This window comes from Pygocentrus nattereri, chromosome 24 (genome assembly GCF_015220715.1).
Source record: "Pygocentrus nattereri isolate fPygNat1 chromosome 24, fPygNat1.pri, whole genome shotgun sequence".
Taxonomy (NCBI): domain Eukaryota; kingdom Metazoa; phylum Chordata; class Actinopteri; order Characiformes; family Serrasalmidae; genus Pygocentrus; species Pygocentrus nattereri.
In genome coordinates, this window is record NC_051234.1 from 17,119,314 (window position 1) to 17,257,480 (window position 138,167).

The 138,167-nt window shown below is 38.4% G+C and overlaps 3 protein-coding genes and 3 long non-coding RNA genes across 20 annotated transcripts in view; 4 read left to right on the plus strand and 2 right to left on the minus strand.

Annotated features, from left to right (window-relative positions):
* Positions 1 to 484: 484 nt before the first annotated feature.
* Positions 485 to 58,039, plus strand: slc4a2b (solute carrier family 4 member 2b). Of its 3 annotated transcripts, XM_017696196.2 has the most exons (23): positions 485 to 569; positions 6,651 to 6,817; positions 15,211 to 15,370; positions 24,183 to 24,403; positions 24,609 to 24,712; positions 27,391 to 27,587; positions 32,238 to 32,374; positions 34,542 to 34,722; positions 35,771 to 35,906; positions 38,960 to 39,164; positions 43,264 to 43,366; positions 43,779 to 43,963; positions 44,049 to 44,265; positions 45,102 to 45,308; positions 45,601 to 45,749; positions 47,242 to 47,436; positions 47,570 to 47,815; positions 47,943 to 48,032; positions 48,167 to 48,333; positions 48,891 to 49,144; positions 54,122 to 54,291; positions 54,826 to 54,999; positions 55,187 to 58,039. In XM_017696196.2, the coding sequence occupies exons 2-23, from the start codon at positions 6,761 to 6,763 to the stop codon at positions 55,265 to 55,267; spliced, it is 3,636 nt and encodes a 1,211-aa protein (XP_017551685.2). In that variant the 5' UTR covers positions 485 to 569; positions 6,651 to 6,760; the 3' UTR covers positions 55,268 to 58,039. The 3 variants fall into 3 exon arrangements, with proteins under 3 accessions (XP_017551685.2, XP_037390096.1, XP_017551686.1); XM_037534199.1 differs by lacking the exons at positions 485 to 569; positions 6,651 to 6,817 and adding an exon at positions 10,865 to 10,988; XM_017696197.2 differs by lacking the exons at positions 485 to 569; positions 6,651 to 6,817; positions 15,211 to 15,370; ... (2 more) ...; positions 27,391 to 27,587; positions 32,238 to 32,374 and adding an exon at positions 32,853 to 33,283.
* Positions 58,040 to 79,566: 21,527 nt separating this feature from the next.
* Positions 79,567 to 81,981, plus strand: LOC108416466. The gene is made up of 4 exons (XR_005129563.1): positions 79,567 to 79,594; positions 79,858 to 80,011; positions 81,522 to 81,625; positions 81,953 to 81,981. It is a non-coding gene; the product is annotated as an uncharacterized LOC108416466 (long non-coding RNA).
* Positions 81,982 to 92,666: 10,685 nt separating this feature from the next.
* LOC108426586 lies at positions 92,667 to 94,577 on the plus strand. The gene is made up of 4 exons (XR_005129587.1): positions 92,667 to 92,694; positions 92,827 to 93,235; positions 93,563 to 93,682; positions 94,443 to 94,577. It is a non-coding gene; the product is annotated as an uncharacterized LOC108426586 (long non-coding RNA).
* Positions 94,578 to 94,825: 248 nt separating this feature from the next.
* Positions 94,826 to 104,464, plus strand: LOC108426584. 13 transcript variants are annotated; one of them, XR_005129575.1, is made up of 18 exons: positions 94,826 to 94,881; positions 95,033 to 95,136; positions 95,464 to 95,583; positions 95,680 to 95,832; positions 96,199 to 96,343; positions 96,670 to 96,789; positions 96,938 to 97,038; positions 97,302 to 97,710; positions 98,038 to 98,157; positions 98,254 to 98,406; positions 98,706 to 98,820; positions 98,940 to 99,072; positions 99,399 to 99,518; positions 99,615 to 99,767; positions 102,434 to 102,548; positions 102,744 to 102,803; positions 103,092 to 103,245; positions 103,662 to 104,464. It is a non-coding gene; the product is annotated as an uncharacterized LOC108426584 (long non-coding RNA). The 13 variants fall into 13 exon arrangements; XR_005129576.1 differs by having other exon boundaries at positions 94,835 to 95,136; positions 97,302 to 97,455; positions 97,607 to 97,710; XR_005129578.1 differs by having other exon boundaries at positions 94,835 to 95,136; positions 102,700 to 102,803.
* Positions 104,465 to 104,750: 286 nt separating this feature from the next.
* On the minus strand, positions 104,751 to 128,631 carry si:ch73-173p19.2 (V-type proton ATPase 116 kDa subunit a1). Its single transcript, XM_017696198.2, has 20 exons — positions 128,488 to 128,631; positions 127,802 to 127,880; positions 127,227 to 127,324; positions 126,567 to 126,695; positions 123,561 to 123,679; positions 122,288 to 122,411; positions 121,815 to 121,897; positions 121,526 to 121,619; positions 119,662 to 119,874; positions 119,067 to 119,217; positions 116,430 to 116,563; positions 115,697 to 115,857; positions 115,067 to 115,160; positions 114,510 to 114,628; positions 114,204 to 114,411; positions 112,354 to 112,461; positions 110,186 to 110,224; positions 106,792 to 106,909; positions 106,361 to 106,532; positions 104,751 to 105,641 (listed from the first exon to the last, which is right to left on the minus strand). The coding sequence occupies exons 1-20, from the start codon at positions 128,593 to 128,595 to the stop codon at positions 105,569 to 105,571; spliced, it is 2,424 nt and encodes an 807-aa protein (XP_017551687.1). The 5' UTR covers positions 128,596 to 128,631; the 3' UTR covers positions 104,751 to 105,568.
* Positions 128,632 to 132,532: 3,901 nt separating this feature from the next.
* Positions 132,533 to 138,167, minus strand: part of dcaf11 (ddb1 and cul4 associated factor 11) — an 18,167-nt gene continuing 12,532 nt past the window's right edge. Inside the window, exons 13-15 of the mRNA XM_017696200.2 lie at positions 133,997 to 134,149; positions 133,786 to 133,892; positions 132,533 to 133,403 (exon numbers count right to left, since the gene is read on the minus strand). Of these exons, the coding sequence (XP_017551689.1) occupies positions 133,296 to 133,403; positions 133,786 to 133,892; positions 133,997 to 134,149 (368 nt within the window). The 3' untranslated portion in view covers positions 132,533 to 133,295. The remainder of the gene's footprint in view (positions 133,404 to 133,785; positions 133,893 to 133,996; positions 134,150 to 138,167) is intronic.

The following is a 138,167-nucleotide window of genomic DNA, read 5'->3' on the forward strand; positions in this document are numbered from 1 at the left end:
GTGGTATTAATGTAGTAGATCACGTTAACATGTTTAACAGTTCAGTTATTAACATTTGCGGGAAAGCAGTGTCCTGCTGTGGTTTACATGAAATAAATCAATAAATAAATGATGGGTTTTTAAACTGGAGGTAAACAAGTTTTTACTGTCACTGCATGCAGTTACCATGTTAACTAGGTTAACTATCTCTGAGTGCAGGACTAATGAGAAATAAAATCTGTGCTGTAAAGTTCAGCCGAACAGGAAACAAAGGGAAGTCCTGAGTGTGTGTGTCTGTGTGTGTGCGTATGTGTGTGTGTGTGTGTGTGTGTGTGTGTGTGTGTGTGTGTGTGTGTGTGTGTGTGTGTGTGTGTGTGTGTGTCTGTATATACACACGCTAGTGTGTGATTGACTCATCAGTGAGCTGTAATCACATGGGGGTGTGTGAGTCCAGAGAGGAAACATAATCCTGCTGATCCCTCACACGTTCACTCATACATTCTCTCAGGGATCTGCGGTGCACAGCATGTATGTGAGAGCTTTACAGTAAAATGTTTGGAGTCGACGCTCTGCAGTAAAAACTCAGAGGGGTGAGTTTCACTTTACTGTCTATTACAACTTATAAACAAACTGATCACTTTAATTGAATGTCTAAGGTGTTAAGACCACTGAACTTGTTTTACCTAAACAGTATACAACAACAATAATTTCAATAATAATAATCATAATTACAATAATATTTATATCCGATGACTGAGTCAGAGTAATCAGTTTACTGAAGCAGATTGTTTTAAACCAGGCTTGGCATTAGGGGATCTTTAGAGGGACAACGTCCCACTAACCAATCATCATGCCCCATTTAACCCTCAACAATTTATACATTTGACTATTCTGTGACATTCTGAAGCAGACATGGAAAACAGCCATAATGTGTGAGTAGCTTTGCTTTGAAGCTTTATGCAATAAAATATTATGATAATAGCTCAGTTCAATTCATATTGTTGTTTGTCTTCTTTAATTTAGCCACAAAAATGCAATTAATCTTTTATCACAGTAGCTATAAAATTGTTGTTTATATAGATGGCAGTATTTTAGGGATGTACTGGATGTTATAAGAATGTAAACAAGCAGCTGTACTAATTGTACTGTGTTAAAATCAGACAGCTGAAGATGGACAAAGATGAGAAAAAACAACACAGCATAGGCTAAGCATAAAGCATGGCACACATGGAAAATGTTTCTGATTCAGTTTCTGTATCTTTCATTACACAATGTAAGTTACGGAAGTAAATTTAGATATTTGAGTTGAGACTTATTCACAAAGCCCACTTCAGCCATAGCAATAAAGGGACGTTGTAAGTACCCAATTTTGTAGAAAACTGACAACATTTTTTAAAATTAGTTTTTGGAATCAGTGGAAATTACATACTCTACAGTATGGAATCTCAATTTTACACCATTTTACAATTTTAAACATCCCTGGTTACATCTTCTAACCAAAACTGGTGCTTCAAATTCAAACACTGGTGTGCTGATAACAAACCAAAGGCTTGAGGCAATGGTGGACGACAATGGTTACTAAGCAGTGATTTGATGGCTGAGAAAATGAAGCTTGGCAGTGTGCATAATGTACTCATAAAGTAGTAACAGAAAACCACACATTTCACTCTGAATATCTTGACAAAATTTGGCTTAATAAATAATCTTTCTCTGTGTGATTGGGTAAGTTGGTAATCAGTCTGTGTTGGCCCAGACTCACTCAGGCCTATGTGTGGCAACACTCCTGGTTTTTTTTGGGTCAGATAGTGGAAATGAATTCTAAAGACTGATCACTGAGTGCAGATCTACTCTGTTTGATTTGCATTAATGCATACGTAAACAAGATGATATGTACATAAATAACACTTGTAATTCAACCATAGTTTACATCTTAGTTCTAGACATAAGAAGAATCACTTCGTGTTCGGTGTCAAATTCAGTAGCGTTTAATGTGGGTGATTTAACTGGCGTCTCTGACTATAACTGAAACAGTTTCTCTTCTAAGGGTTTTATAATGTTGCTTGTTCTAGAATGGCATTTTTATTGGAAGTTTTACTCAGAAATTGGAATTGTGTGTAATGGATATGTTGAGCAAGAGGATTTGCTAAAGTTAGAAACAGTAAAGTATGCTATAAAAGCGACTCTGTTCATAAACCAGCCCACTGTGTAAACTTTGAGACAGTAATTGATGTTTCTTAAATTTAAACTGAACCGAGATTCTAACTAAGAATGTTATGTGTGATGGGAGATTTCTCAGAATGGATGGTAATATAGTGGTCAGAGAGATGAACAGAAGGTTGTAGGTCATAGGGCTCCAGGGGGTGGTGTGCTCTCACAGACTGATCACAATTAGATAGCAGAATGAGTTAATCTAAAGCTCATTATTCAGAATTTCCAACCAAAAAACATCATCAGGGAATTCCTTGCTCTGGTTCAACTCCACCGTATGAGGTCATATCAACATCATATCTATGTTTTTTCTCCTACTCTGTATCTCCAAATGAGATTATTATGACACAATTCTGTGTTCTGAACTCCCACTTCCCTTGAGTATAGGCAGTCACAGCATAATATCTGGTCTGAAACAGCTCAATAAAGTCATTCAGAGTGGTTTGGTGTTAAATGCTCTATTCAAGATAAATTAGCCGAGTCAGAATTGTTCACAGTGGTGGTAGGAACCTCTAAAGGCTACCTAACAGAAAGTTATTACATGAAATGATTATTAACATGCTGACTGATATCTGAAACTTTGTTTTATGATAGTTTTGAGAAGATTCTGGTCAATGCAACATTCATACTCTGCTGTAAAAAGTTTATAATTGCTGTTTCTAATATAAAAATGATTTTGTTGCATATAAATATATAAAAAGGTCATACTATATAGCTAAATTTCTACAATCTACAAACAGTTTCAAGCAGCTGTAGATGATTCATAATAACTGACAAAGCTGTAGAGCATCCAGATACATCTTGCAATAAAGTTGATATCCAGAATGCCTTATATTGGAAAAGCAAAGATCAAATCTCACTAATTCCTCGCAGATATTCATAATAAATATAATTAAAATAATTTACTATAATTAGGTAATTACAGATTTATTTACTATTTTTAAATAATTTTATCCTTGTTGCTCCATAAATAATATAAATTGCGAGTAAAGCATTGTTTGGTTTCATTTAAATGAATGAAGCTTTGAAAGATAACTGCACAATCACAAATACAGAAATATACTAATAAACTATTATATGGGTAGCAAATAGTAAAAGGTGTTGATGTAGGATTAAATTTACTTAAACTCACCAAAAAACTAAGTAAAATATAAACAAACCCAAGGAGCCAGGAGAATGGACGTATACTGATACAGATCTGAGAGAGGAACACAAATAAAAACAGCAAACAAAATTATATAGACATGCTTAGTATATATATATATATATGGCTGGTCCCTGTCCTGGCAGTGCCTAATCTGGCCCCTGTTTCTTAAAGCTTACTAGTCACTCAGCATCGTAACACCTGTTCAAACGTGCCTTCTTCTGATGTTTATGCTATCTTTGAATCAATCTATTATGCTTTATTACTAGGTTTTTGTGTTTCTCATGTTGCTTTTTTTAATTTTCAACAATGCTAAAATATTCTAAATCTATATCAATTTTAAATCCAATTGTCCTTAAGAAAAGAAGTTTATTGTAACATGTAGCATTCATCCTACAGCACTTTAGCCCCACCCACTCAGAATACAGCAGTTGAGTCCCAATAATATTGAGTTCATTTACATATATCAGTCTTAACACAGACATGTTACTGACTTTTCTTTTCTTTTCTTTTTTTACAATAAGTTAAATATTTTGGACATCAACATTTAATCAGTTTCAGGAGCCCCCAAGTGGTGACTGTCTAAGCACTTGCCCTGTTAATCAGAGTACTGTGGGTTCAAATTCAAATCCAGGGTTTGAATCCACAGTCAAATCTGTCCTGAACTTGGAACTCAGAAAATGCCTGGTGGCATTGTTTAATGAAAGGAGTCGGGCTTGGTGGGGAAAATTAAAAATATGTATATTCTATGCTGTTTTCCTAACTAAGCACTAGAACATTTAACTAAACTAAGAAGTCTGAGTTGCATGAACTCTCATGTCCTCAGATTGACTTAAATGAAAAGACGCGGTGGAATAAGTCAACATATAATTTTAAGTTGACCTGATTTCCATTTTTACAGTGCGGGTCTGTAAACCATTTTGGATTAAGATTTTTCTCCAAAATATCAAACAGGAATCAGAAAGTTATAAACCAGAAACCGGTTTCCAATTTAATGTCTGAGCAGGTTGTGAGTGAGTTTAGATGTTTTTATTACAATTATTAAAGATCATTAAATTAATTTCCTGTGACTGAGATGCCAACCCTACCTGTCCAGCATGTTAAACTGTGCATGACAAATTATAAGTAAACATGAAACATGAAGATGTCCAGTCTACTTCTTTGTTATTGATATATTTGTTTACTGGCGGGTATTTTCCTTCCTGTCTGAATTATAGTCAGAGCTGTGCATATCTGCAGTGTTTCCTTCTTCACTGTTTGTTCAATGTGTCCTTTAATGTTGACCTGAAGCTGTACTTTGGCTCTCTGTTATAATCATACAGAACCTTATCATATCTATGACCTTGCTTAACAGCAACAGAAGTTTTCTTTTAAGTGTCTTTTAAGCTGGAAAAAAAGCTGCTTAAATGGAACAATTAATATTTTTGGTAAAAAATGAACTTTTATGAACATTTTATTTACTTTGTCTTTGTAACCAAAACATTCTTATTGCTTCTTATTCTTATTGGTCACTGGAGTGAATTTGGACCATACAGTATTTTAAAAGAGTATTGTAATATAATACTGAAATATTGTATTCTATACTGTAGTCTTTTAGAAGTCAGGTAAAGTGTTGTAATACAGTATGGTAGTACAGTGTTGTAGTACAGTATATGCATTGTGGCACAGTAACATAGCACTACATTGTATTACAGTACTGTAGTATTACACTGTGGCACAACACTGCTACAGTATTGTGCTACAGTGTAATACTACAGTACTGTAATACATTGCTGTGCTACAATGTGATATACTGTACTAATACACTGTACTACAATACTGTATTATAACACTTTACCTGAATTCTGTACTACAGTATAATATTTCATACAACAGTTCGTTTTGGCCATGCAAGCCTATTGGTTGAGAAGCGTTTTAACCATGCTGTCATTTCACCATAACTTCACAGCTTTTTCACAAAGATTGGGTCACTCTGCGAAGACACTGTTGCTAAGCAATGAGTTTGACAGCTGTAGGAGATGCTCAAGCCATTCAAGTTTTTACTTCTTACTTTGCCACAGACAGAAAATGGATACTTCTAAAATTATATTTGACTGACAGCCGTTTTGGATGAGATGAAACTAAATTCCCAAACTGTTATCACCACTGAGCAGCTTTTCAGTCGGCAGCTGTGACAGAAGAAAAACTAAACAACCTGAAATTAGCCAGACATGAACCAAATACCTGAACACTGCCGCAAAAAAAAAAGTTGCTTTAAAACATATTAAACGCAACATTCACAGCCCAATTTATTAATTTCTTACTTTATTTATTTGACTGTGGTATAAAAACAATAGAACACTCGTGTGTTATCAGCAATAACATCATGGCTGTGATTTGGTTGTAGGCATGAACTGAAGGCAAGCTCCATACACTAAATTCCGAAACTGTCATCAACACTAAGCAGCTTTTTTGTTTTTTGTTGCATCACTTCTATGGCTCAGTCTGATTTGTTCAGACTCTGAAGATCAGACTACACATTTGGCGAAAGGTATTGGGTTCATTTCTGGCTAACTCCAGGTTGTTTAACTGTTCTTCTGTCACAGCTGCCAACTGAAAAGCTGCTCAGTGGTGATGACAGTTTGGGAATTTAGTTTAGTCTCATGTTCAGTCTGAGTCTGCTCGAATCGGCTGTAGGTCAATGATCTAAAAGTATACATTTTCTGTTTGTGCCAAAGTAAGAAGTAAAAACTTTCAAATGTTATTTTGTGATAACACACTCCCTCTTGTGTTCTATTGCTTAAGTAATACAATATTGTAGCACAGTATAGTAGTGTGGCATTGTAGCATTGTAATGTAGTACAGTATTATACTGGAGATTTAAGCTGGATAGTTTAATGTTCTTATTTTTCTCCCAGGAATGTCAATTCTGGTTTAAATTATGTTGTTTTAAATTGTGGTGCCAATTGAGTGAAGGTGTTATAAGTATATATAAAATTGGACCACATTATGGTCATATCTGTGTTTTGACTGACCAAACAAAAAAGTGAAATTTAATGTATTCTTATTAACCCTTTCCCTCATTCAGTGCCACAGTGCTGTTTAACAGCAAAGAGACGTTTTGTACTGCCTGACCTTTAAATTATCACAGAAATAATTCAGATCTGTAATTTTCACAACAAAGTAATTTCAACTGAAAACCAAATTCAGGGTTTATTTTAAGGTTCACTTTGACCTTCAAGGTCACTCGGCTCGGAGCTCCTATGAAAGTTCTGTGGTCAGTTCCAGTGTGATGCGAAAGTGTTTGAATGTGAATGTGTTCTGTGTTCTTTGTGCTCAGGTTATGTTGCTCATGACTTCGTATTTGAACTCCAGTGAGAAAGAGAAAGGCTAAAGTGTGAACCAGTCAGATTTCACTGCACGATCATCTGTACAATAACAGCCAGCAGGATGAACAACCATCGAACCACTGAACTGACTGATCATGGAGCAGCGATCGTCCACTCTGTAAGTGTACTAATTGTTTATGATACTGTACAATAACACTGTAGGTCTGTTGTTTTATTTTTTGTTCTTTTTGCCAAATATCAAAGATTCTACCACATTAATATCTAGAAAGGTCTGCTAAACATGCTAAACTGCTACCAGCCACCCACCACAATGCACGAAACACTCTAACACACAAAAATTAGGACACACTGAACACATGCTAAAAACCTGAACGCCTCAACATGCTGGGCACTCAAACACGTTGAACACTTGAGCACCCACACACACTAAACTCATGAACACAGTGAACACCTTAACAGGTTAAACACCCAAACACACTAAATACTTGAACACTAGAACACACTGACCACCTAAACACACTGATCAAACTAAACACCATCAATACACTGAACGCTCAAACATGCTATACACCTGAACACACAAAAACAAGCGGAACACCCGAACACACTGAACAGACTTTTTTTTTAGATTCATTTTTAGATTAGTTTAAATGTGTTATTGTGTTTACTTGGTCTAAATTAAGAGCAGAACTGCAGATTTAACAGGAAATCTCAGTTTTTCTCAGGAAACTGAACAGTTCAGCAAATTTCAGCAAAACAAAAGAGGTTAATATTTTTCTCTGGACTGTCAGGATGCAAACAAGCAGGATTTTATCAGTTTAGCCCACCCTCCATCCAGCCCACCCACCTAATGGACGGTTTCTCCAGTTTGCATCACTTCCTGTTTTAGCGCACACAGAGCTGACTCAGCATTTACAGAGTTTAGATCTGCTTCTTTTTCTCTGTATCTTTGTATTGCTCTCTCTCTCTGTTCCTTACTCTCTCTGTATCTCTCTTTCTGTTTCACTCACTCTTTTCTTGTACTGCTTAACTCTTAATCCCTTTGTTTCACTCTTTCTTTGTTTCACCCACTCTCTGTCTCTCAGTGTCTCTCTTTCTGATTCACTTTTCCCTCACTGCTTCGCTTTGTCTTCTCTTTCCCCCATCTCTCTGTTTCACTCTCTTTTTTTGCTCTCCTTTCTCTGTTTCACTCTGTCTTCTCTCTTTTTCTCAGTGTTAAACAATGCTCTGTAATGTCTTCACCTGTCTGTGAGGTTTTCACTTCTGTGTTTTTAAAGATCACATGATCTACTGATCTGCTTCCTTTAACAAAAATCATCTCTAAAAGTGATTACTCTACGAAATCAGTGCCAAACACAACACAGAGCTCTGACCACGACTGACCAGCTGGAAATAGTCTGTACTAAGAAAGAACAAGCAGAGGCGCAGCACAAATAAATGATCTGTTTAGTTCCAATTTAGCTGCTTTTTAAATGACACAGTTTTTCTCAGTTGCTTAAACACTTCTGTCCATATAGAAGCCATATTTTTACAGTTAGTATGTGATAATAAACAGAGGCTTGCTGGCCAAACTAACTTTTTCTTTGCAAAATGGTAAAACCTCCACAAAACACTAAACACATAACACAAAAGCAAACTTTTCCATCAAACACTACAAATCAGAACAGTAAATTAATTCAATCATTAACTAAACACCGACCAAAAAATAAAATACAGGCTTAAATTTATTGGTTTTCTACCTTCCTTAGTGCTGTATATTAATGCTGTACTATCTGCTAATACTTTACTGTAAGCAGATTTTTGTGCCAAAGTGTAGGAATATATTTATGCCCCTTTTCTCTTTTTTTATACTTTTGAGACAAAGGCGAGAGTGGAGGAGAGCAACATTGTCCAAAACGAGGCCAGGCTCCCCGCCTAAGTATGCAATAGTTGAGGGTTACATTGTGTCAGAGGGGCCCAAAGAAAGCCTTACATACAGATCAATTTACAGTGAAATTCAGACATAACAGTTACAGACCATCATCAACCATTGTTTCATTGATGATGACCATCATCAATCATTGCTTGCCCATGACAGAATGTGGAAAAACAGTCTAACCCATCAACACACATTCATTGTACAATTTTGTTTTTAGACCTCAATAGGTAAGTCAAATACTGTATACATCTATTATACACCCCTTTGCTGACAAACACTGTCTTTGGTCTCCTGTTTGTCATCATTTGGGATGAGGTTGCTTTCCACTATTCTCACCTTTTTCAATGAGTTTGCAAAAGCAAAAAGTAAAAACAAATGTTTCTGAATATCTCAGATGTTTTTTTCTTTTTTTGGTGCAGTCAGTTTCCTGAAACACATGGTTATAGTGTTTGTCTGGATAGTCTACAATCTCTGTAGGTTTGCCATTTTAAAAATCAGTCTTATTTAACGACAGTCTTAACAATTACCGACTTCTCATCTGATAGACACTTGTCTAAAATCTCCTTTATTGATGCCTCATCAACTGAAAATGACTGATTGCAGAGTTAAAATTTCAAAAAGAAACTATGTGGCTAATATGTAAGCAAGCGTTTAGTGGGTCTATAAGAGTTTAATGTGCATATATGCATTTAATGCATCTATAAACCTTTATCTACAAGAGTTTAAAATGCATATAAGAGTTTAATGTACTTGTAAGAGTTTAATGCGCCTGTAAGTTTAATCTACACCTACAGGGCTTTAAAGCATCCATTAGGCTTTAATGCATCTAAGAGCCTGTTTACACCTTGCATGAACATGTGTTTCATGTCCGGATTATACCTGGATCAACTCTGGCCAAATTCCACACTTTATACTTTTTCACTAAAATGGGCCCAGTGTGAAAAACATGTCAACACATATGTTGTTTCCGTTTTAGTTTTGTTGACTAATTTTTCTTTGCCTGCTTGGCCAGGACGCTTTGACAGGCCTGGAAGGCATGAAGGCTCTTGCTTCAGGGCTAACTTCAGCTTTGCGTGTCCTCCATCTTTCCTTTCATTGTTTATTCCCTCACTTGCCAGACAACACTCGACAGAATCATTCCCACTCATGTAATTGTGTCGATAATAAAAAACACATTCCGTTTATACCTTGTTAAAGATGCGTCTCTAACTACCTCCGAATGTGGTTCTGATCACGAAAAATATATATTAATGCAAGGTGTAAACAGGCCCTAAGAGTTTAATGCATCTGTAAAGCTTAAATGCATCTAAGGCTTTTAATGATCAGACTGCAGGAAAATCAGATGTTTCTCAAATCAGATCTTTTAAGATGGCTGTCCAAACTGTTATTTACAAGTAATCATAACAGATTTGTGTGGCCAGACATCAACAACCTGCAAGATTTGCTGTGGTAATGCGAATGCATCAGTAACTACATAACTATGCTGGTTATGCAGATTTCAAACGTGGCTGGAAAGATGGAGGTGTGCCATCTTGCCTTCCAAAATTCTCTGGCATAGGAATGAATCTTAGGCGCTCTTCTTGAATCTCACCATGTCCTTCATTCTGGATTTGATATTGTTGTTATTTGTCACATTGTGAATGACGCAAAAAATACTTTGAAATCTACTTTGAGCAACCAAAGCATTCAGACTGACATGCATCTGTAAAAATACAGCTGGAATCGCATTTCAAACCACTTCCTAATGTGGTTGGGACCTGGTCGGATTTCCAGTGGTTTTCTACCATCCAAACTATCAAAAATCTATCTGGATACAATCTGGATATGCCACAAATCAGATTTGGCCTGGCAGTCTGAACAAGGCCTTAGGGTTTAATGCAGCTATAAGGCTCTAATGCATCTAAGGGTTAATGGAGCTATAAGAGTTTATAGTGTGTCTGGATTTTTAATGTAAGAGTTTATGCCATTTCATCATCAGATTTCTTTATAAATGGTCATGGGCAGGAAGTTTACAGTGCTTACACCCTGTAGTTTACTGGGCGGTGGACCTGATTGGTGTGAGTAGGGAAACAGTTTGTATTGAAGGTTGAGGGTTGTATTGAGGGTTGTATTGAAGTTTGTATTGAGCTTGAGCTGGATTACTGCTACTGGTTCTCGTGCTGAATGTTAATGATTAACTGCGGTAAGCATGACTGTGCGTTGTTTGTGAGTTTTTAGGGAAGCTGGATGAGTAATTGGAGTTTGAGTTTTTGTGCCAGTTTATAAGTATATCCTCATGCAGCTGCGATCACATGACCAGGATGTAAATGTTCAGTTAGTGCTGGACTTAAGCACTTTTTAAAGAGGAAGTTGGTAACTCTTCTGAATTTGAAGAAGTTGCAGAGGTTTGATGGAGTTCCTTTACATGGAGGTCAGTGTTTACAGCAGGAGCACTGTGTAATCAGCCGGTGTTAATGTAGCGTTAGTGTGGTGTTAATGTAGCATTTTTAAAGGTGTTTCCGCTTCTGATTAGCCATGTGCTCTAATGTACACAGAACAGAGGAGTTAAGTAACATGGTGAGTTCAGAGTAAACTCAGAAATGCTGATGTGTCTCTGTTTAACAGCTTCTTACAGTGTAGAGTTTAACAGCTTTTGAGTTTGTAAGCTTTTTACACAGTTTAAAAGCATGTTCAGAGTTTAACAGCTTTTCACAGAATAGAACAGGTTTTCAGAGTGTAACAGCCATTAACATTGTAGAGTTTAACAGCTCTATACAGTTTAGTGCGTTTTACAGTGTTTTACAGTGTTTTCAGAGTTTAACCGCTTTTTACACTGAAGAGTTTAATACTTTTTTACAGAGTTTCACAGCTCTACAGAGTAGAACAGCTTTTTAAATTGTAGAGTTTAACAAGTTTTTACAGAGTTAAAGGTCTTATACAGAGTCTAACAGCTTTTCATAGAGTTTAACAGCTTAATACTTAAGAATTTTACTGCTTTTTACACTGTAGCATTTAACAGCTTTTTAAAAACATTTAAAAACTTTTTTTAAACAATCTTTTACACTATAGAGTTTAGGACTTCTTTAACTAGTTTAAAAGCTTCTTACATATTTTAACAGCTTTTTACACTGTAAGGTTTGTTGCCTTTTTGCACTGAGTTTAAAAGCTTTTTACAGAGTTTAACAGCTTTTCACTCTGCAGAGTTTAACAGCTTTTTATAGACTTTAACAGTTTTTACACTGTTTAACAGCTTTTTAAAAATTTAGCTTTTCACATATTCTAAGCTTTTTACATTGTAGAGTTTAACAGCTTTTTAAAAAGCTTAACAGCTTTACAGAGATTCTAAGCTTTTTACACTATAGTTTAACATGTTTTACAGAGTTTAACAGCTTATACACTGTGGAGTTTAATAGCTTTTTACACTATAGAATTTACCAGCATCTAGGTTTACAGTTTTGAGTTTTATGAAAGTTTATCTAGATTCTAGATTTGGCATTATTGTAAATCCATACAATTATGGCAATAAATAGATAAATTAAAAAATGTTTTTTTTTAATTCTCTTTTCTTTTCTACGATTGAAAATTAAATAAAATCGTTACTGAAAAAATGGCAATGAATAGTAAAAAACTAAAAAATGCAAACATTTCTTCACAGAAAGTCAAATTCTTCTCAGGTTCCTTGATGCCAGTAAAACAAGTCTTGCTATTGTCCATGTTATTTTTGACAAGTTTTTGAAGTAGTTTAATTGAGTATAATCTCACAGGCCTGCAGGTTTAAAGGAATATTTGAGCTATAAACATGAACAAAACATCACCATGTAACTGAACACAACAGACACTTTAGACAATGTCTAAATCATACCACACTTTAAACTACTCTGACAAGTCTGCACGAGTCTGAATGTGAGATCGTTCATATAGAGACACTTTACAGAGGTGTTGATAGGAACCAGGAGTTGCAATGTCTGCAACACAAATATAGACTTTTTATTTAATATTCAAAACCACCAGTGACCCTACAGGTGTCTTCAGGAGTTTTATTTGTAATATTAATGATACAAAACATTGTAAAATGTATAAGTTTTCTTTGGGAACTATTTTACCCTACAATACCCAGCATTACCTCACAATGCTCCATTATGTATCACCATCACTGTGAACAGTTCTGACTCTGTAAGTTCTCTAGAACAGGGCATTTCACACCAAACCACTCTGAATGACTTTGGTTACATCTAAACCACTTAATTATTGGAATTTTGAAGTAATTTTGAAAATGTTGTGTGTTTATGGATTATAGTGTATCTACAGTTGATCTGCAGCTCTAAAGGCCTTTTCTGGTTCCTCTTTAACACTGAATGTCACACTAAGTGCTGATCAGAGCATGTGAGAGAATTTTTAGTTTGTGTGACTTTGAGGTTCTAGAGAAGGTTACTCCACATCCTCAAACACACTTCACCTGTGCAGACGCAGGGAGTCAATATTTACTCACGAGGACGCTATGAAGTGAGAGAGAGAGAGAGATTACATTGTTCTCAATGCTGTAACGGTGAGCAAGTTTACAGAGTGCTCAGAGTGCTGCGGTCAGAGAGAGGACACTGTCTATAAACCACTTTATTAAACAGTCACTGACTGTCAGGATCAGTTCTAAACCAGCACGGCTAACCACACCTGAGCATGAGTGAGGTAGGTTCAATCCTGAGCTTAGTCCTGAGTTGCTCTGTAAAGCAGTGTGCAGTAAAGTGAGACTATAAAATTGACCCTTTGACCATTTGATGAAGATCAGCTATCAGAGCTCATATTTGAACAGTTAGCTGTAAATTTGTGTTTGTCCAGTATTTTATGGGATGGGCTGCATGAATAAGGTCAGACTGCTTACTGCCCACTTTGTTCTGAGGTCAAATTATGGCTCACAACTTTTTAAAATCTGAAGTTACACAATATGTCAGGAGATCGATACCGTATTAACACTGTACTATGGCAATTAATTCAATATTTTGCGTTCTTTATTTTCTTCAGTTATATTGTTTTTTTCCATTTTTAAAACTGGCACACTCTGTTCTGTTATACAGAAAGCAGTGGCAGGTGAGAAATTAATAAACAAAATAATTACGATTTGAATAATTTGAACTGCAGACAGTAGCTGTAAGACCTGATGAGTCATTGCATTTCACTCACACTTTTAAAAATACGCATGCTATTTCTTCAGGGTGCACTCTTAAAAAAGATGGTTCTTCAATAGTTCTTCAGAAAGGATAATGGGTTCTATATACAACTATGAGCACTCAAAGATCCATTTGGATGCATTTCAGAGTGGTTTGGTGTAAAAGGCTCTCTTCTAGAAAACCTTATCGAGTCAGAATTGTTCACAGTGGTGCTGACAGGAACCAGACATCAGCATCTAAAACCTCCCTCTTATAGAAAGTTATTATATGATATGGACATGAACATACTACTTGATGTCTGAGACACTGTTGTATGATACTTTGGTCAAAATGTATTTTTAAAACCTATTCATGGTGGAGGGGTACATGTAGGGCCTTGTGGGGCAAAAAAAATAATCAGGTGTACCACTGTTTTTTTTATCATCAACATTGCATGTAAAAACTCAAAAGTAACCAAGTAGGTGTATATTTTTGTTGTAGACATTGTGACCCCAGTTCCTGATTAGACAGATGTATATTTAGGCTATTGTTCCATAGTAACTTTTGTTCATTCAGGAATAGAAATAATAGCACTGCTGTTTTTTGTTTTCTGCTGGTATGTAAAATAATTAATAATAATATTACATTAAATTGTACTGCAAAGAAAAATAAAAATGATTTCTAAATGTGGTTACTCTGCACCTATGGCAGTCCTTCCGTATCTCTAGAGTGAGAGCTGCTGAAGATAAAAACGTCATAATAAAATGTCTTGAATGTTGGAGACACTTTAGAGAAATGAATAGTGCTTTGAGGTGGATTCATGAGTGTAGGCTGTTTTCTCTGTGGCTTAAGCAGATGTAAGCCAGATAGCTAACTTTACTGATAGGAGGCCAAATATCATGGTATTTAATATTAATTAGAGTTTACGTCAGTAGATTTCTTTATTGCTGAAGTGGGAGTGGTGTCACAGTGGCTGTATTTGTGTAATGTATGGTGAGTGTTGTAGTCAGAGGATATTTATGGACAAAAACATGAAAAGAGGGTTTAATACTGCACTATGAAATATAAATAATATAGTAAATGTGTTTTAGGGTGGAATGCCCCTTTAAGACCAGTAGTTTCATTTGATTATGCCGCCCTCTGGTGTGAAAGCGCACATATTTTACAAAAATTTTACTAAAACACACACACACACACATTTTCTAAGCCACTTCTCCTACTGGGTCCCAGGAGGTGCAGGTGCCTATCCCAGCCGTCATTGGGCGAAAGGCATTATTTCAATTAAAACAGCACAGCAGAAAGATATATAGATTAGAACTTTCTCTTATAGCTGTTGTGAATTTAATGGTCTTATATACTTGGTCAAAAAACTACGCAGGAACTTTTATTAAACTATATACAGGAATTAAAAGCCTATCACATGTATTAAACTGTACTAGATATTAGTTGTATTAGATTAATAACCAAAGAAATAATCTAATTAATAGTGTTGTTTTTGTTTCTCTGTTGTAGCCCACGCCTCCCACAGGTCGAGGATCACACAGGGAGGAGGAGGAGGATGAGGGCGATCTGAATAAAACTCTGAGTGTTCAGAGATTCCAGAACATTCTCAGCCCCACTCCCAGAATGCCGAGTGAACAGCAGCGCTCATACAGCGAGGAGGATTTCGAATGTGAGTTTACACACTAATACACAAACAAACACAAAAACAACAAACAAAAATACACACCTGAAAACAATAAAACTCTGAATGTTAACAAAGTGTGAGGAAAAAGCATGAAAGTTTATTAAAAAATAATATTAGAAAAAATAATATTAAATACAATTATATTCATTACTTTGTTACAGAAGTACTATAATTCTCAATAAAGTCAATCAATATTTAATATACAGTGACAGCCTTTTACACCAAACCACTCTGAAATGCATCCAAATGGATCTTTGAGTGCTCATAGATATATAGGGTATATAGAACCCATTGTCCTTTCTGAAGAACTATTGACGAACCATCTTTTTTAAGAGTGCAGAAGCTTATGGAAGGATCACATTAAATATTAAATACTAACTAAAACTCTAATCCTGATGGTGGTAGATTTAATCTGCTCAGACTGATTTAAATTGATTTGATAAAAATTACAGTGTAGCAAAAAATGAAAATCACTCATCTGACCACTCATAATTAACAGATTGTTTGGACTTGAAAATGCTTCTGTACACTCAGAAATCTCATTTGCAAACATTTATTTTTATTTCTATTTTATTTTGTGATGTCACCCTGAAGAAATAGTTTATAGTTTATGAACTTTATTTAAAGTTTATTAACTTTATTAAACCCAGAGTTCTTGATATGAGCCAACATCAACTTCAGAATAATACATGACTTCAGAGAACATAACTAGGTATTATTTCTTTAGTCCTCCCCTTAAAAATAATACCTAGTTATGTTCTTCAGAAGCGCATTTCATCAAAACATCAACACAGTGGAAACAAGGTGGTCTGATGAGTCAACCCGTCAGATTGTTTATGGAAATAATGGACACTGTGTTTTCTGAGCCAAAGAAGAAAAGGCTCATCAAGATTGTTACCAGTGTGAAGTTTCAAAGCCAGGGTCTGTCATGGTTTTGGGGGACTATTAGTGGGTAGCTTGCACATCTTTGAAAGCATCATTAAAGTTTAACACATTCTGGAGCAACAGATATGCATGCTTATTTCAGCATGACAATTCCGATTCATATTTTGTATGTGTTAGAATAGCATGGCTGCATAATCAGAGACTGTGCACTACACTGGCCAGCCTGTCTCTTACTGAAAATGTGTGTAGCATTACTGAGCTCAAATTACGACAACAAAAGGTGTCTATAGGTGCACAGTTGAAGTAACGTAAACACTATAAGAAAAGTTGATTTAATATAGTAGTACCACACACACACACACACACACACACATATCTTCTAAGCCACTTCTCCTTCTGGGTGGGTGCTGGAGCCTATCCCAGCTATCATCAGATGGAAAGCAGGATACACCCTGGACAGGTCACCAGACCATCACAGGACAGACATATAGTAGTACCCTTCTGAAAAACAAAACAAAACCATGAAGTGTTTTTGTCGTTTCATGGTTGTTTCCTGTTGTTTCCTGATAGTTTTGCAATGTGCTTTTGCTTTTAATGGTTTGATATCACATCGTAAAGGGATCCTTATGGTCTAGCAGGTGACCAGTGGTGGACCAATGATGATTTCCTGATGGATTTGAAGGTTTTCTACAGGAATCGAGTGTTTGCTAACTGGAAAACAATTCCAATTAGAAAGCAAAACCATCAGGTCCTTTTAGCAGGGTAAACATGCTCATGTCCAGACTTTTTTGGAATGTATTGCAAGCATTCCATTTGGAATGATCGTATGTTTACAAAAACAATTAAGTTAATAAGATAAATAAACATGAAGTTTTGTCGTTTTGTACCATTTTAAATTTAATACGGGTCAACGTACTTTTACTAATCACTGACTTCTGGCATTTCACATACTGTCACAACTTTTTCAGATCTGGGTTTGTAAACGAGCTCTCTGAGGATGAGTGAACACAAGCGTCAACTTCAGCAACAGAGCCAAAACAGAGCAGTAAACCAGTTTAAAATATTTAACATTTCAAAAGCATAATATTTGATTTACTAGGATTTAAGTAGTTACATCTGTTATACATGATTATTGATAATACTTCATGACTTTTACTCTGCTAAAAGCTACATAGCTAACAACAACAAAAATAAAGGCTCCGTACCAATGTTTACAGCCAGATACTAAAACAATTATTCATATATAATATTCATATATATAATTTAAAACTTCTCAAAAAAAGGTTTCTATGGCTAGTTGATTTACTAGCTACTGACTGAGGTAAACGTAGCTGAGGGCAAGTGTGGTCCATGTGAAATCTCCACCCCTCACTGACCTCTCCTCTCCTTCTTGGACCATAGACCCCCCCCAAATGTATGTGTCTGCAGCCCGGAGAAAAAGTGGCCATAACGATTTGGCGGAGACACTGTCAATCATTTCTTGCATTGGTCTATAATATAACAGAGATGATCTGTCAATCAAAACTTACACTGGCCAATCACAAGTGTGAATGACCTGTCTCTCATTTTATGCCTCAATGGTTTGAAGGAAAGTGAAAAAAGGCATTACACACTGTTCAGGCACATGGAAGTGAAACTGGGAAGATAGTTTGAATTTCCTTAAATATCACTTAATTTCTTATTTGAGATCAATACATTTATATAGCTATTGTTTCACACACACAACATGCAATTCATTACTGTATCTATACTGAAGTATTTCTATTTTGGGCTTTTTTACTTTTACTTTTTTTATTACTTTAACTTCACTACATTTCAAATCACATATCTTATTTTTTACTCCACTACACTGTGTGAAATTTGTCTCACGCTTATGTACATATGTACATGCTCAGGTCTCTTTGGCAGGTACAGCAGGACAGAGTTCATGCAAACACTGACTGACCATCACACATAAAAGCATCAGTGAACTGATATATGAAAACAATATAGAAATATGTGCACATATGCAGTTCCATCTGGCTTGAGTCTTTTTATGAGTTTATACAAACACCGTTTCCACCTAAACTTTGCTTGTTCACAAAAAGTTATTTCATAGCCACTTGGTTCCTGATGGAAACTGTTTGCCTTCAGTGTTTAGTGCTTATGATCATTTTAGGTCTCCGATCTGCAGAATTTCCCCTTCTCACAACATCTAGATTGCATGTTAACGTTTGGCTGCTTCTACTGAGCAATATCATCACTTAATACATTTCTCATCCATAAAACTGTGAATTCCATTTAATGTACCTACCTGTTCAAGAAAGTCATAGAACCCATTAAAAGTGTCTGTCTGTTCCTGGTGGTTTTCAGTCGCTAATGGTGTTCTGTGTTGATATCACAGTGTAAGGGATTCAAATAATTTAATCAGGTGTTCTGGGACGGATTCCATATACAGCTGTTCATTTCCTAATGGTCTCTAATGGCAACCATCAAGCCAATTCAGCCATCAGGTTTTATTCCTAACGGTTCTAATCGTCTTCAACATGGCTTTCATGAGTTTCAGCAGTAGCCTTTTTGTTTTTTCTGTGAATGAACCCAACATTGTTTTATCGTCGTGGCTTTCTTTTTAAAGTTTCCGTATTAAACTACATTGTAATTAGTCTGACAACGTTAATATACATTCAGTGTAACTCTTGATGTCCAGAAATACGTGGTTCACTGTTTTTCCTTCATAAAACCAACAAAAGCCCTGTTGTGTCAGAGCAGCGCTGGCGGTGCATGTCAGGCTGAGAGTGCAGGTCTGCAGACTGACCCTCAGATTGGTTAATGCAAAAAAAATGATGAACAGTTCGTTCTTATCTGCGGTTGGTCAATGAAAAATGTGATGGATGGCCAATAATAGTTATTTAACTTCATCTTCTTCTTTCAGCTGCTCCCTTTAGGGGTTGCCACAGCGGATCATCTGCCTCCATCGTGCCCTATCCACTGCCTCCTCTACTTTTACACCAACCATCCCCATGTCCACCTTCACTACATCCATAAACCTTCTCTGAGGTCTACCTCTTCTGCTTCTGCCCGACAGCTCCATCTCCAACATTCTTTGACCAATATATCCACTATTCCTCCTCAACACATGTCCAAACCATCTCAACCTGGCCTCTCTGGCTTTATCTCCAAACTGCTCCACCTTCACTGTCCCTCTGATCTGCTCATTTCTAATCTTAATCTCAACAAAAATCTCAGCATCTTCATCTCCGCCACCTCCAGCTCAGCCTCCTGTCTTTTAGACAGAGCCACAGTCTCCAAACCATACATCATAGCAGGATGCACTACTGTCTTTTGAACCTTCCTTTTCACTCTTGCTGCTATCCTTCTGTCACACATCAGCCCTGACACCCGTCTTCACCCACTCCATCCTGCCTGCACCCTCTTCTTCACCTCTTTTCTACACTGTCCGTTGCTCTGGATGGTTGACCCAAGATATTTGAAGTCATCCACCTTTACGACCTCTACTCCTTGCATCTTCACCTTTCCACCTGCCTCCCTCTCATTCACACACATGTATTCCATCTTGTCTCTACTGACATTCATTCCTCTCCTCTCCAGTGCAAAACTCCACCTCTCCATATTCTAATAATAGTTATTTAACTGGTTGATGCAAAAAATGATTGACAGACTCCCACCCACAGTTCCCTCCCCTTTAGAGCTCCGGTCTCCAGCATATAGCAGCATTTCCCCTTCTCCCATACACTACTGTAGTCATGCTGCGTTCTGTAGTCCTTGTTATGCCCATATTAGGAACTCCATGTCTAAGCCCCATTTCTCAATGGCCAGAATGAATAGGGTTTTTGAAAATCGCTTTAATCGCACCCTGGGTTAAATACAAATGTTCAGAAACCAATACGTTTTGTTCTTTTGTACATTTTTCTCCCGAACACCACTGGATCCTCTGAATTACGAGGTCTTAAAGAGCTATCTATAATACTAATATTGCTATATACGAGCTAAAGCTACTGTGCATCAATTTGATGTCACTAAGCTACACGAAAATAAGGCGGCCCGAGCCAGTGCTCAGACGAGCTGTGCTATTTTATCGAAACGTTCTACTGTAGCGCATTTTTACGGTTATACTTGTAAATAAAACCTCTAGGTGGGATATTTTGATAGTCTAAAACTCCTTACACTACCCGTGTTAAAACTACGAGGCTAAATGTTGCTTCTTTTTTTGCAGCTTATTGTGTGAATGTTCCTGTTCCACATTAAATGGTGTAGCAGCTGTGACTAGCCATCACAAACATTAGCAAACTAGACAGAATACTCACCTGTCTGTTCTGTTAAACAGCAAAATAAGTTAATATCACTCAGCTGTTCAGCGGAAATAGAGAAACATGCTCATATCATGGCTTTCAACCCTCCATGAAGCTGAAGTCAGCTCCTTTTTTGTTGGCTGCTCAAATTTTCCTGTTCCACCTTAAATGTAGAACATGACTGCTGCACCATTTAAGGTGGACCGGGAAAAGTCCATCAAAAAGCTGACATTATGCACGGCTACAGTGTTCTATTATGTACATGTAGGCGTGAATCACTTCTGAGTGGGGTGAGTCAAAGTTGGAGAACATGTATTGTATTATTCAAAATGTATTGAAACTCGACTCTTAATGTCAGATTTTATAAATGATCCTAAATTATGGGGTGTGTCACTCTGTGTAATATGAAAAACAACTTCACAGGTGGAGTTTGCATGTTCTCCCCGTGTCTACGTGGGTTTCCTCTGGGTTCTCTGGTTTCCTCCCACAGTCCAAAGACATGCAGCATGCACAAGAGCCTGCATCACTGCTGACCCAGCACCAATCCGCCTGTCAATCTCCCGCTCCCTTGTACCATCACTCGTGAACAAGACCCTTAAAGATACTTAAACTCCTCCATTTGAGGCAAGAGCTTATCCCAGAACCAGAGAGGGCTCTCCACCCTTTTCCGCCGAGAACCATGGTCTCGGATTTAGAGGTACTGATTCTCATCCCGGCCGCGTCACACTCGGCTGCAAACCGATCCAGCGAAAGCTGAAGTTCACAGCCTGATGTCCCCAATAGGACCACATCATCTGCAAACAGCAGCGATGTGACCTTGAGGTCACCAAACCGGACCCCCTCCGTCCTCTGACTGCGCCTAGAAATTCTATCCATAAAAATGATGAATAGAATCGGTGACAAAGGGCAGCCCTGACGGAGTCCAACTCTCACTGGGAACGAGTCTGACTTACTGCCGGCCATGCGAACCAAACTCCTGCTTTGTTTGTACAGGGCCTGAATGGCTCGTAGCAAAGAGCCATGTACCCCGTACTCCCGAAGCACCTCCCACAGAATACCCCGGGGAACACAGTCGAATGCCTTCTCCAGATCCACAAAGCACATGTGGACTGGTTGGGCAAACTCCCATGAGCCCTCCAGAATCCTGGAGAGGGTGAAGAGTTGGTCCAGTGTTCCACGACCAGGGCGGAACCCGCACTGCTCCTCCTGAATCCGAGGTTCGACTATAAGCCGGACTCTCCTCTCCAGTACCCCTGCATAGACCTTACCAGGGAGGCTCAGGAGAGTGATTCCCCTGTAGTTGGAACACACCCCCCAGTCCCCTTTTTTAAAAAGAGGCACCACCACCCCAGTCTGCCAATCCAGTGGCACCGGCCCAATGTCCACGCAATGTTGAAAAGGCGTGTCAGCCAAGACAGCCCCACAACATCCAGAGCCTTGAGGAACTCAGGACGGATCTCATCCACCCCTGGAGCCTTGCCACCAAGGAGCTTTTCAGCTACCTTCATGACTTCGGCCTCAGTAATGGACAAGCCTATTCCCGTGTCTCCAGACTCTGCCTCCTCACTAGCGAATGTGTCGGTGAGATTGAGAAGGTCCTCAAAGTATTCCTTCCACCGCCCAATGACGTCTTCAGTCGAAGTCAGCAGCACACCATCTCCACTATATACAGTGCTAGTGGCACACTGCTTTCCCCTTCTGAGTCGCCTGACGAATCTTTTCAGAGCCGACTTAAAGTCACTTTCCAAGGTCTCACCAAACTCCTCCCACACCCACCTTGCTAAAAATGAAACATTATTTTGATACTTTTTGTTAGGAAAAAGGAAGACTCAGCCCTGCTAGCCCACTGAACCTGACATGGCTAATACAAATAAATAAATAAATAAACAAACAAACCAATTTTAAAATAAATAAATAAATAGATAGATATTTTAAATTTTTTGATTGAAAATTAAGTTTTATAAAAGTGGCAATATAAATGTTCTCACCAGAACATTAATATTACCACTTCATATACTGTATTTGTGATAAAGAGGACACCATTTCAGTATATCGGGGCACTATAATGTTCTTTTAAAGCCCATTTCAAGTCAGTAGCTACTACAGTACTACTTTATTCAACAATTCTCAGGTAGGCTGCAGCATTTAAACGATGCTCAATTGGTACTAAGGGGCCCAAAGTGTGCCAAGAAAATATCCCCCACACCATTACACCAACACCACTAGCCTGAACCGTTGATACAATGCAGGATGGATCCATGCTTTCATGTTGTTTACGCCAAATTCTGACCCCACCATCTGAATGTTGCAGCTGAAATTGAGACTCGTCAGACCAGGCAACATTTTTCCAATCTTCAATTGTCAAATTTTGGTGAGCCCTTGCGAATTGTAGTCTCAGTTTCCTGTTCTTAGCTGACAGGAGTGGCACCCAGTGTGGTCTTCTGCTGCTGTAGCCCATCTTCTTCAAGGTTCAATGTGTTGTGCATTCAGAGATGGTATTCTGCATTCCTTGGTTGTAACAAGTGGTTATTTGAGTTGCTGTTGCCTTTCTATCATCTCAAACCAGTCTGCCCATTCTCCTCTGACTTCTCACATCAACAAGGCATTTTCGTCCACACAACTGCCGCTCACTGGATATTTTCTCTTTTTCAGACCATTCTCTGTAAACCCTAGAGATGGTTATGCGTGAAAATCCCAGTAGATCAGCAGTTTCTGAAATACTCAGACCAGCCTGTCTGGCACCAACAACCACGCCACGTTCAAAGTCACTTAAATCACCTTTCTTCCCCATTCTGATGCTTGGTTTGCACTTCACCAAGTTGTCTTGACCACCTCTACATGGTTAAATGCATTGAGATGTGATTGGCTGATTAGTTATTTGTATTAACAAGCAATTTTACAGTTGTACCTAATAAAGTGGCCAGTAAGTGTATATACATAGATACATAAATCACTAATTAGCTTTAAATAAAGTCTTTCTGCTCTGAAGTGAACATTTCTACTTATTTAAACATAAGATGAATGAAGAATGTGTTAATATCTGCTGTTTAAGCCTTATTTGATTGTGATTTGTGTTTTTTAATGTAGCTTATGTAGATTTTAATGTAGTAATGTAGATTGAGTCTCTTTAGACTGTTATCACTGCAAATCACTGGCTATATGTCTTCATACCAATAACAAATAATGTGCAAAAGATTCTGATGAATAATATGCAGCTAAAATGTTTAATTGAGTGTAGCTATTGCCTAATAAAGAAGTAATGAGCAGCACCTTAATTTTAACCTCTTTCAAAAAGTTTGACTTTCTCTGTGAAAAAAGACAGCAAAGACCAGCATGCATTTCATAAGCTATTTTAAGCTTGTCTGTGCTGATTTATGCTGTTCTGGTGCAGGTTTAGCTGGTTGCTGCAACATGGTCATCCTGGTTAGCCAGTACACCAGCATCAAAACACAACATATGCTGGTTTTGGTGGAGACCGTGCAATGCTGGCCTATGCTGTTTTTTCTAGCAGGATTAGTAAAAAAAATAAATAAAGAAAGAAAATGGATGGAAGTACAACATTTAAAGCATTACATGAACATACTCAATCATTTGTGTTTCTTTACCTTCTCTTTTTCTTTTAGTCCATCGTCAGTCGTCGCGTCATGTCCGCCACCCTCTGTCCAAACTCCACAGTGACAGCAGAAGAAAGAGGAGCGGGAAGAAGAGGAAGAGGAGTAAAGAGGCGACAGCAAGTGTGGATGTGCGTGAGGTGGTTGAGGAGGCTGAGGAAGAGGAGGATGACGATGAAGATGAAACTCCAGAGAGTCACACAGCAGAATCAGACATGAAAGAGACTGTTCAGGTATCAAACTGACCCTTCAGTTGGGACTCAAACTGACTCATACAGACTGACCTCAGTATTTTGCTATGCATTAATATAGATTATACTCAGTGAAGCTGATATTTATCTGCTGAGTTCAAACAGCTGCGGTACACTTACAGTTAGTGTTATTGTTATTGTATGTACTGTTTATAGTACTGTATACTTTATGTGTCCACTTTTCCAGTTCTTTGTCTCTGATGATGACCCTCACCTCTCAACTCTGGACAGCTCTGAAAGCGTTAGTTCTCCTCAGACAGTCCACACAGTTCCTTCTGGTACCGACACAGTGTGAGTATAATTCAGGCTCTTTTAGTGAACGCTACAGTGGTTCAGCCACTCTGGAGTTCAGGGATAAAACATAAATCCTCTTCAAAACAACTGAAACTGAAATGACAGAGAAACTCCAGAGAGAGAATTAAAAAAGAAATTACATCAAGAAATATTAACATCATTAACATCATTATCAGTCTGTGATTGTGATTTTGAGCTTTGAAGAGAGAAATGTTGGGTTTAGCTACATGCAGCACATTAGTTCTCTGACCTCACCCCAACAATTATCTAAACCCTGCCCCAGCAGTTCTCTAAACCCCATCCCAACAGTTCTCTAACTCCACTCCATTGGTTCTCTAACTCCACCACAACAATTTCTAAGTCCCACCTCAACAGTTCTCTAACTCCACCCCAATAGTTGTCTAAGCCCCAACTCAACTGTTCTCTAACTCCACCCCAACAGTTTCTAAGTCGCCCCGCAACAGTTCTATAACTCCACCTCATCAGTTCTCTAACCCCCATCCCCCCATAGTTATTTAAGCCCCACTTCAACTGTTCTCTAACTCCACCTCAAAAATTCTTGAAGCCCCACCCTTACAGTTATCTAAACCCCACCTCAGCTATTCTCTAACTCCACCCCATTAGTTCTTTAAACTCCGCCTCAAGATGCTGCATTTGCTGAAAGTCTCTGTTATGGGTTCTGTGCTATGTTTGCTGAATTCACTGTTTATGGGTTCTGTGCTCCCATACTTGTTAGCTCTCTGTTTTCCGGTTCTGTGTTGCATTCAAAGTTTTCTGTTTTCATATGCAGTCACACGTTTGCTGAGCTCACAGCTGCAGTCTGTGTGAGTTCTGTTTTTTGGGTTCTGTGCTATCTTCACAAGTTCTCTGTTTTCAGGTTCTGTGCTGCCTTTGCTGTGTGTTCTCAGCTTTTGGATTCTATGCAGCATTTGCTGTGAGTTCTCTGTTTTTGGGCTCTGTGCTGCATTTTCTGTTAGCTCTGTTTTCAGGTTCTGTACTGCGTTTTTTGTGAGCTCTCTGTTTTTGGGTTCTGCGCTCTGTTTTCTTTGAATTCTCTGTTTTTGGGTTCTTTGCTGTATTTTCTGTGAGTTCTCTGTTTTTGGGTTCTGCGCTCTGTTTTCTGTGAGTTCTCTGTTTTTGGGTTCTGTGCTGTGTTTTCTGTGAATTCTCTGTTTTGGGTTCTTTGCTATATTTTCTGTGAGTTCTCTGTTTTTGGGTTCTGTGCTGTGTTTTCTGTGAGTTCTCTGTTTTTGGGTTCTGTGATGTGTTTTCTGTGAGTTCTCTGTTTTTGGGTTCTGTGCTGTGTTTTCTGTGAGTTCTCTGTTTTTGGGTTCTGTGCTGTGTTTTCTGTGAATTGTCTGTTTTTGGGTTCTTTGCTGTATTTTCTGTGAGTTCTCTATTTTGGGGTTCTAGGTTTTCTTTGAGTTCACTGTTTTTGGGTTCTTTGCTGTATTTTCTGTGAGTTCTCTGTTTTTGGGTTCTTTGCTATATTTTCTGTGAGTTCTCTGTTTTCAGGTTCTGTGCTAGGTTTTCTTTGAGCTCTTTGTTTTTGGGTTCTGTGCTGTGTTTTCTGTGAGTTCTCTGTTTTGGGGTTCTAGGTTTTCTGTGAGTTCTCTGTTTTTGGGTTCTTTGCTGTATTTTCTGTGAGTTCTCTGTTTTGGGGTTCTTCTCTGTATTTTCTGTGAGTTCTCTGTTTTTGGGTTCTGTGCCGTGTTTTCTGTGAGTTCTCTGTTTTTAGGTTCTGTGCTGTGTTTTCTGTGAGTTCTCTGTTTTTAGGTTCTGTGCTCCATTTCTGGTAGTTCTCTGTTTTGTTTTTTCTGTGCTGTTGTGGATGTAAAGTGTGTGTATATTTAGAACGCTGTGTGGGTTTTTTGTCTGGGTTATTTGAGCGGTCAGCGGGGATCCAGAACTTTCTCATTAATGACCGTTACTACTGGCAACTGTTTTTTTTTTTACTTTTCTTTTAAATACTCCTTCTTCTCTTGGCTCTGATTGGTGTTACCTGTCCTGTGTGTGAACTCTGCTCTGTGAAACGTTACTGGGCAGTTTTGGATGGTTTGTTTTTAGCCTGTTCTTTGTTTATGTGGTTAAGTTTGGAGTCGAGTTTGGGGTGATGGTAAGTGCTCCTCTTTGATAGATTTTATAATTTAATGATGCTGTATGTAAAAATCATTCCATGCATCATTCAGTGATTGTAAACTTGTTTAACTGTTCTGGAATCCAGAGTTCAGGATTTGTAAATTAAGTGAAGCTTGAATGTTTATGTATGTATCTTGACTTGTATGTATCTTGTGCAAAATTGACCTCAAATCACCATATTTTGGAAAATATCTGAATTTTATCAGAATTATTTTACTGTTTAAACACAGTTAAAACAAATAATAATTCTTGAAAGCCATGTGCTTTGCATCCATAGTTCAAAAGTTATGAATTATGAATTTTACTCTATATTTCAGTAGAACACTTTTAAAGCAAAAAGTTAAGGCCACGCCCACTTTGAAATACTTGCCATTTGACAAATTTATACACTAGTCATTGAGTGCAGTGACATTATTTCCTAGAAGTTTTAAGCAATTCTGAAATCAGTCAGGCAGCAGGCCTTCAGTGATTTCATGTTGTGACCTGTTTTTTTTTTTGTTTTGTTTTGTTTTTTTAATTTGGTTTTTGTACTGCAGCACTCCTGAAGTGGTACCTCTCCCCAGTGAAACCATTTCACTCACTCACGTGTCCTCAGTGAGCCGTAGCTACGACCTCCAGGAGCGCCGCCGAACCGGGAACATGACGGGAACTGAACAAGCGAAATACCAGCGCATCCCTACCGATGAGATGGAGGCACAAACGCTTGCCTCTGCTGACTTGGATGGCATTAAGAGTGAGTTCACCCACATACACTCATGGATATCACACTTTTATAGATGTTGCATAATAAACACGATCAATTACCTCATATGTACTGTATAAATATGCATTCAGAACTGACTCAGAACACAAAATCTTTATCAAAGTTTTCAGTTACAAAAGGTTTTGGTTAAAAAGTAGGCCTTGTCTGCTTTTAAAGTCTCTATATCATACTAGTAAATAAAGATACAAGCCAGACATTTTACACATTATCAACCGAAATTGTGGAGAGTGATCAGTGAAGCTAACTCAGACATTTTGGCAGGTCTTGTTTTTATTTTTTTACTTTAATGAAGATACCCAAATTATGACATAGTTCATATAGAACTCCAGTCAGAAATATTGGCCTTCAACTGAAAAAAGACTCCACCCCCTCCTTTGTCACAGTATTAATTAGACATATATTCCAGTAATTCATGTTTAATGAGAAACATACAGAAAATGACATGTGAAAAACATATTGTTTTTGTTTGGGACATAAATTCATAAATTTGAGTATTGATATTTGGCTTACAAAGAGCTTTGAAATTTTTCACCAGAAGCCTTTAGATTTCAGTATGTCTTTTAGAAAACTGAAGCTCTCAGTCCGATGTGTTCAGACGTTTGACTGGCAGTGTTCATGTATCTTTTTATCTCAGAGGAATTATTTTAATTTTCCGTAATGACTCTCTGCTTATTCTCATCTGTTCTCTTTGACTTCATCGTTAATCCGATTTTTATTTGATGAAGCTGACCTCGGGCTGACCTGCGAGTGTAACTTTTGGCTGCATTGCCGGCTGAATCTGAAACTGACCTTTTAAATCTTACTGTGTCCATCATTCTGAGAGTGTGCGGCCTCTGATATAAACCTGTTTAATCTTACTGTGATCTTCAGCTCCTCTAAACACTGTTAAACTCAGAGCTTTAATAACAGAGCTGAGAGATTAATGCAACATGATGTGTTTCATAATTAAAAATACTGACAATAAAAATATACGAAATAGCAATATGAAAAGTGAGCAATTATTACATTATTAAAACGTGCATAGTGATGGTTTGCTGTGATTTGAAAGAACAGTTACAGGTGAGTCAACAGTTGCGTCTCAAGGCTGCGTCACTGAAGGCTGTTCTGTAATGTTGAGTCCTGCAGCCTTCATTTTTAAGAACTCGAAGGATTCACCTGGTGGATCCTTCCTGACCTTCAGTCCCCAATAACCCTTCACCCATTACTCAAACATGGCAGAAAGATTGAAAACATTATTTACATGATAAAATGTACAATTTAATGTTTTACATTTCAGGTTTAAAACAGTTGTGTTTACAACAGTAAACATCTCAAACTGTTCAACACATCACTCACCTCACTGTACTGATTCATATTTGAAAGCTTAGTCACTAATTCCTCTTCATGTTTGTTTGAGGTGCTGCTTCATTTACAATATAAACCACAACTATACATATTTATAAGTTTCTCTTATAAACAAGAGTTTAGAGAGTAGAGGCTGTGGACACCCCATTTCTATGACTGATCCAGGGAATTTAGATTGTCATTTAACTGCTTCATATGCATAAAGTTGAAAATTTCGATTTGAAAACTTGATCGTACTTCTACTGTGATTTTTGTCACAAATTCACAGCTACAATTTATATTCAAATTCCATTATATTCAGTTTGTAATTCTATTTGTATTTTATGTGTCCTGTTCTTAAAGCTACACTATGTAAGATTTTTTTTTGTTGTTAAAACTGACAGAAGTATCATTACTGAGTCAAGAGAATAAAAGCAGGCTAAAATATAATGTGTGTGCTGCTGTGAGCCATCATTTAAACCCAGAAGTCACGGGCGAGATGAGAGTGTGACCACATTGTACATTTTACATATCAATATTACACACACAGGCAAAAAAAAGGTCCAGGTTGGTGTCTAGGTCAAATGATCCCAAAATCAATTCAAATCATGTTTATTATCACATCACATTTACACAGATGCAAAGGTGAGTGAAAATCTTAGGTGTGTAGGCCCTTGTAGTACTTAAATATACAAAAATGTATAAGAAACACACACACCAATCGGGCATAACTTTATGACCGCCTCTTTGTTTCTATGCTCAGTGTCTATTTTATCAGCTCCACTTACTCTGTAGGTGCACTTTGTAGTTCTACAGTTACAGACTGTAGTCCATTTGTTTCTCTGATACTTTGTTAGCCCCCTTTTACCCTGTTCTTCAGTGGTCATGACTCCCATGGACCCTCACAGAGCAGGTACTATTTGGGTGGTGAATCATTCTCAGCACTGCAGTAACACTGATGTGGTGGTGGTGGTGGTGTGTTAGTGTGTGTTGCACTGGTCTGAGTGGATCAGACACAGCAGTGCTGCTGGAGTTTTTAAGCACTGTGTCCTGTTTTCACCAGAATGTTAGTACCTGGTCTGTGAGGGTCCATGAGGGTCCTGACCACTGAAGAACAGGGTAAAAGGGGGTTAATAAAGTATCAGAGAAACAGATGGACTACAGTCTGTAACTGTAGAACTACAAAGTGCACCTATATAGTAAGTGGAGCTGATAAAATGGACAATAAGCTTAGAAGTTATAACATTATGGCATCATAAACTTATGCCTGATCGGTATATATATATATATATATACATATATATATATATATATATATATATATATATATATATATATGTGTGTGTGTGTGTGTGTGTGTGTGTGTGTGTGTGTGTACACAGCGCAGCTTTCAATGTCTTATTTTCTTTAGAATATTTGTTATAGGGTGTGTGCTTGCCTGATCTGCTGAGTAGATTCAGAAAATCTCTCCTACTGGAAATGTGTTGGTGTGCCTTGTGTTATTTATGCTTCAGATAAGAAAAAAGAAAGGCAAATAAAAATCAGCAAAAAAAAGCAGATTTTTCAGTAAAGAAATCGGAAGCTACCATAGAATCTAATGCTTGGTGCAGCTCTACCAGAAACAGTTTAATAAACTCTGGTTCCCACGGAGGCAGTTTAGCATGTTCAACTGTATCAGAGCAGTTTTCCCACAGACACTCAGAGCTGGTTTTGGGTGATTTGTGTTGAGATCTCTGTGTGAGTCTGTCGTGTTTTAGTACTGATTACAGCTCTATATCACTGTTCACTCCTCTACAGCGTCAATGTTCTCTCTGTATTCTGTTCTTCAGCAGTCTTAGAGAAGATTCCGCCTCTGCAGGGCTCTTGAGTGTCCTAATACTGGGGGTGGGGGTGGGGGGTGGGGGGTGGGGGGGTGTTTACTTGCAGGAAAGACGTAAGGTGAGGTCACTATTAAGAAGATCCTATTCTTCGGATGAGACCTGTGATCTTTATTCCTCAGTCAGACTGTGTTTTTCTATTGTTGTGCAGTCATTGTGGACATTTTCTTTTGATCTTTTGATGATTTAACCTTTATAATTATCCTCCCTTCAGTCCTGAACTCTGTCACTCTCACTGCTCTCTTCCTGCTTCCTTCCCATCCGCTCTACCTCATACATCAACCCCAATTTCTGTATCACTTAGTGGATGAGATGCAAAAAGTCGTTCAGAGTGGTTTGCTTTTCATTACAAGGATGAGTCAGAATATCTAAATAGTCATAAAATCATTAAGTTAGGTTAGGTGTGAAGAACTTGTAACTAAGTCAAACATTCCCATACAAACTGTGAGCTGTCTGAACTATGTACTCCACCATATTCTGGTGAATTCCTAAACCTTCTGTAGAAAATAATTGTCTTCTCTGCTAACATCACACAAAGTTTAAGATCAGAAGTCCTGCTTTTATACCTCCCAAATATGAATATTAATGATAGTGAAAGAGGAATGATAAAGACGGTATCTGAATGAAACAGTGCCTATGTGCTTTACTGTGGAATTGCTCAGTAATGTTTCAATATATTGAAGCACAGCTCTAATAAAACTGTCTGACTCAGTTTTCTGAAAATCCCTCAAATCCTTTCTAACATCCAGTTCACTAACTCCTGACTTCTGGACTCTTACCTTAATGAGAGTTAAAGTCCCTCCTTCAGTCTCTGCTTTTACCTCAGCTAAACTTAATGCCCATAATTCCCTTCCCTCAATCTCCAAACCTAAACGTACTCTCTGAGTGATAGTTCGGTAACATGACTCTGCAGCCGCATTGTCCAACAAACAAAGACACTGACCACGCTCTCACGACCCATTGGACTGACATAACAGTCACTAAAACATTACAGCTAGAGCAGTCAGCTCATATTCATCCATTTACTCCTTCACCCACACATAACCATCCATTCATATTTACACATTCATATTTATCCACTCATATTTGCCCACTCATATTCACCAATTCATATTCATTCATTGAAAATATTTATATTCATCTATTACCTTTCATCTATGAAAATATCAGCACATTCACAATTCACAAATATCACACATTACAGAAGTGCCATTGTTTGTCTACTCTAATCAGGGCTTTTATAAATAGAGGACACTGACAGAGGGCAGCTCTGACATAGGAACTGAGTGATGGAATGACAGAGAGATGGAATGACAGCATTGAAATAGTGGAGTGAAGGAATGATGGAGTGATGGAACATAACATATAAAAATAAAGAATAATAATTTTATTTATTAAAAATACATTTTATTTATTGTAGGTCACCGGTTTGAGGATGTTCCAGGTGTGCGGAGACACCTGGTCAGGAAAAGTACTAAAGGTCAGATTGTACACATTAGTAAAGACCATAAAGAACCCAGCACACGGAACCGCAAACTGGACCGCACTCCGCATGAGGTAAGAGCATTCGTTTAAATGATTTAAGGTTGGTTTATATGTTTTAAGGTGATTTAAGGTCAGGTAAGGTTAGATCAGGGTAAAACTGGTGATGGGCTGAAATATCTCCAATGGTTTGTTTTGCACAGTTCACTGAAGCGTTTTCATACTGAAATTAGCTTCTTCATAATTTTCTCATGCTTGCCTGATATTTATTAAGTGTTTGAGTGTCTTTCCTGATTTGTATTCAGTCACAGCTTTACATTCAGAGATGTAAAAGTATCCACTATTAACTATTCACTGTCTACTATGAGTTACTCAGTATCCACCATGAACTACTAATTGTCTACTATGAATTACTCAGTGTCCACTATGAACTTTTCACTGTCTAGTATGAATTACTGAGTATCCACTGTGAACTATATAAACTTTTCACTATATACTATGAGTTTTTCAGTATGAACTAGGCATTATTCAGTAACTACTATGAATTATTCAGTATCTACTATGGATCAGTACTGTGAATCATTCTGTACAAGCTCTGAAACCAATGTACGAGCTTAGTTTACTGAGGAATTGAGCTGTAGATCTACAATTTGGGTCATTAATAGTTTAAGGAATTGAATCCCTTATGCTGATCCCAGAACAGTCCCCACATTCCTGATTTTGTTTTGGAAAATCCATTCATTATTCTGAAGCCAAGGGGAATAGATTAGAAATGAATTAATGATGCATTCCCTTCACACACCTGAGAGAAAGGTATGTAGATCTAGCCAGGTAACGGGACACCCCACCCCTTGGCTGAAGGGAGGAGGCCATGCTTTATTAATAAACCCCACACACTCAGCTAAATCTCAGGTAGCCCGCGGCGCGCTCTCTTTCAGCATGGTGCTGTTAGACTTCTCCAGGAGAGTCACCCAACAGCAGAAGGTCAGAACTCATTTCTGTACTGGGGTGGGGATTTTATTGATTTTCTAAATGTCTGCATAATACAGTGGTTGAGATGTAAACAACGTCATTCAGAGTGGTTTTATGTGAAATGGTTTATTTAGAGACTCTTTATAGATGTCTTTACAGTGGTGGTGACAGGGACCAGCGATCACAATGTCTACAGCATAAATATAGCCATTTTATTTACTATTCAAACTACAAGTGAACCTCGGACATCAGGCAGCATATTCATAACCATTTCATGTAATAACTTTTTGCGAGGGAGCTTTGCAAGGTGGACGTCTGATTCCTGTCATTTGTACTGTGAACCGTGACATTGTACGATTCTCTGGAACAGAGCATTTCACACCAAACCACTTTGAATGATTTTTGTTTACATTTTAACCATTTAATTGTGCAGTTTTGCGATTATGCCTTATAGAAAAAAATGCCTTTGAATGAATTCCCCACACACCACACTGTGGATTAGCATTGTCAGTGGTTTAGCTGTGTTTTTAGAGAGTACGTGTGTGTTTAACTCAAAGAGTTAGGAAGAAAACTAATACATTTAAAGCTTATTCTAGGGCTAAACATTTTAAAAACCCATCATTTCCACCTGAACAAAAAACAATTGCATCAGCACATTTACTGCCAGAGTAAATAAACTGAAATACAGTAATTATGATGATGTAATATATTTTATTCATGTGGAAATTATGAACATTAGAATCAAATAAATTCAGTGCAGCAGTCTTTCCAGTGTAGTTGTAGAGCTGTAAGTTGTTGTTGTGGTTTCTTTCTGAAATTTTCTCGGTCAGTAAAGCTCCTGTTAAACTGCTCCTGTTAATTCACTTTTGTGTTATTATTTACAGTTTTTTCTTTAAATCTGTTATTATTTATTCTTTTTTAGTTTTGCATTCATAAGTATCCTTATGAATGTGAATCTTTAATAAAATGCATTATTATTATTATTATTATTAGTCTGTTATTATTGTTTATTCTCTTTTGTTATTTGTTCTACTTGATCCCTGTTATAACGTATATTTTTTTCTACTATTATTTAAGATAAGATAAGATAAGATAAAATAAGGCTTTATTGTCATTCGCATCACACGTGGTACATGAGGTGGAACGAAACATTGTACGCATGGTCCATTTAACTCCCAAAGTAACATAAACAATAAATAGAAGGTGCTTTAAAGAGATCTTTCAGGTTATTTAGTCACTCTTGCTGCTGCTGCTGTTGTTGTTTGTGCAGGTGTTTGTGGAGCTGAATGAGTTAATCATGGATAAGAATCAGGAGCTGCAGTGGAGGGAAACAGCACGCTGGATAAAGTTTGAGGAAGATGTGGAAGAGGAGACGGACCGCTGGGGAAAACCACATGTTGCTTCGCTCTCATTCAGGAGCCTTCTGGAGCTTCGAAAGACCATCTCACATGGTCAGAACTGACCACATAAAGCATATAGTAAAACTCTTGCTTAAACCCCTTAAAAATTTTAAACTTCACCTAATCCTAGCCTTAACTATGATTGTAATCCTACACTTAAAGCCAATGCTCACTCTAAACCAAGTTTTGACTTTAGCACTAATCTTAAACTAAACATAGCACTAAACATAAACTAGACCAAATTCTTAAACCTAATCCTAATTATCATTAATTATATTCTTAATCCACAATTTAAGACTCATCATAATCTTTTTACTTTAATTCTAACACTGAGGAGATTTTTTTAGATAGTAAGATAGTAATAAGTAATAATATGAGAGAAAACAATCTATAGGGGCCCATCAAAAATGCGACTAATAAATATCTTCTAAAATATAATTAATAATTACTATTGCTATTGCTTTGCTTCAGTAGTCTGCATATATTCCTATCAGGTTGAATGCAATTTGCAAGGTCAGGATTGCAAGGCAAAATGTTGTTATATTCTGTGTTAAAATGTTATTGATTGTAATTCTGCGCCACAATCTGGTTTAATTGATAAAAGTTCACTAACAAAACTTTTTCAGCTCCTGCTGCAATGCCCCCTGACAGGACAAACGCCCAGTGGGTGTGTCCATAGCATAAGCCACACCCCTCCCTGCTTACTTTACTCTGATAGGCTGCACCTAATCATTAGCAGCAGTTTCAGTGAAAGACATAAATGAGAGACACTCTAAAGAGGGTGAGAGACAAATCAGCTGTACAGGTTTACATTTACACACATGTAGCAAAGGATAGAGCAAAACATAACATCAAAATACTTTTCACAATACATGATACTTATCATAATATCTACTTTTTCTGAGCTTTTTAGGTATGTAAAAATACAACGCATCTTATTGTATCATGATATATCATGACTGCCATATTAGATTGTGGCTAGTGCAAAAGATAATGTGAAAATGATTTTGTTTCAGATACTACACTTTTATGATGTTGAATGCTGTGGTAAACTGCACAAGGAAACATTAATATATTTATATAATTTCTACTACTCCAGGTGCGGTTCTGCTTGATCTGGATCAGAAAACCCTGCCAGGAATCGCTCATCAAGTGGTGGAACAGATGATAATTTCTGACCAGATTAAAGCAGAGGATCGAGCCAACGTCTTGCGTGCTCTGCTGCTCAAACACAGGTACACCAGCTCAAACATATAAACACCAGCTTAGACACAGGAACACCAGTTCAGACACAGGAACACCAGCTCAGACACAGGAAAACCAGCTCAAACACTGGAACACCAGCTCAGACACAGGAACACCAGCTCAGACACAGAAACACCAGCTCAAACACAGAAACACCAGCTCAGACACAGAAACACCAGCTCAGACATAGAATCACCAGCTCAAACACAGGAACACCAGCTCAAACACAGGAACAATAGCTCAAATACAGGAACACCAGCTTAGACACAGGAACACCAGTTCAGACACAGGAACACCAGCTCAGACACAGAAACACCAGCTCAGACACAGAAACACCACCTCAAACACTGGAACACCAGTTCAAACACAGGAACACCAGCTCAAACACAGGAACACCAGCTCAAACACAGGAATACCAGCTCAAACACAGGAACACCAGCTCAAACACAGGAACACCAGCTCAGACACAGGAACACCAGCTCAAACACTGGAACACCAGTTCAAACACAGGAACACCAGCTCAGACACAGAATCACCAGCTCAAACACAAGAACACCAGCTCAAACACAGGAACACCAGCTCAGACACAGGAACACCAGCTCAAACACTGGAACACCAGTTCAAACACAGGAACACCAGCTCAGACACAGAATCACCAGCTCAAACACAAGAACACCAGCTCAAACACAGGAACACCAGCTCAGACACAGGAACACCAGCTCAGACACAGAAACACCAGCTCAGACACAGAAACACCAGCTCAAATACTGGAACACCAGCTCAAACACAGGTACACCAGCTCAAACACAGGAACACCAGCTCAGACACAAGAACACCAGCTCAGACACAGAAACACCAGCTCAGACACAGGAACACCAGTTCAGACACAGGAACACCAGCTCAGACACAGGAACACCAGTTCAGACACAGGAACACCAGCTCAGACACAGGAACACCAGCTCAAACACAGGAACACTAGCTCAGACACAGGAACACCAGTTCAGACACAGGAACACCAGCTCAAACACAGAATCACCAGCTCAAACACAGAAACACCAGCTCAAACACTGGAACACCAGCTCAGACACAGAAACACCAGCTCAGACACAGGAAACCCAGCTCAAACACAGGAACACCAGCTCAAACACAGGAACACCAGCTCAGACACAGGAACACCAGTTCAGACACAGGAACACCAGCTCAGACACAGAATCACCAGCTCAAACACAGAAACACCAGCTCAAACACTGGAACACCAGCTCAGACACAGAAACACCAGCTCAGACACAGGAAACCCAGCTCAAACACAGGAACACCAGCTCAGACACAGAATCACCAGCTCAAACATAGGAACACCAGCTCAAACACAGGAACACCAGCTCAAATACAGGAACACCAGCTTAGTCACAGGAACACCAGTTCAGACACAGGAAAACCAGCTCAGACATAGAAACACCAGTTCAAACACAGGAACACCAGCTCAGACACAGAAACACCAGCTCAGACACAGAAACACCAGCTCAGACCGAGAAACACCCGTTCAAACACTGGAACACCAGCTCAAACACAGAATCACCAGCTCAAACACAAGAACACCAGCTCAGACACAGGAACACCAGCTCAGACACAGGAACACCAGCTCAGACACAGAAACACCAGCTCAAACACAGGAACACCAGCTCAAACACAGGAGCACCAGCTCAAACACAGGAGCACCAGCTCAGACACAGGAACACCAGCTCAAACACTGGAACACCAGTTCAAACACAGGAGCACCAGCTCAGACACAGAAACACCAGCTCAGACACAGAAACACCAGCTCAAACACAGGAACACCAGCTCAAACACAGGAGCACCAGCTCAAACACAGGAGCACCAGCTCAGACACAGGAACACCAGCTCAAACACTGGAACACCAGTTCAAACACAGGAACACCAGCTCAGACACAGAATCACCAGCCCAAACACAGGAACACCAGCTCAAACACAGGAGCACCAGCTCAGACACAGGAACACCAGCTCAAACACTGGAACACCAGTTCAAACACAGGAACACCAGCTCAGACACAGAATCATCAGCTCAAACACAAGAACATCAGCTCAGACACAGGAACACCAGCTCAGACACAGGAACACCAGCTCAGACACAGAAACACCAGCTCAGACACAGAAACACCAGCTCAAATACTGGAACACCAGCTCAAACACAGGTACACCAGCTCAAACACAGGAACACCAGTTCAGACACAGGAACACCAGCTCAGACACAGACTCACCAGCTCAGACACAGAAACACCAGCTCAGACACAGGAACACCTGCTCAAACACAGGAACACCAGCTCAAACACAGGAACACCAGCTCAGACACAGAATCACCAGCTCAAACACAGGAACACCAGTTCAGACACAGGAACACCAGCTCAGACACAGACTCACCAGCTCAGACACAGAAACACCAGCTCAGACACAGGAACACCTGCTCAAACACAGGAACACCAGCTCAAACACAGGAACACCAGCTCAAACACTTCAAACTGAAGCATTGGACATTGCTAATAGTGTTGATAAAATTTTCACCCATCCCCACTCATAAATGACTTTTTTCTGGGTTCTCCATTTATACCTAATCAGAATATCTCACTTGGTGAACATTTTAAAATATGCCCAGTCTTAAATTGCTCATATCAAATTTTATGTTACAGGTATCAATTTGAGAATGAATGAATGTTTGCAAACAGTCTGAAAAGTAAAACATTCAGTGGATTTATACAGTTTTTATTTAAAGAAGCGTCAAATTAAGTTTTGTGCACAAAACTTCAGTCAATGCTTAATGTCCCTGATAAGTTTACATTGTTAATGTGAGATCTGCTATACATCCTGTTGTTTGGAGATTGTTTTTTGTTTAACCTTTTCTGTGGTATCTCCTTCCCCTGACTGACCTGCTACTGCCCATTAGATCAGTGCATGTTTGTGTGCAATGTGTGCAGTGTGTGCTCCTCTTGCTGACCTCCTGCTTGCCCTGCTCTCCCTCTGTTCCCCCTAGCCACCCGAGCGACGAAAAAGACCACACTTCCTTCCCCAGGAACATTTCAGCCGCCAGCCTGGGCTCCCTCATGGCCCACCACCACCACCATCACCATAGCAACAGCACTGGTGGCCAGGCAGAGCCTTCAGTCACTCAGCCGCTAATGAGTGGCACCGCCACCAGGACAGACACAGTACTGCACATGGAGACAGACAAAAATGAGGTCAGAGCTGCGTTCATTTCAAGTCAAAGATTTCACATTTAACAACATTCAGGCTGTCACTAGTATATTTGTAAGTGAGTAATCTAGTGATTTATTTTGAGGGTTAATCGAGCAATCATGTTTTTTTTTACCCTGTAGGCCACTTTTCAGAGCTTATTGACCTTTGTTTGATACAAAATATTTTAAAAATAAAACCTTTTAACATAAAATGACAATTACAAGTTGAGTTAATTTTAAATTCCACCTTTTAATGGGGATGGGGCAGTCGTGGGCTGGAGGTTAGGGACCTGTCCATGTGACCGGAAGGTTGCCGGTTCGATCCCCAGGGCCGACAGTCCATGACTGAGGTGTCCTTGAGCAAGACACCTAACCCCCAACTGCTCCCACAGGCGCCGTGGATAGGGCTGCCCACCGCTCCAGGCAAGTGTGCTCACTGCCCCTTAGCTCACTAGTGTGTATGTGGTGTTTCACTTCACGGATGGGTTAAATGCGGAGGAGGAATTTCCCCGATTGTGGGATCAAAAAAAAAAAAAAAAGTATCACTTAAACAGGTCTCATTTTGCCCGAACACACACAGTTCATACAGTTACGCATAAAAAAAAGCAGCAGAGCACTTCAGATCTTTTGCAAAATGAAATATTTTATTCAAATCTGTACAATGTACAACTGATAGTGTTGGTTCAAAATACTTTGAAAAATAGTGACTGAATGGCTGAATACCAAATGCACTGTCCTAAATGTATTAAGTAATGTATAAGCAACAATTATATTTAGAATACATTTAGAGTATATTTAGAATGCATATTGATAAAACACATGGGGAAAACATAATAACTTATTTTTTTTTACTCACACTGGTCCTTGCTGTCATGGGTTAACAGTTTTCTTACTGTAATATCTGTGGAAAATTCACTAATCATTTCAATGAAGACTAGAAATTCTTACATTTTTTCCTTTCTCACTGCCTGCTTCAGTCTACTGCATCCTAAAAAGAGCTCAGTAACACTGATTGATAGCTGGCTCATCACATTGATTTATCAGTCTACTCAGGCTTTAGCCAGAATACATTTTGGTAAAGAAACTGTTAATTAAGGTCCTCTTTTGGGTGAGTCTAAGACAAAGGGAGAAATAGGCAGTGCATTGAAATTATAATGTTAAAAATAATAACTAAATTATTCCTAGAAATAGCAAACAAATGACTACAACAACTAACAACGTTAACATCAAGTATCATGATACTCTTCTAGGCTGTAAACATCACCATGTCGTATGCATCTATGTCACAAGCCTCAATATGTCTTTGAAATACTAAAGATAAAGAGATACACTATATTGCCAAAGGTATTCGCTCGTTTGCCTTCACATACATATGAACTTGAGTGACATCCATTCCCATATTTGTGAGGTCAGGCACTGATGTTGGACGAGGAGGCCTGGCTCGCAGTCTCCGCTCTAATTCATTCCAAAAGTGTTCTATTGGGTTGAGGTCAGGACTCTGTGTAGCCCAGTCAAGTTCTTCCAAGTTCTTGCTCATTCATGTCTTTATGCACCTTGCTTTGTGCACTGGTGCGGAGTCATGTTGGAACAGGAAGGCACTATGTCCAATCTGTTCCCACAAAGTTGGGAGCATGGAATTGCCCAAAATCTCTTGGTCTGTTGAAGCATTAAGAGTTCCTTTCACTGGAACTAAGGGGCCGAGCCCAGCTCCTTAAAAACAACCCCACACCTTAATCCCCCCTCTACCAAACTTTACTTGGCACAATGCAGTCAGACAAGTACCGTTCTCCTGGCAACTGACAAACCCAGACTCGTCTATCGGATTGCCAGATGGGGAAGCATGATTTGTCACTCCAGAGAACGTGTCTCCACTGTCCAGTGGTGGTGCTTTACATCACTGCATTTGACCCTTTGCATTACACTTGGTGATGTAAAGCTTGGATGCAGCTGCTCAACCATGGAAACCCATTCCATTGAGCTCTCTACGCATTATTCTGCTAATCTGCCAATCTGGAGGTAACATGAAGTTTGGAGGTCTGTAGCGATTGACTTTGCAGAAAGTTGGCGACCTTTGTGCACCTCAGCATCTGTTGACCCCACTCTGTCATTTTATGTGGCTGAGTTGTTGTCACTCCCAATCGCTTCCACTTTGTTATAATACTGCTGACAGTTGACTGTGGAATATTTATTAGCAAGGAAATTTCACAACTGGACTTGTTGCACAGGTGCCATCCTATCACAGTACCACGCTGGAACTCACTGAGCTCCTGAGAGCGACCTATTCTTTCACACATGTTTGTAGAAGCAGTCTGCATGCCTAGGGGCTTGGTTTTATACACCTGTGGCCATGGAAGTAATTGGAACACCTGAATTCAATAATTTGGATGGATAAATACTTTTGGCAATATAGTCTATTAAGAGATAACCAATCTTTACACAGTGGGATATATCAAAATACAATTTTATTTAGGATTAATTTAGGCTGTGAGATTTTTAAATCAACATAAATTGGTATCAGATACTGAAATAAATCACTTGTGAGATGACATACTCAAGTTATTTCACTCCTAATAACATAAAATTGTCACATGAAAATGTTTTTAGATTTTCAAAGACTTGTCTTCTATACTAACTTTTACAACATGGCTGCTGTCTAGGTTAGTTTTTCATTCAAGTTCATCGAAAACAGGCTCAGGTCTCAGGAAATGCTATCATTCTCAGCTCTTGTACTGCTTGAAATCAACTAAGTGGTTACAGATGGTAAAGTTTTTGGAATATTCGCAATTCTGTTCTTTCTTATTAGATTAATTATAGATGACAATACATTACAACTATAACTTTTACTTCTCTTTGAACTTCCCTAGTATTATGTATTTTTTTCACAAACATTAAGCTTCAGCTCACACACTATTACTGTGTTTGTTCTGGCATCTGCTTTGTGGAGTAAAATAAAAAAATAAAAGTGTCATGGTGTGCATGCCCTCTCCATTAAAGGGACTATTTGTGTTGTTTATTAGTACAAGTATATAGTTGTGTATGTCTTTATTGTCTAATATAGTTTTAGGGGGTGTGGGTTGGTGCATTTGTACATTTACATTTATGGCATTTGGCTGATGCTCTTATCCAGAGCAACTTACAACTTGATTGTTTTACACAGGTAGGTGAAGGTAGTGTTAGGAGTCTTGCCCAAGGACTCTTATTGGTGTAGTGTAGGGTGCTTACCCAGGTGGGGGATTGAACCCCAGTCTACAGCGCAGAAGGCAGAGGTGTTAACCACTACACTACACCAACACATGGTATTGGTCAGCATCATGATGAAGCATGAGGCTAGTGGTAACTTCCCTCATGGTTTCAGTTCCATATATGTATCTTTTTAATTGTTGTGTGAAATAAAGTACTTTTCGTAGCAGAAAAATGGCCTTTCCTGTGCCTTAATTTCTGCCTCTGTCACAGTATGAACAATGCTGCATTCATGTTACAAGTAAGCTACTACTCAACTATTCAAACTGTATCCTAAAACTGCCAAAACCTGTAACTATTATGCTGGACATAGCTTGCTGGTTTCTGTAGGGTATTTTGGCGAGGTCAGTTTCAGAGTCCAGTAGTGTTAATTTCCATGTGACAATATTAATATTTTGGCTCCCTAACAACCTTGTATTTCAGAAGATCCAATGACATTCGTATGAAAAAATCTTTATGCAGAATATATAAGCTTAGGAGTGTTGTTTACCACAGAGTGAGATAGCAGTGATTTTCAAGATCACTGTTCATTTTCACCATAGAGAAATCAACTTAGATTTACTATAATGGGCATGACACTGACAACAGAATGATGCACTATTATCAGAGATCTATATAAATGACAAAGGTCTGTGTGATTAACTGAATCTAATGTGATAAATCTGCCCTGCGATGGACTGGCGACCTGTCCAGGGTGTATCCTGCCCTCCACCCAATGACCGCTGGGATAGGTTCCAGCACCCCCCCACAACCCTGAGGGAGAAAATGTGTGTGTATGTGTGTGTGATGTGTTAAATCAGGTTTGAATGCTGAACTTTCAGGTGTTTTCTTTGTGTTGTGTACTGTATGTATGAAACTGAAGAAAGATGCTGGTCCTGTTGGAATGCACAGATCCAAATCCAAACATGAGCTGAAACTGCTGGAGAAGATTCCAGAAAATGCAGAAGCAACTGTTGTGCTTGTGGGTAAGGTGTACTTTAATTTACTTTACTTAAAGAAATGTAGTTCAATATAAATATCAGAGTTTATTGGAGCTTCTGCTCCGTTTTAATCCAAAAAGTGCGAATCACTCAAAATGAATATAAGGAATAATGAAAAAGATTATTTTTTAAATTAGACATTCTTGAAGAGTTGCTGCAATATTCAATTAAATATGACAGACTAAAAGTAAAGGAGGGCAGTTCATCAAAACAGTAAAAATCACAATGCTTAATTAAACATAGGTTATCGTATCAAGATGCCACGGTATCATACCAAATTGAATATTGAATTTTGAGTGTCATTACACCCTTAGTTGAACCTTGTCAATCTCTTGATCCTCTTGAATATAATTCTACAGCAGTGTTCTGAGTTTAAATGCACTGTGACATTCCTCAGGCAGTGTTGATTTCCTGGAGCAGCCCACCATGGCCTTTGTGCGTCTGCAGGAGGCTGTGGAGTTAGACTCTGTACTGGAGGTTCCGGTTCCTGTGCGGTTCCTCTTCGTTCTGCTTGGACCTCCCAGCACCAGCATGGACTACCACCAAATCGGACGGTCCATATCTACGCTTATGTCTGACAAGGTAAATAATTCCATGATTGTCTTAGAGAGCCTCACTGCTGAGATCATTTAACTGAAGATTCTGTTGTTATTGTGACCATGTGCAGTCCTTCCACGAAGCAGCTTATCTGGCAGATGACCGGCAGGACCTTCTGAACGCCATCAACAGTTTTTTGGACTGTAGCATTGTGTTGCCCCCCTCAGAGCTGGGCGGAGAAGATCTCCTTCGATCTGTGGCTCACTTCCAGAGGGAGATGCTCCGCAAAAGAGAAGAACAGGAAATCAGTCTGCTTGCCAAAGAACCCAAGAGCCTGGAGGAGAAAGGTAAGCTAATATTTGGAATTCAGTCAAATCACCTGAAATCATTGAACATCATATGCTAAAACTTTCAGGAAACAGTGGCACTGTGCCTTTTAGACAATATGCAAAATTATTTGAATGCAGAAGTTTGTATCTTCAACAAGTTCTGAGATATAGAGGATTGGTAACACAAGCAAAACAAGCTAGCTAGAGAATGCCATTATTGGCTAAAGCAGCTGTTTTTCTCTGTTAGAGGTCATGTTTATTTTATTGTATTTTATTGGAGCGGAAAGTTTGTTTCCACCCTAATAATTTTACATTCCCCCCACATTTAGCCCAAAATGGTTGTCCCCAGACATTCTTGTTATGAAATCACATGACCCCACAAGATGAGAGAAACTCTAAAATGTGGACACTGGTATTCCAGGACCAGGACTGCGAATAACTGGTTTATAATGCATGTTGTTAATTTTTGGCAAAGGTAGCATTAAATAATTTATATCGTTGGAAAAAGTGCACTTTGATTTACAAATGTACTAAATAAAACTTCATCTCACTTCATCTTGAGCAAAACTATATTAGATAAAAACTATATTAAAGTGTCAAATATACCTTATTTTATAAAATAAAATAATGGAAAATACACATATATTACATGCAAAACAAGTACAAAACTGTATTTTATTTATAAAGTCAATTTTCATTAAGGACATTTAAAGAATTCTCAGCCAAGTTAACATTAACTATTGTCAAGACAGTTAAATTCTTTAACAAATATATTCAGCTAGTGTAGTGAAGGTTGGTGATAAATCATGTAAATGTGATTGCATTCCAGTTTATTGTTTTTCCTCCTGCTGCAGAGGCTCTTTTAGCTCCATTTAAGCCTGAGGACGACCCTCTTCAGCGTACAGGCCGGCCATTTCGGGGGCTAATCCGAGACGTGCGCCGCAGGTACCCAAAGTACCTCAGCGACTTTAAAGATGCTCTGAACGCACAGTGCATGGCTGCTGTCATCTTTATCTACTTTGCTGCTCTTTCTCCTGCTATAACATTTGGAGGGCTACTTGGTGAGTGAAGACAGATATAAATGGAAACTCTACCTGGTTTAATAGAAAAAATATGTGTGTACAGCCTTGTTTTGTGGAGATTAAAAACAATGTCTTTGCCACATTTTTGTCATTTTTTGAATAAAACTATTTGGAACACAGTCAGAAGTGCAAACACAAATCTGTCACTGCAGAATGGAAATCAAATGTAAATGTGATTCACTACACAACTTGTATAAGCAAATATGTGTTGTAAATTGAATATACAGTTAAATGACAGGACTGTATGAACAAACACTGTATGTTTGCATAGGAGAGAAGACTGAGGGGCTGATCGGTGTATCTGAGCTGATTGTGGCCACATGCATCCAGGGTGTGCTCTTCTGCCTGCTCGGGGCACAACCACTGCTGGTGGTGGGCTTTTCCGGACCACTGCTGGTCTTTGAGGAAGCCTTCTTCTCTGTGAGTCCTCATCTTTAACAGAAACGCTAAAATCCGTCATAAACAGATTCCAGTATTATTGTCCTCTGTCGGGACCCAGAGCTCCCCATCCTCTGCTCTGAAGTCCCGATGTGGAAAAAACGTTACTAATTAATTAAAGTTAAATCAAGGTTTTACTTTTAATTTAATCTGTTTTCTAATTTAAAAAAATAGTAGCAAATTAAAAGAACTGAAAAAGCATTCTTGCAAAAGTTAAAGAAAAGTGAAGAATCAATCTTGCAAAAAAATCAAAGTCAGATGAAAAACCAAATTTCAGCCATGGGTTTGGTTCGAAGGAGAGAAAAGGCTTTCTTAATTTATTAGTTCCAATGTGACAAAATAGTGCCCAAAAACCAAAATGTACAGACAATACAAACACATTACATCTTATACCCAAAGCTGAGCAACCTTATCACCCCTCCCTCTGCATTTTTCTTCGCCCCTCTTTTTTAATGTCCCTGGACCCAGGTTCTAATTCCCAATGTGTCTCGTTTTCCTGAGAAGTCTGGTAACCCTTATTTCTCACCCAATGCAAAGATATATTTTTTAATTAATTTTCTCTGGCTTGTTTTATCAGGCCTCCCTATCCTCCCTGTGTCCATTGTTTGTCACACTTTCTTATTAATTTGGCTCAAAGACTGGTTCTTACCAACCCTTATCAGCTAGCCTTCCTATTCCCAGCAAACTTTTACTATAAAAGCAGTGTTTTTCACTCTTTCTGACCTTCCAGGTGTTTTTTCCTACCACAATGGCTCCTTTCATTACAATACCCTGCTTTGTGTCTGGTGTAGACTTCACGTCATTTCATATATGGAAATATTAGGCCTGCTCTTCCGGTCCCTGTCTGCCTGCCTCCGTTAAATGCTTACAGGCCTGTCTGTCTCAGTTTAGTGTTTATAACTCTATTTTTAATATTTTCCAAGCTAATGATTGTTACAAAACTTTTATTAATTAGGGTTCCAGGACATTTTCTTCAAAAACCCCGACACCTCTATAAATGGGGCTCATGTGTGGTCATTAGAAAAGTTGATCATAACTTTCTGAGCATAATTTTGCACAAACTGGCCATTTTCACTACTACTGGTTGTGAAGCTGTGAGCAGGCATAAAGTGATGCCTGGACCATTTATAGGCAATGGCAACCATTAAACATGCTAGTTCATTGCTTGGCTAAGCCAACATCAGTACTCGAGTATACTTCAAAGCTCTTGTGGCTGAATGCAATGAATTCCTCACCGTAATGATCCAAAATCTAGTGTAAAGCCTTCACAGAAGATTAGAGGCTCTTACAAATTTCAGATTTCATGTTTTTGTTCTGTTACTTTCCGTTTTCATTAGCATTTCACAAACTGTTCCAACTTTTTTTGAAATGGATGTTTGTACTTTTCAATATAGAGAGTAGATACTTCATGCTAAATGGTAGACAATACCCTGCTTTGAAAGTTTTTTGTTTTTCTTTTGATTGGCAACCATAGTTTTGCAAGAGCAATGGACTGGAGTACCTGACAGGTCGGGTTTGGATTGGATTCTGGCTTATTATCATCGTAGTAGTCATGGTGGCCTTTGAAGGAAGCTTCTTGGTTCGCTTTGTCTCCCGTTTTACTCAGGAGATTTTCTCTTTCCTCATCTCCCTCATCTTCATCTATGAAACCTTCTCTAAACTCATCAAGGTCAGTTTGCAGAAAAATGATACCACAAACCAAAACATCAGATTCAGAGCTGAACAGATTCACAGCTAAAACTATGTTCTGGAACATGTTAATTCCACATACTCTTGCATGTAAACAAGTTTTGTTCTGGCAGGTATTTCAGGAACATCCTCTGCAGCGCTGCTTTTGTGGAAATGGCTCCGTGGTGAATGAGTCCGAGATCTCTTCTGTAGAGAACTTCACTTGGAGCCCTCAGGCAGCCAATAGCAGCTCAGCAGTGAAAGTGAAGATGGAGGCAGAGCCAAACACAGCTCTGCTGTCTCTGGTGCTCATGTCTGGAACTTTCTTCATCGCATTCTACCTGCGCAAATTCAAAAACAGTGCCTTTTTTCCTGGCAGGGTGAGAAGATAGTCCTCTGTTTTTCAGATCACTTGGCATAAACATTTGTCATGAAAAATATGGAACTAATGATGGTGGATTTTAGTCTTTGATTGTAAAAAAAGTTTTCCTTGAACATCTGTCATAGCTGAGGCGGGTAATTGGAGATTTCGGGGTGCCAATCGCCATCCTGGTCATGGTGCTGGTGGACTACAGCATTCAGGACACATACACACAAGTGAGTAACTGTAGAAAGTGTTCCTATAAAAATCGTCCTGTTATGTACACTATGGTTACCACACTGACTGTGGCGACAATATAACTTGTAATAATAGTAAGTGAAATGGTCTCCCCCATGTCGTGTTCCTGCAGAAGCTGAGCGTTCCTAGTGGTTTCTCCGTGACAAGTCCAGATAAGCGTGGTTGGGTGGTGAATCCTCTGGGCTCTGAGGTCCAGTTCCCCATCTGGATGATGGCTGCCAGCGCCCTGCCAGCTCTGCTGGTCTTTATTCTGATCTTCATGGAGACACAGATCACCACGTGAGGAGCACCATTTAAATAATCTATAAAACCTCAAACCATCACCAAACCATACTATATTTATGTCAAGCTTTCCTAAAAAGACCCTATTCAGTAAATTTTAATTAAATTAATACATTCTATCATTGTGATTATTACAGTTAAAGGTATTAAAATCAATATTTTTAGAGGAATAACAGTTTTAATCGACTTTGGGGTTTTTTTTTGCATTTGATTCTCTTTTCTAACTTCTTTTTTCTGGATTGTTTATAAAGTTTCTGTTTATAAACAAAAACAAATTCAGTTTGCCAGATTAGAATTAATGTCTTCTTTTATTTTATAGATAATCTATACATTATTAATACTTAATACTGAAAATTTGCATTGTAAACAGCGTTAATAAACCAAATAAAACTATGAACAATGAAAGTGGTGGAAGACAATGACTAGATGTGTCATTATTAATACAGTAAGAGTAGTATACTTGACTGTACTTTTAGATGTAACCATGCAGAAAATGAAGTGAGATGATTACTGTGTCTTGCACTAAGCTTGGTGCTGTTTCTTTCTGGTTCTAGGCTGATCGTTAGTAAGAAGGAGCGAATGTTGATTAAAGGTTCTGGGTTTCATCTGGACCTGCTGGTCATCGTGGCTTTAGGTGGAACCTGTGCGCTGTTCGGACTACCCTGGATGGCTGCGGCAACGGTCCGCTCGGTGACCCATGTCAACGCCCTGACTGTCATGAGTAAAGCTGTGGCCCCTGGAGACAAACCGCGCATCCAAGAGGTCAAAGAGCAAAGAGTCACTGGACTGCTGGTGGCCATTCTTGTTGGTGGGTCATTTAGAGTGTTTTGATTTTATTTTTTTCTGTATTTAGAAACTCCAGCTGTCCATTACACTGTCTGAATATTTCATGACTTAAGGGACTAAAGTACTGAAGGCCACCCAGTGCAGTATAAACAAATAACCCAGCCAGCATGTGGATTTGGGATGTTTCTGCAAGAGAATAGCACTGCTGGCTGGGAAATTGCATGTTAGCCAAAAGTGGCCCACATTAAAACATTGTCCTTAAACAGAAGCATTAGGTGTTCCAATACTCAAGGTGCCTCAGTCTAGTAAGATATTAATAGGGATAATTATATTATGTCTATTTCTATTAAGATATTCAATAGGATCACTACTGAATATCTTAGTTTGCAATTCAGTTCAAATTTGGTTTAAAAATGATTGGTTGCTGCTTACAATTTAGTGTTCATTGAACATTAAATAGTAATTTAATTCACCCAGATTTGGACAAAGTCATCACCATCATTTCACAGTGATCTGTGGGCCAGAATGGAGCCATTTCACATTTGCTTGCTGGGTACATTTGCATATATACAACTAACAACTAAATGAATGAAAGGAAGAAGACCTAATTTTTTCAGGTCTGTTTTCGATTTTTAGTTATTTCTGATTTATGGATTATTGGTGCTGTACAAATGGGATGTTATTTGTGTAGGACAAATCTTCTATTTTTGCATTAAGCCTAAGTTTGGCTTAAAGGGAAATGGAAAGAAAACTTCATTCCAGTCTCATGCAAAAATCATCAGATCTTGCAAAAACAGCATTATTAAGTAGAAAATAATAGGATGCTGCACATTAATTAGGCTAATTGTACACATTAAAATGATTGTGAATTAATAGTTAATCTCATTTTTCAAATTAATAATTTTGCTGCAGGCTTCCCAGAGTGCCAAAATATTTAACCTACAAAACCTGCAGTAGCTGCACTGTTTATGTTGACAGTGTATTTTCATTACAGGGATTGTTTTTCTCACCCACTGTTTTATTGGTGCGTCTTTAAAACAAACCATGGCTGAGAATGTGTGTGCAGAGCTGTAGGTTATTTCTAAGTACGAAAGCAGCCTAATATTGATTCTAAACTTAAAAATAAAATTTAAAAATGATGTCAAGCAAGGCAAATAAGATTGAACACTTCATGCTACTGTTGGGAATGTAAAGGATCTAAGGTTCTTAATGGATTGCATTGTGGTGATTGCAGTAAGTTTACCTGTAGTTGGTGTGGTGCTGTAGTCGTCACTGCAGTGCGAAATCCTGGAAAGTTGATGGAGTCAGTTTCTGTTTCCCAAATGCCTTAGCTGATTCCTAATAAACAGCCACATGTTCAGCATGTACATATCCTCGTTATTCATCGCCATGTGTAGCATTTTATCTGACCAGTTGTCATCAATATTACCACTCAAGGGTAATAAGAGAGGGAGGTATCTGCAGTGTATTTAGGGATTTTTAAAACAAAGAGGCAGAGAAAACACAGATTTGCAAAATAAATGCAATCATTATTCTAGTACTGAACTATTTTGTCTTTCCTAAAAACAATAGAAACAGATGATTAAACATAAACTAAAACACTTCTGCGGTTGCCTTAAAGTTATGACAGTATTTAGGAAATTTTGTGTAGTTAGGGTGGTTCTGTAATACTATTTTCTTATCTGCAGTTGAGACGCAATTACGAACAAAAGAACTGCTGTTCTGAACCAGCTTCTGTCCTAAATTCAGTCCTTACTGAAGTTGTCATGTTGACTAAACAGATAAGATTTCAGAGTTAAGATGTTCCTGTAATTATGACCCCAGGGTCCCCTCTTGACATCTCACTTCTTCATTCACTGAAATGTGCCCTTTATTTTAGGGTACACGACATGCATTATTAATATCATGACATGTTTAAAAAAAAAGTATTATATGAATACAGTGGCATCAGGGTCAACCAGAGTATCAAACTGCCTAATTTCCCCTCCAAAATCCTCCAGAAGAGCAATCACAGTGCTTTACAGCTTCTTTAAAGCACTATTTTATTTTCTATACAGATGCAATCACCTACAAATCACTGCAGTCATTCTAGGATTATTAATTATTTCCAAATAGTGCTATTCAGGTTATCTGGTGAAAGTTCTTGTATTTTCTCATATTGCAGTGTAGAACCCCAATTCCAATGAAGTTGGGATGTTGTGTAAAACATAAATAAAAACAGAATACGATAATTTGCAAATCCTTTTCAACTTATATTCAATTGAATACACTACACAGACAAGATATTTAATGTTCAACTGGATAAACTTTATTGTTTTTTTGCAAATATTCACTAATTTTGAATTTGATGCCAGCAACACGTTCCAAAGAAGTTGGGATAGGGGCATGTTTACCACTGTGTTACATCACCTTTCCTTTTAACAAAACTCAGTAAGCGTTTGGGAACTGAGGATACTAATTGTTGAAGCTTTGAAGGTGGAATTCTTTCCCATTCTTGCTTGATGTACAACTTCAGTTGCTCAACAGTCCGGGGTCTCCGTTGTCGTATTTTGTGCTTCATAATGTGCCACACATTTTCAATGAGATACAGGTCCAAAACCCATACTCTTTTACTACGACGCTGTTGTAACACGTGCAGAATGTGGCTTGGCATTGTCTTGCTGAAATAAGCAGGGACGTCCCTGAAAAAGACGTTTCTTGGATGGCAGCATATGTTGCTCCAAAACTTGTATGTACCTTTCAGCATTAATCACAGATTAATGGCCTTCACAGATGTGCAAGTTACCCATGCCATGGGCACTAACACACCCCCATACCATCAGAGATGCTGGCTTTTGAACTTTGCGCTGATAACAATCCGGACAGTCCTTTTCCTCTTTGGCCCCGAGGGCACGGCGTCCATGATTTCCAAAAACAATTTGAAATGTGGACTCGTCAGACCACAGGACACTTTTCCACTTTGCGTCAGTCCATCTCAGATGAGCTCGGGCCCAGAGAAGCCGGCGGCGTTTCTGGGTGTTGTTGATATATGGCTTTTGCTTTGCATGGCAGAGTTTTAACTTGCACTTGTAGATGGAGCGACGAACTGTGTTCACTGACAATGGTTTTCTGAAGTGTTCCTGAGCCCATGTGGTATGTTGGTTTTTAATGCAGTGAGGGATCGAAGGTCACGGGCATTCAATGTTGGTTTTCTGCCTTGCCGCTTACTTGCAGAGATCTTTTGATGATATTATGGACTGTAGCTGAAGAAAGGGCACGGTGGCGTGGTGGGTAGCGCTGTCGCCTCACAGCAAGGAGGGCCTGGGTTCGATTTCCCGGGCGGGTGATCAAGGTCCTTTCTGTGTGGAGTTTGCATGTTCTCCCCGTGTCTGCGTGGGTTTCCTCCAGGTTCTCCGGTTTCCTCCCACAGTCCAAAGACATGCAGTCAGGCCAATTGGACATGCTAAATTGCCCCTAGGTGTGAGTGACTGTCTGTGTCTGTCTGTCTGCCCTGCGATGGACTGGCGACCTGTCCAGGGTGTATCCTGCCTTCCGCTCGAAGACTGCTGGGATAGGCTCAGGATAGGCACCCCCCCGTGACCCTGATGGAGAAGCGGCTTAGAAAATGGATGGATGGATAGATGAAGAAATCCCTAAATTCCTTGCAATTGCACGTTGAGAAACATTGTTCTTAAACTGTTGGACTATTTGCTCACTCAGTTGTTCACAAAGTGGTGAACCTCGCCCCATCCTTGCTTGTGAACGACTGAGCCTTTCAGGGATGCTCCCTTTATACCCAATCATGACACTCAGCTGTTTCCAATTAACCTGTTCACCTGTGAATGTTCTAAACAGGTGTTTTTGAGAATTCCTCAACTTTTGTTGCCCCTGTCCCAACTTCTTTGGAATGTGTTGCAGGCATCAAATTCAAAATGAGTGAATATTTGCAAAAAACAATATTCATTTATTGTTTATAAGTTTATCCATTTGAACATTAAATATCTTGTCTTTGTTGTGTATTCAATTGAATATAGGTTGAAAAGGAATTGCAAATCATCGTATTCTGTTTTTATTTACATTTTACACAACGTCCCAACTTCATTGGAATTGGGGTTGTATTATGCATAAAAAAAAGCAGTGTCAATTTTCTTCAATATTGTGCAGCCCTAATGTAACATGAAAATGTCCTATGCATTGTTGTTGGATGAAAACCTTGCATCTCCAAAATAGTAACTTTACAGGAGAAGGAAAAAACCTACTTTACCTTTAATTGGCCGTTTCTGTTGCTCTATTCTTCATGCAATTTAAAAACAACAAAAATGGATATAGGTTTTCTATAGGTTTTCGAGGCTTTCCTCCAAAAGCAGCGATATACATTTGCTAATTGTTATTTCTCCCGCTCTGTGTGTTCAGAGCAGAGTGTGCATCAGTGCCAGTTATAAGAATACATTGTGGTCCTTACTACAATATACTTATCATGTTATGAGAAAAAAAATATCAAATCAAAAACGCAATCATTTTGCATTACATAGCAGTTCACATCACCGATATGCTGCTTAATATTTCAGTACCCCCAACTTAAAACACCTTCTCATGACCCTGCTCAGAATAAAAAGTTGTTACATATTCATACATCCAAAATTTAGAATGTTTTCTCCTTCTGTAGAGTTAGCAGTTTGGAAATAGAAAGTTTATTATGTCAGCAAAGATACAGTCTTCATGATTCAGAGTGAAATTAACCAAACTTTTACTTGATTTTAGGAGTTTATATTCACTCTGAGAAATTCGATTATCAACATAATTAAAAGAAATGGCCATCACGTTACTTCTTCACTAGGAAAGCGATGATGACCATACAGTTCTACGATGAATTTTTAAGCACTGGTTTCCATTAAGCAGATAGTAGATGTTAAGAAACTCTGAGCTGTTTATTGATCCCTTAGCACTGAGTATGCTAAGAGATCAATGGCTGACCGTTCAGGTTCAGTCTGTGAGTTTAGTAAACTTGTCCTATTTGCAGGTCTGTCCATAGTGATTGGAGACCTCCTGCGGCAGATCCCCATTGCTGTGCTGTTTGGGATTTTCCTCTACATGGGTGTGATGTCACTGAATGGAATCCAGCTGACTGAGCGCATCCAACTGCTTCTGATGCCTCCAAAATACCACCCTGACCACATCTACGTCCGCAAGGTCAGGAGCGCATTCACACTGTACAAAGAATGATCCAACATCCAGCAAGTATTACACAAAACATATCAGCAAATAATCATCAAATATCACGAATTATTTTACCTAGCTGGTGGTGTGAATTATAGTCCATGTTTAGACAGTGGTACAGTTTGTATTTTAATGGTTATGGCAACACACTGACTTAAAACTGAAACAGGGGTTAAAGATCAGACTTAATCAGACCACTTCTGTCAAGTTCTGATTCAGCCGTTTTCACTTCCTGCTTGATTTCAGGGGCTTTTTATTTTCACTTTTGTCTTTAGTAGACAAAACGCTAGAAAGAGGTTTAGGCTGGGTGACTGATTTGGTCACAGTTACTTTAACTGTGTGTTTTATGTCAGTCTTGCTGAAGCTTCACCCACTGTAAAACTGTACTGCATGTTCTACTGATGAGGGGTTTTTAGATACATGCTGGAGAGCAGAACATAAAGAACAAACTGTATCACTGTTCTAAGACTTAATAAACCTGACTGATATGGCCTTTGTTTTGATCAGGTGCGGACCCTGCGCATGCACCTGTTCACATTGGTGCAGTTGGTGTGTTTGGCGGTTTTGTGGGCGGTGATGTCCACTAAAGCCTCGCTGGCCTTCCCCTTCGTCCTCATCCTCACTGTGCCCCTGAAAATGTTCCTCTTACCACGAATCTTCACCACCCGTGAGATGCAGTGTGTAAGTATACTGAAATACTAAAATATTAAAATACTGAATACTAAAATTCTGCAACACTAAAATACTGAAATTAATGCCAAAGTATTGAAATATAGCAAAATACTGAGTTACTTCCCTAGTAAATATTTAAAATACTTATTATTATTGTTGTCGTTTTGTCATTTTCCCATGTTTTCTCCTCCTATAGCTGGATGCAGATGATGCGGAACCAACATTTGATGAGAAAGAGGGACAGGATGAGTACACAGAGATGCATATGCCAGTGTGAGATTCACCTGCATCCATCTGTTCTCTTTCCCTCCATCCATCTCTCCTTCTACCCATCTATCCATCTCGCCCTCTATCCACATTCCCTCCGCCCAAGTCTCCACCCGTCCATCTCTCGCTCTGTCCATCTATAAGACATTCCGTTTTAACCTGTGTGACTCTCAGTGTTCAAAAATCCTGTTTGATTTTAAACTTTTTTGGTTCTGAGTAAATCAGTTTTAGACCAATCTTAACCAAATGTAGGTTATAATGATTTATGTGTTAACCGGAGATTTATTTATACATCTTTTGTATGTCACTTTTATTGGAGCAGTATAGAATTTAGAGTATTTCAATTTAGTGTATTTAATTATAATCTCATTATAATGAGATTAAAGGGTCAACTGAAGGTGTCTGTGTGGGAGTGAGTGTGTGAATCAGTAAGCTCTGTTTGTGTGGATGATCGATCTTTTTTGGCTGATGTTATTTATACTGTAGATGCTGCATTATCTGTGTACACTGTTGCCAACAACAACATTCCCCCTATTCAGCTCATCTGTTTAAATTTTTTTTTAAATTTTAAATTCTTTTGAAATGGAAGATCTTGTTGGTGATGCTGGTGAAACTTCTGTCAGTCTGATTGATGACAAAGCTGAAAAATTACACTGCTTTAAGATTTTCACTTTTATTTACAGACATTCCCAACATTCTCAACAGTCTCTCAGATAAGGAAGTAGCAGCTCATATTTAGCAGCTAAAACAACTAAAACCTCCCATTAAAGGGAGTGTTAAATAATTAAATTACATTTTCAATCACATTCTTTTATGTATATAATTTTATTAGAAGTTAAATAAAGCATGCTGTTACTGAAATAACCATTCCATATCATCTATTATACTGAGTGGAGAACTATGACTATTAAAGCTGGGCCTTTAGTTCAGGTCATAAACAAAAACACTTCTACAATAATTCTAATTTCTGCTAACCGCTATGAGATTTCTAATAGTATGTCAGAATGACACTAATGCTGGTGCACATTTTTTGTCCACTCATTAAACACAGACATTTGAAGCTTCCATTTTATGTTAAGCTTTTATCAGACATTAATATATATTTAAGCTTATATGTCTCAGTTTTACAGTGACTCCTGGGCTAAAGCTGCCACTGCTGTCTTCATTTCTAATAGCTGACTGAAACCTGCCTTACACTATGGCTCCTATTCACAGTCAGTCAATCTGGAACGGTCAGAGAGACTGGCAGTGGTTAAACTAATGTGGAAGGCCTTGTCTAGCTCCTGAACTCCCAACCAATGGGAGAGCTGCTACCCAGAAACCACAGAAAACACAACTTTGACTGAATTCTTCAAAAAAATTTTTATTTCAAACTTTATCAATAAAATAATAAGTATTATAGAGCTTACAGGGTACAACACTTACATGCATGATGATTGTATTTTAAAAAAATAAACAAAAAAAATACAGACCTGGGAAATTTAACTGTTCAGGCACATGATCCATTAAACTGATCCAAACTGTAATCTTTCCTTCTCAGCACTGTGGCCAAATATGTACTTAGTAATTTTATAATATATTATTTTTTACTGGAAACTTTGTATGGAAAATCATATAATGTTGAGAGTTAAATATTACACAGAATGTTTTGGTTAACTTCCCACTCTGGGTTGAATTATTTTTTAACAGCACTTTGTGCCTCATATGAACAAACCACTGTGTGCTTCTTTATTTCATTCTCTTCAGAGTCTGTAGCTCTTACTGTATGCACTATATTCTTTTTTATCAAATATGTCCTGACAGTAAACAGCATCGGTTCAACTGCTAGCTGCCAATTTGATTCATATTTTTATAATAATAAAATAATTGGTTGGTACTACGACTGGAATAAACACTTATGATATCATCTGGATTTGTAATATATATTACAAGACCATTTTAGATTTAACATTTCTTAAGAATGAATAGATACTTGAGAAATTTTAGTGGGGTAAGAATACTTTTCATTTTATTTCTGTATTCATTAAAATGCTTTCTTGTGTAAAAGTGCCCTTATAAACATGAATTACTTATTTATAACATGCTGTAAAACAGTTGTTTAAGATATTAAAGTAACAAGTCACTAACTATACAATAAATGAACATCATGATAGCTTTGCTCATGCTAACACTCATGAAACAACTCTGTGTAGAACACAATCTTGTTTTATTAAAATAGTTTCTTGTGTAAGTTATTATGGTATGTAAGTTATTAATAAGTGTGCAAGCATTCCTGTTACTCTTTCCTTTGTAATCGGGTACGCGCTATGGATCATAACGTCAGTAAAGTGGAGTGTTTAGAAATAGATCTGCTTTACTTATTTATCTGATTCATTACAGGGTTTATCTACATAATCATCATATCTATTCATTTCAATTAATAACAAATCAAAACGGATGAGATGTGACTGACTGTGTGAAAATTGGTGTCAGGTCTGATTGTAACGAATAAAATCTGATTGTCCTGTGGTGAGATGAATGAATATGGGCCTTCCTGTTGGGTTTTTTGTTTGTTTGTGGATATTACACTATAAGACATTCAATGCCACTTCTATATTTCAGAGCTTTATTTTGAATCTTTAGCAGTATTATTAGTTATTAGATATTTTTGATTTGTATTAAAGGGGAATAAATGATTTACTGCTCTACTACAGCACATTGATGTGTTCAGACTTTAAAAAAATATATGTACAGTATTTCCTGCAAAGATTAAATTTTGATGTCAAATAAATACATTTTTCTATTTGTTGATGTCTGAGAATTTTGTGTAAACTTAAATTATCCACATCAGTCTGAAAGCAGTGCTATAGTTTTTTTTTTCAATTTATTCCTTTATTATTCTGAGAATTACACACATAAACACAAGCTTTACACACCACTACAAGTCACCATCATGAACTATAAACCTCCACGTTGATCATTAGCACCACCTCTAAACACTTAAAAGACCAAATACTGATATTATCATTATTCATTTATATTAATTACAAACTACTGTAAACTACTGTAATTTTGAGGACAGAAGATTACATGAATAAATAGTTCTTTGCCTCACAAAAGTGATAAAGATGTGATATAGACAGTTCTATATAAAAAACTTGGTTCTATATAGCACCTACAATAGTTCCAGTGTAATACTGTCAAGTTTTCTTCTCTGAATAACGCAAACACAAGTAAAGAAGTTGCTACAGTCACCACACAACATTGTTCAGCTCACAATATTAGCGACACATTCTCCATCTGACGAACCATTTCACCATGCAAAGAACCATTTAAGTATAAAATGGTTCTTTATAGAATTTCCTTTACTTAAAAACCCTTGAAGAATATGAAATGTCTTGGTGATTAACTGATGTACTCATTACTTTCACTTTGCTGGTGGTTCCTTTTGGTTTTACTCTGAGTAAACACTGAACTCTCTGAGCTCAATCACAGGAAAACGGAACAAAGGCCGCTCTGTGTTGCTCAACTCTGTTCCAAAAACAAGTGGAACATCCTGCAGGTCGGGGCTTGTCTGGGGGTTTAATGTTTAACATGTTTACAGCTCTGAAGAGGTTCAGAATGAAAGATGGCGATGTCTGCGTGTGCCGTGTTCTTTGTTGCTGCATTCTTTCTGGGTTCTGAGGCTCAAAGTGACTTCGGTAAACTCCCTGAGTCCTTTAAGAAAGGAGTAGAACTCGCAGTAGAGCAGGTCAACTCACACTCAGGACTGCAGCACCATTTTCTTTTCTTCAAAAGCATTGAGAAGTCCAGCATTGAGGTATCTGCTCTGTTTTTAATACTTTTGTTATAATGTAATGTCAGAGTTTTTGTTATAATGTAATGTCAGAGTTTTTGTTATAATGTAATGTCAGAGTTGTATGTCTGTAAGAAGTTCACGTTTACCCGATTGTGTTTTACCTCTCAACATCATCTGAAGCTGTTGTTTCAGTGCTGGGAGGAAATGACTGTAGGTTAAGTCCAGAATGCTGTTTTTGCTCTGCAGGCAGGATTTGAGGTGACCTACATTTACCATAATTTCTACCTCAAAGCCACAAAATGCAGCCGTGGAATCACTAAAGCAGATCCGAAGAAATGTGCTTTCAGGAATGATCGAGTGAGTGTTTATTGTTCACAGTTTAGTTTTTTGTTTGTTTTTTTTTTCAAAGAGATGAGTGAGTATTCATCATTCAGGCTAAAGCCCAACACACACAGGCTCAGGAAGAATGAATAGACACTGGAGTCGAACTGTAGATGCCAGTTTAAGATGTCAATGATGCATTCCTGCTATTTTAAATCTAACACCAATTTGTTGTATTTATTTTATCATATTGTATCATTGTATCATGTATCATCAGAAGTGTAAACACTATATGGACCATTCTTCCAAATTGGTTCAGTCTGCAGTATGTAAAATATTTAATAAAATAAGTTTTTAGACCTTAGATAAGTACAAGTCTAAGAGATATATTGAAATAGTAATAAGCTAAACATATACAGAATCATGATTGATATGGTCCTTTCTACTTGGAGGTGGCTGTCCCAAATGCAAACCCAAATTTCAACTTGTGAAAATAATCCTTAGTTATTTTTTTTGCATTTTCTTTTTTAATGACCTCTTTTTTCTTCTAAAATGAAGCTGAAAGATTTTTCATGAGTTTAATGTTTAAATAATTTAATTTAAAAGTGCTGTCCCATGTTCACATCACTACTGAAACACAAAGGTTTTTAGTCCATAGGCTGGGCCTTATTTTAGCCCCACCGCTGCATTTTAGAGTAGGAAGTGAGACTGCATCCCTGTCCCTCATGGCCACATGGTGAGCAGTTAGATCTCACTGTTTTGAAGTAAATGTGTCCTAAAGTCTGAAAATCAGTGTGTCACTACTGAAAAACATATTTTTCTTTTCTGTGTTAATGAAAAATATTGTAATTTTATGTGAGTAAAACTGTTCAATGCTATGCTTGCTATTCAGGACCTGATTAACATTTTTGAGTTTTGTTAGAAATTAGCTAAATTTGTCACTATCAAAACAGTTAAAAGAAATGTTTTTTTCTGTTCTGATTTTGAACCAATTTGGTAGAATTTTCCATGTATACACTGTAATAGTTACTGTATAAGTAATAAACAAGGTAGAATCAGTAGGGCATGTTATATTAAGTAAAACCATGAGGTTTATTTCACAGTATAGTACTGCCTCTCTTATTTGTTTCTGGTTTGTACAGCCTCTTATTGACTGCGGCATTTGCTATAAGCTGTACGCTGGGGAGATTGAGAAAGAACCTAAACCATACATTCACTGTGTGCATAAACCCGCAATGACTGAGGTACTAAATTCTTTCTTTCAGTCTGTTTCATTCATTTGTATAAACAACAGAGTGAAATTCTAAGAAGTGTGTCTAAAACATGGTTTAAAAGGTGTAATGGTGTGTTATTTTTGAATGGTAGGAGATGAAGAAGACCCGACTGGAGCACTGTAATGATGGAGCCTACGGCAACGGAGCATCTACACTACTGGCCTCCACCGGGACTCAGAAATGAGAACTAAGATTAGCCCACATTTTCTGACATTTTATAGAAAATGCTTGGATTAGATTTCCTGTTGATTCATTTTACTCTATTTACAGATGTTTGTTTGTGTTTGTTCATAGGAGTCAGCATAAAATATACAGGACAGTACAGTCTTCATCAGCAGCATTTATTATTCATTATTTTTATTCACTGTATTCATTATTATTTTGATGTAATAAAGAATTACGCTGTTATAACAAGACATGAATAAATAAGCAGCACAGTCATGTTTAACAATTTGTTCCTCTAAGTTTCACAGTGTTTTCTTTCTATTAATAACATTGTATTAAATGCTACTCAAAGAATACTGAGAGGGTGGTTGCACATTGGATATGTTTGCTGGAGAACTGGATCCAGAACACCAGATTGTCTGTTGATCTTTCACCAAATTATGAGAATCTATTAAATAGACAATTAAAAGCATGGCTTGTTTATCCTAGCCCAGTGAACATAGAATAAAACTTTGAGAACTGAGCTTGTACTAGATTATTTTTTCTAAATGAGCAATGACTGCCTTCATGACTCATGTGGCCATGTTCCAGTACACCCATAGGCCGTTAAACTCTGCTTCCAGAAGGTCATGGTCACTGTGCTGGCTGGTATTCAAGGTGTCATCAACTACTTTCATGGCGTTGTAACGCATAGGCCCATTATCTTTGTAGTCTTGTCCAGACATAAGCTGACACTCGACGCTGACAAGTGTGTCCTCTCTGTGCCAGATATTAAGTATTTGGGGTTCTGTTTGTCAGCAGGTGGCATCACTCCACTCCAATCTAATGTGGACACCATTTTAGCCATCCCTAAGCTCAGCTCTGCTGCTCAGCCTGCCTCCTTCCTGGGCATGATGGGCTGTTATGTAAAGGTCCTCCCTCAGTACGCTGCCACCACAGCCCCACGCTGCCAGCTGCTACATGAATGCACAAATGAGCCAAGGGTGTGGTCTCAGGCATGCACTGACACTGTGCCCTCAGTCCAACTCAACAGTGGTACTCTGTGGGTGGGCATGAGCCATTGGCCTTCTGGCAGCTATACCTTTATGGCCACCCATTCACACTGAAGACAGATCACCAGGCCCTGACAACTCTGCTGTCCATTTTGAGTACAGGCCATACACCAGTGAGGCTGCCCTATTGCTCAGACTGTCTCTGCCAGAAGAACTTTAACCTGTAGTCCACCCTGGGAAGAGAATACATCGATTCTCATCCTGTACAAAGATGCATTGACAATTTTTTTTGTTGTTGAGGGGGCCATACTGGGACCACAGTTCCTGTTCAGGGGCCAAATAAATACCTTCCAACACCTCCATATTTTCTCACAATGTCTGTATTTTAATATATTGTTCACATTATACATATGTATTATTCATAATGAATGTAAAATTTTAATATTTAATAATGAGGCTAATAATTTCACAATTACCAAATTCAGACATGCAAACTTGTAAGCAGTGAAAAATTTGACAAGTTCATAACCTAACTACTTTTACAGGGTCATAAAGCTTATAACATAATAATAAAATTTGTTGTTTAAAATTAAAAGCATCATGGTGCACTCATATAGGGAAACGGGTAACTGCTGTAGAACAAGAAGACCTCCCAGAGATCCACCACCCTGGAGAGTTCAGATCCAACACCCCATGCCTAATTTTCAGATGCCTAACAGGCAACTGTTTATTGGATCAGATGTGTTATTCAAAGGCTACAGCTAAACTCTGCAAGTTAGTGAATCTCTAGAACCATGACTGGGTACCCTTGCAACATAAAGATCATAGAAAGGTTCAGTTCTTTATGGCAAATCAAGTCATGTGAAAACTGTCCTGGTCCACAGACTACCCCACCACAGACTCCCAAAGATCATCACCGTCAACAATGCCCCTCAACTGGTCTCTGCAGAATTCACCTTGCTAACCTGGGCATTTGCCATTTGATTTTAACCTCAATGATTATCCAGGCTGGGAGTTTGGGGGAAAAATTACACAGATGCTTCAGCCCATATTTACTGGACAGAAAAATCCTTTATCAATGACATTACTAGACCTTCTCTGGTCAGAGTAATGCAACCCCAGTAGGGCTACATTCTATGTGCAATTACCCTGGAAGCACTGGTTGTGGTCACTTTTATGTAACAACAGAAACTCCACTGTTTCTGTCAGACAGCTGAGGGCAGTACACTCACATGATCCGGGAGATGGTTTATCCAACAAAAGAATGTTGAAAAAAGAGAGGGGGGGTGAGTTACGTAAGTTTTTTTCTCTTTACCAGATTTCTCTTGAAAGCAAACAGGACTTTGGCAGAGCTGTTTCACATCTTCGTGTTCTTGGTCAGATTTGCTGGAAGTGAAGAGAACATGGTCGCATTCCTGCTGGTCGTGTTGTTGATTGCTGGAACTTTAAATTCTTATGATGCTCAAAGTGACTTCAATAAACTCCCAGAGCCCTACAGGAGAGGAGTAGAACTCGCACTCGAGCAGGTCAACTCCCATGCAGGAGTCCAAAACCACTTCCTCTTCTTCAAAAGTCTGAGTACGCATGATATTGATGTAAGTGGGCAATTTTCTTTTAGTTAGTATTTGACTATAATCAGTTGTGGAATTCCCAAAGTTGTCTCTGTGTTGCTGCATGCGACTGGGATTATACACTGTGGGGGATGGTAAATGTTTGGCTGGTTTCAGGCAGGGTTTGGTGCGAAGTATCTCTACCATCACTTCCTTCTGAAACCCACCAGATGCCACAAAGGAACCACAGACGCAAATCAAAATAAATGTCCCTTCAGGAACGACAGAGTGAGTTTTCCACATCAAACCTATTGTAAAAAACATGTCTTGATTGCATTCATACAACAAAATATTTAATGTTTAATCTTATCCAGTTCTTTTTGATTAATATATGACCATTCTGAAACTAATGCATGTAACTCATCTCAAAAATTTTAAACATTTAATAATAGAAACATTGTTTTTTTATCTTTTCCTGTAAATTATTAAACAATTTATAGGAGAAGGAGAACTATTCTTGTGCTTCATAGAGGTTAATGTGGATACATTTTACCCTAAATAATTTCAGACCTTTTGTATTGGTGCATTTATCATTTATCAAAAATTACAATATAGAGATATACACTCACCGGCCACTTTATTATGTAAACCTTGCTAGTAAAAGGTTGGACCCCCTTTTGCCTTCAGAACTGCCTTAATTCTTTGTGGCATACTTTCAACAAGGTGTTCGAAACATTCCTCAGATATTTTGGTTGGTTAGTTGAGTTACTGTTGCCTTTCTATCATCTCAGACCAGTCTGCCCATTCTCCTCTGACCTCTCACATCAACAAGGCATTTTCGTCCACACAACTGCCGCTCACTGGATATTTTCTCTTTTTCTGACCATTCTCTGTAAACCCTAGAGATGGTTGTGTGTGAAAATCTCAGTAAATCAGCAGTTTCTGAAATACTCAGACCAGCCTGTCTGGCACCAACAACCATGCCACGTTCAAAGTCACTTAAATCACCTTCCTTCCCCATTCTGATACTTGGTCTGCACTTCTGCAAGTTGCCTTGACCACCTCTACATGCGTAAATGCTTTGAGTTGCGGCCATGTGATTGGCTGATTAGCTATTTGTGTTAACAAGCAACTGAACGGGTTGTACCTAATAAAGTGGCCGGTTAGTGTAAGGTTTTGGCCCAACAATGATATGGTATAGGCTAAACTTAATAATATATTAAACTTAATAAAAAATATAATAAAAACTATTAACCATTACTTTGCACATTATGTTCAATCATCATTATTATTTGTTGAACAGCCACTGATTGACTGTGGAATGTGCTACAAGACCTTTCATGGAGTGATTGAGGAGGAGCCAAAGCCCTACATTCACTGTGTCCACAAACCAACACTAACAAAGGTCAGTCAGCCTTATTTATCTAATCTCTTTTTACCTGACAGAAAACACAACAAAGCTGAAAACGTGCAGCAACTAGCTTAATACAATAAATAATGTGACTTTTTGGTGGAATTCACAAATTCTCTCATAAAAAGAGATTTAATGAACTAGAATGCTAAAGGCCAGTGATCACTAAGCATGAAACACACCCACCGCTTATAATATCACTTTAAGTAAAAGATGCTTATATTTTGAGTAAGAATAGGCCGAAAGTAATTTACATATCTATAAACATTGCATTACCTGCAATAATGTTTTGTTTGTTTGTGTGATTTGTTGCAGGAGATGATTTCAAAAAGAATCAACACCTGTAATAAAATGAGCTACAGCAGCGGATCTGCTTCTGTCTTGTTGGTGAAGGGGACGGAATAGAAGCTGAACTATCTTCACTGTAGTCCATTTAAAGTAACAGTATATACACAATGCACCTTTTAAGTAACTGTTTGTGTAAACATTGTCAATGTATCAACTCAGTATGCCACTCTATTTGTAGTGTTGTGTCACAATATGACTATTAGTCATTAGGACTTGCTGGCTATGTAACATCAGAACACATAAATTGAAAGCATTTGATTTGTTGTAGCCATAACACGAAATGTAATTTACCTGAAATCTTTCATGGATTTTAATAGTGTAACGCATGAAATGTTTGTATGCCAAACTTCAATGTTCTATTAAATATCTTGCATGGCATAAATAAAAAAAAAAGACAAAGAAATGACAAAAATGATACTTGGGTCTATCTGAGAACCATGCAGGTGTGGTCTAATAGTCTAATAAGTGGTTTGATAGGCATCTCTGCCTAAACTAAATACAACAGCATGAATGAAGCATTAGATAGAGAGGTTCAGCCACAGTGTAAGTTTGAACAATAAGTTTATAACATATGCCAAAAGATAGAGGTTAATGTACAAACACAAAGACAAAGCAGTAGAAAAAGCATTGACAAGCAACTGTCTATACAGCAATCAGGACCACACAAGTTCTGAAAGAGCCAAGTATGGCACACTGCTAATCATCCATCATGCCTCAAAGATTTAAAAGGTTATCATGGTTTATGGATTGTGACACTGTGTCACTGCTCTGACCGCGGGTCACCCATGATTGAGTACTTGCAATGCTCAGAGGCAGAAGGAGATGTTTCTGCTGGAGTTAGTGGTGCAGAACAAAAGCTGGAGTCTTTAGCCTAAAATATCTCTTTCATTTAACAGCTCACTGAAGAATGCAGGTGGAAGGCTGGAGAAAGATCAGCACATAGCAAGAGATGCAGAACGTCCACCAGTGAGAGTATTTAGAGGAACTCTAAGAATATTCATGTCTCTGCCTTCATATTATATTAAAAACAAACATAGAAGTCAAAAAGAAAGCAAGATGTTCCACTAGAACAGTGTTTGAGTAGTGCAGGAGACAGTAAGCCAACAGACAAAACTGTTTTTAACTGCTATACTGAAATAGTCACAGACACACAATATTTTCTTTATATACAGGTTCTGCAGAACAGCCACATTTACGTTCTCCTAATAGCTTTTGTCTGATTTTCCTTTGCTGATAGCTAAAGGAGTCAAAGGACTTTCCTGACAAGAACAAGAGTAGGGGTGGGCGATATCACACTTTTAAAATATTTATTAGAGTAAGATGGATTACTAGTAGGATTAATTATGCTCTTTAATTAATAAAACACGAAGTTGGTTCTTTATGCACAATATTCACAATATTCTCAGAAAAATACAATTTTTTATAATGATACAATTTACATGCACTTAATAATCTGAGAACTCCAGAAAATTTGATTTTGTCAGTAATCCGATCAACAGAGTTACATGCTCTTGAGTAATCAGATAATGGGGAAACTCTGGGTCTACATGATTTCGACAATAATCGGATAACTGCTTTGCAACCAGCCAATAAATCCACAGAAAAAGATATGAAATAAACTTAACATAAAATTCATGCCGCAGCTTTTTTTTTAACATTGCACCACTTTATCTGAAATTATGAACATACAACATCTAGAAGATGAAGAATATTTGAATCCTTCATTTCATCAAGAATGTAGTTGGTTTCAGCTTTGCTCCAAAAGTGTTCTGCTGCCATCTCGCAGCAACACTCCTTGCTTATTTCCGGTACCATAGTCAAAACAGATGCACATGTGCTGACTGAGAAATCTGAGTAAAAGTATACATGCACCAAGAAACCTGTTTACTGAGCTAAAAAACAGCTCTCTTTATTTCTAGACCTTACTCCGATCTAAGAAATCAGAGTATGTTGTTTAAATAACCATTTGAATAATCAGATAATTGGAGAAATCCAATTATGATCGAATTATTGAGTACATGTAAAAACACTCACCAAATTCACACCTCTAAAGATAACCCGTGAGGGTTTAGTTCAGGAAAGCTGAATGAACTCCTAGACAACTCTTACATTCTTTATGATGGATATATGCCTTTTAATTAAAGATAGATCCCTGAAGGTGAGGTCAGGCTGCTTATTATCAAGCAGAAGGATAAAACTGGACAAGCTCATGGATAACAAAATCTTCATGAAGCATGATTCTAGGTTTAAACATAATTCAATATGATCCTGGATGTTCTGTGCCACAACGGTGGATCACCTTTTTAGGTTCAGGATTTCAGATCAGAGAGAGTTCTTGGATCAGGGCAAAGCTTTATGGCCTATCAAGGACAGTGGGGCATGTTCAATCTCAAGAAATGTTGTACATCGTTTTGCTTCAGTTTCTGGGATGAACGTCACGTTTTGTCGAAATAGTGTGAGGTGGGATATGTATTCTCTTGTTTGATGGGTGTGTCAGAGGTGTTTCTCAATCAGCAACGATGTGCATTTAAACCCCTCCTTGCAGTGCACTTAATTCTAGTAAAGTCCTCCACAAACATGGCCACTGCAGCCTGGTGTACACAACATCTGAAGACATGTTTTCCCTATTTAAACACATTTCATCTGGCTCTGAAAATTCATTGAAAAGAACACCAAGAATGACCTTCTCAGCTACTATAGTTGCAACGCAAAGCATCAGTGTTCAACACATGCACGTTTCCATTTAAAAAACATTTAGCTATGTTTTGTGGGGGCTGAATGTAACCGTAGTCAATCAGGGAAGGTTTCTGACCAATCAGGGACAGGCTTCTGAACAATCAGGGCTGAGGTTCTGACCAGTCACAGACAAGTTTCTGACCACTCAGGGCTGAGCTTCTGATCAGTCAGAGTCTGATAGCCCTCTGGACTCCTCCTCATGATTCATGCAAATATTATTTCGTCATTAAGATCAAGCTTTCATGTGCAGGCCACACAAGGGTTAATCACAAGCAAACAAATGAAGTTGCTGAACATCTCTATTTCCAATTCAGTCTAAATTGTTTATTAACATATTTTACAAATGAATGAGTTTAATGAATAGACTCTGTCAAGGTCTTAAATATTTAACAATAATATATTTCTACATTCACTTGTTTAACCATTAGTAACCTATTTATTCATTCATTCATTCATTCATTTATAAAGTCGTCTATACCATGTTTAATAATTAATTTCCTTAATCAATAATCTCTATTTTCTAATGATCTGAGAGGGTCTTCTTAGTGTCATAAGCTGATAGATTTTATTAGCTCCACTTACTATACTTACTAACCTTATACAACTAAGTTAGAGTTTGGAGATAGAACCTGTTTGTTTTCTAGAGTCCAAAAATGCATTCACTTGTCACAGAATAATCCTCTGTGAATTTTAAGTCTGTATGAGGTCTGTGTGTGTGTGTGTGTGTGTGTGTGTGTGAGAGAGAGAGAGAGAGAGAGAGAGAGAGAGAGAGAGAGAGAGAGAGAGAGAGAGCGCGTGAGGGACCAATCACACGTGCACAGTTTGAGCCCCTGACCACTCAGAAGAAGCAGTGAGTGCTTACACATCTCAAGGGCCAGTGCTTTATCTCTAAATAACTTATAGAGAGTACATTATATATATAACTATATAATTTATCTCTATATTATATGACTGAGATCAGTGGAACGTTCAAAGGTATGAAAAACTAATGAGAGTGAAATCTCAAAACATCAACAACTTCCTTTCTGTCCTGCATCTCTCTGCCCCTCGGTTTCTCACCACATCGGGCTAAAATGTTTTTTTATAAGGCACACACCTCATGAACGCACGTGCATCATAAACAGTAGTAAATGGATCAAAATGGGAGATGTGGAGAGATGAGCTGCAGAGATGTGAACCCAAAACTGACTCAGCAAGAGAGCGACAGGTCAGTCAGAAACAAATGCGGCTCAAATCACATGACCGTGCTAACAAAGAGCCAGGCGTGAGTACAGTACAATGTACTGATACATTCTTTATGTCAGTGACATTTTGATTTATTCGTCAAATTTGAAGGAGCACATTGAACATGTGAAAAAGATCCTGAAACGTCTATCAAATAATGGTATTCATGTAAAAGCTGAGAAGTGTGAGTTCCACAAACAAAGAGTATCATTTCTGGGTTACATCCTAGACAAGGATGGGGTGGAAATGGACGACAGTGAGGTAAAAGCCATACTAAACTGGCCCCCTAACCAATAAATGTTTAAGAACTATTTACTTTATACGTCATTATATCTTCATTGCTGCACCCCTCACTTCCCCACTTCAGGGTAAGCAATAGATCCTTAAACGCTTCCCAGCATGTAGGAAGTCCTCCCAACATGCACCCTTGTGTCTTCTATTCAACGAAACTAACTGGTACTGAGCGAAACTGTGACTTATAATAGAAATAGGGAGCTATTAGCCATGAAAGCTGCATTCATAAAGTGGAGACATTGGTTTAAAAGGGCCCAGCATCCATTCTTGGTGCTAACAGACCATAAGAACCTTGAATATATCAAAGACAGCAAGAATTCACAACAGGCCCGGTCTTTACCTGTTTCAATTTCACAGTTATGTATACACCTGGCTCCAAGAACACCAAAGCCAACTCACTGTCCTGCTCATTTGAACTTTGAGTCCAGAACACAACAACCTGAACCCATTCTGCTACCTTCCTGCTTGTTGGTGCCTGTCCAGTTGGACATAATGCATAAAATTCAGCAAGCTGTGGAATCAGATCCTGTACATCCTGACTACCCTGAGAGGACGACTGTATGTTCCCGTTTACTAAACTGAACACACACTTTCCAAAATTCTAGGCACCCTGGTATTCAACGTACTCTTACACTAGGGAGAAAGAAGTTCTGGTGGCTGATGTTGTTTCGTATGTTAATTCATGCAGTGTGTTCCCAATCAAAATCCCCCAGACATCTCCCTGCTGGATTTCTGGAACCATTAGCCGAGCCACACAGGCCCTGGTCACACCCAAGTGTTGATTTGATCACAGGCTTACTCCCATCACAAGATAATACAACTACTCTCATCATTTTTGAATGGTTTTCCAAGACATGTGGTTTAATTCCAATGAAGAAGGTACCCACTGACAAGGAAATGTCAGAGACTTTGTTTCATTATGTCTTCAGGTTTTATGGACTACCAGAAGACATTGTGTCTGACAGAGGGACTCAGTTCACTTTGCAGGTATGCAAGGCATTCTGCTTTCACCTTGATATTAACATCTGTCTAACATCAGGAGACCACCCTCAATCCACTGGTCAGGTAGAGAGATTAAAGCAAGAGATTTTGAAGAAAAGTTATCTCACGAAACATTGAAGAAGCAATGATTTTCAAGAAACACAATTTACTCATAATTTGTTGTAAAACATAAAGCTTGCATCTTAACATAGTGTCTACATTATCAGACAGTGATATTTAATGCTTTCTATGACATTTTTACTGAATTCAGTTTTATAACTTGTTAATTATATGTAATTATAACATTTATTTCTGATTTTAGGATATATCATTTTTATTTTGTTTAAAAAAGCATTGCAGATAAAGTAGAGAGGTCTGTGCTAAATACTTTGTCCAGTGCAGAGGCCAGTTTCAGGTAGGAGCCATTAGTTTAAGTGTCCTTTAGATTTCACAGCAACCAGCTACTGTAACGAACTATCCCAGCAAGTAAGTGTAGCTTAGTGTAGTCAAAATGTTTTATTTTGGGAGAAAGAAGGAAAAAAAGCTGGATGAATTACTGTATATGCTGTAATTAAGACCAGTCAGATGTTCACTATTTAATTCCCTTCAGGCTTAATATTTAGAACATGTAAGACATGAAGAGTTTTTAAAGAACTGCAAGAAGACAGGCAGAGTTTCAGCAACATGTTTTCAAGTTTTATCAACCCTTCCTGCAGTCACTGAGCAGTGTTGCAACATGACAAAGAAGCAGAATCTGACTGGTCCTCTTAGTTTGAAAATGTTGATAGGATCACAGAGAGAACCTCATAGAACTAAGTTTGTTTTCTAGAGTCCAAAAATGCATTCAGTTGTCACTGAATTATCCCCTGTGAATTTTAAGTCTGTGTGTGTGTGTGTGTGTGTGTGTGTGTGTGTGTGTGTGTGTGTGTGTGTGTTTTACTCTATAGGAAAGAGCCTCATAATAACCAATAGATCATTGTGACCTTTATCTAGAGCTATAAAGACGCTAAGATCTATAACCAGTACAACAACTCTAGCAAAATATCATAAAGAATGAAAAAAACTGAAAAATATAATCAAAGAATAAAGTCAAAAGTTACAATCCAATTTTAACTTAATATTTGTACAATATATTACAGTAACATAATATCAACTTTCAAATCAAGGCCTCTCTGGCTGTGATTACTAGGCCTGCATGTGAGAAAGTCACACCCTGATTCTCATAAGAATAGATAAATAGCTAGAAGGAAGCAACAAAGTAAGCAGTTAAATAATGAAAAGAAAAAGCAAAAATAACAAAAATAAACCTATTTAAAAATATTAAGATAACACACTAAATAAAATTCCAAACATTCATTTATTAAAAATTGTCATTTTATCTTCACTGCAGGCTTGAAGATGGAGAGTGGCGCCGGACAGCGATGGAGAGCTCTGCCCAAACTGAGCCTGAAGGTGGACTAAAAAATAGAAGACCAGCCGCTAAAGAGAGTCATTAACATATTCACTAAACTCTAGTTTCTCTGTTAACTGACATTAGCTGAATTATTCACAAAAAGAGCTCCATTAGCTTATTGTGCTCGCTTTTTAACCGATATCTAACTGAGCATGCTAGGCTAGCTAGCGTTAGCTAGCTATGCTAACTGCTAGCTACAGTTGGGTGGAAGTTGTCTGTAGGAATCGTCCAGTTGTGTTTTCTTTCCGTGTGTTTTTACTTATCAATCCTTCCAACCATTATTTCTTCCTTACTTCATTTCCTAGATTTATATGCCAGTATCTGCATAAACTACATTGCACAGTTCATTTCTGTCTCTGTGCTCGGTAATGTTCCCGTTTATTATTGTTTGATAATTAAATAAACACGTAAAACCTAGTCAGATTATGTTGATTTGTGAAGAGCACTGTTGTTGCAGCCAACCTGCTGCTACTGTTGTGTAGTTGTGACCTTCAATATTTGTATCAATATTTGTATCTAGTACTTCCGCTTGTCCGGGGTTCGGGTCGCGGGGGCAGCATCCTAAGCAATGAAGCCCAGACCTCCCTTTCCCCAGCCACTTCCACCAGCTCTCCAAGGGGGATTCCGAGGCGCTCCCAGGCCAGCTGGGCGATATAGTCGCGCCAGCGTGTCCTGGGTCTTCCCCGGGGTCTCCTCCCAGGTGGACTCGCCTGTGACACCTCCCGAGGGAGGCGTCCAGGAGGCATCCTAACCAGATGCCCGAACCACCTCAGCTGGCTCCTCTCGACGTGAAGAAGCAGCGGCTCTACTCCGAGTCCTTCCCGGATGACTGAACTTCTCACCCTATCTCTAAGGGAGAGTCCAGACACCCTGCGGAGGAAACTCATTTCGGCCGCTTGTATTCGCGATCTTATTCTTTCGGTCATTACCCAAAGCTCATGACCATAGGTGAGGGTGGGAACGTAGATCGACCGGTAAATCGAGAGCCTTGCCTTATGGCTCAGCTCTTTCTTTACCACAACAGACCGGTAAAGAGCCCGCATCACTGCTGACCCAGCACCAATCCGCCTGTCAATCTCCCGCTCCCTTGTACCATCACTCGTGAACAAGACCCCGAGATACTTGAACTCCTCCACTTGAGGCAAGAGCCTATCCCCGACCCAGAGAGGGCTCTCCACCCTTTTCCGCCTGAGAACCATGGTCTCGGATTTAGAGGTACTGATTCTCATCCCAGCCGCTTCACACTCGGCTGCAAACCGATCCAGCGAAAGCTGAAGTTCGCGGCCTGATGTCCCCAATAGGACCACATCATCTGCAAACAGCAGTGATGTGACCCTGAGGTCACCAAACCGGACACCCTCCATCCCTTGACTGCGCCTAGAAATTCTATCCATAAAAATTATGAATAGAATCGGTGACAAAGGGCAGCCCTGACGGAGTCCAACTCTCACTGGGAACGAGTCTGACTTACTGCCGGCTATGCGAACCAAACTCCAGCTTTGTTTGTACAGGGCCTGAATGGCTCGTAGCAAAGAGCCATGTACCCCGTACTCCCGAAGCACCTCCCACAGAATACCCCGGGGAACACAGTCGAATGCCTTCTCCAGATCCACAAAGCACATGTGGACTGGTTGGGCAAACTCCCATGAACCCTCCAGAATCCTGGAGAGGGTGAAGAGTTGGTCCAGTGTTCCACGACCAGGGCGGAACCCCCGGTTCGACTATAAGCTGGACTCTCTTCTCCAGTACCCCTGCATAGACCTTGCCAGGGAGGCTGAGGAGTGTGATTCCCCTGTAGTTGGAACACACCCTCCGGTCCCCTTTTTTAAAAAGAGGCACCACCACCCCAGTCTGCCAATCCAGTGGCACCGCCCCCGATGTCCACGCAATGTTGAAAAGGCGTGTCAGCCAAGACAGCCCCACAACATCCAGAGCCTTGAGGAACTCAGGGCGGATCTCATCCACCCCTGGAGCCTTGCCACCAAGGAGCTTCTTAACTACCTTAGCGACTTCGGCCTCAGTAATGGACAAGCCTATTCCCATGTCCCCAGACTCAGCCTCCTCACTGGAGAACGTGTCGGTGGGATTGAGAAGGTCCTCAAAGTATTCCTTCCACCGCCCAATGACGTCTTCAGTCGAAGTCAGCAGCACACCATCTCCACTATATACAGTGCTAGTGGCACACTGCTTTCCCCTTCTGAGTCGCCTGACGGTTTACCAGAATCTTTTCGGAGCCGACTTAAAGTCGGTTTCCAAGGCCTCACCAAACTCCTCCCATACACAGGTTTTTGCCTTGGCAACAACTGAAGCCGCAGATCGCTTGGCCTGTCGATACCTGCCAGCTGCCTCTGGTGTCCCACAGGCCAACCATGCCCGGTAGGACTCCTTCTTCAGCTTGACGGCATCTCTCACCTGGGGTGTCCACCACCGGGTTCGAGGATTACCGCCCCGACAGGCACCAACTACCTTACGGCCACAGCTACAGTCAGCCGCTTCAGCAATGGAGGAACGGAACATGGCCCATTCTGAGTCAATGTCCCCCACCTCCCCCGATATCTGGTCAAAGTTCTGACGGAGGTGTGAGTTGAAGATCAATCTGACAGGTTCTTCTGCTAGACATTCCCAGCAAACCCTCAATATGCGTTTGGGCTTGCCTGGTCTGACCGGCATCTTCCCTCACCACCTGATCCAACTCACCACCAGGTGGTGATCAGTTGACAGCTCAGCTCCTCTCTTTACCCGAGTGTCCAAAACACATGGCCGCAAGTCCGATGACACGACTACAAAGTCAATCATTGAACTGCGGCCTAGGGTGTCCTGGTGCCATGTGCACTTATGGACATCCTTGTGTTCAAACATGGTGTTCGTGATGGACAAACTGTGGTTTGCACAGAAGTCCAAAAACTGAACACCACTCGGGTTCAGATCAGAGACGCCATTCCTCCCAATCACACCCCTCCAGGTCTCACTGTCATTGCCCACGTGAGCGTGGAAGTCCCCCAGTAGGACAATAGAGTCTCCAGGAGGAGCACTTTCAAGCACCCTTCCCAAGGACTCTAAGAAGGCTGGGTACTCTGAACTGCTGTTCGGTGCATGAGCACAGACAACAGTCAGGACCCATTCCCCAACCCGAAGGCGTAGGGAAGCTACCCTCTCGTCCACCGGAGAAGACCCCAACATACAGGCACCGAGTCGAGGGGCTATGACTATGGTCTTGAACGGCATTTTAAGTGTTACAGATTCCATACTTCTCTTTTTTCCTCTTTCTGTCCATACAATGGTCTGATGGAGCTTCAAGCCTGAACGTCTCACAGGAAACTCGTCATTGACACAGGTTCATCTACAAGACCAAGAGAAGGAGCGGCTCGCGTACTGTCATCATAGGTGACAAGGTAAGTAGAACTTTTCTAAAAGTGAAAACAAATTATGATAGCATGTATTAATATAAAATAGTGTGAAATATAATATAGTGTAAGACACAGTGCGAGATGAAGAGCTGAGTTGAAGTTATACTTTTTGTGTAGATGACACTTCCCGTCATTTCTTCTCGTCTGAGTCTGCAGGGATTCCTGCTCATCTTATGAAACTCATTCCGGTGATGTTGACCATCGTTTCACCATCTATTAGGACACTCCAGTCAGTCCAGTAGTGTGGTGAATCTGCTGGATTGACTAGAATGTAAGTACATAATTCACTCAATCAGCTATTTCTTATCTGACTTCTTTCCACATTAAAATATCTTTATGGATCTGAATGGTACTTTCAGTGGTTCTGATTCCATATTTCTTTCTTAACTCCCTCTTTCTGTTTGTGCGATTACGTGATGGAGCTCCAAGACTGAACCTCACTCACTAAGCTCTTTATTACCATCAGCCGCATCAGATCTGAATCGTATTTAGGACCAGGAGAAGGACCAGCTCTTCAATTTTCTTGGTAAGTGGTGAAGTAAGATGACACTTTTTCAGAAGTAAAAACATTAAACTGTGGAGGGAGGGGCTACTCCATGACCAGGACCAACAAACAATGAGCTACAAACTCTCCCACCTTACCGATCAGCCCTTCTTCCAACACTTTCTTTCAGTGTTAAAAGTTAAGATGGTATAGGATTAGATAGCGCAAATTTTGATCGGTGTGAATTAATATAAGATATTGTAAAATATAAGATAGTGTAAGACACAGTGCGAGATGAAGAGCTGAGTTGAAGTTATACTTTTTGTGTAGATGACACTGCCCGTCATTTCTTCTCGTCTGAGTCTGCAGGGATTCCTGCTCGTCATATGAAACTCATTCCAGTGATATTGACCATCGTTTCACCATCTATTAGGACACTCCAGTCAGTTCAGTGGGGGTGTTGACTCTGCTGGAGTGACTGGCATGTAAGTACATTATTCACTTTTTGAACTATTACTGATCTTACTGCTTTCCATATCAACATGTGTGTATGGTCTTGAACGGCATTTTAAGTGTTACAGATTCCATACTTCTCTTTTTTCCTCTTTCTGTCCATACAATGGTCTGATGGAGCTTCAAGCCTGAACGTCTCACAGGAAACTCATCATTGACACAGGTTCATCTACAAGACCAAGAGAAGGAGCGGCTCGCGTACTGTCATCATAGGTGACAAGGTAAGTAGAACTTTTCTAAAAGTGAAAACAAACTGAGGGCAGGGCTACTGCACGACCAGAACTGCCAATGCTGTTCTCCCTTCTTGCAATACTTTTAACGTAAATCACAATGATGATATATGAATTCATAGTGCAAATTATGATAGCATGTATTAATATAAAATAGTGTGAAATATAATATAGTGTACGACACAGTGCGAGATGAAGAGCTGAGTTGAAGCTATACTTTTTGTGTAGATGACACTGCCCGTCATTTCTTCTCGTCTGAGTCTGCAGGGATTCCTGCTCGTCATATGAAACTCATTCCGGTGATGTTGACCATCGTTTCACCATCTATTAGAACACTCCAGTCAGTCCAGTAGTGTGCTGAATCTGCTGGATTGACTAGAATGTAAGTACATTATTCACTCAATCAGCTATTTCTTATCTGACTTCTTTCCACATTAAAATATCTTTATGGATCTGAATGGTACTTTCAGTGGTTCTGATTCCATTTCTTTCTTAACTCCCGTTTTCTGTTTGTGCGATTACGTGATGGAGCTCCAAGCCTGAACCTCACTCACTAAGCTCTTTATTACCATCAGCCACATCAGATCTGAATCGTATTTAGGACCAGGAGAAGGACTACTTCTTCAATTTTCTTGGTAAGTGGTGAAGTAAGATGACACTTTTTCAGAAGTAAAAACATTAAACTGTGGAGGGAGGGGCTACTCCATGACCAGGACTGACAAACAATGAGCTACAAACTCTCCCACCTTACCAATCGGCCCTTCTTCCAACACTTTCTTTCAGTGTTAAAAGTTAAGATGGTATAGGGTTAGATAGCGCAAATTTTGATCGGTGTGAATTAATATAAAATGTGGTGAAATATGAAATAGTGTAAGACACAGTGCGAGATGAAGAGCTGAGTTGAAGTTATACTTTTTGTGTAGATGACACTGCCCGTCATTTCTTCTCGTCTGAGTCTGCAGGGATTCCTGCTCGTCATATGAAACTCATTCCGGTGATGTTGACCATCGTTTCACCATCTATTAGGACACTCCAGTCAGTTCAGTAGTGTGGTGACTCTGCTGGAGTGACTGGCATGTAAGTACATTATTCACTTTTTGAACTATTACTGATCTTACTGCTTTCCATATCAAAATGTTTATTTGGTCTTGAACGGCTTTTTACATGTTACAGATTCCATACTTCTCTTTTTTCCTCTTTCTGTCCATACAATGGTCTGATGGAGCTTCAAGCTTGAACGTCTCACAGGAAACTCATCATTGACACAGGTTCATCTACAAGACCAAGAGAAGGAGCGGCTCGGGTACTGTCATCATAGGTGACAAGGTAAGTAGAACTTTTCTGAAATTGAAAACAAACTGAGGGCAGGGCTACTCCACGACCAGAACTGCCAATGCTGTTCTCCCTTCTTGCAATACTTTTAACGTAAATCACAATGATGATATATGAATTCATAGTGCAAATTATGATAGCATGTATTAATATAAAATAGTGTGAAATATAATATAGTGTAAGACACAGTGCGAGATGAAGAGCTGAGTTGAAGTTATACTTTTTGTGTAGATGACACTACCCGTCATTTCTTCTCGTCTGAGTCTTCAGGGATTCCTGCTCGTCATATGAAACTCATTCCATTGATATTGACCATCGTTTCACCATCTATTAGGACACTCCAGTCAGTTCAGTCTTGTTGTGACTCTGCTGGAGTGACTGGCATGTAAGTACATTATTCACTTTTTGAACTATTACTGATCTTACTGCTTTCCATATCAAAATGTTTGTATGGTCTTGAACGGCATTTTAAGTGTTACAGATTCCATACTTCTCTTTTTTCCTCTTTCTGTCCATACAATGGTCTGATGGAGCTTCAAGCTTGAACGTCTCACAGGAAACTCATCATTGACACAGGTTCATCTACAAGACCAAGAGAAGGAGCGGCTCGCGTACTGTCATCATAGGTGACAAGGTAAGTAGAACCTTTCTAAAAGTGAAAACAAATTATGATAGCATGTATTAATATAAAATAGTGTGAAATATAATATAGTGTAAGACACAGTGCGAGATGAAGGGCTGAGTTGAAGTTGTACTTTTTGTGTAGATGACACTGCCCGTCATTTCTTCTCGTCATATGAAACTCATTCCGGTGATGTTGACCATCGTTTTGCCATCTATTAGGAAACTCCAGTCAGTCCAGTAGTGTGGTGACTCTGCTGGATTGACTAGAATGTAAGTACATTATTCACTCAATCAGCTATTTCTTATCTGACTTCTTTCCACATTAAAATATCTTTATGGATCTGAATGGTACTTTCAGTGGTTCTGATTCCATATTTCTTTCTTAACTCCCTCTTTCTGTTTGTACGATTATGTGATGGAGGTCCAAGACTGAACCTCACTCACTAAGACCTTTATTACCAACAGACGCATCAGATTTGAATCATATTTAGGACCAGGAGAAGGACCAGCTCTTCAATTTTCTTGGTAAGTGGTGAAGTAAGATGACACTTTTTCAGAAGTAAAAACATTAAACTGTGGAGGGTGGGGCTACTCCATGACCAGGACCGACAAACAATGAGCTACAAACTCTACCACGTTACCGATCGGCCCTTCTTCCAACACTTTCTTTCAGTGTTAAAAGTTAAGATGGTATAGGATTAGATGGCGTAAATTTTGATCGGGTGAATTAATATAAAATATTGTAAAATATAATATAGTGTAAGACACAGTGCGAGATGAAGAGCTGAGTTGAACTTCTACTTTTTCTGTGTGTGACAGGGTCCATAATCTCTTGTTGTCTGTGTCTGCAGGGCTACTCATGATTTTTAAGTTACGGAACTCATTCCAGTGATATTGACCATCGTTTCACCATCTATTAGGACACTCCAGTCAGTTCAGTAGTGTGGTGACTCTGCTGGAGTGACTGGCATGTAAGTACATTATTCACTTTTTGAACTATTACTGATCTTACTGCTTTGCATATCAAAATGTTTGTATGGTCTTGAACGGCATTTTAAGTGTTACAGATTCCATACTTCTCTTTTTTCCACTTTCTGTCCATACAATGATCTGATGGAGCTTCAAGCTTGAACGTCTCACAGGAAACTCATCATTGACACAGGTTCATCTACAAGACCAAGAGAAGGAGCGGCTCGCGTACTGTCATCATAGGTGACAAGGTAAGTAGAACTTTTCTAAAAGTGAAAACATTAAACTTAGGGCAGGGCTACTCCACGACCAGGACCGACAATGAGCTACACCCTGTCCCACCTTAACTGTTCTCCCTTCTTGCAATACTTTTAACGTAAATCTCAATGATGATATATGAATTCATAGTGCAAATTATGATAGCATGTATTAATATAAAATAGTGTGAAATATAATATAGTGTAAGACACAGTGCGAGATGAAGAGCTGAGTTGAAGTTATACTTTTTGTGTAGATGACACTGCCCGTCATTTCTTCTCGTCTGAGTCTGCAGGGATTCCTGCTCGTCATATGAAACTCATTCCGGTGATGTTGACCATCGTTTTGCCATCTATTAGGAAACTCCAGTCAGTCCAGTAGTGTGGTGACTCTGCTGGATTGACTAGAATGTAAGTACATTATTCACTCAATCAGCTATTTCTTATCTGACTTCTTTCCACATTAAAATATCTTTTTGGATCTGAATGGTACTTTCAGTGGTTCTGATTCCATATTTCTTTCTTAACTCCCGTTTTCTGTTTGTGCGATTACGTGATGGAGCTCCAAGCCTGAACCTCACTCACTAAGCTCTTTATTACCATCAGCCACATCAGATCTGAATCGTATTTAGGACCAGGAGAAGGACTAGTTCTTCAATTTTCTTGGTAAGTGGTGAAGTAAGATGACACTTTTTCAGAAGTAAAAACATTAAACTGTGGGGGGAGGGGCTACTCCATGACCAGGACTGACAAACAATGAGCTACAAACTCTCCCACCTTACCGATCAGCCCTTCTTCCAACACTTTCTTTCAGTGTTAAAAGTTAAGATGGTATAGGGTTAGATAGCGCAAATTTTGATCGGTGTGAATTAATATAAAATGTGGTGACATATGAAATAGTGTAAGACACAGTGCGAGATGAAGAGCTGAGTTGAAGTTATACTTTTTGTGTAGATGACACTGCCCGTCATTTCTTCTCGTCTGAGTCTGCAGGGATTCCTGCTCGTCATATGAAACTCATTCCGGTGATGTTGACCATCGTTTCACCATCTATTAGGACACTCCAGTTAGTTCAGTAGTGTGGTGACTCTGCTGGAGTGACTGGCATGTAAGTACATTATTCCCTTTTTGAACTATTACTGATCTTACTGCTTTCCATATCAAAATGTTTGTATGGTCTTGAATGGCATTTTAAGTGTTACAGATTCCATACTTCTCTTTTTTCCTCTTTCTGTCCATACAATGGTCTGATGGAGCTTCAAGCCTGAACGTCTCACACGAATTCATCATTGACACAGGTTCATCTACAAGACCAAGAGAAGGAGCGGCTCGCGTACTGTCATCATAGGTGACAAGGTAAGTAGAACTTTTCTAAAAGTGAAAACAAACTGAGGGCAGGGCTACTCCACGACCAGAACTTCCAATGAGCTACACCCTGTCCCACCTTAACTGTTCTCCCTTCTTGCAATACTTTTAACGTAAATCTCAATGATGATATATGAATTCATAGTGCAAATTATGATAGCATGTATTATTATAAAATAGTCTGAAATATAATATAGTGTAAGACACAGTGCGAGATGATGAGCTGAGTTGAAGTTATACTTTTTGTGTATATGACACTGCCCGTCATTTCTTCTTGTCTGAGTCTGCAGGGATTCCTGCTCGTCATATGAAACTCATTCCGGTGATGTTGACCATCGTTTCACCATCTATTAGAACACTCCAGTCAGTCCAGTAGTGTGGTGACTCTGCTGGATTGACTAGAATGTAAGTACATTATTCACTCAATCAGCTATTTCTTATCTGATTTCTTTCCACATTAAAATATCTTTATGGATCTGAATGGTACTTTCAGTGGTTCTGATTCCATATTTCTTTCTTAACTCCCGTTTTCTGTTTGTGCGATTACGTGATGGAGCTCCAAGACTGAACCTCACTCACTAAGCTCTTTATTAACATGAGAAGCATCAGATCTGAATCATATTTAGGATCAGGAGAAGGACCAGCTCTTCAATTTTCTTGGTAAGTGGTGAAGTAAGATGACACTTTTTCAGAAGTAAAAACATTAAACTGTGGAGGGAGGGGCTACTCCATGACCAGGACCGACAAACAATGAGCTACAAACTCTCCCACCTTACCGATCGGCCCTTCTTCCAACACTTTCTTTCAGTGTTAAAAGTTAAGATGGTATAGGATTAGATAGCGTAAATTTTGATAGGTGTGAATTAATATAAGATATTGTAAAATATAAGATAGTGTAAGACACAGTGCGAGATGAAGAGCTGAGTTGAACTTCTACTTTTTCTGTGTGTGACAGGGTCCATAATCTCTTGTTGTCTGTGTCTGCAGGGCTACTCATGATTTTTAAGTTACGGAACGCTTTCCAGTGACGTTGACCTTCATTTCACCATCTATTAGGAAACTCCCGTCAGTCCAGTAGTGTGGTGACTCTGAAGAAGCAATGATTTTCAAGAAACACAATTTGCTCATAATTTGTTGTAAAATATAAAGCTTGCATCTTAACATAGTGTCTACATTATCAGACAGTGATATTTTTTTTCCCTTGTCTTTTTATTGTTTTTCAATATTATAAAACAAGCAAATAATAACAGTTCACATAAAATGTACATTAAACAACATAATCCCCAACACCCCCCCCCCAAAAAAAAAAAAAATAATAATAAATAAAAATAAATATATATATATATATACATACATATACATATACACACACATATACATGCCTACATATACACATACATACACACACATATAGGTATATACATATACATACATACACATAAATAAAGTAGGATTAAGTAAAATAAATAAATAGATTTTTAAAAATAAATAAATAAATAAATCAAAAGCACTCAGCACTTAGCATCATTTTCCTAATTAATTTCCTTCATAATGTCTCAGAAACTCAGTCAACGGTGACCATATTTCTTCAAATTTTATCCCCTTTCCTCTGACAATATAAGTGAGTCGTTCCAATACAATACAGGATGCCATCTCTTTCACCCACATTTGATTTGAGGGTACATCCATTTTCTTCCAGTACAAAGATATTAATCGCCTGGCCTGCAGGAGACCTTTGTCTGGAACTAAAAGTACAGTTCTCTGGATATATACCCAACACACATATTTTTGCCTCAACAGGTACATTTACTCCAACAATCTTAGATAAAATCTGCATGACTGATTTCCAGTACTGCTGTAATTTTGGACATTCCCATACGCAGTGAAAGAGAGTACCCTTTCCAGCTAAACATTTACTACAACTATCTGGAATATCAGGAGACCAACGATTCAATTTGACTGGGGTTACATAGGTTCTCATCAACCACTTATATTGGAGAAGTTTCATTCTTGTATTAATTGATTGCTTTTGGGCTTTTAAACATATAGTTTCCCAGTCCGTCTCCTGTATCTCCTCTTGAATGTCAGATCTCCATGCATCCAACCTGTCAGTTGTGGATTCCTTATCGTGTGTTAATAAAACGGTATAAAGTAAAGAAATATGGCCTCTCTTCTCTAGATTTTGCAGTACGGTATTCTCTAGGTATGACAGTGGTGGTTCGGATTCGAATGGCCTATATTTTGACATAATGAAATGTTTAACTTGTAAATATTTGTAAAAATGTTTTCTTGGAATGTTATATATTTGGCATAATTGCTCAAATGTAAGAAGGTTGCCGTCCTTGTAAAGGTCTGCCAGCTTCTGCACACCTTTATCTGCCCAGATTTTGAAACCCCCATCAGCTCTCCCTGCCTTAAAAAATGTGTTGCCCAAAATAGGTGAAAAGCGAGAGATGGGAGGAGTATCTCCCACGTACTGATGCGCCCTATACCAAATGTCAATTGTGTTTTTTAAGAAGGGGTTTTTTGTCATTTTCTTTAAATTTGCTGGGCTTGCAGAGTATAAATACTGATTTAATTGAAGGTTTGTTACTGATGTTTGTTCAATATTTATCCATGCCGGTGGTGTCTCATTTGAAAAGTAGAACATAGCTGAACGCAGCTGTGCAGACCAATAATACAATTTAAGATTAGGGAGTTGCAACCCCCCCTTTCATATGGCAGATGCAACAAGCGAAGTCTTAGTCTAGGTTTTTTATTATTCCAAATGAATCTAGTAAAAATACTGTTTAATTCATCAAAGAATAGCTTTGGAAGAGGCAAAGGGAGTGATTGAAACAGATATAAAAATTTTGGCAGTATGTTCATTTTGATCATGTTTATGCGGCCAATCATTGATATGGGCATTATCTGCCATTTATTTAGAGACTCCTGCACTTCACTAATCAAAGGATCATAGTTTGTTGATACAATAGTTTTAATGTCTGGGGTGATTTTAACACCAAGATACACAAATCCCTCTTTTGCGTTAATGAATGGGGTTTGTATAACTGGAGTTAGCCTTTCATCTTTGTTCAGAAAAAGCATAGAAGAATTTGAATCATTTATACTATAGCCAGAAAATCTGCCAAATATCTCCATTTGTCGCATTAAGTTTGGTATGCTAATGGACAGTCTCGTCAAAAAAACTATCAGGTCATCAGCATACAGGGCCAATCTATGCTTGTGATCTCCTATCTGGATACCAAATAAATCAGTTCGCATTCTAATAGTCATTGCCAAGGGTTCTATAGCCAGAATAAATAACATTGGAGATAACGGGCAGCCCTGGCGAGTAGAACGTTCCAATGTGAAAGGTTTAGAAACTGTGTTGTTTGTTAAAACACTAGCTTTAGGATTTGTATACAAAAGCTTAACCCACTTGAGAAAGTTATTTCCAAATCCATATCTCGGGAGAACATTAAATAAATATGACCATTCTATTCTGTCAAATGCCTGGCGAGCATCGAGTGATAGTAAAGCTGTATCTTTAGCATCAAATTTCTCATTAATTATATTTAGAACTCTTCTGATATTGTGAAATCCTTGACGTTTTGGTACAAAACCATTTTGATCATTATGAACTAAATGTGAAATATAGGGATCTAATCTTTTTGCTAGAACTTTACAAAGTATTTTAGTGTCGACCCCCATCAGACTTATTGGTCTAAACGATGAGCACTCTGTGGCAGGTTTACCGGGTTTTAATATCAAAGTAATCATTGCCTGTCTCAGAGTGGGTGGAAGAGCCTCATTTTTAAATGCTTCTTCATACATGTTAAAAAGTGGAATTATTAGTTTTTCTTTGAAAATTTTATAAAATTCGATCGGGAAGCCATCTGGCCCAGGAGCTTTACCACTATTAATACTTTTGATAGCCTGTGAAATTTCTTCAATAGTTAGATTTCTATCCAACTCTTGTTTTGTGTTTTCTGTGAGTGTCTGAAACTGAAGTTGGTCCAAGAATATGTCTCGTTCTTCCGAGGCATGGAAACAATCTGATTTGTATAAATTCTCATAAAATTGTCTAAAACTATCATTAATTTCGGATGGATCTACCGTTATCCTCCCTGAGGAGGTCTTTATACTATTAATGGCTCTTTCACTCTGCATTTTCTTAATTCTCCATGCCAAGAGTTTTCCCGCTTTCTCTCCTTGATCATAATAGGATTGCCTCAGCCACATTAGACTTTTTGCTGCTGCGTCAGTAGATAGTTTATTATATTCAGTTCTCATACGTAACAGTTTACTTTGCTTTATTGAATCATCACAGATGTTTATCTCTAACTCCAAAGATTTAATCTGTTTATCCAGGGTTTCCATTCGTATTCTTTGTTGCTTATTCTTTGTACTCGAATAGCTAATAATTTCACCTCGAATATATGCTTTAAATCCTTCCCATCTCACTGAGGCACAAGTTTGATCTGTGTTTAACTCAAAGTAGTTATCTATTTTCTCCCCTATGAATTTAACAAAATCTGAATTCTGTAGCCATCTTGCTTGAAATCGCCACTTTGGGGGGTTGCAGATAAAATTTTCTATATGAACATTCAGTGAGATAGCTGCATGATCACTGATCACTATGCTATCATACTGACATTGTTTGATCTTTGATAAAAGTTCTCTTGAAACAAGAAAGTAGTCTATACGTGAGCGGGACTTAAGTACACTTGAGTGACAAGAGAATTGTATTCTGTCAGGATTTTGTTCCCTCCACACTTCCACCAAGTTGATATCTAATATATATTGATTTATTAACTGTCTAGTTTGGGCTTTATAGGCATCTGATCCTGTTGAGCGATCTATGTCCGGATTTAGAGTGCAATTAAAGTCTCCCCCAATTATATAAAGTCCTTGCAAAGTAGATACAGTAAGAAATAGGTCTTTAAAAAATTTTGGTTTATTTTCATTTGGTCCATACAAACTCACTAAATTTAATGTAATCGAAAGAATGTTACCCTGAACGATTACATACCTACCAGCAGGGTCTTTTATTGTTTTTATCATTTGGAATGGTATGCTCCTATGAATCAAAATAACTACACCTCTTGCATAGTTATTGTATGATGCGTGTATCACCTGACCAGGCCATCTGTTCTTTACACATTTTAATTCACAGTCTGTAAGATGCGTTTCTTGGAGGAAAATTATTTTCGATTTCAGTTGTTTAATCCTGTTTATAACCTGTTTTAGTTTGATTCGTTTCCTGAGTCCCCTGACATTCCAACTTGTGATTTTTATATAAGTGATATTATGGGCATTCACTTGTTCCATACTTTGTTTTTTGTTTTTGTTTTTTTTGTAATATTAGTATAGCGACACATGATGCTGAGTTGACATAAAAAACAAATAGGTTCTGAATAAAGTAAAATAAATAATTAAATGAAAAAAGAAAATCCTGGTAATGGTACATAATACTTAACCCCCCCCCCCCCCCCTCCCTTACTCAGATTAGTAAACTGGGGCCTGTGCTAATCCACTAAAAAGAGGAGTAGCTAAACTATAAATACCCAACTTCAAAGGCAACAGTGGTGTCCGTCAACCATGCATACACCATAATAAAAATAGATAAATCTAGCAAACCCATATGAACATATTAACATGAGATTAGTCACTGAATGGAATTATTCAACAGCAGTGTCTCTTGTATGACCATGTAAAGTTCCTCTCTTAAGAATAAAAGTTTAACAAAAATAGGTGTCAGTGTTGAAGAGAGAGAAAAAAAAAGAGCATCTATGCATGTATATATATATACATATATATACATATATATATATATATATATACATACATACACACATTTTAGCAGCGTTTTATCTGCTATGTCTAATAAAGTAATAAGTCAATTAACAAGAAAGAAAGAAAAGAATAAAGACTGAATATTATGACTTAAAGTGCGGCTCTTAGTTATGAGCAGCTGATTCTGTAATTCAGGAGGTGAACCTCTCACCGCTACAGCTAGTCCTGTCCGATATGTCTACGGCGGAAATCCTCGGCTTCCTTTGAAGACGAAAACAGGTGTATCTTCCCATCGTAGAGGATCCTCATTTTACATGGATTATATTGAAATCCGCGGAACATCCCCTTTTCAGCGAACACTTTCCTGGTGGTGCTGAACTCGGCTCGCTGTCGGATGGTCTCGGCCGAGAAATCCTGGGCGAAAAAGAGTCTGATTCCGTCGTGCTCGATGTCACGTTGCTTTGTGGAGCGAAAAACAAACTACCGATCTTGGAAGTTCAGGAATCGGATAAGGACAGCTCTTTGTTGGTTTGGCTTTGGAGGTGCCAGGGTACGGTGAGCCCTCTCAATGATGAAGGATCTGTCGGTCTCCAGCCAGCGCGGTAACATCTCCCGTACAAACTCCAGCAGCGGTCGCTGCCCCTCGGCGCCCTCCCGGAGGCCAAACAGGCGCAGATTCTTCCTTCGACCCCGATTCTCCAGGTCGTCGGTCTTTGCTTCCAGATAGGATATTCGCTTCATGGCACTGTTAAAATCAGCCATGCTCTTTTCCAAGAGCTCCTCTGCCGACATGATTCTGTTTTCAGCTTCCTCCAGTCGTGTAACATTAGCGGCTACATTTTGTTTTACCTCCGTCATGTTTTTCTCCAGAGCAGCGACTGATTTCGTCATTTCACCCATACGGTTATCTATGCTGTCCAGTTTGGTTCCGAATCCACTGAACTCGGAACGCAGTGACCGAAGTTCAGCTAACACCGTGCTAAGATCGATCATGCTGCTAGCCCTAGCGGCCCCCACGTCGTGATCTGTTGTCGAAATGTCGGTTTTAGTTTGTTTTTGGGGACCGCGTTTTCGAGTGAAAATATCACAGTCCTTGAGGGAAGTCGTTTTTGACATTTTCCAATTCTGTTTACTTTTCTAATCCTGGGTTTTTCTGAATTTTCGATGCAGGCTACACGGAGCATCCACTTTAAGCTGCCGTCTTGGTTCGCGGTTCCATAGCGCCCCAGACAGTGATATTTAATGCTTTCTATGACATTTTTACTGAATTCAGTTTTATAACTTGTTAATTATATGTAATTATAACATTTATTTCTGATTTTAGGATATATCATTTTTTTTTGTTTAAAAAAGCATTGCAGATAAAGTAGAGAGGTCTGTGCTAAATACTTTGTCCAGTGCAGAGGTCAGTTTCAGGTAGGAGCCATTAGTTTAAGTGTCCTTTAGATTTCACAGCAACCAGCTACTGTAACGAACTATCCCAGCAAGTAAGTGTAGCTTAGTGTAGTCAAAATGTTTTATTTTGGGAGAAAGAAGGAAAAAAAGCTGGATGAATTACTGTATATGTTGTAATTAAGACCAGTCAGATGTTCACTATTTAATTCCCTTCAGGCTTAATATTTAGAACATGTAAGACATGAAGAGTTTTTAAAGAACTGCAAGAAGACAGGCAGAGTTTCAGCAACATGTTTTCAAGTTTTATCAATCCTTCCTGCAGTCACTGAGCAGTGTGGCAACATGACAAAGAAGCAGAATCTGACTGGTCCTCTTAGTTTGAAAATGTTGATTGGATCACAGAGAGAACCTCATAGAACTAAGTTTGTTTTCTAGAGTCCGAAAATGCATTCAGTTGTCACTGAATTATCCCCTGTGAATTTTAAGTGTGTGTGTGTGTGTGTGTGTGTGTGTGTTTTACTCTATAGGAAAGAGCCTCATAATAACCAATAGATCATTGTGATCTTTATCTAGAGCTATAAAGACGCTAAGATCTATAACCAGTACAACAACTCTAGCAAAATATCATAAAGAATGAAAAAAACTGAAAAATATAATCAAAGAATAAAGTCAAAAGTTACAATCCAATTTTAACTTAATATTTGTACAATATATTACAGTAACATAATATCACCTTTCAAATCAAGGCCTCTCTGGCTGTGATTACTAGGCCTGCATGTGAGAAAGTCACACCCTGATTCTCATAAGAATAGATAAATAGCTAGAAGGAAGCAACAAAGTAAGCAGTTAAATAATGAAAAGAAAAAGTAAAAATAACAAAAATAAACCTATTTAAAAATATTAAGATAACACACTAAATAAAATTCCAAACATTCATTTATTAAAAATTGTCATTTTATCTTCACTGCAGGCTTGAAGATGGAGAGTGGCGCCGGACAGCGATGGAGAGCTCTGCCCAAACTGAGCCTGAAGGTGGATTAAAAATACAAGACCAGCCGCTAAAGAGAGTCATTAACATATTTACTAAACTCTAGTTTCTCTATTAACTGACATTAGCTGAATTATTCACAAAAAGAGCTTCATTAGCTTATTGTGCTCGCTTTTTAACCGATATCTAACTGAGCATGCTAGGCTAGCTAGCGTTAGCTAGCTATGCTAATTGCTAGCTACAGTTGGGTGGAAGTTGTCTGTAGGAATCGTCCAGTTGTGTTTTCTTTCCGTGTGTTTTTACTTATCAGTCCTTCCAACCATTCTTTCTTCCTTACTTCATTTCCTAGATTTATATGCCAGTATCTGCATAAACTACATTGCACAGTTCATTTCTGTCTCTGTGCTCGGTAATGTTCCCGTTTATTATTGTTTGATAATTAAATAAACACGTAAAACCTAGTCAGATTATGTTGATTTGTGAAGAGCACTGTTGTTGCAGCCAACCTGCTGCTACTGTTGTGTAGTTGTGACCTTCAATATTTGTATCAATATTTGTATATATATATATGTGTGTGTGTGTGTGTGTGTGTGTGTGGGAGAGAGCGCGTGTGGGACCAATCACACGTGGACAGTTTGAGCCCCTGACCACTCAGAAGGAGAAGCAGTGAGTGCTTATACATCTCAATGGCCAGTGCTTTATCTGTATATGACTGAGATCAGTGAAACGTTCAAAGGTATGAAAACCTAATGAGAGTGAACTCTCAAAACATCAACAACTTCCTTTCTGTCCTGCATCTCTCTGCCCCTCGGTTTCTCACCACATCGGGCTAAAATGTTTTTTTTTTATAAGGCACGTGCGTCATAAACGGCACGCGCATAATAAAGGCACACAAGTCATGAACGCACGTGCATCATAAACAGTAGTAAATGGAGCAAAATCGGAGATGTGGAGAGATGAACTGCAGAGATGTGAACCCAAAACTAACTCAGCATGAGAGCAACAGGTCAGTCAGAAACAAATGCGCCTCAAATCACATGACCGTGCTAACACAGAGCCAGGCGGCTATTTCCGTCGGTCAGAAAGTCGTCACGGTAATGTACCGCCGGCAGAGATGAACAGCGGTGTTTTTCAAACCTTTGTATCGAGCGGACTTAATCAACGTTGATAATTTCGGCATTTGCCTACAGAAAAGCTCCCTGATTGTGCTTGCTAGCTTAGCCTGATGCTGAAGCGATCGATTTAAACGAAGCGCAGAGGTGTTGTTCCTGCATCCTTCCGTTTGTGCTCGCTGTTTAAATGCTTCTAAACTGATCTCAGTTTAATTAATAAATCAATAATAGACTCAAAGTGCTTTGCCACAGGTTTTATTGTCTATGTATTTAGGTTATGGAGCTCATTCCAGAGATGTTGACCCATCCCACCTTGGGTAACTCTTTTTATGTAAATAACTGAGAGAGTTTAATATTACATAGTGCAAATTATGACAGTATGATTTAATATAAAATATTACAGCTGAGTTGAAGTTATACTTTTTGTGTAGATGACACTACCCGTCATTTCTTCTTGTCTGAGTCTTCAGGGATTCCTGCTCGTCATATGAAACTCATTCCAGTGATATTGACCATCGTTTCACCATCTATTAGGACACTCCAGTCAGTTCAGTAGTGTGGTGACTCTGCTGGATTGACTAGAATGTAGGTACATTATTCACTCAATCAGCTATTTCTTATCTGACTTCTTTCCACATTAAAATATCTTTTTGGATCTGAATGGTACTTTCAGTGGTTCTGATTCCATATTTCTTTCTTAACTCCCGTTTTCTGTTTGTGCGATTACGTGATGGAGCTCCAAGACTGAACCTCACTCACTAAGCTCTTTATTAACATGAGAAGCATCAGATCTGAATCATATTTAGGACCAGGAGAAGGACCAGCTCTTCAATTTTCTTGGTAAGTGATGAAGTAAGATGACACTTTTTCAGAAGTAAAAACATTAAACTGTGGAGGGAGGGGCTACTCCATGACCAGGACCAACAAACAATGAGCTACAAACTCTCCCACCTTACCGATCGGCCCTTCTTCCAACACTTTCTTTCAGTGTTAAAAGTTAAGATGGTATAGGATTAGATAGCGTAAATTTTGATCGGTGTGAATTAATATAAAATGTGGTGAAACATGAAATAGTGTAAGACACAGTGCGAGATGAAGAGCTGAGTTGAAGTTATACTTTTTGTATAGATGACACTGCCCGTCATTTCTTCTTGTCTGAGTCTGCAGGGATTCCTGCTCGTCATATGAAACTCATTCCAGTGTTGTTGACCATCGTTTTGCCATCTATTAGGAAACTACAGTCAGTCCAGTAGTGTCTTGACTGTGCTGGACTGACTGGCATGTAAATACATTATTCACTAGTTGACCTATTACTGATCTTACTGCTTTCCATATCAACATGTGTGTATGGTCTTGAACGGCATTTTAAGTGTTACAGATTCCATACTTCTTTTTTTTCCTCTTTCTGTCATATGAAACTCATTCCAGTGATGTTCACCATTGTTTCACCATCTATTAGGACACTGCAGTCTGTCCAGTGGTGTGGTGAATCTGCTGGATGGACTAGAATGTAAGTACATAATCCACTCAATCAGCTATTTCTTTTCTGACTTCTTTCCACATTAAAATATCTTTATGGATCTGAATGGTACTTTCAGTGGTTCTGATTCCATATTTCTTTCTTAACTCCCGTTTTCTGTTTGTGCGATTACGTGATGGAGCTCCAAGACTGAACCTCACTCACTAAGCTCTTTATTAACATGAGAAGCATCAGATCTGAATCATATTTAGGACCAGGAGAAGGACCAGCTCTTCAATTATCTTGGTAAGTGGTGAAGTAAGATGACACTTTTTCAGAAGTAAAAACATTAAACTGTGGAGGGAGGGGCTACTCCATGACCAGGACCGACAAACAATGAGCTACAAACTCTCCCACCTTACCGATCAGCCCTTCTTCCAACACTTTCTTTCAGTGTTAAAAGTTAAGATGGTATAGGGTTAGATAGCGCAAATTTTGATCGGTGTGAATTAATAAAAAATGTGGTGAAATATGAAATAGTGTAAGACACAGTGCGAGATGAAGAGCTGAGTTTAAGTTATACTTTTTGTGTAGATGACACTACCCGTCATTTCTTCTCGTCTGAGTCTTCAAGGATTCCTGCTCGTCATATGAAACTCATTCCAGTGATATTGACCATCGTTTCACCATCTATTAGGACACTCCAGTCAGTTCAGTAGTGTGGTGACTCTGCTGGAGTGACTGGCATGTAAGTACATTATTCCCTTTTTGAACTATTACTGATCTTACTGCTTTCCATATCAAAATGTTTGTATGATCTTGAACGGCATTTTAAGTGTTACAGATTCCATACTTCTCTTTTTTCCTCTTTCTGTCCATACAATGGTCTGATGGAGCTTCAAGCCTGAACGTCTCACAGGAAACTCATCATTGACACAGGTTCATCTACAAGACCAAGAGAAGGAGCGGCTCGCGTACTGTCATCATAGGTGACAAGGTAAGTAGAACTTTTCTAAAAGTGAAATCAAATTATGATAGCATGTATTAATATAAAATAGTGTGAAATATAATATAGTGTAAGACACAGTGCGAGATGAAGAGCTGAGTTGAAGTTATACTTTTTGTGTAGATGACACTGCCCGTCATTTCTTCTCGTCTGAGTCTGCAGGGATTCCTGCTCGTCATATGAAACTCATTCCGGTGATGTTGACCATCGTTTTGCCATCTATTAGGAAACTCCAGTCAGTCCAGCAGTGTGGTGACTCTGCTGGATTGACTAGAATGTAAGTACATTATTCACTCAATCAGCTATTTCTTATCTGACTTCTTTCCACATTAAAATATCTTTATGGATCTGAATGGTACTTTCAGTGGTTCTGATTCCATATTTCTTTCTTAACTCCCGTTTTCTGTTTGTGCGATTACGTGATGGAGCTCCAAGACTGAACCTCACTCACTAAGCTCTTTATTAACATGAGAAGCATCAGATCTGAATCATATTTAGGACCAGGAGAAGGACCAGCTCTTCAATTTTCTTGGTAAGTGGTGAAGTAAGATGACACTTTTTCAGAAGTAAAAACATTAAACTGTGGAGGGTGGGGCTTCTCCATGACCAGGACCGACAAACAATGAGCTACAAACTCTCAAACGTTACCGATCGGCCCTTCTTCCAACACTTTCTTTCAGTGTTAAAAGTTAAGATGGTATAGGATTAGATGGCGTAAATTTTGATCGGTGTGAATTAATATAAGATATTGTAAAATATAAGATAGTGTAAGACACAGTGCGAGATGAAGAGCTGAGTTGAACTTCTACTTTTTCTGTGTGTGACAGGGTCCATAATCTCTTGTTGTCTGTGTCTGCAGGGCTACTCATGATTTTTAAGTTACGGAACTCATTCCAGTGATATTGACCATCGTTTCACCATCTATTAGGACACTCCAGTCAGTTCAGTAGTGTGGTGACTCTGCTGGACAGACTGGCATGTAAGTACATTATTCACTTTTTGAACTATTACTGATCTTACTGCTTTGCATATCAAAATGTTTGTATGGTCTTGAACGGCATTTTAAGTGTTACAGATTTCATACTTCTCTTTGTTCCTCGTTCTGTCCATACAATGGTCTGATGGAGCTTCAAGCCTGAACGTCTCACAGGAAACTCATCATTGACACAGGTTCATCTACAAGACCAAGAGAAGGAGCGGCTCGCGTAATGTCATCATATGTGACAAGGTAAGTAGAACTTTTCTAAAAGTGAAAACAAACTGAGGGCAGGGCTACTCCACGACCAGAACTCCCAATGAGCTACACCCTGTCCCACCTTAACTGTTCTCCATTCTTGCAATATTTTTAACATAAATCTCAATGATGATATATGATTTCATAGTGCAAATTATGATAGCATGTATCAATATAAAATAGTGTGAAATATAACATAGTGTAAGACACAGTGCGAGATGAAGAGCTGAGTTGAAGTTATACTTTTTGTATAGATGACACTGCCCGTCATTTCTTCTCGTCTGAGTCTGCAGGGATTCCTGCTCGTCATATGAAACTCATTCCAGTGATATTGACCATCGTTTCACCATCTATTAGGACACTCCAGTCAGTTCAGTGGGGGTGTTGACTCTGCTGGAGTGACTGGCATGTAAGTACATTATTCACTTTTTGAACTATTACTGATCTTACTGCTTTCCATATCAAAATGTTTGTATGGTCTTGAACGGCATTTTAAGTGTTACAGATTCCATACTTCTCTTTTTTCCTCTTTCTGTCCATACAATGGTCTGATGGAGCTTCAAGCCTGAACGTCTCACAGGAAACTCGTCATTGACACAGGTTCATCTACAAGACCAAGAGAAGGAGCGGCTCGCGTACTGTCATCATAGGTGACAAGGTAAGTAGAACTTTTCTAAAAGTGAAAACAAACTATGAAAGCATGTATTAATATAAAATAGTGTGAAATATAATATAGTGTAAGACACAGTGCGAGATGAAGAGCTGAGTTGAAGTTATACTTTTTGTGTATATGACACTGCCCGTCATTTCTTCTTGTCTGAGTGTGCAGGGATTCCTGCTCGTCATACGATACTCATTCCGGTGATATTGACTATCGTTTTGCCACCTATTAGGAAACTCCAGTCAGTCCAGTAGTGTGGTGACTCTGCTGGATTGACTAGAATGTAAGTACATTATTCACTCAATCAGCTATTTCTTATCTGACTTCTTTCCACATTAAAATATCTTTATGGATCTGAATGGTACTTTCAGTGGTTCTTATTCCATATTTCTTTCTTAACTCCCGTTTTCTGTTTGTGCGATTACATGATGGAGCTCCAAGACTGAACCTCACTCACTAAGCTCTTTATTAACATGAGAAGCATCAGATCTGAATCATATTTAGGACCAGGAGAAGGACCAGCTCTTCAATTTTCTTGGTAAGTGGTGAAGTAAGATGACACTTTTTCAGAAGTAAAAACATTAAACTGTGGAGGGAGGGGCTACTCCATGACCAGGACCGACAAACAATGAGCTACAAACTCTCCCACGTTACCGATCGGCCCTTCTTCCAACACTTTCTTTCAGTGTTAAAAGTTAAGATGGTATAGGATTAGATGGCGTAAGTTTTGATCGGTGTGAATTAATATAAGATATTGTAAAATATAAGATAGTGTAAGACACAGTGCGAGATGAAGAGCTGAGTTGAACTTCTACTTTTTCTGTGTGTGACAGGGTCCATAATCTCTTGTTGTCTGTGTCTGCAGGGCTACTCATGATTTTTAAGTTACGGAACTCATTCCAGTGATATTGACCATCGTTTCACCATCTATTAGGACACTCCAGTCAGTTCAGTAGTGTGGTGACTCTGCTGGATTGACTGGCATGTAAGTACATTATTCACTTTTTGAACTATTACTGATCTTACTGCTTTCCATCTCAAAATGTTTATTTGGTCTTGAACTGTTTTTTACGTGTTACAGATTCCATACTTCTCTTTTTTCCTCTTTCTGTCCATACAATGGTCTGATGGAGCTTCAAGCCTGAACGTCTCACAGGAAACTCGTCATTGACACAGGTTCATCTACAAGACCAAGAGAAGGAGCGGCTCGCGTACTGTCATCATAGGTGACAAGGTAAGTAGAACTTTTCTAAAAGTGAAAACATTAAACTGAGGGCAGGGCTACTCCACGACCAGGACCAACAATGAGCTACACCCTGTCCCACCTTAACTGTTCTCCCTTCTTGCAATACTTTTAACATGAATCTCAATGATGATATATGATTTCATAGTGCAAATTATGATAGCATGTATTAATATAAAATAGTCTGAAATATAACATAATGTAAGACACAGTGCGAGATGATGAGCTGAGTTGAAGTTATACTTTTCGTGTATATGACACTGCCCGTCATTTCTTCTCGTCTGAGTCTGCAGGGATTCCTGCTCGTCTTATGAAACTCATTCCGGTGATGTTGACCATCGTTTCACCATCTATTAGGACATTCCAGTCAGTCCAGTTTGTGCGATTACGTGATGGAGCTCCAAGACTGAACCACACTCACTAAGCTCTTTATTACCATCAGCCGCATCAGATCTGAATCATATTTAGGACCAGGAGAAGGACCAGCTCTTCAATTTTCTTGGTAAGTGGTGAAGTAAGATGACACTTTTTCAGAAGTAAAAACATTAAACTGTGGAGGGTGGGGCTTCTCCATGACCAGGACCGACAAACAATGAGCTACAAACTCTCCCACGTTACCGATCGGCCCTTCTTCCAACACTTTCTTTCAGTGTTAAAAGTTAAGATGGTATAGGATTAGATGGCGTAAATTTTGATCGGGTGAATTAATATAAAATATTGTAAAATATAAGATAGTGTAAGACACAGTGCGAGATGAAGAGCTGAGTTGAACTTCTACTTTTTCTGTGTGTGACAGGGTCCATAATCTCTTGTTGTCTGTGTCTGCAGGGCTACTCATGATTTTTAAGTTACGGAACTCATTCCAGTGATATTGACCATCGTTTCACCATCTATTAGGACACTCCCGTCAGTCCAGTAGTGTAGTGACTCTGCTGTAGTGACTGGCATGTAAGTACATTATTCACTTTTTGAACTATTACTGATCTTACTGCTTTGCATATCAAATTGTTTGTATGGTCTTGAACGGCATTTTAAGTGTTACAGATTCCATACTTCTCTTTTTTCCTCTTTCTGTCCATACAATGATCTGATGGAGCTTCAAGCTTGAACGTCTCACAGGAAACTCGTCATTGACACAGGTTCATCTACAAGACCAAGAGAAGTAGCGGCTCGCGTACTGTCATCATAGGTGACAAGGTAAGTAGAACTTTTCTAAAAGTGAAAACATTAAACTTGGGGCTGGGCTACTCCACGACCAGGACCGACAATGAGCTGCACCCTGTCCCACCTTAACTGTTCTCCCTTCTTGCAATACTTTTAACATAAATCTCAATGATGATATATGATTTCATAGTGCAAATTATGATAGCATGTATTAATATAAAATAGTGTGAAATATAATATAGTGTAAGACACAGTGCGAGATGATGAGCTGAGTTGAAGTTATACTTTTTGTGTAGATGACACTGCCCGTCATTTCTTCTCGTCTGAGTCTGCAGGGATTCCTGCTCGTCATATGAAACTCATTCCGGTGATGTTGACCATCGTTTTGCCATCTATTAGGAAACTCCAGTCAGTCCAGTAGTGTGGTGACTCTGCTGGATTGACTAGAATGTAAGTACATTATTCACTCAATCAGCTATTTCTTATCTGACTTCTTTCCACATTAAAATATCTTTATGGATCTGAATGGTACTTTCAGTGGTTCTGATTCCATATTTCTTTCTTAACTCCCGTTTTCTGTTTGTGCGATTACGTGATGGAGCTCCAAGACTGAACCTCACTCACTAAGCTCTTTATTAACATGAGAAGCATCAGATCTGAATCATATTTAGGATCAGGAGAAGGACCAGCTCTTCAATTTTCTTGGTAAGTGGTGAAGTAAGATGACACTTTTTCAGAAGTAAAAACATTAAACTGTGGAGGGAGGGGCTACTCCATGACCAGGACCGACAAACAATGAGCTACAAACTCTCCCACGTTACCGATCGGCCCTTCTTCCAACACTTTCTTTCAGTGTTAAAAGTTAAGATGGTATAGGATTAGATGGCGTAAATTTTGATCGGTGTGAATTAATATAAGATATTGTAAAATATAAGATAGTGTTAGACACAGTGCGAGATGAAGAGCTGAGTTGAACTTCTACTTTTTCTGTGTGTGACAGGGTCCATAATCTCTTGTTGTCTGTGTCTGCAGGGCTACTCATGATTTTTAAGTTACGGAACTCATTCCAGTGATATTGACCATCGTTTCACCATCTATTAGGACACTCCAGTCAGTTCAGTAGTGTGGTGACTCTGCTGGACAGACTGGCATGTAAGTACATTATTCACTTTTTGAACTATTACTGATCTTACTGCTTTCCATATCAAAATGTTTGTATGGTCTTGAACGGCATTTTAAGTGTTACAGATTCCATACTTCTCTTTTTTCCTCTTTCTGTCCATACAATGGTCTGATGGAGCTTCAAGCCTGAACGTCTCACAGGAAACTCATCATTGCCACAGGTTCATCTACAAGACCAAAAGAAGGAGCTGCTCGCGTACTGTCATCATAGGTGACAAGGTAAGTAGAACTTTTCTAAAAGTGAAAACAAACTGAGGGCAGGGCTACTCCACGACCAGAACTCCCAATGAGCTACACCCTGTCCCACCTTAACTGTTCTCCCTTCTTGCAATACTTTTAACGTAAATCTCAATGATGATATATGAATTCATAGTGCAAATTATGATAGCATATATTAATATAAAATAGTCTGAAATATAACCTAGTGTAAGACACAGTGCGAGATGATGAGCTGAGTTGAAGTTATACTTTTTGTGTATATGACACTGCCCGTCATTTCTTCTCGTCTGAGTCTGCAGGGATTCCTGCTCGTCATATGAAACTCATTCCGGTGATGTTGACCATCGTTTCACCATCTATTAGGACACTCCAGTCAGTCCAGTAGTGTGCTGAATCTGCTGGATTGACTAGAATGTAAGTACATTATTCACTCGAGCTATTTCTTATCTGATTTCTTTCCACATTAAAATATCTTCATGGATCTGAATGGTACTTTCAGTGGTTCTGATTCCATATTTCTTTCTTAACTCCAGTTTTCTGTTTGTACGATTATGTGATGGAGCTCCAAGACTGAACCTCACTCACTAAGCTCTTTATTACCATCAGCCGCATCAGATCTGAATCGTATTTAGGACCAAGAGGAGGACCAGCTCTTCAATTTTCTTGGTAAGTGATGAAGTAAGATGACACTTTTTCAGAAGTAAAAACATTAAACTGTGGAGGGAGGGGCTACTCCATGACCAGGACTGACAAACAATGAGCTACCAACTCTTCCACGTTACCGATCAGCCCTTCTTCCAACACTTTCTTTCAGTGTTAAAAGTTAAGATGGTATAGGATTAGATAGCCTAAATTTTGATCGGGTGAATTAATATAAAATATTGTAAAATATAAGATAGTGTAAGACACAGTGCGAGATGAAGAGCTGAGTTGAACTTCTACTTTTTCTGTGTGTGACAGGCTCCATAATCTCTTGTTGTCTTTGTCTGCAGGGCTACTCATGATTTTTAAGTTACGGAGCTCTTTCCAGGGATTTTGACCATCATTTCACCATCTATTAGGACACTACAGTCAGTCCAGTAGTGTGGTCAGTCTGCTGGACAGACTGGCATGTAAGTACATTATTCACTTTTTGAACTATTACTGATCTTACTGCTTTCCATATCAAAATGTTTATTTGGTCTTGAACGGCTTTTTACGTGTTACAGATTCCATACTTCTCTTTTTTCCTCTTTCTGTCCATGCAATGGTTTGATGGAGCTTCAAGCCTGAACGTCTCACACGAAACTCGTCATTGACACAGGTTCATCTACAAGACCAAGAGAAGGAGCGGCTCGCGTACTGTCATCATAGGTGACATGGTAAGATAGAACTTTTTTTTTTTTTTTTGATCAGGGTTTATTTATTTTGTTTTCATAATATATCACAGAAAAAAGAAAAACACACTGTATTCCCCATCCCCCAACCCTCACAATACCAGACATACTAACATAATACTTACATACTCAAAAGAACACGTATACATAGAAGGGAGAAAAATAAATAAATAAATAAAAATAAATTAATTAATTAATCAGATAAATAAATAACTAAATACAATTTTTAAAAATTGTAGAAAAGGGAAAGTAAATAAATAAATGAAATTAAAAAATAATAATAGTAATTACAGAGGGTAGATTAAATAAAATAAATGAATAAATGCAATAGATAAATAAATTAGTACATTAATGAAATAATCATTCAAAAAGTTACGTTAACACACTATCTGCTTCGAAATCATCAACAAAAGATAAAAAAGGCTGCCAAATATCAAAAAACTTCCCAGTGGATCCTCTCAAAGTATATCTAATCTTTTCCAATTTAAGATGGTACAAGACCTCTCTGACCCAGTGATTGTAAGTTGGAGGATTAGCGTCTTTCCATTTAAACAGAATTAATCTCCTGGCAAGGAGAGAGCAGAAAGCAAACATATTTATATCCCGCCTGTTAGGAGCGCTATCTATCGGGACTACACCGAACAATGCTATGAATGGTGATGGCTCCACCGCTTTCCCAGAGACCTTTGAAAAAGTCTCGAAAATAGAATTCCAAAAGGTATACAGTTTTGAGCATGACCAAAACATGTGCAGAAGTGAAGCAGGAGCTAGCCCACATCGGTCACATGTAGGGTCTAAACCAGCCTTGATCTTCGAAAGCCTAACTTTAGACCAATGTAGACGGTGTACAATCTTAAACTGAATGACAGCATGCTTTACACAGATAGAGGATGAGAAGATTCCTTGTATTATTTTGCGCCATGTTTCTTCTAATATTGTTCCACCCAGATCCATTTCCCATTTACTTTTAAGAAGCTCTAATGAGGTGTAGTTATGTGAATCAAGTAGTCCATAAATTATACTAATTGCCTGTGTATTAATTGCTTTATGTTTATAGATTGATTCTAACAGAGAGATTGAAGGTGATAATGGAAAGCTGTCCAGATTTGAGGATACAAAGTTCCGAAGCTGTAAATACCTGTAGAAGTGTATTCTAGGAATATTATATCGCTGTGTTAGCTGTTCAAAAGAGGCAAATTTACCATCAATATAAAGGTCAGATAAAGGGACTACACCCCTTTTGGCCCAAAGAGCAAAAGCGTCATCTGACATTGATGGAGGAAACATATGGTTATTTACAATTGGAGCTGCCTGTGACAATCCCCTTAGGGAAAAAGACCTCCTAAACTGATTCCAGATTTTGATTGCACCTATGACAACAGGGTTTGAACAGAAGTTAGTAACAGGTTGTTTCAATGGCAATTCAGAACACAATAATGCGGCTACAGACGTGGACAAGACAGACGACTCCTCCAGGGTCGTCCAAACAGGGGTGCTAACTTCATCCTTCATCCAATACAACAGAGCCCTTATATTCGCTGCCCAGTAATAAAACAGAAAGTTCGGGAGTGCCAGACCCCCTAAATTCCGGGATCTCTGCAGTGTTTTTCTTTTTATCCTGGGTGTTTTATAGTTCCAAATAAAGGACAATATTAATTTATGTAGTTTAATAAAAAACGATTTAGTTAAAAATACCGGAAGAGACTGAAATATATATAGGAATTTTGGTAAAATGCTCATTTTTACTATATTAATACGGCCAATCAAAGAGAGTGGTAGAGGGGCCCACCGCTCAATATCTTGTTTCAACTGGGATAATAGAGGTTGGTAATTAGTAATGTATAGATCATTATAATCATGTGTGATCCAAATACCAAGGTATCTGAACTTTTTAAAGCAATGTTTAAATGGAAAGGAGGCCAAGAAAGCCAAACCTTTCCCAGTTCCAACAGGCATCAACTCACTTTTCTGAAAATTTATTTTATATCCAGAGATCTTTCCAAATTCTGTAAGTAGGACCATCAACTTTGGTATGCTTGAGTGAGGATCCGAAATGTATAGTAGCATATCGTCAGCGTAAAGCGAGACCTTCTGTTCCAACCCAGCACGCACAACTCCCCTAATGCCTTCATTTTGCCTTATAGCTATTGCGAGTGGTTCCATTGCAAGCGTAAAAATTAATGGGGACAAGGGGCACCCCTGTCTCGTACCGCGATGAAGTTCAAAATACGAGGACAAATTATTATTAGTGCGCACTGCGGCCAATGGAAGCTTATACAAAGTCTTTATCCATGATATGAATTTAGGGCCCAACCCAAACCGTCCCAGCACATCAAAGAGGTAGTTCCACAAGATAGAACTTTTCTAAAAGTGAAAACATTAAACTTAGGGCAGGGCTACTCCACGACCAGGACCGACAATGAGCTACACCCTGTCCCACCTTAACTGTTCTCCCTTCTTGCAATACTTTTAACATAAATCTCAATGATGATATATGATTTCATAGTGCAAATTATGATAGCATGTATTAATATAAAATAGTCTGAAATATAACATAGTGTAAGACACAGTGCGAGATGATGAGCTGAGCTGAAGTTATACTTTTTGTGTAGATGACACTGCCCGTCATTTCTTCTTGTCTGAGTGTGCAGGGATTCCTGCTCGTCATATGAAACTCATTCCGGTGATGTTGACCATCGTTTTGCCATCTATTAGGAAACTCCAGTCAGTCCAGTAGTGTGGTGACTCTGCTGGATTGACTAGAATGTAAGTACATTATTCACTCAATCAGCTATTTCTTATCTGACTTCTTTCCACATTAAAATATCTTTATGGATCTGAATGGTACTTTCAGTGGTTCTGATTCCATATTTCTTTCTTAACTCCCGTTTTCTGTTTGTGCGATTACGTGATGGAGCTCCAAGACTGAACCTCACTCACTAAGCTCTTTATTACCATCAGCCGCATCAGATCTGAATCGTATTTAGGACCAGGAGAAGGACCAGCTCTTCAATTTTCTTGGTAAGTGGTGAAGTAAGATGACACTTTTTCAGAAGTAAAAACATTAAACTGTGGAGGGAGGGGCTACTCCATGACCAGGACTGACAAACAATGAGCTACAAACTCTCCCACCTTACCGATCAGCCCTTCTTCCAACACTTTCTTTCAGTGTTAAAAGTTAAGATGGTATAGGATTAGATAGCGCAAATTTTGATCGGTGTGAATTAATATAAAATGTGGTGAAATATGAAATAGTGTAAGACACAGTGCGAGATGAAGAGCTGAGTTGAAGTTATACTTTTTGTGTAGATGACACTACCCGTCATTTCTTCTCGTCTGAGTCTGCAGGGATTCCTGCTCGTCATATGAAACTCATTCCGGTGATGTTGACCATCGTTTTGCCATCTATTAGGACACTCCAGTCAGTTCATTAGTGTGCTGAATCTGCTGGATTGACTAGAATGTAAGTACATTATTCACTCAATCAGCTATTTCTTATCTGACTTCTTTCCGCATAAAAATAAAATGGAGCTCCAAGACTGAACCTCACTCACTAAGCTCTTTATTACCATACCTAAGCTACAAACTCTCCCACCTTACCGATCAGCCCTTCTTCCAACACTTTCTTTCAGTGTTAAAAGTTAAGATGGTATAGGGTTAGATAGCGCAAATTTTGATCGGTGTGAATTAATATAAAATATGGTGAAATATGAAATAGTGTAAAGCACCTCTCTGCGACCCTGAGGGAGAAGCGGTTTAGAAAATGTGTGTGTGGGTGTGTGTGTGTGTGTGTGTGTGTTCAATATGTGAAATGTTTTTTCTCATCATTACCTATTAAATTTTTTTTTGTGTGTATTTACCTCTTCATGTTTTACACAGAGGCACAGAGAGCAACCCAGAATCCCTGGAAAGTGCTTCATCCTTCAATCACGCCAGCTTACAAAACAAATGTTCTTGTTTTCTCTTATCTTAAGAATGCTCTTTAAATGTTAACAAAATATTTGTTTCATAGATTTGGTCTCGGTTTGCACTAATTCTTTTGTGGCTGTGTTACTTCTGTTTTATGTCTTTTTGCATATGAGTAAATATGCCATATTTTATGTAATGCAGGAGTGATAAATTCAACTTCTAATTTTTTTTAACCAATCACGCCTTATCAGTGACAGTAGCATTGAACTGAACTTTTATGAGAAAAATAGTTCTAAACACATTCAGACTGACGTGGTTTTAGACTGAATAGGTCAAATAAAAAAATTAATAATAATGAACCTTGAAAGTCATTGTTGTGTTTTTGTGGTGTGTGCACTGATGGTCACTTTGAGAAACTCCTGGACATTTCTGGAAGTTTCTTCAGGAATCTTGTATGACTCGGTTAGACAGGTAACTGAGAATTTAAAATAACTTCCTGCTATATAAATATTCATGATATGCTGACTGTTCTTCATGTACACTGGAATGTCAAAAAAGAGCATTAACTTCCTCTTTTTGGTGAATTTTACTTTGAAGCAGCCCATCCCAGTTTTTGTTTTGTTCTGTTTTGTTTTCTTTGTTAGTTTTCACCAAAATCTGTTGCACATAACCATATAAAATGATGCTATTATGATGATTCTACTCTACTACTCTACAATGTCATATTGTGCCAATGATTATATGAAGCTACAAATAAAAATTTAAAAATTCAATTCGTCTTTGCCTATATGTCAATACAGTGTAACAAAATAGGCTAAGTTGTAAACACAGCATGTTTGATGTGTCTAGAATAATGACCAGAGCTGTGGAAAACTCTAAAATGACTTCAGGGCTGTTTCACACACACTGCCTCTGCATGTCATGGGCGATGTGCCATGTCTTGTTTTTCACCCGAGTGCTCATATTAACAGGTCAGAGAGTGTATAAAGCCAACCTCGCACTAAATACAGTAAAATAAACTGTGTAAACTAATGAAACAACAGAAACCAAACCACACAATTATGGTATATTATTTATTATTTCATCATTTTTCATTTAATTTTTTTTAATCACTTGGAGAAGTCTGTCAAAAAATAGTCCACAACAGGGAGCTTCTGCCTCAACCATGCGAATGTGAGCATTGCCAACGTCTCTACACCATTTACAATTTAAAATGTAAAGTTTTTAACACAGTCTTAATGAAGATTTTCACTGTAATGCATTTGTAATTTGTGTGCTATGTTTGCTATTGACAGCTACTGTCTTCTGTAAATGTTAACAATATTTAATAAAACATTATTTATTCCTAATAAAAGGTGATTCTTTATTTGTCAAGTAATTTTTGGGATAATCAGAATAAATGACACCTTCCCCCTCATAAGCGTTTTAAGGGCAAATTAAAGATTATTTATTTAAATAAGAATAATCAAAAAAGTGCACATTTTGTTCTTAAGTTGTATTTAAAAACCTCTCAGATCTGATCCACTAGTCAGAGGCATATTCCCAAGATAAACATGAATCAATTCAAACTGATTCTTCTACAGTTGCTTTCTAGCTAGACGTGTAGTAGAAAATACTTCACAGCTGCTTAATTCATTTGAAATAATGTTTAAAGTGAGCATATTTCTACTACATTGTTAACCGTATGAAGCCTTAGCTTCAACAACAACATTATCATTATTAATAATAATAACAATAAAAATAATACACTAGGTGGAAATTCATAATATAAGCACAAGCCCCTGCAGTCTTCACTGTAAAATGTAACTATTTGTATGAAGAGTCACGATTGTGCTTAGTTTTCTGTAAAATGTAAAAATGTGTCATGGCTGTGTTTTTCACAGGCTGGTGAATGATAACGGAGTGAACTTGAATCCGGCTCCCTGGTAAAACTTGTTCTGAAATTCAATCCTGAAAAAGACACAACACAGGTAATAGAGGTCAAAACAATATACAGTCATTTGCAGGGACAGTTTAACACACTATTACAACTAAGACCCCCAAAGTAAACAATCAGAACTCCACATCCCTCCAAATGTACATACGTTTATGCACAGATTCATGTACTACAGATCTTATCTTTAGGTGAATCTTATCTGTAAATAAAATCTATTATAATTTATTGTGGTCATTTTTGCTGTTCTACTTTGTGTTCAAAAATAAACTGAACAGAGTCCTTCTCTGCTAATCATATTTATTTTGATGAACACATTTTTATAGTTTTAGCTTGTAAAGCTTTAGTTCAAACAACATACATATGTATTGAATTACATGTGTTTTAAATTCATTTATCAGACTTTTTAGTGACTGTTACTCTCCACTCAGTAATTCATGATGTGAGTTGTAACATTAGCACTGCTGCAACCTTTTGACTGAACTGTTCACAAACAGTAGGAGTGGAAACTTTGTAGCAGAGTAGGTTGCCTGTACAAAAAAAAATCAGTCTTGCTCAAATACTTATATTTATTGTTTAGTAAAACTTTAATTAAAAGCCAAAATGTGTAGTGCCCTGCTCTCCCTACAAGACATGCAAGAGATAATTTAATTTCCTTAATGGAATAAGACAGTGTGTATGAATATTAGTACACTAAAGAGGCAAGATAGATAAGTCACTGTGCATTTATTTTTACCAGTGCAGGCGCAAAGCATGCAGGAATGCAGAAAGCCCCTCCATGACAATCAATACAGCAAATGTCAACAGAGCAAAGCAGGAAAACACCAACGCCAGCAGCAATGAACCCAAACCGGGATGGCACCCCAGAGTCCCCCGCAGTAGCATTCTCCATAACACCTCCGACAACTCTGCACAAACAAAAAAACAGACGCATTTAGAACAGACAGTTCTAAGGCAACTCTTTATATACCTCAGGCACCAGAATGTAACTCCAGCACCACTTAAGGTGGAACAGAAAATTCAAATAAGAAGCTGGAGAACAGGAAGCCAGTTATGTGTTACACATAGTTCAAACTATGAGATGAATGTGGCCAACAAGTAACTTATGTACACCAGTTAGCATGGTGCTAACTGCATGGCTAAGCCATCATACAGTTGGGGACTTACCCGCATGCGCGAGGCTGAGGGCCCAAAGCCTCAGGTAAGAGGCTGTGTTGGAGATGCAGCCCAGACAGTGCTCGATAGTGTGGATGGCCTGATATGCAAAAATATCACCCATGCTAACCTGTAGAAAAGAAAGAATATTTTATTTTAAAGTAACTACACTGACTTTTACACTAGATGATGATTTCACTGACAATTAAAACATATGAAAGGAAATGCAGTTTGAGGGGAAAGCAGTTCAAATGATGAAGTATCTGTGTTTTTCATTAAACTTTCATTAGTGCGCAATATATACAATTTTTTCAGTAATACACTTACAAAGCCCTCAAATTTTTGTTCATATATGTATTTTATTTCTTTGCATGCTGTTGTCCCAGATGGCCTCCATTTCTTTGAAATATTTTTGAAATTTTTCCACTCTCTCTCACTCTCTAGAGAATTCATTAAACATTTTACATTTACAGCATTTAGCAGACGCTCTTATCCAGAGCGACTTACAAGAAGTGCTTTGTCAATCTAGAGAAAGTATCTTTGCTGGTTACCAATAGCTTAGAGAAAAAGACAGTCCTGAGCTCAGATACTGCTAGAAACAAAATGTCACTGCAGACACCAAGAGAAAAAGAAACAGAGTTGAACGCAGAACTCTGTGCCATTAAACAATTTAGAGAATCTCTGCATGCAAGGGCCAAGGCTGAAAACTAATATTTGCTGGCCGTGATCTTCGGGACCTCAGTTGGCACTGCATTAAAAACAGACAGGATTCTGTTGAGGAAATCACTGCACAGTTCATCGCTGTATCCAAATGCAAATTAAAACTCTAAAACGCAAAGAAGAAACCATTTAAAAACAGGATTCAGAAATGCTGCCACCTTCTCTGGGCCTGAGCTCATTTAAAATGGACCAAGGAGAAGAGGAAGTGTCCTGTGGTCTGATGAATCAATTTTTCATTTTCTTTTCTTTTCTTTTTTATCCATTTCTTTTTGGAAATCATGGACACCGTGTCCTCCAGGCTGAAAACCACTCAGTTTGTTTTTAGTGGACAGTTCAAAAGCCAGTATTCATAATGGTATAGGGTTGCATTAATGTGCACGGCATGTGTGACATGCACATCTGTTAAGGCACCAATAATGCTGAACGATATGCTGCATCCAGACATCTTTTTCTGAGAAGGCATTGATTATTTCAGCAAGACAATGGCAAACCTCATTCTGCATGTATTACAGCTAAACTGACCTGCCTGCAGTCTAGACCTGTCGCCACTGAAAACATTTGACGCATTATGAAATAAAAAATACAACAAAAGACCCTGAGCTGTTGGTGGCATTAAAATCAAACGGGCTTATTTCTCAGTTTTAAAATTTGATATGTTGCTATTGTAGTATTTTCCTTAAAAATATGGTTTACATGATTTGCACATCATTACATTCTGTTTTTATTTACATTTTGTACAGCTTCCCAACTTTTTTGGAAATGGGGTTGTATTTATTATGTGAAATAATCATCATATAGTGAAGTAAACATACTGTGATATTGTTTACATATACATATGATATTATTTTTGCTGTAATGCGTGTGAAGTAGCTACTCTGTTCTCTTGGTTTTCAATGCTCTATTTTTTGCTAATACTGGTTTAAAAACACTACCAGGCCATGGGTAAAGTAGAACATCCCTGTAATAGTTTATTTTTTGATCATATGGAGTTTAGTTTTGGCAAAATTGCATGGAACAATCAGCAGAAAAACATTTCACTAGCTGTAGGTTTGAGTTTTGACTGCCCATGTTTTGATGAAATGTGACTAGTTGAAAAACAGTTGAAACTGCAGATATTTTCCATTTCATTTCTATCTTAAAGTGGTTCCACACCACAAACATTCAGACCACTTTGTTATCTGAAAACACATCTTACATGTGGATAATGTCAGTATATGGCTCCTCTACAACAGAGGAATAAACAAAGTGGAAAAGAGAAACATGGGATTGTAACTGGATCAGGCTTATTTCAGTCGAGACCTGATCCATTAATATATACCTGGCTGTTCTTAACTTTAATACATCTAATGGTAAGAAATAAGACAGACATTTTATGATATTACATTTTTCAAATCTATTACATGCTTTTATAGGACTACGAATCTGTGGAGACCCTAAAATAAAGTATAGCAAAGAACAGTATAGTATAGTGCACGTTGTACAGAATTCTTTTCCTGTTTGGGCTTCAGTTTAATCCAAGGAATGTTTGGCTTCTTAGCCCAACTCAATCCCTGAAAATGGGAGTGGAAGACATGGCAAAAATTTTTATTACCACAATACCACAATAAAGACATTTTCACAATAAATGATATACATCAAATATTTAGCTTTTCTAAAATGTTTAAAGTGGGAAAAGACAAAATAGAACCTGAAATGCCATATTTAAAAAAATACAACAACAACAGCAAAACTACTACTTCTAAATAATAATAATAATAATAATAATAATAAAATAATTTTATTCACAAACTATGCTGCACTAAACCTAGTTAGCTACTTTTGATGTATAACATTTACATTTACAATATTTAGCAGAGGCTGTTATCCAGAGTGACTTACAAGAAGTGCTTTGTCTAACTAGTTTCATATTTGTATAACTGTACTAATGATATCCACAGTATGCTCACAGAAGTCTGTGACATAAATTATCACGACAATAAAATATCATGACATTGCCCACCCCTACCTGAAAAGGTCGAACAAGTGTGATATCAGAATTTAACTCAGCGCAAACCCAAATCCAACCTGAAACCTTTGAAAACATGCTTAAGAACACAGAGATGCTAAAACATGCAATATTTTGGGTTAAACCTCACAGTTTAAGATTCTGAAAACTTTTCATACAATGACTGATGATAGTGGCTCTATTTCTTTTTGGACTCTGTATACAAGTCTTTAAGAAAAATGCATACTGACAACTAAGCATTATTTATTTTTGTGAAGAAAGAAAGAAAGAAAGAATGAAAGAAAGAAAAATCCTCTGAAAGAGGAAAAAGATTGGTTCTCCAGAAAAGTCTGACCTCATAAATTCCAAGGAACTTTTTATGACTCTGCACGTAAGTTCTCTTTCATAACTGTGCAACATTATGCAGTACTTCCATGACTGTTAATGAATAATTCATAGCACATACAGAATAACAGGTCTTATGATCAAATGCCTGAATAATAAGATGGCAGTTTAAAATGCTAAAGCTCAATCTCTATTCAGCTTCGTGTCAGTTTATTCGTAAGTGCTTTAAGTGACAAGGTTTTTTAAAGCAGGTGAGAAGCAGCTGTGATGCAGTTAAACTGGTTTGGTTTCAACCATGCGCAACAAAAAATGTTAGGGAAAGATGTTTTTTAACTGAGTTATGAAAGACCAGCTTACCTCATCTGTCCGATTCCCCATCTTATCGCCTGCGTCAGCCTGCGGGGAGTGGCAGAATACCTTAAAAATGTTACACCCTTACTGATGAAATCTGCCTAAATGGAATCTTCACATAATCTCCATACATTTAATGTATTCCTTATAAGTGGCTGAACTGAAAAAGAGTGACTACGATGACTCACACCCTGAAATAAACAGCTTTTTGTCTCACTTTATTTAAACAGAATCAACAGATTCCAGTTTAATTACAACCCCAGTTCCAAAAGAGTTGGGATGCTGTGTAAAATGTAAATAAAAACAGAATGCAATTATTTGTAAATCTCATGAACCCATATTTTATTCACAGAGAACATAGAACACATATCAGATGTTGAAAGTGAGACATTTGACCATTTCATAAGAAAATATTAACTCATTCAGCTTTTGGTACAACCAGTTTGCTCTTCTAGGAGCAAACACCTTTGCACGACTTGGATTTCTTGGCAATTTCTTTTCTCAGCCCTCTTTCATTTTTCTCTTTGGTGTTGGGGCAGTTTTGTCACGTCTCTTTTCTTTTCAAAGACTACGCACCATACCAGTCACCCCTCTACAAAGGTGTGACAAACATTGACATTTGCCAACACCTTAAATAGGGAAGCTCCCAGGTGCGTCAGGTTAGCCCAATTAGTCCATGGCGCCTTGCTGCCATCGCCCTCTGCTGGCGACAGGTGATGCATGCTGGGCGCCCTCTTACAGGCTGGGCATCTTGCTGCTGATGCCCTCTACTGGCAGCAGGTGGCTCCGGCTGGGCGCCTTGCTGCCAACGACCTCTGCTGGCAGCAGGCAGAGCAGGCTGAACCCTTACAGATCATGCTGTTGTGATGGATACAGTATGTGATTTAGCATTGTCTTGTTGAAATGTGCAAGGCCTTGCCTGAAAGTGTCTGGGTGAGAGCATACGACTGCTATGGGAAGAAAACATTGTATCTCCATTTTTGTTGTTTTTCAATTGAAAATACCTGTTTTCATTTACATTGTTTGTTAATTTCATGATGAATGGACCAAAGAAACTGCCCAAAATGACTTGTAAAAACATCTATGTAATGTAATATAGGTTTTTTCCTTTTCCTGTAAAGTTACTATTTTGGAGATATTTTGGAGATTTTATTCTGACAACAGCGATATATTGTTCTAAAATCTTTATATACTGTTCAGCATTGATAGTGCCTTCCCTGGTTGTGTAAGCTGCCCACGCCATAGGCACTAATGCAACCCTATACCAACAAAGATGCAGGCTTTTGAACTGTATGCTGATAACAAGCTGGATAGTCTCCTCTTAAGTCTGCAGGACACATAGTCTGTGGTTTCCCATTTTGCCTCAGTCCATTTAAAATGAGCTCCAAAGGAAGACGGTGGCATTTCTGGATTGTGTGGACATATGGCTTCTTCTTTGCATGATACAGCTTTAACTTGCATTTGTGGACTGCACGGTGAATTGTGTTCACAGACAAAACTTTCTGGAAGTGTTCCTGAGCCCATGCAGTCATGTCCAGTACAGAATCATGCCTGTTTATAATGCAGTGCCTTCCGAGGGCCCGAAGATCCAATATTGACCATTGGCCTCGTTCCTTGCGTACAGGGATTTCTCCAGATTCTCTGAATCATTGTAGATGTAGATGGGATATCCAAAGTCTTTTCTGAAACTCTTCCACAATTTTTAGACACAGGTTTTCGCAGTTTGCTGCGAAAAAAATTGCTGTTTTTATACCCAGTCATGTGAGTTGCAAATTGCTCCGCCAACCACTTACTTTTCCAGCCTTTTGTTGCCCCTGTCCTAATTGTTTTGAGATGCACTGCTGCCATCAAGTTCTAAACGAGTTCATGTTTTTTCATGAAATGGTTAAAAGTCTTACTTTCAACATCTGATATGTGTTCTACGTTACATTCTGAATAAAATATGGGTCTATGAGATTTGCAAATCGTTGTTTTATGTTTTTATTTACATTTAAACAAAGCGTTCTAACTTTTATGGAATTGGGCTTGTACTTCTGGCAGTTTTTTTGTGGATGGACAATACCTGAATCAACATTTTTCTATCATGTGGCTAACAGTATTTTGAGATGGTACAACATTGCCACTGAGATTTTTCTCAATTTTTCACAACATGTTATAGACACACTACAGCGCACCTGCTGCTGGAGTTGAACTCTGTGTCTGTAAATGAGCAGCGGCTTTATCAGCAGCATCACTGGAACCATGAGGAGAGCCTGGAGAACCAGAAACATCTGCAGCGCTTTCTGGAAGAGAGCCACAGTTTTACTCATTAATACATGAATAATGTAACAATAAGTACTGTATTATCTGATTTATAAATTAATCATATTTTAATAAAAGGTTGTTATTTATAAAGTTAGTTATAAATTAACTAGGAGTTAATTTACAGTTATTACAGAATTGTCTAATCATCTATTTCATTGTTTGCCATGTCTAATCATCTATTTCATTGTTTGCCATGATCACAAAGAAAATTTGAATTGGGTTTGTTGGATTGAGGCAATGTACTGTTGGGGAGCGATGATGAGGCAAACGCATACACTGACATAAGCAAGATTTATTATGGGCAAATCCATAGTCAGGTTCAAAACAGTCCAGAGTCATAGAGCCAACACGGATGGAATGGGGAACAGACATCACAAAAGAAACACAGGATAAACAAACAATGGAGGTCGGAATAAACAAACACCAAACACTTCAAACAATACACACAAATAGAGACCAGCAACCAGACATGGGAAATCACTGGGCTTAAATACAGCAAGGATACTGACGGTTAACAAGACATAGGAGGAAAACAGATGGTTACAATCAGGGGCAGGTTTTGAAAACAAGGGGGCAGGACCAGGAAAAAACAAAACAAGAGCACATGGACAGGCCTGGGAGGGGCCAATCATGACAGGCAAACAAATGTACATAAAAGAAAGCAGTATCCAGTGAGACAACACTGGACATATGAAAATGAAAAATAACTTATAATTTGCTGCTTTAACATATTTAGAGGGTAGCAATGAGTAATGTTTGTTTATTTAACTGTTTTAGCATGTATGCTAACAGAATGAATACTTATAATTTCACTCTAGCAAAGAATGTGCTGCTTAACTCATATAATCCTGTATACACAAAATCCTGTATAACTGTAGACAATTTTTCACAGTACAGTCAGCATTAGCTACAAAGTAAACCTAGCTAGGTGGCTAATTGGCTAATACGGCCCCTTTAGGCTAGTATTTTAATTAGGGAAGCATCATGATATCGGTATCAAGTATTAGGCTGATTCCCTGCCCATTTATTTGTAAGTACTTAAACTTCTCAAAATTCACTGATACCAACATTCTGATACCCACTGATTCTGTGTGACCTAAGCCAAGTGTGCACTGCTGCGCTAATGAACCAACTCAGTGAAGGTGGCTCTGTTCAGACAGAGAATACAGACGGAGACACGGGGGCAGAAACAAGTCAACATTTGCTTCCAAAGTCAAAGTGTATATGCCAACTTTACTCTGTTTGACTGAGTAGAACAGCGAGATAAACTTGTTAATACAGTGATTTTTTGTAAAATAGGCTGTAGACAGAATGTATTGTCTTACCACTTTTCAGATAGATTTTAATGATTTCATTTTTAAGGTACATTGCACTAACAACTGATTAATTCTAAGTACCCAGTTTGGTACTCAGTATAGGTGACTACTATAAAACATGTATTCAAACTTGGTCCTTAATTTTAATAGTTGCAAACAATAAACAAGAAAAGAACTAATAAATTGTTAATCATAACTATTCAAATCACAATTTAGCATATGGTAAAATTTCATAATCCTGACAGCACTTTTATTGGTAACAATATTCCACATATTACCTAATTTATAAGTAAACTAACAATAATAATAATAATAAGTCTTTTTACTGGACATGTAAATAAACGAACAATGTAATAATAATTGGTATATAATCTGATTAGTATATAGTGTGAAAGGAGTAAAACCTGTCCGCTGTAGAGGAATTTATCATCAGTTTGGTAGCTGAAGAGCATCATATTAATGAAGATCAGGAGGATGCTGGGAGCAGTTTCTGATCGTAGCCGGACAGTCCATTTAAAGAGGATGAGGAAGAGCAGGTATCCGAAAAGAGAAAGCATGAAGACCAGCTCTGGGACAAACCGCAGCAGGACATTCTGGAAGTTTCTGAAATGCCTTTAAAGGAAACACAGTAGCAGTGAATTACTTTAAAAATCTCTCAATTCTAAAACTTTAACATAACATTATTCATAATAAACGAAATGAAAACATACAAGTAGTTCACCAAACTGAGGGCCATCCCAAAGAGCATATGACTGACCCCCAAAATCACAGACATCTTCATCTTATATGAATTCAAGAAGGAAAGCTTATTTGACGCTATATTCCACACCTAGTATTGAAAAAAAAAAATAGAAATAATGAAGTTAAATGGAACGAGGCAAATTTGCCCACAGCATCTCCATCTAGTGGACACACAGCAAAGCAGCAACACACTATACGAGTCTAAGAGCTGCTTTCCTGGAACTGAGTACAACAGAGTGAATCACTGCTCCAAACACATAGTCAGCTGATTTATTATTCATTGTCCAGTTTGGCTGTAAAGAAATCAGAATCTGAATCTGTCATTAAAATTCATATTCAGTCATGATTCATGATCACTAGCATCCAACTACTGAGAGCAAAAAGACAAAGAAAACTAACACAAACATATAAATGTGCTGAAGACAGAATATTATGAACTACAACTACTGAATAATTCAATACAAAAGCAATATAACATTGTTTTAATGGTCAGGTGAGTTTGTGTTGTAGAGGAGTGTAAACTGACCGGGTCAATACCGAAAATATACGGAGAGCCAGAGTAAACTCCGGGGATCTCCGGGTCCAGATGGAGATGACCAAAATCATGCAGAGTTTTATTGCTGTAAAAAAGCACAAACGAATTAGAAGTAGATAAAAAAGATAGATAGTACTCAACATCAGAGAACAGTTATTTATCCAGGTAAACAAACTCCATTGTTTTCAGTTATTCTTTACTATTTCTTTGTTGCTTATGAATGCTTTCATAAACTGTGCAGTTCATAAACTGTCTATCAAGTTCTGTTGTCAGGTGCTATCAAACCTGTAACATATGAACAGAGATTATAAATCTTGTATCTAATGTTCATCACAGAAACCATCAAATAGCTCCATATGGCCAAAATATTCACTGGTGTTCTGCTTCGATGCATCCCTAATTATTTTTTGATCATTCAAAACTATGTTTAATAGTGCACTGAGTACACAAATATAAGTGGAGAAACTCTTTACACAGTACATAATAGTAATTATAAACGATACAAAATTTTACACCACTTTTCATTCTTATCTTTAAAAATAGCTGAGAATTTTATTGGGTTCAAAAAATAAAAACACTTCATGAATATTATTTAAATGGATCAGAATTAATCGTGCTGACCTCCAGGGTCCGCCGGGCTGGAACATGTGCCGGACACGCCATGACGAGCGACAAATGCTAAAGGATTTGGAGAAACAGTCGTTATAGATCAGGCCAGTGTAAATGGAGAACAGGCCCATCAGCAGGATGATAAAGCGTCCGCCCACCAGAACATCCACAAACTGGAGGAAAATAAAAAGTTTTACTGTAGAATCAGAGCCTACAAGCTGTAAACATGCTCGCTGCCAGAACTGATCATAAATGCACAGTTCCATTTACTAAGTTCCATGTCTCTCAGAAGAGGTTTGATAGGTTTATGCTTTCCTGAGTGCTTTCAAATGCTAACACTAATCTAATTTACTTTTTGGGATTAATTTCATTCTTTTGTTTTGGTTCAGCTGTTGAACTGCTTTGCTGTTACTTACAACTCTCACGTTGGAGCTTCAGCCTTTTATTTTAAAGCACAGTGATGCACAAATAGAAAATTCTGATGGACTTTAGTTCCTGTGCTAATAGATGCTGGATGAACCCAGTAGTTCCTGAAAATGAAAACAGAGAATTTGATTCTCATTGACCCTGAAGTTAAGGTGTTCACTGGTCACCACCCAGTGGGCAAAATCTGCACTGGGGAACTTTAAGTTTGAGATGATATTTACTGTAAGTGGTGAATGATTAATAATAATAGGCTTTTATATAGGTTTTTAGGTTTAAAATAGGTTTTTATACCCCACAATAATCTTCTGAACATCTGTACCTCACTCTTCCACCGGCTCAGCTGCTCCTGCTGCTTTATCACCCAAATTGCCAGCAGTGTCAGAATAATCCCGTGTCCACAATCTCCAAACATCACCGCAAACAGGAAGGGGAAGGTTATTATAGTGTAGGGCGCTGAAAGATAATACACATGAAGAATTTTAACCATCTGAATCAATCATAGGTCAAATTCATACCTGGTACTAACATCTGTATCAAGTGATCAGATTGTCTGAATATAAGTGGATCAGATTAGTTGCCAGTGACCACTTACGATCTGATTGGGTAAACAGAGGAAGGACACTGCCCACGTTTATAGCGTCAATTTCTGTCTGTGTTTGTAAAGTGCTATGAGTCCTTGTTGGTATAAATGTACAAGCTGTTTTAAACATTTACATCACAAGGAGTACAAACACAACTCAAACAAATGGGAAAGGACAGGGAACAAAGGAGAAATAGGCATTTCAGTGAAATGTGATGTATGAATTTTCACTGTATTGTACAGCGTACAATAAATGTTTTTTTATGTTAGTTCATGTTAGTTTTAGGTTATGCGTTCTCCTGCATGTATATGTACTTGATTCATTTTCCTGTGAGCTCCTATTGTAGAGGGTGGTGCTAGGAACTGCCCCAGGGGTGTGTGTATATGTGTGTGTGTACAAAGAGTGTCAGAGACTTGAGCTAGTTGGAGAGCAAGCAGTTAGAGAAAAACTGCTTATATATGGTGTGGCTGTGGCCAACAACAGCTGGAAAACAAAGCACCACAAGTTGTGTGAAAGCATTGTCTTTCTTACTAGCGGTGAGTGCTACAGTGATATATAAAATATTTGATTAATAAAAATAAGTTTTAGTTACCATTCATTTTGTTTGTTTATTATTTACTAAAAGTAAAGCTGGATCTCAAAAGGCTCCCTGCTCCCTATATAGTGCACTCTTAAGGACATGAAATAAAGGATTCTATAACCAAATAGCACCTCCCATGTCCAAAAGAAGACTGTTTATATATATCCATAAACTGTATGACTATATATCTAACATTTAGTTCACTATTAGGGTGTAGAAGCCTATATAGGGAGTAGAGAGCAATTTGAGATTCACCATAAGAGTGTCAGCAAAGAACCAGGATAAACATTGCTGTCACATTTTCCAGCTGGAAGCCCTAATGAAGGATAGAGTACTTCAGAGTGATGCAAAAGTTGCTTATTTTCTACTGGAAAGGTAGGGTTTATTTGTTGTCAGGCATTGTCGGCGTGACTAAAAATATATACCATTTATTTTTTTAAAGTAATATGCGTCAATAACAATATTTTGGTGCTAGCATCCATGCTAAGAATATGCCTGCTACATACATACGTGAACATAATCAATCTAAAAACAGACTTACATTTGGCAGAACTTAGCATTAATGTAATGCTCGGTCTAAGGAGGAGTAAATAATTCTCTAAGCTGTCTTGCCATCAATCTCACACTTTCAACAGTAACATCAATTATGACTGCAAATGACAGCAAAGACAGAGAGGGACTTGCATTCAGAAATATCTGAACCCCAAACAAACATAACTGTTACTGTCAGTTAAACCATAACCATAAACTGGTTATGACAACAGCCTAACAACTCAGTTATGACAACTCGGTTACTGAGGATCGAAAAACAAGCATTTCTTACAGTTACCAGTAATTTACCTCTGACAACTTTTGAACAACACTGATAACACAGCCCCTGACTTTCATTCCACCAATAAATGAGGAGAGGGCGACTGCCTCCCCACAACACCAGGGGCAGTATAAACCCTACCTATCATTCACACAGTAAGTGTCAGTAAACAGTTCAAAGAGAACACTGCCATAGTAGTTGTTTCATATAAGGCAAACGTATTGCTCCTCTAAGATCAGGTCAGAGCCAGTTCCTATTTCTCTCATTATATCAAAAATAGGACTGCAATGTGCCAGAGTGAGTCTTCAGTGAATGGGGGTGGATGGAGATAAAATGAAAAGTTAAAATAGTTTTTAATAACTTGCATATTGCATTTCTGGACATATGTATTTCCCAAAAAAAAGCAAAGAAGACATATCTGTATATGTCCTTTGGGCAACAGGACACTAGCATTACATTTTACATTTAATTTAAAAAATGTTTTAGCGTTTAGAAACTATGATTTTGCTCAAATGTGTCATCTAACCCAATTCATTTTGGATTAGCTTGGGATTGCAAACCCAGAAGACAATACAGTAAAGTGGTCTTCTTCTTTCTGCAAGTTCTCTGATCAAATGTTTTCACAAATTGTGCTACACTGTCAAAGTGTCCTGTAGATAGGATATTTTGATGGACTAATTAATTGCCCAGTTAGAAAATGCTATTAGCATTGGAATCCATAAGAAGACTAATCTCATAGCCTAAATCTCTTTATTAGGGAGTAAGTCATAATATTAAGCTGAGTCTGGACTAAATTAACATTAAAAACACAACACTATACTACTATGCTATAGTAATTATATGCCCATGCTCAGTAGGTCCAATCGATGGGTAGGACAAATTGGTTGAACTGGTCACCCTAGACGTGTGTTAATGGCAGGTGTGAACAGGGCCGTAAATGAATAAATACAGATTCTTCAGATGAAAAAAACATAAAAAATAAACCTGGATTGATCTCACGGTAGTTACTAACTCCATAAGCATCAACAATGGTCTGGAATCCTTTAGTAAACTCATTGGTCCTGTTGAAGGTTGGGGGAATTTGCTGGGTTTGAATCCGATTCAGGACCGGACTAACAGTGGAACCGCTTTGCTCCTACACACACACACACACACACACACACACACACACACACACACACACACACACACACACACACACACACACACAATACACAATTTATGAGGTATTTCCATCAACATTTCCAAATTCTAATCTCTACAAGTATAGTTTTCAAAGTTTTTTGTTTTAGGGGATGCTAAGTGCAATATTTGTCCAAAAAACAATATATAAATACATATACAGAAGGTTATCTTACACTGATAATTTATTACTAAATGTTTCAAAAATAGGAATTGAATAATATATACATAATATAAACATATTATTAAAGTAACTTTTTGGCAGGTTACAAAGAAGCATCCTCAAGGCCAACTTTTTGCGGCCCTGCTCTACAGGTAATCTGTCATAAATGTAAATAATAAAAGAGTGATGTAAGATATATAGAGTATGAGACAATATATAATCAGTTGTACTCACTGAGCCCTTGATCAGAGCATTCTGGACAGAGTTTAAATCTGAAACTGGACACCAGATCTCCGCGACTATCAGCTTCTGGGTGATATCTATGTTACACAGGTTGAGTGTGTAATAGATGGCTTTCATTTTCTTCACTTTAGTGACCCACTGGTGAATAGTGCCAGCTGCTTTGGTTAAAACTGTGACTTTAAATTCTTCTGTTCTCCTCAGAACCTGCAGAACCACAGCAGAAAGTAAAAAATCACAATGCTAAATAAATTGTCCTGCTTGAAAATAACAATATAGCCTCCAGCAATCAACATGTAGGGAGAACAAATATAAACAGGAACATAGGCAGTGATGTTGAATATTATCAGTATTAGCCACTTATATCAGATTTGCCAAAGCAAATGTGGAGGTGGGGGGCTTGGTGGTGAAAAAAGGCCAAAGGCCAATAAAAATACAGCAGATAGGTGGGTAACGAATTGGATGTAAAGAAATGGTGACAGGTTTTTTTTTAGTTTCTGCTATGGGTGGATATTCGGGTGGGCCAAATCACCCCTGCAGGCAAACTTTGGCTACACATTGGTAGGCCCTGACTTAGACGCTATGGAATAGTGGTAGGAATTTAGTACTCTTAGCAGGAAGGAATTACATCTTATATCATAGTATCTTAATTCAAGTTAGGAAATTATATCCTACTAATTTGAGCTTGATATTCAACTGTTACCTTGCAACAGATGATACACATACAACACAGATGAAATGTAAAAATTTAATCAAAATAATAAAGTTCATTAGACAACTAACTAGACAACTAACTTTGTAAAAAAACCTCTAATCTAACGTGCAATAAACTAGAAGTTTGAAGCTATGATAACAATCATGTGAGTGCACCTGCGGCTATTTGACAGTGTGGCCCTGCTCTGTGCTAACGTTTTTTCTTCTAATAAACAGCCACATGTTTAACTCTCCTCCCTATTTACCACCGTAGGTGTAGTATTTTGTTTGGCCAACTTTCATTAGCATTAAATGGTACAGGGAATGGAGAACAATGACTGTGATTGTTTTAACCACAGAGTTATAAGTAATATCACTGTTTTCCAAAATGAAAAAAATGTAACACCATTATGCTTGAGATTGCTAATGTCACTGAACCTGTTATGATGCCCATCACAGTTTGATACAAACACTAACACTGGGCCTCATTCACCAACTGTTTTTCACAAGAAATTTCTTCTTAAAACACACTTATGCATGAAGTTACTGACATGCACCAATGATTTCTTATTTGGTATTAGTTCTTAGGTAAAAACTGAATCTGCACACATGCAAGAGCACAAAAGTGTGAACAATTCTGTGGTTTGAGAACACACCATGAGACACACTTTTTCTTAGGACCTTCTTCAAGAAGAAATTAAATTTTAAAAATTTAAGAGAATATTGGTGAATGAGGCCCATTTGAGTACAATAACAAATGGTTCAATCAGAAGGATAAAACACTGCTGTGATTTATTTTGTTAGGACAGTAATTAGGAAATTTTGTCTCGTTAGGATGTTTCTGTAATACTATTTTCTTATCTGGAGTTCGGTTAAGATATGAACCTAGGAACTCAATCTGGTAACGGTCCTTTCCTCTATTAGCAATATCATATCTAACATCTGGTCACACTGCTGCTACTAATACTAAACATCACCCTTGCAGATGAAATGCAGCACCACATGTCATGCAGATGAAAGCATGTGGGGGGGAATTTAATAAATTAGATGGAAAAACAGAGGGGGTGGTAGAAAAGCTGGAAGTGTGAAAATGATCATTATGATAATACATTTTAAGGCTGTGCTCAGTATTAAATCATCAATAAATGTGTGTAAATTATTTTACCATTCGCAGGTCTTCGATTCGAGTGTGTACGTTTAACCTCATCTCCTCTCGTGCATGGAAGTTGTTGGGACATGGGTACAGATTAGCACGAAAACTATAAAGGGACAAAAATAACACGTATTCATGCAAATGGAACACGCGCAGACATGGTTCAGACAATATGTACAAAGACGGATTTAACTGGAACTTATTTCCTGGAACAGCAGAAGTGACGTAAAGCAACATCAACTGAACATTATGATGAATTCACAAACGATTCAGCACCATTTCTGATATTTATTTTACTCACCCGTTGCAGATTTTTTTAATTTTTCCCTGCACTTGATCTCCCTGGACAAAAATAACAAACGCATCTTTCTTCATTCTTCTGTCCTGTAAAAGCAAAACATTTCTAAAGAGATTTCAGGCCCTGAATATATTTTCACTGAAACATTCTGACAGTAAAACTTGTGTTGCCTTTGTGAAGGGTGTTCTATGAAACATTATTATTATTATGATTATGATGATGATGATTATTATTATTATTGAACCCTTCATGTAATACTTGCTGGTGTAAAGTACATGGAAATGTAACTCATCAGTTTTTGTCCAAGCATAATGTTAATTTACATAAACACAGGCCTTTATACCGACTGTGATGCAGTGAAACGTGCATTGCTGAAAGAGCGGAACAGTCTCACATTCCTCAATCAGAAAAGTGCAAAGTATATCAAAGTTATTTACATATATCTTAGATTGAGTTACACAGTGATTCTCTCTGACCTCTGTCTGCTGCTCAGTATCTTGAATCTCTGCATGACGCAGGATAAAGTTTTCGTGAAAAAGACGCCACAGGACTTTCTCAAAGGCGGGAAATCGATCCTGCTTAATGACTCCAGCAATAAACCTGAGAGTGAGCAATGGAGGAGAAAGAGAAGTAAAGCAGAAAAGAAAGGAAGAAAACAAGGAAAAAATAAAAAAGAAAGAATGAACATCACAGAAAACTGTTTGTACAGGCCTGTGCACAGACGTTTTGGGAGAAGGGACTCAAGAAAAAAAACAGATTAAACTGAAGTTAAACTTAATTTACAGCATATTGCAGATACTCTTATGCAGACAGACAGTGTTCTGATGTTTCAGAGGAAACAAGATAGTCAAGAGTTTTATTTTTTCTCAAGGAAGGTAAAAACACTAGCATTTCTGACTAAGCAGGGATTTAAACCACAAGTTGCAGCATACAAGACTGTAACATGATGTGTAACCCAGCTTTACCTAAAATAAAAATAAATAAATAAATAATAAAAACATTATGGAAAACCAAACCTTTTAAGCAGAAGCTGTTTTGAATTTGCTGTGTTTGACACAGGGCACCAATCAGATCAGTCTTTTTTAAATTTATATTTACTTATATCAGTCTTAAAGGCATGGTAACAAAAACAGCCTGATAAACTCTAAAGGACTGTATTATATAAAAATAATATATATAAAACCACACACTCAAGCCACTTTTATCAGTGACAAAAAACATTCAGGAAAAATGCAGGAGTTTAAGATTTCCACAAGGCCTGGTATAAATCCCTGTTTTTTACAATAATAAAATCCAGCCTGTTGAGGTATTAGCGCCCCCTACTGTTTTTATTTGGTTGTTCTTCAGAATAACCACAATACACAACATGAATCTTTTTTGAAGACAAGATCTATGCTTTATTGGTGGAATTTTCAAAGCTGTGGAAATGTGTGTATTTGTGACAGTTGACAGTTAAATCTCCACAGGCGGGTACTCCACCACAGATACTCCACCAGAGGGGGCGTTTAAGAGCTGTGACCTCTGACCTAGCCATAATAAACACAGCTAATATACACATTGATAAAGTGGACATAAGTACAAGAGGGCAGGGGCTCAAGCACCCTCCCACCCCCCAGGTCTATTGGTGCACATGCCCATATCTGTTCATTATTTATGGGCCCAAAAGCCTACAGCTCTTCTCATATTGACAGTGCTTCTGTGGCCAATCAATATGTGTGGGACACTGGGGTTGAGAGTGAGTTGGTTTACACAAGCTTCTGTGGTCCATTGGTACTGAAGCTGCTGTTCCTGCGGCCAAGTGTGCGCGATGAAGCTGCTATAGAGACAGAATCTTCAGACGGAAGCTCAGAACAGGAAGGGGGCTCCGCCTAAAGTAAACACACATACGCTGAATCAGATTGTTCTTTCTGCTGTACTGCATCATTAACACTGCAACAATCATGTAACAATTTACATTCAGAACTCTGCAGCTAGAGTGCTCAGCCACACTAAGCGTTCAGCTCATATCACCCCCATTCTCTCTCAGCTACACTGGCTGCCGGTCCTGTCCCGTATAAAGTTTAAAATCTTACTTCTTACTTTGCATAGCTTTGCATAATCTTGCTCCCCCCCCTACCTCAGAGAACTGCTGACCTCTTACACTCCCACTCACTCTCTCAGATCTTCTAGCTATCTTCTTTCCACCTTGGGAGGGAGGTCCTTCAGTGCCATGGCCCCCAAACTCTGGATTTCTCTTCCTCAATCCCTCAGGGACTGCTCTTCTCTTTCTTCTTTTAAATCTGACTTAAAGACTTTTCTGTTTAATGCACATTTTTCTTCCTCCTCCTCTGTATAGTTTTTTTTTTTTTTGCTATGTGAAGCAACCTTGGGTTTGTGAAAGGCGCTATATAAATGTAATTTATTATTATTATTATATCAGGGCTGGCTGCAGCCTTTTGAATGCCCTAAGCAGGAGTTTTCTCCATCTTGCTAGCTGAGGTACTGTAAAATTAGAGGCTAACTAAAACAATGAGTACCACAAACTGTCTGTTTAACTTAACTGTTCTAATAGGTCACAGTTAAGTTATATTACAGATTTGCTCAGGGTTCTTGGTCTAGGGCTCTGTCCCATGACTCAGTATTTCTGCCTAACTCAGCTAACCTTAAGCTAAGTTATGTCTAACCCTGGTGACAGTGGCAACATTGTTGCTTGTTCCTCTTGCTTTCTACAAATTTAGGTAGTGTGATTTTTTTTCCTCATGTTTCTATCCTCAGCTTAGTCATCATAAGTCACGCTTTCATGTGCACAGACAAGGATTTATCATAACCTAAGATTCTAAACCTGAATTAATCATAGCCTGAGTATCTAAACCTGGATTAAGAGAGAAAGTTGTTAACCAGTGTGAGGAGTTAACAATGAGTTAACTATAGCTGTGTTTCCTTTATATCTTGTTGGAGTGTTTTGATTGGCTGGTTGAGCTGTAATGTAATGGGAATCAGCTGTAGAGTGTAACTGTAAAAGTTAACGCTACTATTATGTTTGGGGTCAATTTGACCCCATTCAATGTTTCACAGCTTAAAAAATGACAGCTATTTTAAAATATATTGATATATGATTTTTTGTAATTTAATGGGGATAACTGGGTGAGCATTAAATTAACATTATGATATTATGTTTTTAATGTCCTGTACACATTTTGTTCATGGTATTCATTGGGGTCAATTTGAGCCCAATCTGTTTTAGCTGTATAAAACATAAGAAATATCAGAGTTTCAGAGTTTTCCAGAACAGTTCCATTGTGTTGTGACCCATTTCAAATGTGTTGTAACTGACTCTGTATTTCTGAAGCCACATGTGTTTTCTGTATTTGCAGCATGTTTGTGATATTAGGTGTAATAATGATGATAAAAGTGTTTTCTAAGTTTGCTTTGCGTTTATGAATTTGCATCATGTTTTAATTGTACTGTGCATAGAGTCATGCCAGCCTCCATAAAGACTAATTTCTCAAAATAAAACAAGATCAAGTTCAGAAGTATCTGTTGCTACCAGAGAGCGTACAGTATAATCCCTTCAGTATTGCTTTGCCCACCCATCCCCAAGTGTTGTTAACATTGATAATAATCATCATCACTGCCTATGTTCCTCTGTATATTTGGGTCTTTTTCCTACATTTTAATTGCTGTAGGCTGTATTGTTATTTTCAAGCACTTCTGAGAAGGAACATTTATTTAGCGCTTTTTATAAATTCAAAGCTAATTGGTAAATTACAGTTCAAATTTCACTTGGCATTTCACCGCTGCAGCTCATGCTGACCCATTAGGTTTTCTTTAGGCTCTGAATTTTGAAATGTGTTTGTGCCTGGGCTACAGCAGCGCAATATATACTGATACTGAATTAAACATTTCACACACAAGAACTCACTTTAAAACTTTAAACTAAATATTCTGTGAGAAATACAAGCACATTAAAGAGGAATTTCACTTATGTTTCAAAATATAATTTAATGGTTGGAGGTAAACAAAGTCATTCTGAGTGGTTTGATATGAAATTGTTTATTGTAGTGACTGTCACGATTGGCCCCTCCCAGTCCTGTCCATATGTTCGTGTTGTTTTGGTTTAGCCTGCGTGTTCTTTGTTTTGGTTTTGTAGTCCAGCCCCCTTGTTTAGTGACTCCACCCCTGATTGTTTCCACCTGTCCCTCATCAGCTCTGTTGTATTTAAGCCCTGTGTTTGCCCCTTGTGTTTACTGGTCTTTGTACTGTTCTGCTTGTACTGTTTGTATGCTGGATTCTGGTTTCTGTCATGTCTGCCCCCCAATCAATCCGTGTTGGCTCTATGACCCTGGACCGTTTAGACTATGACCTTGGATTTGCCCATAATAAACATCGCTTATCTCCACATATGCGTCCGCCTCCTCGCTCCCCGTTACAGTGACTCAGATATTGGAAGATTGGAATGCAGTTAAAATGTTTTAGACCAAACCTTCTTAAAACTACTGTTAAATGATGTCTCAGACATCAGACAGCATAATCATTATAATTCCATGTAATAACTTTCTGTGAGGGAACTTTTAAAAGGTGAATATCTGGTTCCTCTTCAACTCTGTGAACAATTCTGACAATAAGTTTCTCGAGAATGAAGCGTTTCACACCAAACACTATGAATGACTTTGTTTAACATTTAATTATGTGAATATTTTTAAAAATGGGTGGATTTTTCCCGTATGGACACTGTATTGTTTTTAACACATCTGTTTTGAGTGTGTATATATGTACCTCCTCAAAGAAGTCTGTGGACACCTTGAGCAGAGATCTGATCTCCAGTAGTTCAATAAAGTTTCGCTTTAAAACATCATGATTCCCGTTGATCTCTTTCAGCTCCTCCTCCAGCTTCTTAATTTTACACTGCAGTTTACATAAACAAACAAAACAAATGCATTACACGAACAAACTAAACAATTAGCAGACATGACAAACTGTCATGAAGAAGAAAGAATCAAGATTGCTGACAGATTATTACATAAATTAAAGTTTAGCCGGTTATACAGACAAAATTATTTTAACCACAAAGATCATATAAAATGTTAGAAAGAGAAATAGAATAATGCATGGGAATCTTCTCTAATGCTGCACCGTGTCTTAATGTACTGCTGTAAAAGAAAAGGAGGCAGGGCACAAATGTGAGTTCTATTATAGCTGTGAAGACAAAAGAGGAATCTGAGAGAGATACCAAATGACTGTACTGAGACGAATGAAAAAACTAGGAAACCAGAACTAAAACTGAAAAACCCCTTTTGAACAATTTCTACATACATGATAAAGTTTATTGTTTCTGTCATATGGGCAGATATATGAGCTATTCCTATGTAAGCACTGATTAGAGAAGCAGAATATTCCCAAATATTATATTTTGGTATGGATAATCTGTGTTCTGACCTCTAGCTCCAGCAGCTCTCGCGGACAGGAGACCCCCACACTGTCTACTGTCACTGAGACTGGAATATTGCACCGAGTGATTTCTGCTTCAAGAAATCCTAAAACATAAAAAGCACCAAAATATATTGAACACTTTTCATTGTGAGATTGCTGTAGGAATATTATAAGATTAGTTAACCTGTTTTTAGATGTTTTTGCTTGTTTTAAGTAATTCTACTGAATTATCCTACTAAATAGGCAGATACATCTGTTCAGGAAATAATATTTAAGAAGATCACTTTCTAATCTGGTCTGTACATGAACCTTTTGAGCAGGTGCCACTTATGCTAGACATATACCAAGTGTTGTAGCACAAATTAAAATATTGTAGCACTGAGAAACATCTCCATAAAAAGTACTAATCCCAATAGTGGAAAAACTGGTCATTTTAACTGTGGAAAAAAAGCAGATGGATCATGTCAAGTGACCATACTCTGGCAATGCCTTAGCAACCACCTGGGATCCCACAGCCAGGCCCTTAACTTTTATTACTAGACTTAATTTTTGCAGTGTAGATTTAAACTGATTAGACTTACGAAGGATTCGTTCCATCTCTTCACATTTCCTCACCTCCTTCACAAACCTTCTCTGAAAGGCCGCTGCACCTGGATTCAACTGAGATACAAATATTCACATTTCAAATCAAACAAAACAAAGTAATAACATTAACTCCTGCCATATCAGCTCATTATGGGTACTGTTAGTCAAAAAATGGCCTAAAGCACATTAGCATAGCTAAAAACAATAGCAACCACCTGAAAACCTCATTTGGTTCATGTTTATAGATAACAGCATGCCTTACTGTGACTGAAACCAAATAATCAAGCCACACAGTTTGAGGGACAAAGCTTAAGTTGGCTTCCTATTCAGTAGCTTCTTGTTCAAACTTTCCATTCCATCTTAAATAGTGCAGCATTTAAGGTGGAGCACAACATTCAGATAAGAAGCAGCCAAATACAAAACCAGATACACTAACATGTTTGAGGTACCATGCTAATTGGTGGGGTGTATGATTATGTAGCTACATGAACCTTGCAGCTCCAGTGCTAAAACTAAATAAACAAACTTCAAACACAAAACATGTCTTGGCTGAATGACTGTAGTGTTCATTTTAAATTTTTATCAAATGATCACCTAAATAATCTTTTTTAAAACATATTGAAACAAAGGAGCTACATTAACCATAAATGAATCAAACAAGTCTGCTCAGGTGTGTACTCACGTCTCTGAACTGGACAAGCCCCAGAAGGCCGAGCTCGTTGATGCAGGTGTGAGCAGATTCAGTCTGGAAGAAAAGCTGCACCAGACACATCTCCTCACTGCGAAACATCCTGCAGACTTCAGCTTTAGCCTCCCAAAATTGAGTTAAAACCGTACTCCTACTGCTGCACACAGCCGGCTCGCTCTGAATTTTCATCTCGGTCAATCGCTTTATTAACTGTCTGCTGGGCGAGGGATCGATTGAGTGCTTTTGTCCCAGAAGTCAATATTGACCCAACCGCTGGACCAGGAGAGTCACAAGCTCAGCTGTGGCACATGTGCAAATGTATATGGTAATAATAATAATTAAAGTTATATTCTTATTATTAATATTATTATTTCATCTCTAACTGTGTACATCACTCAATTTCTTTCACTCTATTTTACTACTCTGTGTGAATGTTATTACTTTTACTACTGAGGGTGAACAGAGATGTACAGTGTGAGAAAAATGTGTTTTAAGAACATTGTAACATTATAACATGTAAATCTTTTCTAGACCCCCCCCACAATAAAAATATGAACACTGAAAATGAGCATGATAGGCCCCCTTTAATGTGTCAGATCGAGCTATAAGATTTACTGATTTACTGGTCACACATATAGAATTAGCACCCCGAAGAACTGTTTCAAGAATTAAAGTAATGCAAAGCAACGGGATAAAGAAGCACCACAGCAGTTGAGTACAGAATATTATAGGCTCTTACACAACTTGTGTTGCTAGCTTTACAAACAAATCGGGAGTATTTCTTCACAAACTTTAACAGGATAAAATCTTAAAAAGTAGTAATGTCCATTGAGATATTCAGTCTTGCCTCACTGATTCTCAGGTTGCAGATTGTAACTTTAGAGCAGATAATGAAGTCAAGTAGCAAGGCAGTAGAAAGGGTAAAGCATTTTCTTCCCTGACAAAACCTAGACCATAGTTAATGTCATAGTTAATGTCACTCAGCAGCCTGATGGAGAACAAATCTGTCAGCCTAAGCAATCAAAGCCTATAGATGGTGAAGTTCAGACCAACTGCATTGCTATTATGTCTAGGAGTGTTTATATACTGTGCACAGCTCAGCTGATTGAAGGTAAATGCCTAGTGTCATGTGTAGCCTCCAGGGTTTAAACACAGATGCTTTTGAATACAGGGGCACAAATCAGCATCATTGGCAGATACTGTTTGAAGACTAAGCTGCCAGATGTGGAGATCAAGCCTCTTGATGGTTTGTTTTCTTAACCTGTATATGTGATTGGAGCAAGAGGCTCAGATATTCCATTTGATGACTGGATGGATGTGCTCCTTGAAAGTATAAATTAAGGTTGAATAGCCATTTAAAATCCTTATTTAGATGACTGGATGGATTTGCTCCTTGAAAGTATAAATTAAGCTTGAATAGCCATTTAAGATCCTTATTTAGTCTCCCACAGTGGTTACAACTGCCCGCTGTAATGGTAGAGCCGATCCAGGAGACCTGTGAACCACCCGAACCCTTCATTTTAAGCTCTTTATTGAGTAAAGCCTTGACTACAAATGAACATGCAGATAAAGCAATTGTCTCTGTTGTTCAAAAACAACAAATGGTATAAAAGTTATTTTCTGCACCTTTGAAGTGAGGAAGAAAGGTCTTACCATTCCAGCTGACTAGGTGTGTGAAATAAAGTGCAAAATAAGGGCCTGGTCTGCAGAGGGGCTTTGTTCTTTGAGCCAGCTACAGTGCCCTCCACAAATATTGGTGTCCCTGGTAATGAAGAGCAAAATGAGCAGTGCAAAATATTCTTAATTACTTTCCCTTTTCATCTTTACTTCAAAATATTAGAAAAATCTAACCTTTATTTAAGGTATAATGATTGAAAGAAAAACAATTCTTATGAGAAAGATCACAGAATACAGCAATGATGTGTGACAAAAAGGTTTCTGAGCTGCAAAATCAGGAAATGGCTACAGGAAAATAGCTGAACAGTTAAAAATGCACATTTTCACGTTCAGGGCAATAATTAAGCAGATTAAAACAACTGCAAATGTCAAGAATCAGCTGGGAAGAGAAGCCCCATCTATACTGACCCCAGGCACATTGAGGAGGATAGTTCGAGCGAAAAAAGAATCTCCAAGGATCACATATGCAGACACTGCAGACATTAGTTAGGTCAAAACATCACTGAAACTACAATCAGACACCACATGCATTACCACAAGTTGTTTGAGGGATTGCCAGATTAAAGCCTCTGCTGTCAAGGACCAACAAATTCAAGCTCCTACAGTCTGCCAAACGTTACTGGAACTTTCCATGGGACTGCGTTCTATGGTTAGATACCCCAAGTAGAGGTTTTTGGCAACAAACAACAGGGGTGACTTTGGCATGGACACAAAGACAGCCATGCACTGCCTTTAGCACGCCATGGGTACCAGTGGGTCTAGATTCCATTTGGTTTAAGTAATGCACTGGCAGCGATTCAAGTAGGGAATGTAGGGAGAGAGTTAAGCATCCTGAGTCTGCTGGTCCTGGCCTGGAGACGCCATAGTCTTCTCCCTGATGGCAGCAGGCTGAAGCAGCTGTGTAGCGGGTGAGTGTGTTCACCTGCCTTGCAGAGGGCTTTTTTCTGGATGAGACAGGAGCTGTATAACTCTGAGAGAGGGAAGGGAGGTGCCAATGATCTTCTCAGCAGCTCTCATGATGCGCTGGAGTGTCTTGCGGCAGAACACGGTGCAGGCGCCATACCACACGGTGATGCAGCTGGTCAGGATGCTCTCGATGGTACCTCTGTAGAAGTTGCACATACCTTTACTCTGCTCCTACTTTCACTGTAGGTACAGATAATAACCCTCTCACCCACATCCTCAGCATGGCAAGACAAGGCAGTATAGCATCAAAGTATCATCTTGGCAAGGCAAATGTAGATGCTGATACTCTTTCTCGATTCCCTGTCTCGCTTAACGATAACATTGGCGAATATACAGAAAACTGTATCACTGCAGAATGGCAGTTAAAGCAGTTGAAATGGAAGAGGTACAATAGATGGCTGCTTTGCAACTGGCATCTGCTGATAAAATACTGCCCCTAGGTGTGTCTACAATCACTTACCAGCATGTAAGAAGGCATAGCAGGAGAATCTGGCAATCAAAGACATGATGAGACTAAAAAATAAAGCATGGATTCCAAATGACCCAAATTCTCCTGGACAGTTCTCCTGTCCCATTTGCCCTGTGCATGTGCACCACTGTCACACATGCAGATGCTGATACAGATACCATGTTACGTTTTATGATGCTGCTAATCTGTACCAGTACCTTGCATGCTTGTCTTTTTACAACATATTAGTGAATTAGCTTGGGATGTTCAAGGCTGAAACAATATAAGCAGACTCATTCTCTTTCCACGTTTAATACTTGGGTGAAGTTACTTTCTAAGAGAGAAAACATTCTCTATATAGGGCACTGCATAGATCATGGCTTCTACATTCAAACAGTGCACTGAATGTTAACTTGTTCAGCTGTTGCAAATTGGACAGGGGACGCAAATTTGTTATTCCATAAACATGAACTTTTTGGTGCAGTGTCCTTATCTTTTATACAGAGACATCTTTCGCAGGAATGAAGTTAAGAAAACTGGTGCAGGGGAATATTTTATTGTTAAGTAAACTGCTAAATGATTGTGGTCAATTCTATTCACACTGATTATGTACATAGATATAATACTGAAGTTAGCACAGAAGAATATATTATAGTAACAGAAGTTGTTCCTGTTTCCACCTTATAACCATAATTTCAATCAACAGAAATAACAAGAAAAGAACGATTTACTTAGACATAATTTCTGCTTTTATACACACATTTTGTTATGGTTTTTGTGAAATACTATTCTCCTAGCTATACTTATGATCTACAGTCTAAAGTGCTGCAAAATTAAAACACCCTCCCCTTCCAAAGACCCCACCCCCATTCACTAAGGACTTTCTCTGGCTTTTCATTATCATGTATTTTTTATAACAGACAGAACTGACGGCCCACAAAACAACCATAATTTAGTAAAGAGTTCATTTATTCTTTGTGGAATAAAACAAGCTCTGATTCTCTTGGAAGGAGTTCAAGGCCAGATAATAAATTATGAAACTGGAAAGGATTTTAATTAACATTGTAAAACATTTTAGTTTGACAGGATCAATGACATTAGCATACAAATTCACTCAGAAGACCCACAAAAAACAAAATCTGTGCAACTCACTCTCACCCTCACTCTCACAACAAAAAAAAACACAAATCTTTTCACATTAAACTACAAAATAAGATTCTCCTCTTTAATCATGAACATGAACAGCAGTAAAATATTTTACATTATGTAGCATTCTGTAAAGCACCTGTAAATATCACCATTGTATCTTAATTCTCAATGTGATCATTTGAACTGTGCTGTCACATAGACAGAAAGCATTTTTGTTTTTTATTATTATTTATTATACGTCTTATTATTACTGTATGTGAAGTAAGTGAAGCAGTTGTTTTGTGTCTTAACTGTCATTCAACAGTCAAGCTGCTGAATGCAATCAGTGAAAACTTCCATCATCAAGCATAGAAAACTTCACCCTCTCTCTGTCTGATCTGATTCTGAATGAACTCTTATTGAACATCTAATTATTCTGTACTTTTACCCTCAAAGTGACTTTTGGCCCAGAAAAAAAAAAAAAAAAAATCTATATTGTATCACTCAAAAATCACACCGGCCATGTCGTGAGTTTAGTGAAATTGCACTATTTCCTCTGCCATATTTATTCTGCTCTCCATCATCACTCTGTCTTCTCTTCTATTCCCCTTATCCACTCTCTCGGTCTGTCACTCTCTTCATCCAGTAGGTGAGACTGTCTGTGTTCCCACAGCCGCACCGCACCATCCCACTAAACAACAAACAAAAATATTTCATAACAAATATGGAATACTTCATAGTGCATACAAGGCTGAACAGTTCATCGTAAATGCTGAATCATTAATAGCAGATACTGAATAATTAGTAATAGTTCCTTAACGATTTATAACAGATGAATAATTCAGGGTCTATAGAATAATTTGTAGTAGATGATGATTAACTCACAGTAGATGCTAAATAATTTATTGTGGTTAGTGAATAATTCACAGTAAACACAAAACCATTCAAAGTGCATATACAAAAATTACAGTAGATGTTGAAAGTAGTACTGTTGTACAGTACTCTGATGTTTTATTGTTCCACCCTCATCAGATAAAAAATGTTCTTGGATTAGAGCAACGGTGGTCACTCACAGAGCTGCTGATGATGTTGTCCTGAAACGGGTGCCAACTGACATCCCTTACACATGCATCATGACCCGCTAGCTTGGACACCACACAGCCGGTCAGTACGTCATAGACTGCAGAGAGAGTGAGTGAGAGACAAAGACAGAAAGAGAGAATTAAGATAAATTAAGCGAATAATGAAGTCATCTCTGCAGCGGTTCCTCTGCTGAACACTTACTGATGATTTTTCCAGTTGAACAGCCTGTGTAGATGAATCTCTGACCAGTACTAAACTCCGGAGAGAAACGGCAGCGGATCAGTGTGTGCAGTACTCCGTGACCTCTGTAGGTCATCACCGATGTGTCTCCAGTCAGCTTATGTCTCTTTAAAGCTACGGACACAGAGAACAAACAGAGGGACAAATATTAAACAAATATGAAACAAAATGAATGTTACATGCAGGAAGATTAGTAGATTCAGGAACAAGTTTTTTATGTTATTTATTCTCAGGAAGTCTGTTCTATTGTAATTCCACAATTTGACAGCAAGCTTAGACATACAATCTATTTCTAACTATTTTTAAAACAATAAATAATTTCATTAAAAGCACAAATTTACTAAAATAATACTGAAAGTGCCAAACCATTTTTGAAAACTAATGAACTTTTCATTTTGAAAGTTGTAACTGCAATCTCTGTGTTTTTCATCATAACTTATGCCCTAGCAACATCCCCTACTGGAGAAACTCGAGACTGCAACACAGGCTAAATGATTGTTATCCATCATTACAGAGGACTTCAGCAATTATAGAGGAATTCAGATTATAGATGTCTGTAAGAAACCACAACCACGACGACTCACAGACCTGTAGGCACACTTAAGCTAAGCAGAGCGGGGAAAATTACTGAGGACTGCTTACACGCAGGACACAGTGTCTATGGATTACACCCAAGCACCACGAGCCTTTAAGCTACTGAACATCCACACAAGTAATGTGACCAAATGCTCTTAACATGTACTCTAAGCTGTACAGTACTTAGTAATAGTTGTGTATTATTTTCCTTTTTGTCCAATACTTACACCATGCAATATTTTTTTGGTCTCAATAACGTAACTGTAAAACATTTTTGGACGCTTAAGTAATACTACTTCAATTACAGTCGTTTTTAAGCACTATGAAAGTTTTAACACATGTCTACTGCCCTTTTTTATATGTAACTGTGTATTATAGGTATTTTGTTCAATAATACAAAATCCTTGTTCAATAATACAAAAAGCACCTGGCCATTCAGTATTTGGAAGTTTCTTTCGAACTTGGACAGTACAGAGAAGTGTGTTCTTTGCACTTATGTAAGCTGTTTCTGAAGGATAACACTTTAAATTCCCAGACTTACTTTATCCTAAAGCCTATTATTCCATAACAGTAAGGAAACCATTGTAAACTGTCTGAGTAAGCAGGTCCTGGCTGCTTAATGGGATAAATTCCCCATCACAGCTCCCATACGCTTGCTGTATTTGAAATAGCACACTGTGTCCTGTATACTATGTACTGCATTAGTATTTACTGTGAAGTGCATGCTGCTCTTCATTGGTATACAGTATAATACCTTGCCTACATACTGTACAACATATACGATCAGGGGCATGACTAGACTGCCAACATCAGCGACTGAGCCAATCAGACCCTTCTCAAGACCCACTCCATTTTCCTTAGCCATCCAATCGCTTCCAGTATACCTTGCTAGTCAAGCTTTTCGGGTTGTGTAGATATATTTTGGGTAAGATATTGGCTGAGCTCTGAAAGAGATCATAACAGGGGAGCTGGGGGTATTATTTTCTACCCAAACGCCAAAATATAGCTTTGGATTCAACTGTGGTAAACCTGTGCTGTTTCCACAGACATCTGTGTTTTCTTCTGTTTGCTAAAAGAACATTCATTTAATTTTCATTACATTTGTAGTTGGTAATATGAGCAAGTTTGACAGCATAATAAGCAGTGTGAGCCTGAAAAGCTGATGCTGAACAGATTGTTTGGCTTAGACTCAATTTAGTAAGTTACGGTTTTAGGCTACATTTACAGGTAAAAGTGGCCCAAATCTGATTTTCTCTCCAAATCCGATTTTTTTGTTTGCCTGTTCACACCAACTTTTAAACGTGACCCATATGCAACATCAGTCTGAACAGATCACACTCCCAAACCGGCCTGCATGCGCAAAAGAACAATGTACTTCACGTGGCTCATCCAGAGGTAAACAATCATGACAACTAGCAAACACTAGTCACTCCAGGTTTCGTCTTCGCCAGCATCACAGGAGTGATTATGAAGTTCAGTGGTTGACAGCTGGGCTCATTGTGTCAGTGTGTTTGAGTTCGCTGTAAAAAAGGGCCTGGTATTTGGCCACAGCCACTTCTTTGGTACGTGTCCTCGGATTGCTTAAACTGCAGCCTCGGGCTCCTCTTCGTTCGAAACCTTTTCAAACAGTCTCAGCAGCCCTAATTTATGACGAATGTTGAGTTGTACTGACGTAAAAGTCGCATGAATTCTGATCTAGCTGTTCAGACTGAGTCGCATTGCCGCAGATTGTATAGCAATCAGATTGTAGTACCCCATACGAAACCGTCTCAGATCGGAATTGACAATGCCAGATTCCATGCATTTTTACTGTTCACAATGACACACAGATGAGATTGGATTTCTGTCACTTTTACCTGCTGTGTAAACGTAGCCTTAGCCATGTCATCTATGTAGTAAGTTAACTTTATTAGCTACATTAAGTAATCAAACCCACTGCAAGAACAGCAGAGAAACCTAACAGAGCTTCAGCATTGCATGGAGTGTAGCAGCGAGTCAAATAATTTTCTTTCATTTAATTTATGTATACACATAAGACTGAAACCAAGCCTATTAAACTGTTCAGAGCAAACCAGGCAGTTACATTAGTGGTTATGTCCTCCCAAAATGACCACATTCCATTATGGGACGCGGTATATACTGTGTGCACAATTATTAGGCAAGTGAGTATTTTGACCATATTATGATTTTTAGGCATATTTTCTAACTCCAAGCTGGATAAACTTGAATGCTTAATGGATTTAAGCATAGCAGGTGATGTGTAACTGTGTAATGAGGGAGGGTGTGGCCTAAGGAGGTCAACACCCTATATCAAGGTGTGCATAATTATTAGGCAGCTTTTTTCTTTAGGCAAAATGGGCCAAAAAAGAGATTGAACTGACTCTGAAAAGTCAAAAATTACCCAAAGTCTCTTAGAGGGATGCAGCAGTCTTGAAATTGCTAAGATATTGGGGCGTGATCACAGAACCATCAAATGTTTTGTTGCAAATAGTCAACAGGGTCGCAAGAAACTGAGAAAAAAAGATGCAAATTAACTGCCAAGGATTTGAGAAGAATCAAGCATGAAGCTACCAGGAACCCATTATCTTCCAGATCTGTCATATTCCAGAACTGCAAACTACCTGGAGTACCAAGAAGTACAAGATGTTCTGTGCTCAGAGACATGGACAAGTTAAAGAAGGCGGAAACCCGACCACCAGTGAACAAGACACATAAGCTGAAGCATCTAGAATGGTCCAAGAAATATCTGAAGACAGATTTTTCAAAGGTTTTATGGACTGATTAAATGAGAGTGACTCTTGACGGACCAGATGGATGGGCCCGTGGCTGGATCAGTAACGGGACAGAGCTCCACTTCGAGTCAGACGCCAGCAAGGTGGAGGTGGGGTACTGGTATGGACTGGTATTATTAAAGATGAGCTGGTTGGACCTTTTCGTGTTGAAGATGGGCTCAAAATCAACTCCCAAGCCTACTGCCCTTTTTTAGAAGACACTTTCTTTAAGCAGTGGTACAGGAAGAATCTGCATCTTTCAAAAAGACAATGATTTTTATGCAGGACAATGCTCCATCACATGCATCCAAGTACTCCTCTGCATGGCTCGCCAGTAAAGGCATTTAAGATGAAAAACTTGATGACATGGCCCCCTTCCTCACCTGACCTGAACCCAACTGAGAACTTGTGGGCGATTCTTAAACGGGAGATTTACAGTGAAGGAAAACAGCACACCTCTCTGAACAGTGTCTGCAGGCTGTGGTTGCTGCTTTGTTGATCGTCAACAGATCAAAACTGACAGACTCCATGAATGGAAGGCTTATTACTGTTATTGAAAAGAAGGGTGGCTATATTGGTCACTAATGTTTTTTTTATGTCAGAAATGTTCATTGGAAAGCTTTGAGTTGCTTGTTTATAATTCTCACTTGAACAGATGAAAATAAAAAAGTGAGATGGGATAATGTGTGTTTTTCATTTAGCTGCGTAATAATTCTGCGCAATAATAGTTGCCCAATACGTGTGCAGATATAGATATTCTCCTTAGAAAGCCAAAACCTCACTTT

Excerpts from the sequence above, each read along its gene's own strand:
- slc4a2b (XM_017696196.2), top strand. The coding sequence starts at position 6,761 with ATGAACAACCATCGAACCACTGAACTGACTGATCATGGAGCAGCGATC. Across the intron at positions 24,404-24,608 it reads ACATGAAAGAGACTGTTCAG|TTCTTTGTCTCTGATGATGA; the intron begins GTATCAAACTGA and ends CCACTTTTCCAG. Across the intron at positions 49,145-54,121 it reads GCTGGTGGCCATTCTTGTTG|GTCTGTCCATAGTGATTGGA; the intron begins GTGGGTCATTTA and ends TCCTATTTGCAG.
- si:ch73-173p19.2 (XM_017696198.2), bottom strand. The coding sequence starts at position 128,595 with ATGTTTCGCAGTGAGGAGATGTGTCTGGTGCAGCTTTTCTTCCAGACT. Across the intron at positions 112,462-114,203 it reads AATTCCTCTACAGCGGACAG|AAAGCGCTGCAGATGTTTCT; the intron begins GTTTTACTCCTT and ends GCTCTCTTCCAG. Across the intron at positions 110,225-112,353 it reads GAGTTCAACTCCAGCAGCAG|GCTGACGCAGGCGATAAGAT; the intron begins GTGCGCTGTAGT and ends CACTCCCCGCAG.